The sequence below is a fragment of the Ursus americanus genome, chromosome X (assembly GCF_024610735.1).
Source record: "Ursus americanus isolate L20-20 chromosome X, mUrsAme1.1.p, whole genome shotgun sequence".
Lineage (NCBI taxonomy): Eukaryota > Metazoa > Chordata > Mammalia > Carnivora > Ursidae > Ursus > Ursus americanus.
The window spans coordinates 90,580,996-90,703,642 of NC_142164.1; the positions used below are offsets into that span (position 1 = coordinate 90,580,996).

General features: G+C 44.2%; 1 protein-coding gene across 2 annotated transcripts; it reads left to right on the forward strand.

Annotated features, from left to right (window-relative positions):
• Positions 1–7,765: 7,765 nt before the first annotated feature.
• On the forward strand, positions 7,766–121,188 carry SRPX (sushi repeat containing protein X-linked). Of its 2 annotated transcripts, XM_045775717.2 has the most exons (10): positions 7,766–7,982; positions 53,623–53,682; positions 59,222–59,413; positions 60,896–61,072; positions 70,358–70,484; positions 73,543–73,664; positions 74,398–74,577; positions 76,305–76,438; positions 105,629–105,750; positions 120,651–121,188. In XM_045775717.2, the coding sequence occupies exons 1-10, from the start codon at positions 7,895–7,897 to the stop codon at positions 120,832–120,834; spliced, it is 1,386 nt and encodes a 461-aa protein (XP_045631673.2). In that variant the 5' UTR covers positions 7,766–7,894; the 3' UTR covers positions 120,835–121,188. The 2 variants fall into 2 exon arrangements, with proteins under 2 accessions (XP_045631673.2, XP_087716052.1); XM_087859926.1 differs by lacking the exon at positions 53,623–53,682 and having other exon boundaries at positions 7,767–7,982.
• The last annotated feature ends 1,459 nt before the right edge of the window (positions 121,189–122,647 follow it).

Sequence of the window (122,647 nt, forward strand, 5' to 3'; positions counted from 1 at the left end):
GTGGACGCGGGGAGACCACGGGCCGACTGGAAGCCCGCGGGGGAGGGCCGTGACCTGAGTCCGCTGTCGGTGCCTCGGCCCCTGGCGGTGAGGGCATCGGGCAGAAGCCGGGGGGCCCTTTCTCACAGAGCTCAGCCCGCGCCGGCCCGGGGTCCGCTGGGGCCGAGGGGGATCGGGGGAAGGCGGAGCCGGCCGGCCCAGCCGCTGCTTCACGCCCGCGACGTAAGTCAGCAAAGCGGCAAGGTGAGAGCCAGGAGGTGGCCTCTCCTTCCCTCCAGCCCCCGGGCTCCCGAGAATGTCCCTTGTGACTGACCCTAACTGTAAACAAACAAGAGAGTGGATTCGGGGAAACGTGGCCCGGCCTAGCCAAGCTGACTCACTGCAAAGCCATCAGCAGCCAGCCCTGGTCAGCTTCGCATCCGGACACATCGCCTTAAGGTGCCCTGGATCTCTGCGGAAGGACCGTATCCAAGTCCTGCCTCCGCGCAGCATTAGACAACTTAAAAAAAAGGTAACTTGTTCCCCAGGAGAGCATGCAAGGTTCCATCTTTGTCCTTGGGAGATGTTGATCCTTTTCCAAGCTGGTTCACGTTCTTCCGTTGATATCGTGTAACTTAACAAGCTATTAAGTTCAAGTGAAGTGTTACTAATATGTCTTGTGTGAGATGAGAAGGGGATCCCAAAGAAAAAGAAAAATATCCGGTTAACGTATCCACAGAGATCTCTGTTAAACTAAGGAAGGAGTATTCCTAACTATTACAGTCCTCGTCTCTGCGCTGGCCACGCGGCCCTCGCTGCTCTTCACCACTCGCCTCTTCCTATATGCTCGCGTGGCAAATGCTTTTTGCTGGCAGTAGGCACCTCAGCTGCTGCTCGCGGCTCTTTGCTTGGTGGGTGGAGTGACACCAGCTTTCATTCGTGAAGGCTCCTGGGATACTAGCAGCCTGGCATGAATTGGGTTGTTGTAGTTTTCTGTCTACTTTAATCATAGAAGTAAACCTGGAGGATATCCCGCTTTCTAGATGTTCTCCTCACGCCCATCGTGTGGTCATAGCAACACGATTTCTTCCTGACCATCAGGATCGATCACCCCAGCCAGGTAGTCACCCCCATCTCTGCTATTCATTCAGTGGCACAAGGCACCCTGAGTGCCCAGGCGGTGGTCTCAACTTCCCTTTCAGTGGGGTCATTGTTGGACCCCCTGGTGGAAGGCATTCCTCTCTTTGGAACTAAGACCCCTAGACCCGCAGAGCCTACGCATTGTCACAGGGATGAGAAGTAACATTTTACTAACGGATCACTGGAGGGAACGGTAAATAGTTCCCTTCCCGTTTTCACCCCTGTACTCATGGATGGGTGAATGTTGGTTATGGGATAACGGCATCATATATTAGAGCCGACTCAAAGCACGTACAGCATCCAGGAGGACCTTGGCCAGCCCTGAAGTACACTTAGCTGGTGAGTTAACTGTGTCTTCGAAAGGGCGCTCTACTTCTAGCAAGCCGCTTCAGGCTGATGGGGACGTGGTAAGACCAGCGAGTTCCATGAGCGTGCGCCCATTGCCTCCCTCCATTTGCTGTGAAGAGAGTCCCTTGACGGTAAGCAATACTTGCAGAGTACCTTGACGGCACATAAGGGATTCTGTAGGACCGTGGGATGGTGATTTTGGCAGAGCCATGTGCACGGGGAAGGAAAATCCATATCCCCTGTGTCTGTTCACATAATCAGGTGGACTAGTCAAAGTCCCACCTCCCAGGTGGATTGCCCCTCAACACAGCCCCTCAGAGCTGTCAGAGAGTAGGGGTGCGGTGCGTGCCATGGTCCACTGCTGTCTCGGGTGGGACTGACGTGCCATGCACAACTCTCTGAGGCTTTTCTTCCTCAGTCACCTGGTCCTAGGGAATGCTCCATGAGGGCCGAGATGGAGGCCGGAAGAGAGAAGGTAATGGAGCAAAAGTAGGTGCCATATGCCTTTGGGCCCCTTGCTAATGCACCTTACTTGTGCCTTCTGGGCCTACTCAAGCCTGACTACACCATCACTTCTGTCTGATGAGGGGGTGCTGCTTTGCACACCCAACTTTATGGCTTGGCCAGTTGGACAGCACTCAGTTTGCGACAGGCAGCTCGGATTCCATGGAAACTTGGTGACCCATGGTCAAGCCTTCAGTCTCTCACAATGCCCAGTAGCAGGCCAACGTTGTTTCTGGAAATGGGAGTAGTAATCCCGAAGAGATGGGAGGGACTTACTACAAAATTTTAAGGGTCGTGTTTTGCTTCATCCAGAGGAGCTTGCCAGAGACTTCAAGATGCTTCCCTATCTGCCACTGCCACCTCGAGTGTCGCTACATCTCCTGGGTCCTATGGCCCCAGAGGCAGAGTGGCTTGCACAGCGGTGTCTTTTGGCTTTCCGAGCCCCACTTGAAGCTAGCATTTCCCAGGGCCCGTTCATACAGTGCCTAACCAAAGAGGGATTCTTTCAACCGGGCTTGTTTTCACATTTTTTGAGCAATCCTGGTTGGCCTGCCTGGGACCTGTGCTTGCCCCTCTCATTACAGAGGCTCGGAGATTAAGTTCTACTCCTGACCCGATCTTATTCCTGTAACCACACCTATGACCCAGATTTGGAGTGGCCGTGGCTGGCAGCCCCTCTCCCCCGCTCCAGACCACGTGAGCAGTTCCCCAAATGAGGTTTTTCTGGGACTTAATCATCAGGACAAGGGAGGGAAATGCCCTTCCCTGAGGTGAGATAAGGCTCTGATGAAGTCTTTCCCCTCGTAGGGCGGCCCATTTGTGTGGAGAGGCCTCTGGGCCTCTTTCAGAATGATTGCTCTCCCCGGCCCCCTGGCAGAGCAGGCAGGGTCTCTCTTGGACTTTCATCGTGAAAACCTGGTAGGCTTCTTGGAGGTAAAGGCCAGAACACTGTGGGAGCCCATGCTGTGCCTCAGCCCCAGGAGTTTCTCGCGCTCCTAACAGGCCACACTCAGCTCCCGGCAATTTTTCTAAATTGCCATTTATGTGTTCCTACCAATTTATGGCCCCCAAGTGTCTTCTGCTCCAGGTAAGCCCACCTCTGCCGGGACTGTGTGGATATGCCTGTCTTTCTGGAAAACGATGGGTGACAATTTGCCTTGAAAACCCAGTTCTTTGTTGGGTCCAAGAAAAGGGATTGATTTTTCTGCTTGCCCAGCTTTTTCTGGTTGTCAAGACAGCAATGATGACTTCCTAGTGTGTGGCAAGCGAACCTGAAAGCCATTAGTTACCTTTTTAAGTCTCTGCGTCCTTTTATTTCTCAATTCTCGATATGACCTCCTGTTCCTACTTTCTAAAAGCATTTCCCTCAAATCTCTTACTGAATATGCCAAATAAATATTTTCTAAAATTGCTTTTCCTTTTTTTGGTAGCTTATTATTTTTATAAAAGAGATGGTTTCCTTTGAATCTTTAGAGCAGACATATTCCCTTTCCCGTATGCTCCAGACATTTTTCATCCCCTGGAGCTTGTGTTGTTTCATTCTGAATATTTATCTTAGAAAGAGAAGAAATCTCTTGAAGCCAGGGGATTGTACACAGATACTATTCTTGGACCGGCCTTAGCTTTTTGATCTTGACCTCGAGCAGTCTTACTTTAACCCTCTGCGGTCTGGATATTTAATAGACACCAGTCAGCAAAAGTACCGGCCCAATGCACCCTCTCTTTCTGGAATTCCTTTAGCGGGACTCCAAGAGACTGAGGTCAAATCTCCTTGTCCTTGTCTTGAGTTCCCAGAAACCTGGAGTGTCTGCTATAGTCTGTAGTTCGTATGGGAGCAGTAGGTAAAAAGCTAAATCCACTATCACTCTGCTATCCGAAGTGTGGTCCCCAGAGCTGTGCTGCTCTCTGGCTTTTTTTTTTTTTTTATTTTGTTTTTCTAGTGAGTCCTGTTTAGTGATTTTACAAAAGCATTGATCAATGATGGATTGGAAATTTGGTTTTTTAAAGATTTTTTTATTCATTTATTTGAGAGCGAGAGCAGAGAGTGTGAGAGAGAACACGAGTGGTGGGGGAGGAGCAGAGGGAGAGGGAGAAGCAGGCTCCCCACTTAGCAGGGAGCCTGATGCGGGGCTCGATCCCAGGACCCTGGGATCATGACCTGAGCGGAAGGCAGACGCTTAACCGACTGAGCCACCCAGGTGCCATGGGAAATTTTGTTTTATTTTATTTTTTTATTTTTTGGATTGGACATTTAAAAATAATAGTCCTTTATTTACAGATGGTCTGGGAAGCATTGACACAGACTGCTTCACTTGGAGTGGCTCCTTGACGTTGGGAAATGCCAATCCATTTCCTGAGGTACAGTGAGCCACCAACTTTCCCCTCAAACTGTGGGCCCTTTACTCTGAAAGGAGGTGGAAAGGGAAGAGAAGAACTGGTTTGAAAGCCTAGGAGGACCAGGGAGTGTGGGGGATATGATGGGGGCACAGGCAGAGAAGGGCCTTGACTGCCGTCCTCAGGAAATCTCTGTCCTGCAGTAGGGAGGTGGCCGGCAGGTTCTCCTTCACTGGTCTCAGTTGAAAAACGCAAGGCAGAAAGTGGGGGCAAATCCTGGAAATCCTCTTCCTTCTCCACTGTGGGTCATTCTGCTCTGACTCCGGAGAAGACTGTGGTGGTTAAGCCAAGCTCCTCACCACTGCACAGAGTGGAAAGACACCTCCACACCCCCTGCCGGGCTTTGATGTCTGTGTTCTCTTCTCCTCTGGCACCTTGCCCAGCACTCAGGAATGCTTCGGCAGACAGAACAGGCACTGTCAGCATGGCCCTGAGGGGCCCGGGAAATCTTTCTTAGTTTGGAAGCAACTAGATTGCGCTCTCACGGGTGTTCCCATGAAGGCATTTTCCCCTCCTCTGTATCTGTGTGCTTGGTTTTTGAGAGCTAATGCAGGACGCCATATTTATCCTTATGCATGGTTCAGCATCCATACAGCATTCCTTCCCATAGAGATGTTTGGAACCTGCTTCTTGCCTGCCTGTCTTGGTGTCTCACACCAACAATGTCTTTTTTCAATTCATTGATTGTTACGTCAAGCAGGACAGGAATGGGATCGAAGCTCTGTGGCACTCCCTGAGTGATTTCTCTTCCTGTTTCCATCAACTCATTACCCCATCTTCTGGGTTCAGTTGTTTGACAGATTTATTCATCTGCGTAACCGTCCTATTGTGTAGCATGATATTGTGGGATGAACTGATAACCTCTTTCCCTCCCCTTCCTCTGCTCTAACCCCTTCTATCAGAGAGAGACCTGGAATGATAGTAATAGTGATGGGGTGTCTGGCTCAGTCCGTAGAGAATGCAAATCTTGATCTCTGGGTCATGGGTTCAAGCCCCACACTGGGTGTGGAGCCTACTTAAAAAAATAATAATAGTAGTAATAGTAATAATAATAAAATCTGATTGGAGTTTGCTTTAAAGCAGCAAAGAGAAAACCTTTTTTTTTACCATAAAACTTGGTATAATGTTATTTTTAATTTTAATTCCAGTATAGTTAATGTACAGTGTTATATTAGTTTCAGGGGTACAATATAGTGATTCAGCACTTCTGTACGTTACTCAGTGCTCATCAGGACAAGTACACTCTTTAATACCCTTCACCTATTTCACCCATCCCCCACCTTCGTCCCTTCTGGTAACCATCTGTTTGTTCTCTATAGTTCAGAGTCTGTTTTTTGGTTTGTCTCTTTTTTTCCCTTGTTCATTTGTTTTGTTTTTTTAAATTCCACATATGAGAGAAATCATACGGTATTTGTCTTTCTCTGACTGGCTTATTTCATATAGCATTGTACACACAAAGAGAAAAACTCTTAACCCGGAGAGTGGTATTTGTTATAATTCAGCCGGACTCAGGTGCTAGGAGAGAGCCAGGGGTTCCTTCTGAGCCCAGTAATAGAACTTAGGCTGGTTTTTGTGAGAAGAGCTTGCTTCAGAGGTGAGATAGTAGAGGAAGGCCACTGGACAGACTAACCCAGACCTGGAATTTGGGGTGCACATTCACCTCTGTTCATGAGCCTAGAACAGTTGTTCTCAATTGGGGGCAAACTTTCCCTTAGGGGACATGTGATGACGTCTTGCAGTTTTTCATTGTCATGACTTGGAAAATGAGGTGTTTTACTGGCGACTAGGTTGGGAAACGATGGCCCAGAATTTAGGCCATTCTAAAACCTGCCCCACTGAACGTGGGGGAACAAAAATATGCATCTGGTCAAACTCCAGGCCACTTCCCTAAAGATTCTAGTCTCATTGGTCTGGGGTCCAGCGCTGTTACGGTGTTTTCATGAAATGCCAACCCCGCCCCCGGCACTTTGTGTTTGGGCAGGTTTGAGAAGCACGCCTAGGCGTGGCCAGTCTGGTCTGACAGAGGCCATAGATGAGGCTGATCTCCATCATTTTCTTGTGACTTGGGGGTTGTTGAAGGGTTATTGGCTCCTTGAGGAGGGAGCAGCTGTGAAGAATCTCACAGGAGATGGAGAAAAAGCACCTCCCTGCCCTGGCCCTAGAAAGGATAAGATGGAAGTTCAAGTCAGGGACTTTTGTGAGGATTGGGATAAAAGAATTCGAAAACCTTCTAGTTGGTTGTCCTCAGGGCCCTTAGCCTAGCTAGTGGACCACACTGGTGGCAAGGAGAAAGTTGCCCTTCCACAATGTATCTGGCCCTTGCCAAGGCACAGGGCTCCCTGATCCAGAGGTGGCTGGATTTCCACTCCGACTTGCCTCTTCCTCCAGGCACCTTTGCACAGTGCACAACCTGATGCAGCGGCCCTGATTGCAATTTGCCTTAGCTAAGACCTCTTTGGGGCAGTAAAGGAGCCAGGTGCTGGCTTGTGGGTTCACAACAAAACAAAACAAAAAACAAAACAAAACAAAACAAAAACATTTGGGAAAGCCTCGAGGAAGAAACCAGATCCATCCTGCAGGCAGCCTAGAAACTCTATCCTGATGCCAGGCCACAGGGTCGAAGCTTTGGGCTGGTCCTGGTGTTCTTGGAGGTGGTCGAGAATAACCCAGGAAATGGAGAAATCGGGTTGCAGGAACTTCAACAGCTGCATTCCCAAGACTGGGAGTGAGACAGGGAACTTTCTGTGCCTTGTGCTTGTCCATCAGCCGACCCTGGAAAGAGAACCTCAAGCCCCATTCCAAACCGCAGCTCAGCAGGCACCCAATCCAGCCCTTGATTCATTCCCTTACAAAAGAGAAACCAAAAAGCTGTAGTATGGACGTGGGTGCCGGCAGAGCCGCACACCTAACTTCAAATCCCCTCCCTGTCCATAATGGTGAACTGGGCAAGTTTCCAAGCCTTGGTGTCTTCTTGGGTAAAATGGGCATAATAGTACCGAACTTGAGACGTGGTCGTGATGGTCAGATCAGCGAACGTGGCCGTTAATAGCCAGTCGGTGGACCCGATCGGTTGTCCCTTCACACAGAATGACTCACGCGGCTGTCTGCACAGATGACAGCGTGGGGGCCCGGGATCTGGGAGGCGGTTGGGCACCAGCGTGTGTATTAATAGGGGTGAGCGGAATCGGAGAGCAGGAAGATATTCGGGATCATCCGATGTGCTCGGGCACGCCCCTGGCGCTCTCTGGCCCTGGGGGGCCAGCCCCGCTTCCAGAAGAAGCTCTGGCACCAAAGGAGGGGTTGGGTCGGAGCCCCGGACCGCGCTAGCGTCCCGGGGAGGCGGAGGAAGGAGGGCAGGCCCCAGGCGAGAAGGAGGGAGGGAGGGATAGCGGCGAGAGGAGGAGTTTAACAGCTCAGCTTCGCCCGCTTGCCGCGCAGCCCCTGGTCCCGTCTGTCTCCTCCGCCCCCTGAAGGCGCACAGCGCAGCGCCGCTGAGCCGGAGCCGAGCGGAGCGAGCGCCGCGCGCGCCATGGGCAGCCCCGCACTCCGGGCCGCGCTGCTGCCGCCGCTGCTGTTGCTGCTGCTGCTGCGGATCCCGCCGAGCCGTGCCTTCCCAGGTAGGACCAGAGGCGGGGCGCCCTTTGTCTGCCGGGGACTCGACTTTGGCGGCCCCAGGGAGGGGGTGGCGCGCGGCGGGCTCGGGTCTGGGCGCCGGGAGGGGAGAGCCGGCTGTCAGCCCCGTTCCGGGCGCCGCGAGCCGCGGACCCTCTGCGTCTGCGCTGCCAGGGGCCCGAACCGACCCACATTGGCGCCCGAGGCCACGAAGGGAACTTTGGCGGCGGGCTAGTTTCTCCCCACCTGGAGTTGTGCCTGTCAAGGGGTGGCGCACGGCCGAGGCCTGGGAGGGGAGGGGGACCCGCAGCTTGTCCTGGAAGAAGCCCCTACCCGCTCCCCCTGGAGGGCCCGGGCCACCTCGCGGGCTGTGGGGCACGCGCCACGGGAGAGCGGCTCCCTTGGACGGCACGGCCTGGGGCCTCTCCCGCATCCCCCAACCCCCCCTGCTGGGGATTCCGAGAAAGCCTGCGCCTCTGGGAGAGAGGTGCCAGCGGAGAGTGGTGACTTGTGGCATGTGCTCCGTTAGCCCCAGGGAAACGGGACTACACACGCGGGGCTCTGTGAGGCAGGGGGTGTGGCTTCTTGTTGGGGGGCGTGGTCTCTAGCGTCTAAGGGGCCTCTGGTATTTATTGGGGCTCTCTTGGTGTTGACAAAACCTTTGGAGTTGTCCTTTATAAAAGCTCCAGCTAACTCCCTCATCTGGGAGTCTTAGGTTAGCAGAGAGCTTCAGGGGAGCAGGACAACATGGAGGCACCCCTGTCCCCCTGGAATGTAGAAGACATCCAGGGGCGCATTTTAATTTAGTGCTAATGGGAAGGTGAGCGACATGGACTTTCGGGCGTGCAGACATCTGGCTTTGCCTTCAAACACTGTGGGCAGTTTAAATCGGGGGTCTGAGGAATGAACCTACCAAGTTCTGGGTGAAGGACAGCGGGCGGTGGAGGTTCCCAGATAGTGTGCTCCGGAGATGTAGGGAAGGCTGCTGGAAATACTCCGCACATCCCCCAAATGAATGAGTGAATCAAACACAGTGCAAAGTGACACACAGGAACATTTACGTTTTGAGCTGTTTGGTAGGAACTGATTCGGGGCAAAGTAGAAAGGAGACTTCATCCTCTGCCCCAGGCAAGTGCAATTCCCACGCTGCCCACTCCCCTTTAGCAGGAGATGGGGTGCAATGAACCTAGAGGGGGAGGGGGGGTCAGTACTGGACAGGGAGCAGGAGAGAAGTTGGGAAGCTAGAGGCAGCCTTTCGCGCTGAATTGGGAGGCATCTCTGAGCTGCCTGTACATCTGCTGGGGCCTTTCTCAGCCAAGGGGCCTCTTCTCTTTTTCCATCTGAAATCCCTCTGCTCTCCTTTTTCCCAACTTCTACCCTTATATAGTGTAGCTTGCTGCCAGGGCCCAGGCATCCACAGGAAAATAGTTTTGCCAGTTTGGGCACTCCTCTCGGTCTTTGGGGGACTGCCCCTGGTAATTCTGCCAGCCAGTAGGCTGCCCCCAGTTTGGCACCTCTCAGTGGGGTCTCTCAGGAAATGTGCTCTGCTGAGCCTGTTGAATCCAAAGGAGGAGATTTCAGTCCAAGCCAGAGGTTTGGGAAGGCTGGGGAGGGGAGACTCTCTAGGCCAGTGGGTCCCGAGGCAAATCACATCAGCTGAATTCACCCTAAGTGCTGGGTGACAGAGAGGCTTTGCAGATCGTTTCAGAGGCACTGTCTTAGCAAGTGGACATTGTGTCTCCAGTAAGAGAGAAGGTAAGAGGCCTGGAATCAGGAACCTTTGAAAGAGGGAGGTGGGGATGAAGGGCCCCATCACTCCTACCACCATTATATAACTGTCTGAGATTTAATAGCAAATCTGTCAGAGTGAGAGTAAATCATTCCCACTCCTAGAAGGTCTCTGGAGTTCTTCCATCTTTGAATTTGATGCAGCTTTTCTGGCCATCTGATTCATTTTTTGCAGCCTAGGAAAGGCACAGTGTCTACAAAAATCCACATGAAATGTATGGAAAGTTCATAGCAAAGTTGTCTGTGTTTGTGTTTGTATGGCTTTACAAGATAAAAAGGTTTTATTCTGTTCTTTTTGGGGCTTTTTTGAGGTATAGTTGCCATAACATGTTAGTTTCAGGTGTATAACATAATAACTTGCTATTTGTATACATTGTGAAATGATCACCACAAGAAGTCTAGTTACCATCAGTCACCATATGTAGTTATAATTCTTTTTCTTGTGATGAAGACTTGGAAGATTCACTCTGAGTAACTTTCAAATATGCAATACAGTATTAGTAACTGTAATCACCATGCTGTACATTATTACATCCCCACGGCTTATTTATCTTGTAACTGGAAGTTTGTACCTTTTGACCATCTTTGCCCATTTTGCCCCCCCCCCCTCCGGCTTTGTAACCACCAGTCTTTTCTCTGTATCTACGAGCTTGGGGTTTTTTGTTTGTTTTGTTTTTCAGGTTCTACATACAAGTGAGATCATATGGTGATTTATCTTTCTATCTGACTTACTTCACTTAGCATAATGCCCTCAAAGTTCCATGTTGTCAATTGCAAATGGGAAGATTCCATTATTTTTTATGGCTGAATAGTATTGCTGTGTGTGTGTGTGTGTGTGTGTGTGTGTACACCACATCTCTCTATCCATTCATCTATCAGTGAACACTTAGGTTGCTTCCATATCTTGGCTATTGTAAATAATGCTGCAATGAGCATGGGGTGCAGATATCTTTTTGAGTTAATGTTTTTGTTTTCTTTGGGTAAATACCCAGAAGTGGAATGAATGCTAGATCACAGGGTAGCTCTATGTTTAACTTTTCGAGGCACCTCCATACTGTTTTCCAGAGTGGCTGCACCAGCTTGCATTCCCACCAACGGTGTCAGAGGGTTCCCTCCTCTCCGCATCCTGGCCAACACTTGTTATTTCTTGTCTTTTTGATGATAGCTCTTCTAACAGGTGTGAGGTGATAGCTCATTGTGGTTTCGATTTGCATTTCCGTTTTTATTCTGTGCTTAAATGAAGTCTTGAAACCTCATTTACATCTGAGCGTTTGGGGGTTCAGTCCACCTCCTCCTGCAGGCAAGGCTGAAGACAAAGAAGAATGAGCCCCGCGGGCACTAAGAAAGGCTCCTTGAATCTTACGCCTGGAGAAAACTGGTGAACTCGTGTGGTTTCACCAGTCAGGAAAACCTAAGGAGGTTTGCTCAAAGCCCAACCAGACCACATCGGCCAAAGCAGTCCCCAAAGTGCCACCTTTGTAGATAAGTATTAGGAACTGAACACCTGGCCCAGGATCTACAATTAAAGTCTCTCCAGGAGCAGGCTAAGCCAGAAATTTCTATTTGGAGTTAAAACATGTAAGGAGCTGACAAAATTCCTCTTCATGAAAAAGGGGGGAATAAAAAGCGGGGAGTGCTGGGGAGAGCAGGACATTTTCATCTAGCATTTTCTTCACCAAGAACACTTGCAGTCCAGTATGTTGCTGTTACTGCTTCTCATTTCACAGATTTCTGAGCCAGGACACCAGAAACCATCCTTCAAACACTGTCTTCAAACCTTCCCACCTCATCAGTCTTCACACCGCAATTGAACTATAGCCCCTCTCTTTTCGATGATTGCTAGAACATTCTCACTTTTAGTCTCCCTCATTCTAATTCGTTCTACTTTCTCTGGCCAGATACTGGTCTTTTAAGTACAACCACTTTTATCACATTACTGTCCTACTCAAAAACCGAGAGCACCAGCTCCCTGTCCTCTCTCAATGTTAACTGGAAAGTTCTCTGTTTTCAGGGGACTACACAATTGCTTCCAGCCTAAATTTTCACTCTTTCTCTCCTGGTTTCTTAAAATGTGGCTGAAACAGACTACCTGCTTTTGCAGAGCTTGAATCACATTTTCCCCTTTCTTAGCGATTGCTACTTCCTGCACTTGGCATTCCTCCTCCCATCCCCCCAACTCCAACCACCTGTCTGCCCAAATTCTGCCCATCCTCCAATGACACCGTCTCTTGGATGAAATTTTTCCTTGATCCCTCAAATGGGAAGCTTCTGCCTTCCTTTAAACACCCATGACGCTTCATGTTTCTCTTGTGGTGTTTAGGACATGTGTCATACAGTACAATAATTTACGCACTCTTGTATACTTCTAGATTCTGAGCTCTGGAAAGCAGGCGTTACTATGTCTTCCCCTTTGTATTTCTCATGGTGCCTAGCCGAGCACCTGGAGCCAAGTGGGTATTTGTGCTGATCAAGTTAATAGCCCTATAATTTGGCTGATGGGCCACTGGAAAGAAAGGAACCAAGAGAAAGGGTGCACAGGCAAACAAGGCTTTGTGACACCATGAATCTCCATGCATAGGGACTGCGGCTTGCTGGCTATAGAGGTTGCTTTTTAAATCCATGAACACCCTCTGTTTAAGCAATAACCTTCTCTGTTGGGGGCTGTAAGGCGGGAGACTTACTGTAGCCACAAGCTGGAGCGTACATTTATTATTTTTGTTGGCCACTTTGCTACAGCCCCTTCCAAAGTGGTTGAATGGTTTCCTTAGTGAACGCAAATATGTGTGCTACATCAATTCCCCTTTCAGAGAACGAGGCTAAAATGGGTAATTGAAAGTGAAGATTGAGTTTAAACAGAAGAAGGTTTCCTTTTGCCAGGCTATAACATAGTATGAACTTATGGCAGCCAAGTTATGATGAATACCCAGGTGAAAGATGCACTTCCAGCCGAGCAGTGTGAATGAGTTCCAGTTCCTGGGGAGTCTCTCCAGCCAGTCCCTTCGATCCGTTGACCATCGTGTGAGTTCTTGACTGTCAGCTTTTATGGGCCATTGTTTATTGGGAGACTTTTAAGCCCGAACTCTTTTCTCTTGGATATTTGAGAGTAGTTCTGAAAAAGAATCCGTTTCTGTCTTTTCTAATGAAAACTGGGCTCTACCCAGAGACTTTTTCAAGTGGACACCGAATGATGGCATGCTTGGGACAACGGGGTGAAGAAGGTGGGGGAATTCCTTCTCTTGGTGCTTTCTGTCTGGCGGGGAAGTAGACACCAGCTTATGTATGGGGACAAACGTTGTAGCAGGGGCCTGTCGACGGGCCCTGGGAGCCTAGAGAGCAGCCATGCAGGAGCACTGGGCCTGGATATTGGAGAATGACGTTGATGGATGGCTGATGCCCGTGACAGTAACCCCGCAGGCCCAAGGAAGGTTAACAGAGGGGGTTTGGGCGCTTCTCTAAGAACATTTGGAAATCGGAAACAAAAATCCGCGTGGGTATTCTTTTTCTGGGGAGAAGGCCCTTATCCCAGCTCAGAACCACTCACTCTCACTAGATGATCCTCATGAATTCCGTGAGTAAGCTGCCCTTAACAGGCACAAAAATCCACATATGAGGTAAGATGAAATTGTCAGAGTAGGAAAACCTCGATAGAACCGATGAGCAGGTGGTCTCTCCGGTTACGACCAGGGGTACGTCTCCTCCTCCTCACTTAAAAAGCAACACCCAACCAAGCAGGCATAATCATAGATCGTAATCGCCTGCGGGCCTGAGCTGACACGTCCTTGTACCCCTCCCTTAGCACAGCCGTCTGCGACCTGGAGGAGGGTCTTTAGTCAATATTTGTGGATTAAAGAACTGACTAAAATAACCGCAGTAGAGAACAAGGGTTCTGTTTCACATATCCCTGCAGGATTTAACTGGAATTTCCAAGAGCATAATTCCCAGAGAAAAAGGAATGCAAGACAGCAAAATGTCAGAGGAAATTTGCACTGCCCTGAACAGGAGACCCCTCCAGACAGGCGATGAGTCAGGGCACAGTTAATGGCTGAGGCTCTTGGATTTCACATCCCCCTGAGACGCTATTCTGGGACACTTAGAAACTCCCAGGAGTCCCAGGGGCAGGATTTGCAGATCCAGGTTCATGGCTAAAGCTTGTGCAAGAGAAAAGTCATTGGTAGCATTGCTAAGCTCCTAAGTTTTCCAGATGCTAATTGGTTTCACCTGGATCTTACGGTTCGCATGGCGCACTCGAGTCAGAAACCTCTGGAGTGCTCATTCCTGAGCTGCATGATTCACTCACCCATAATCCTTAGCTCATACTGGATGCCTCTTTCTGCATTGTTCTCCAGGGAGAAGATAAATGGGCTTGGACCTAATGGCTTGGATTATCCCGGAGGTTTGGGGTTGTAAATTGAGTATATTGGTTTTAAAACTTTTTTATGAGTAATAGTCAGACAAATCCAAACATAGAATTGGGAGCAGACTTTCTGCCTGGGCCTTGAAATATCGTTGCTCGCTTTCTCCTGCCCAGCTTGCTCTTATAGTGACCTGTAGTGTGATGGGTCACAGGTACCGGCAGCTGGTTTCTCCTCTCCTGTCGCTGGCTGTTGGCTGCATCCACCCAGTTGTGCCTCTTGAGTGTCTGTCTCTCCAGTGCTGATTGCTCCCTGGGACCCTCTGACCAATGACTCTGGCCTGCCACTTACTGTGTGGGTGGCTGAGCTGAATGACCCTGCCAGATCCAGGGATCCAGGAATGTTCAAAAACACTGGTTAAATTAGGGCCACAGAGCAAAGACTGAGCCAAGGTTTGGCAGGCCCATTGTGGAGTGGTGAGGAAGTGGTGGCGTGGCCACGTCCCCCACCTTCTGAGCCTCTGCCCCCAGACTGGCTGTTCCATATAGGAACTCTGACAGACTTGTTGCCACTGACTCAGCATTCGTCAGACAAAGGCTCTGATTCCTTTAAATATCCAGTGTTGAAATCCTGTTTCCACTTAGAATTTCATTTAGCTTTCCAAGGGGTGGAATCATATTGTTTCCCCATTAGTTACTCATGGATCTGAGGCCTCCGGCTATGTGAGCCGGTCCTGGGGTCTCCCGTTCGTTTTGTGTCCTCATGGCCACTCTCAGTGTGTCTGTGGAATGAGATCTGCCAGGAAGAACGCTTCTGGCCAGTCCTGACCCTGCTGGGTGTCTCAGGCTCTGTCTAGATTCCCAGAGGAGTTTCCCATCCACATCCAGGCTCCCCTGCGCGGGCCACCTAATCTAGAGAACTGTGGAATATCCGACTGGGAAGGCCTGAGACGTAACTCCCGGTGTCTTAGTGATGAGCCTTAGTGAGGCTCAGTGAGTTGAAGGGGTTTTTCTGGGGATGACCTAGGGCATTAGAAGCGCAGCTGGCTTTAGAGCTAAGTGGTAGCTCCGGAATTCCCATCACTCTCCCCTGGAGCGCACTGAGTTCGGTTTTTGAGTGGCCACCATGTGTGAGGCACCATGCCGGGCACCGGGGAGGGGGGCAGGCCGCAGTCAGTCACACCGCATGCGCTTGTGGAGCCCCTGCCCCTGTGTATTCGACGTGGTTGTGTCTATCGACACTTGGCTGCCATGGCAGGCTCACACACCTGGGTCTGCTTGCATGTTCCTCAAGGGCTGTGGGTCCCGGATGCTCCTTCTCTCCACCACTTGCTCCCCAACTGATAGGTCACCATATTCTTAACAGCTTTATTGAGGTATAATTTGCAGCCCATACCATTCACCCATTGAAACCAACGAGGTGATTTTTAGTGTGTTCACAGAGTTGTGTATCCATCACCACAATTTTAGAACATTTTCATTATCCCCGAAAGAAACCCTATGCCCCTTAGCCATCAAGCCATCACTCCCCACCCCCGACCCCCAAGCTCTAGGCAGCCATTCAGCTGTTTTCTGTCTCGACACATTTGCCTATTCAATACATTCTGTATCAATGGAATTGTGCAATATTTGTCCTTTTGTGCCTGGCTTCTTTCATTGAGAAAAACGTTTTCAAGGTTCATCTGTATTGAGGCAAGTATCACTACGTGATTCCTTTGTATGGTTGAAGTTTATTCCACTGCATGGGTAGACCACATTTTATCCATTCATCAGTTGTTGGTCTTTTGCGTTTCCACTTTTTGATCATTATGAGTAATGCAATAAACATTCCGGTAAGTTTCTGTGTGGGCATACAGTTTCATTTCTCTTGGATAGATACCTAGACAATTTTCCAAAGCAACTGCACCCTTGTCCATTCCCACCAGCGGCATGTGGTGGTTCCAGCTTCTCCACACCCTCAGCCAGTCTTGATATTATCTGTCATTTTGATTAAGTGGTATCATTTTAGCTCAGGTCGTTAACACCTTCCACTCAAGGACTGAGTGAGAAAGCAGTGTCTGTTCTGCCAACCACTGCAGGATACTGGTGAGAGTCACCTATGGCTGCCTGCCACCCTTTCACTGCTGGCTGCAGGGTCACTGCCGGTCATCGGGCATCCTTGGGTGCTTTAGAAGGGAAATGAGAAGGAAATGCCTTCTGTGAGTGTGGGGGCACCGGGCTTGGTCAGGAGACAGACTTTGGGCTCATTAGGAAAAAGATGGAGGCGGACCCAGGACTCGGGATTGAAGAGTGGCGGGCAGGATGATTTGAGACCATGAGTGCTCTTTTGGTGGGTGTGATGGTGTAGGCAATTTCCTGAACAACCTTATGCGTGTTGGTCCTGGATGTCAGTGGCTCACCCCATGTGGAACCTGCCATAATCTTTCACAGCTTGTGACTGTTTAAAAAGAGAACAAAACAAAAGAAAAAATGTGCTCACATGTGGGCTGCATCCTGGCATGTGTGAATCCTGGGATCCCCTGGGAGGGGGTCAGACGCGCCAAGGCTGGGGCCCGCGGAGACCTACCAAATCAGCACGTGCATTCGAATAAGATCCCTCCACCCATCCTTATTCATGGTGAAATTTCAGAAGTACGGGTGTGATGAATGAGTTCAGCCCTTTGCCAAGCCAGGGCGGCTTGCCTGTTTCTGTGGGCCACACAATAGCTCCCCTCCCCTCCTCCCCCCTTTCCTGTGGGCTTTGCCTTCATCATGGTCGCTAGACTTCCTTTCCGAAGTTCCCGACATTCCAGAGATAAGCCTGCACAGCCTTTAGGTCTCTACTCCCTCTTCCAACTCCAAAACAAACCCAACCCTGAGGGGAGCTTGACTCCGTGTCCTTTTCAGCCCCCCCCCTCCTGGCCGAACCTCCAACAGCAGCAGAGCCATCTTCAGTGATCGGTGGCAGGGGCCTTGCATGGCTCTGCTCTGCAGTGAATTTGTCCCTTAGAAATAACTTCAGCTCCTTAAGAAAGCCACACGAGTGTGGTCAGGCCTCCCCCACCCCTCCAGCGAGACCCTGTGACTGAGAATTGCCATCACGGGGACTATACATCTTTGCCCTAGAAACTGATGCCCCTGGGGTGAGGGAGGAGGCAGCCCCACTGGGGGTGGTGCAATACCAGTGGGGAAGTCAGAAGAGCACACGCTGCCCCTCACACTCAGCAACGCCCCCAGCCCCACAAATTGGGCAAGTCAGGAAGACTGAACTGGTAACAGCAATAAAAAGGGAGCCTCCCACCTTTTTTGAGGGGGGGTGGGCTCCATATTCTGCTTTGGCAGATCTGCACTGGGGACTAGGAATCCAGGGCAGGGATCTCCAAAGTCAGTCTGGGCAGGCCAAATAGGGCCCACTGCCTGGTTTTGTATGACCAGTGAGTTAAGAATGGTTTTTCAGTTTTAAAATGGTTGGAGAAGTCAGAAGGATAATATTTTCTAACACAGGAAAATTCTATGAGATTCAGATATCTGTGTCACTGGATCACAGCCCTGCTCGTCCATTTGGGTACTATCTATGGCTACTTGGTGATACCATGGCAGGGTTGAGTAGTCGTGACACAGACCACGTGGCCTGCAAAGCTGAAAGTTTTGATTGTCTGGCCCTTTACGGAAAAAGTCTGCCACTCCTGAACTAGGGCCTTGCTATTCCAGGTATGGACTGAGAACCAGAGTCATCTGGGAGCTTTAGAGAACTCTAGAATCTCGAACCCCTCCTCAGACCTATGAAATCAGAACTTACCTTTTAACAAACTCCTAGGTGTTTGGGGCTGCTTGTCATTCACTGTGAGGCTCAGCTCGGGGTTCATCTTGGCCTTTGGTCGGGGGTCTTTTAAGAGATACTGGCCTGAGTGCTCTAACTAGCACCGTGCGCTGTTACTGTCAATTCATGGATGACCGGTAACTGGGTGTCTCATTATGTGTTTGAGGCTTGGTCACCAATCAGACCCTCTAGAAACGAGGACCCTATTTATTCTTGCCAATTCTTGGCCAAGACCTGGTATCCTAATTCAAAGCTGGAGACCGACTGGCCTTTGCTAGCTGCTGACAGACTTCCTTGTTGCTGGTGCATTTCTGGGCATCTTTCCAGATCTGCTGCCCTGCCAGGACCTTGCTATGTGGCATGGCCTGCAATCCTCCATGGGTCCCTTACCTGGGTCCTGAGGGCTTGACTCGGACAATCTGTCTTTTGCCGGGTGCTGTTCTTTTAGGAGCCTGTAATCTTTCTACTGGTCAGGACCATCCCTAGTAGAACATTTCTAAAACTGGCTTCCTCGAAGCACTGCTTCTTGGGGAGGTTCATAGATATATTCTAGGGGCAGCAGAATGCATTGTAGTTGGGAAAAGCGGGATTAAGTAGCTTGCTTTCTTGCAGGACTGCTCCGGGTCCTTGATATGCTAATGACCTTGTTACCCTCAGGGAGAGGACCACAGACCAGCAGGGGAAGCACCACCTGAGAACTTCTTCAATGTGTAAATTCTCAGGCTGCACCCCAGAGCTACTGAACCTGGTTGTGAGGGAAGGTGGGCCCAGCAATCTGTGTTTTAACAAACCTTCCGGGTGATCCCGATGCTTGTGCCAAGTGTCAGAGCCATTGGTGTGGTCATTTCCAAATTGTTTTCTCAGCACATCTCATTAGTGTTTCACATTTGTTTTTGTGTTTTTTATTTTTTTTATTGAAGTACAATTAACATACAGTGTTATGTTAGTTACATGTGTACAACATAATGATTCAACAATTCACATTTGTTTTTAAAGGGAACTGTGTTTTTAGTTCCTGGACAGGATGTTTGAGAACATGACATTGAATTTCTTGAAGTTGGTGGCAGTGCCCACTGCAAGCTCAAGGGGGAGAAAAAAGAAAAAAAAACCAAACCTTTGGGTAGCAACATCTGTCCCACATCTGCCTCACTAAGCAGTTGTATGCATACTTGCTTAATAGAAGTTTCTTCCAGTTGGAAGCCACCAAGTTTTGGCTGGTGCGAACATGTGTTCTTTAAAATGTGTTTTTGTGTATTAAAATGTGAAGAAAGCCGGGAACAGCCCTTGAGATCTATTTCTCTCCTCTCTGCACACTGCCCCTTCTAGGATGCTCTTTTTTCCCCTTCTGAAGAATTTCCTCATGCAAATCCTACCCCGTCTTTCCAGACCAGTCAAGTCCAGTTGGCTTTTGCTGGTGCCCTTGTGCACAACGAGTGACCCTTCTCTCCACGGGAACGCCCTGGGAAGCCTTCAAATCTGAGGGCATGGCCCCTACCCAGCCTGCGTCTCTCAGCACAGGACAGCTGGCTATTCCTTCTCAGCACTCAGCCTACCGCCTCACCTTCCAGAGCTTTCTCCTTTGCCTTTCGCTGTCAGGGCCAGTGGTGTCACAGCTGCGGGCCTGTGGATGGACGCTTTTCATTTTTTGCTTATCAGAGCGTTTGTAAATGCTGTGTTGTGTCTGAGTTTGAAAATGCTAGTGACACTGAGGCTAGAAGGGGAGGGGAGAGGGGCCGCTAAGTTCTCTTGTCCAGACTTTTGCTCTTCGTTTATATGGAGGTGAGGCCTCAAGAGCGCGAGAGCTGACGTGGAGGGGTGGCTCCTTGACTTGCTTTTACCTTCTGCACAGAACTGTAAAGAAGCAGAATCACCTCGCTGCCAGGCAACAGAGGCAGTTTGATGGCCCCCGACGGTGAATGCGGCGCCAGGGCGAGCGCTCCTCCGGCCCAAGTCTGCTGAGCGTGCCATGCGGCTCTGATGCCATGTGAGCTCGGCCAGTGCCTCAGCCTGCGGCCTCCTGCTGACGGCCTTCTGCTGATGGCCTTGCCACCACCTGCCCCGCTTCTTGCATTTTGCGTGTGTTTCAGTTGACCCCCGAGGAGGCCCACTGAGCCTTTGGGGGACCATCTGCCATTGCTTTTGTGCCGCTGTCTGGTTTCACTTTAAAGGCCAGACCTCTTAATTGTGTGTCGGCGTCGAATGTGCGCGGTCAGCCTCCAGGGCCTCAGGGAGGCCCCTTGGTGGGAACAGGAGTTGCCATTTGTTGAGGGCCCCTGCTTCGGGCCGACCTCAGAATCAGGCGCCCGTCTTTTCCCTGTTTCTCCTCTCTTCCAGCTTTAGGTGGGGGGCAAGGCCACCCTTTGGCTCTTTATGATATGAAACACTAGAAGGAGAATAAACTGACAAAAATACATTCTTTTTCCCTCGAACGAGAGTCATGCCTTCCTTTATAAAGTTATCCTTTCGGGCTGCTTTTTATTAGCTGTGTAAAATATGACCACCCTGAAAATTTCCCAAACCACATGCCGTCTTCATTGTCTTTGCTAACGAAAGGCGGAGTGCCTGGGGACTGTGGGCGCGCCATCCACTCTGCCGAACGTCTTCCCTTTGGGGTTTTGTGTGGAAGAGTTTGAATACAGGAGGGAATATTCTCTCAGGAGAGGTAGCTGTAGAAGCAAGGCTGTCTCTGAGCTCCTATGTGGCGGGGATCGCTCTTTCGCCAGCCCCCTGCCTTAGCACTTGTATTTTTTTTTTTTCTGGAGGAAATAAAGTTAGAACGGATAGTTAAGAGTAGCCTGAATGGGGAAGGAAGTTATATAGGCTGGTGTTTGGGTGCAAGAGGGGGAGGAAGTGTCCCTGGTAGGATGGAGCCCTAGTTGCCCACAGCATGGCCCAGCCAGCGGTGCCCTTACTGCCTTCCCTCCCTTCTCCCCCTTCCCCGGCTCTCTTCCCCGGCCCTGTCATGGTGCTTCCTGGGATCTCCTCCCAGATGAGCTACCCGCACCTTATCTTAGAGTCTGCTTTTGGGGAGACTCACACAAACAATGTCGAAGCTGGAACTTAACCCAAGATTTTAGGTTCTGATTCAAAGTTCTCTCTACTGCTGAATTCATGCCTGCCAAACAGAACTGTCTAGGTCAGTAAGTGAACCATAAGGCAGACTTTCATGAGGAAGCTTGGGGAGTGTTTCAGTCATCCATTGCTCTGTAAGAAACCATCCTGAACTCAAGTGGCTTAAAACAAGCACCACCACTTATTTGCTTATGATTCTGCAATTTGGCAGGGCTTAGTTGGGGTAGCTTCTTTCTGCTCCACATGCTGTTGGCTGGGGAAGCTCATTTGGGGCTGGAGGACCCAAGATGGCTCCATTCACATGTCTGGCACTTCCTCTGAGATGACTGGAATGGCCGAGATGGCCGGGCCTCCTTTTCTACCTTTTTGCAGTCTCCTGTTCTCTACATCTTCTCTGTCTCTCCGTGTTGCCTTCCTCTCCAGCAGAGTAAATGGATTTCTTTCCATGCACATAGCTTCTCGAGGGATGAAAGCCAGAGCTGCCGGGACTCTTAAGGCCTCGGCACAGAACTGTCACAGCCTCACTCTTGTCACATTCTACTTGTTAAAGCAACTCACAAAGCAGGCCGAGGTAGTGGCGAGAGTGGGTAGATGCCAGTTCTTGAAATGGGAAGGGGGGGCGTATCATCATGTGTATAGTGGGGGGGATCGGTAGGTTTGGTTTGAAAGAGCATATTGGAGATGTGAGTTTAACTTCCCAGGGTGTTGGCCGGGTGCCTTCTGATGAAATGCGGGATCCCAGGGGAGCTCTCCGTGTGTTATGTTAGCCCATTCAGCTACAGAATGCGGCGTGCCCCGATTCACTGCAAGGACAGAGAAGTGAATAAAGCTGTGTCCTGGGAATATCCCAGGCTCACTCGCCACTCCATCCTTTGCTCCCCCAGACTTCTCTCATTTTCATCAATGGCAAAGACTTAAAGAAAAGGTAACTCAAAACAGATCATAGACATAATTATAAAACCTGTAACTATAAAACTTGTTGGTGATAATATGGGAGAAAAATCGCTGTGAGCTTGAGTTAGGTCTGGTTTTCTTAGATATGATACCAAAAGCAAGATCTATAAAAGATTAAGAAAAAAAGTACTTCATCCAAATTTAAAATTTCTTTTTTTTCAAAAGACACAGTTAAGAGAATGAAGAGAGGAGCACCTGGGTGGCTCAGTTGGTTAAGTGTCTGCCTTCGGCTCAGGTTGTGATCCCAGGGTCCTAGGATCGAGTCTCGCATTGGGGGGGTGGTCCCTGCTCAGCAGGGAGCCTGCTTCTCGAACCTCTGCCTGCCGCTCCTCCTGCTTGTGCTCTCTCTCTCTCTGTCAAATAAGTACATATAATCTTAACTAGCGTATTTTATTTTTTTATTATGTTCAATTAGCCAACATATAGTACATCATTAGTTTTTGATGTAGTGTTCAACGATTCATTATTTGCGTATAAAATCTTTAAAAAAAGTCTTTAAGAGGAGAATGAAGACATAAACCACAGACTGGGAAAAGTATTTACAAATGCCATATAGTCCTGATAAATCACTTTTATCCAAAATATATGAAGAGTTCTTTAAACCCAAATAGTAAGAAAATAAATAATCCAGTTTAAAGAGTATGCAAAACATATTTTTTAAAGATTTATTTATTTATTAGAGAGAGAGAGAGAGAGCACGAGCAGGAGGAGCAGAGGGAGAAGGAGAGGGAGGGAGAATCTCAAGCAGGCTCCACAGTGAGCACAGAGCCCGATGTGGGGCTTGAGCCTGCGAGCCTGAGACCAGGACCTGAGCCGAAACCAAGAGTCAGATGCTTAACTGACTGCACCACCCAGGTGCCCTATGAGTACGCAAAATATGACACTTCACAAGAGAAGGTATATGAAAAGATGCTCAACATCATCACCCACCTACGAGCAGGATGAACTTGGCTAACTGAACTTCTGCTTTCATCTGCCAAATGCGAACAATGCCACCTGCCCCTAGGGAAGTGATTTGTAATGTACTGTGCATATATAAGGTATGGTTATAACTCCCCCCAAAACAGCTTGCACACATTTTTGTTCCTTGGAGAGGGCTGACTAGCCATTTCTCTCTCTCCGTCATTGGACGTTATGTGACAGACACCCACAAATTGCTGGCTACAACTGCTAGGTAACCACTGGCCACTAGCAATTTGAGGCTGATCATTTACTGTAAGCTCAAGTGGACGTGGGTGCCTCCCACCATGCTTTTCCAAGCCAGTCTGGTTTTTAGGGTTCCCTAAAAAAATCTCCCACTGTCTACTTCTTCTGCCCTCAAGTGTCCTAATGTCCTTTCATTTCAAGGAACTTGCATCATGTATGCTCTATAACAAAGGGCTTTCAGTGTTTTCTCGGTTCTATCAATACCGAAGAGATTTACTTTGGCCTTGATTTTTTTTTCCTTTGAGTTCATTTGTAATGAATGGTAAAGCTTAAGATGTATTATTTTATATTCTCATGTATTATTGTTTTCTCTAGGACCTAATGTTAAATTCAATGCTGCATGCTTAGTAAGGACACTGATTATGTGACGAGTAAATCACAGAGCGTTTTTCATCTAGTGTCTAAATTTGGAAGAAGAAACTTGGATGAGCAGCTGCAGTCACCCAAATGATTTTCCGTTTCTGTGAATCCCAAAGGCCCCTCTTCATGCATTTAAAATTCTTGGAATGCCTGAAATTAAAAAAATCCTGTGAGAGGAACACACAGGGTTGTTGTTGTTGTTGTTTTATAATATTTTTTTATTATGTTAGTCACCATATAGTACATCCCTGGGTTTCGATGTAAAGTTCCATGATTTATTAGTTGCATATAACACCCAGTGCACCATGCAATACGTGCCCTCCTTAATACCCATCACCGGTCTATCCCATTCCCCCACTCCCCTCCCTTCTGAAGCCCTCAGTTTGTTTCCCAGAGTCCATAGTCTCTCATGGTTCATTCCCCCTTCTGTTTATCCCCCCTTTCTTTATCCCTTTCTTCTCCTACTGATCTTCCTACTTCTTATGTTCCATAAATGAGTGAAGCCATATGATAATTGTCTTCCTCTGCTTGTCTTATTTCACTTAGCATTATCTCCTCCAGTGCCGTCCATGTTGCAGCTAATGTTGAGAAATCGTTCTTTTTGATGGCTGAGTAATATTCCATTGTATATAGGGATCACAACTTCTTAATCCAGTCATCTGTTGAGGGGCATCTTGGCTCCTTCCACAATTTAGCTATTGTGGACAATGCTGCTATGAACATTGGGGTGCATATGGCCCTTCTCTTCACTACGTCTGTATCTTTGGGGTAAATACCCAGTAGTGCAATGGCTGGATCATAGGGTAGCTCAATTTTTAACTTTTTAAGGGACCTCCACACTGTTTTCCACAGTGGCTGTACCAACTTGCATTCCCACCAACAGTGTGACAGGGATCCCCTTTCTCCACATCCTCTCCAACATTTGTTGTTTCCTGCCTTGTCAATTTTTGCCATTCTAACTGGCATAAGGTGGTATCTCAATGTGGTTTTGATTTGAATTTCCTTGATGGCTAATGATGTTGAACATTTTTTCATGTGTCTGTTAGCCATTTGTATGTCTTCATTAGAAAAGTGTCTGTTCATATCTTCTGCCCATTTTTTGATTTGATTATTTGTTTCCCGTGTATTGAGTTTGAGAAGTTCTTTGTAAATCTTGGATACTAATCTTTTTATCTGTAGTGTCATTTGCAAATATCTTCTCCCATTCCGTGGGCTGCCTCTTAGTTTTTTTGACTGTTTCCTTGGCTGTGCAGAAGCTTTTGATCTTGATGAAGTCCCACAAGTTCATTTTTTCTTTTGTTTCTCTTGCCTTTGGAGATGTGTCATGAAAAAGGTTGCTTTGGCCGATGTCGTAGAGGTTGCAGCCTATGTTCTCCTCTAGGATTTTGATGGATTCCTGTCTCACATCGAGGTCTTTCATCCATTTGGAGTTTATCTTTGTGTATGGTGTGAGAGAGTGGTCAAGTTTCATTCTTTTGCATGTAGCTGTCCAATTTTCCCAGCACCATTTATTGAAGAGACTGTCTTTTTTAACAGCTTTATCGAGGTATGCTTGATGCAATAAACTCCACTGAACTGCCTTTGCACCTTTTCAAAACTTAATTGGCAGGTTTGCTTTTTGCTGGTCTGTTTCTGTGTTCTTTGTTTTGATCCATTGATCTGTACGTCTTGCCTTTTGCCAGTGCCACATTATTTTGATTACTGTAGCTTTGTAAACAATCTTAAAATTGGGTAGTGTGCTTCCTCCAACTGTATTCTTTTCTAAAACTGTTCAGGCTATAAACTCCATATAAATTTTAGAATCATCTTCTCTATACCTACCAAGAAAGCCTGCTGGGATTCTGATTAGAGTGATGTTAAATTTACCGATCAGTGTGGGGAGAATTGATATCTTTCCTATTTTGAATCTTCCAATCCACAAAGACAGTATATCTCCCCATTTATGTAGGGCATTTTTTATTTCTTTCATCACCATTTTGGAGTTTTCAGGATACAGATAGGGTACATGTTTGTTGTTAGATCTGTACTTAAATATTTCATTTCCTGGAGCAATTGGAAATGGTATTTTTTTAAAAATCACTTTCTAACTATTCTTTGCTAGCAGATAGAAATACAAGTGATTTTTGTGTGTGTGTGTGGTTTTTTTTTAGTTGCAGTATAATTAAAATACAGTGTTATATTAGTTTCAGATGTGCAATATGATCCAACAATTTCATACGTTACTCAGTGCTCATCACAAATATGCTCTTGATCCCCTTCACCTATTTCATCTGCCCCCCCACCTCCCCTCTGATAACCACCAGTTTCTTCTCTGTAGTTAAGAGTGTTTTTTGTCTCTTTTTTCTTGTTTGTTTTGTTTCTTAAATTCCACATACAAGTGAAATCAAGTTTCCTGTTTTGACTATGTATCTTGACACCTTGCTAACCTCAGGAGATATTTCATTGATTATTTAGGACTTTCTACATAGATAATAATGCCATTTGTGAAGAGGGACAAGTGTACGTCTTCCTTTCCAACCTTCATGCCTTCTTTCTTTCTTTCTTTCTTTCTTTCTTTCTTTCTTTCTTTCTTCCTTCCTTCCTTCCTTCCTTCCTTCCTTCCTTCCTTCCTTCCTTCCTTTCTTCCTTCCCTCCTTCCCTTTCTTCTTTCCTTCTTTCCTCCTTTCCTTTCCTTTGGCTTTCTTTTTTCTTTTCTTTTCTTTTCTTTTCTTTTCTTTTCTTTTCTTTTCTTTTTTTTCTTTTCTTTCTTATCGTATTGCATTGTCTAGGACTACCAGCATAATGTCGACTAAGACTGGTGAGGGTGGGTGTCTTCACATTATTCCCAATCATTGGGGGAAAACACTCCATTTTTCACCATGGACCATAATGTTAATTGTAAGCTTTTTATACATCCTCTTCATCAGGTTGAGAAAGTTCCTGTCTCTTCCTAGTTAAATGAATTTTGGTCATGAATGGATGTTAAATTTTATCAAATGCTTTTTTTTGTATCATATGATATGATCATGTGAACTTTTTTAGTTTGTTAATGTGGTAGATTACATTGATTGTTTTATTGATTGATTTTTAAAAAAAAAATATTAAGCCAGCCTTATATTCCCAGGAGATATACCACTTGATGTTGGTATTTTTAAATGTATTTCTGGCTTTTATCTAGTAATATTTCACTGGGGACTTTTGCATCTATGTTCATGACAGATATTGTCCTGTATTTTTATTTTCCTGTAATTTCTTTGGTTGTGGCATCAGAGTTAGGCTGGCCTCATAAAATGAATTGGGACATGTTCTCTCCACTTCTTTCTGGAAGAGATTCTGTACAATTTGATGTTATATCTTCTTTAAATATTTGGTAGAATTCACCAGTGAAATCATCTGGGCCTGGAGATTTTAACTACAAATTTAATGTCTTCAGTATTTATGGGATTATTCGGATTATTGATTTCATCCTGGTTGAGTTTTGGTAGTTTGCGCTTTGAGGAATTAGTCTACTTCATCCAAGTTGCCGAAGTTATATGTTGAGTTGTATGTAGTGTCTGAAGTGATATCCCCTGCTCGAAAGAAAAAAAAAACCCCAAACCCCAAACCTTTGGGTAGCAACATCTGTCCCACATCTGCCTCACTAAGCAGTTGTATGCATACTTGCTTAATAGAAGTTTCTGCTCTCCATTTTTCTTTCTCAATCTTGCTAGAGTTGTATCAATTATATGAACATTTTCAAAGTACCAGCTTTTTTGATTTTTTTCTATTATGTTCTCTATTGTGTTGTTTCATTGATTTCTGCTTTTATGTTTATTATTTCCTTCTTGCTTTGGTTTTATTTTCTTCTTTTTATCAAATTCATCAAGGTAGAAGCTTAGGTTATTGTTTCGAGACCTTTCCTCTTCTCTTTTTTTTAAAGGCATCTTTTTGTAAGACTTATTTATTTATTTGAGAGAGACAGAGGGGGAGAGAGAGTGGGGGGAGGGGCAAAGGGAGAGGGAGAGAGAGAATCTCAAGCAGACTTCCCACTGAGCATGGAGCCTGATGAGGGGCTTAATCCCACATCCCCGAGATCATGACCTGAGCTGAAACCAAGAGTCAGACGCTCAACCAACTGAGCCACCCAGGTGCCCTGTTTCCTCTTCTCTAACAGAAGCATCTGATGCTGTAACTTTCCCTCTAAGTACCACTTTAACTGCCTCCTACTGCGCTCTTTCTCTTCTCCTTTTTGAAGTCTGTTGCCTTCAGTGTTGGACCTTTTGGTTTTGTCTGTAAGTTCCTGAACAACAGGGGAAAAGGATTGAAAAAAAGTTTACCAAGCAAGGGGAAGACTCGGAGTTTTAGGTGCCTGCAGAGCCCTGCTGCCTGCTAACACTCCTGCCCATCGCCACCACAAGGTTACCTGGGGCCCAGGACACAAGAGAACAAAGAAAACTGGAAGATTTTCCCCTCTCTGTGAACATCAGGAGTCTCCTTTCCCCCTCTTTGAGCCAGAGCTAGAGAGCTTCTTCTGGAACTCTCTCTGCATACAGTGTCCGCTTCTGTGTTTGGGCTGACCTGAGTTCAGCCCAGGGGAACGTCACCACCGATTCAGTGGTGCTTCAGATTCTGTCTTCTTCTCCAGTCTGCCTGCTAATGTTTATATTTCAAAGTCCTCAAATAGCTGTTCAGTGCACTGTGTTTGGGTTTTTTAGTTGCATTCTGTAGGAAAGTCAAGGTGGAGTGTACTTAACCCCATCTTACCCAGACCTGGAATCTTGTGAGCTGTTTTTCTAATGTTACATGATCTTTTTCATGGTGGCCAAATAGGTGATTTCCTTCCTCCTGTCTCTCTCTCTTTCTCTCTTTTGTTTCTTCTTTTCTCTCTTTCCTACATTTTCTTGACTGTGGTACCAAGTATACTCTTAGACCTTGACAAATAATTTCTGACTTGACTTCATTCCAATGTAAACATGCTTTTTGCATTTGCGTGATATTTTATAAATATTACAGTTTTGAGAAATGATGGGAATGCTTTGCATTGGAAAACATTTTCTGCTTACCGAAGATAACTCTACTAGGATAAGATTAGAAAACAATCACAATTTAAAAACTGGGGAATACTGATCTCATGGGGTCACCCTGGAAGTTCAAAAGGAGAATATCTCTATCTGTGACACAGGTATAATTTATTTGTGTTCCTTTGAGTGAACCCAGTTCCATCTAAAGTCTTTTTTTCATGACTTAATGCCAATAAATACATGTTAATGATTAAAGGAACCTAACCATGCAGAACAGTTATGCATCAAACGCTATATATCCTTATTTTGCTTTATTAGATAGCTCACCTTAGTAGCAAATGACCAGTCCTATCTTCAGCCCGAACAGTGGCAATTGTGAAATTAACAGAGATCCGGTAAAACATGATCTTTCACACAAATGAGGCTTTTGGTAAACTTTTCGATTTCTTACTTTAATGTTGATGCCTGTATTGGTATCAAACTAAACAGCTTTCAAACATAAGTGAAATTATATCCATTTATTTAGCAAAGAGTGAACTGTGAGGAAGTGTGCGGCTTCTACTGTCCACAGACTACTTTCTGCCACAGACCTGGGAGCTGTGCAGGTCATGCTCTAGGTGGCCCTGGCTCACAGGGTTGGCTCCGCTCCCTACTCCATGCAAGCTATTTCCAATCACAGAGAAAGCAACCACGCTTCCTGATTTTGAGCAGACATTTGAACTTGACCGCAGCTGAATTCCAGTGAGAACTGAGGCTCAGAAAACAACATTGGCGTTAACGTCCAAGTTCTGCTCAAAATATCAACAAAAGCCAAATCCCCCCGTTGACTAGGCTCTTTTGAAGTCTTCTCTTGTGAAACAACACTGTTGACGTGTAATTCATCATTAGCTCATAAAAACACTTTGGGCATATAAATCAGGATGGGCTCTAAAATGGAGCGCCCAGCCCGGATCTCTGAGACCTGCTCTCGCTCTCTCCAGCCTCTCCATCGTTGATCAAGCTCAGCTTCCTCCTCATCTGTGCCCTTCTGCTCACACTCTTGAAATCAGCCTTTCCCTCTGCTGTGATGCTTGTGTTTAATTTAACGATCTTCAAAAGAATACACCAACTCCACATTTAAACGGGAAGACTCCCAGGCTCAGAGATACTGAGGCCGGCCACGATCGCACAGCCAGCTGGCGGCGTCACTGGCCGGAGCTTCCTAGCATCCCACTCCGTTGTTTCACTCCCAGGCTTCTAGGAAGGCGCCGTGCTGTTCACAAAACCTCACCTCTGAAGAAACCACGCTGAATTGTTCATCTGCTTACACCTTCCTTTCCGCACCTTTCGAGTATGTGCAAGCAAATCAACTTGCGATGAGGTTAGAAGTCAGTATAGACGTGTGATTCCCAGGGCAATTCATTTCTCGAGCTGAGTGCTTTTACGTGAGTCTGTCCAGTTCATGACAACTCATTGGCCTATGCACGTTTCTGGAAAGAAAACATTGGTAAAAAGTATATGGAAGAGAGATGACTCGCGGTGGACTGGGAAAAGTGCGGAGCAGGAGATAAGTGGCATCTGGCGTGGCCCCTGATTTTTTGCTTGGTCCTCAGAACTTAATGTTTCTAGTAATGCCCTTTATGATGCAGCAAGTCATCTCTCTCATCCATTTTAAAAATTCATTTTCCTCTTCAAGGCCTCTGATTCTGCTCTCCGGGGTACGCTGGCTTCCTGGCGCCCGCCTAATCTTTGTACCATTAGTGCTACGGAATTCTGCTTAAAAGCAGGCATTTGCCGCTGCCGAAAATCACAGTGATAATCATGCCGTGAACTTGGCCCCCACCCCGGGGCACTCGCTTGTTTAATATTTGCTGTGCGCGCTTTCGAACAAGCCAGGGCACATCTGGATTTACAGTTGCGCTGCACATCTGTGCTCCAACGCTCCAACAGTGTGTGTGAGGGAGTTTGGGGTTTCTTTTCTAAATGACGGCACTGAAACCTCTTTTCTCTTTTTGCGTTGAATCTGAGACAGAGGTTATGATTCTTCTTTGAGGCTTCTCTCTCTTTTTCTCTCTGCCCTACCACCCCCCCAGCCCTTCCTTCTATAGCAGGGGAAGGGGCAGGAACCCAAGTTTGTAACCAACAGTGGATTGAAAGCCAGAGATCCTGCCCCCCTCCCTGGGGCTGACGAAGTGATCTTTCGGAGGTGTTCATCACTCTGCCTTTTTATTATTTCCCTCTCTTATGTTTGGAGTTGTCTTTTGTCCTTTCCTCCACCGTTCTGCCCATCCCTCTCTCCCCAGTTTGCTTTGCAGCGACATACAAATCAACCTGGGGTCTATGTGCAAGATGTGATTTGGTATTATAATTTTACAGAACTGCAGAAGCTGAACCTTGGAAAGGGTCTTAGGGCTCTACCCTTGTCCCCAGTGCAGGGTTCCCCGGCTCACTTCCCCTGCCAGCCTTCCCCCAGCCTTGCAGGAACACTTCCAGGCCCAGTGAGCTTTGATGGTATCTCAAGATGGTCTCAAAGCCTTAGAAAAATTTTTCCCAAATTGAGCTGAAATCAGCCTCTGGGTAACTTCCAGACATGGTCCCGGTTTTTCACTTTGGGGATTATACAGACCACATCTCTCTTCCTATGGTTTCATCCACGAGAAATCGGAACACAGAGATTCTGTTTACCTGAAGTCTAGTTTTCTTTAGATTGTAAATCAAAAGTTTCCTCACCATTCAACAGACTTTGTATTTATTTGTTTCCTTATTTACTTGTTATTAAAGCTAGCGCCCATTGGCCACTTTTTGGGTTTTCTTTCTAGCATCTTCCAGCATGTCTGTGTCATTCTCAAGTGTGTCCCCAAGAATTGGCCTAAATGGCCTGGTACTCCTGGTGGGCTTGGTTCAGTCTAGAGTAAACTAGTCTTCTAGAGTGTGGCCTCTGCCCCCTTGCTGGTCACTGTTGCTTTCTCCTTTATAGGACGTGCTTCACCGGCTAGTTCACAGTGTGGACAACTAGACCCAGTCTGCCAGGGTAGACCCTCCCACACTGGGTTTGTACAGCTTAGCGTGGAAAGAGAAGTACAAGACTTCAGGTTCATAGTCTCTATTCAGTTTCTCCTTATAGCTACTGCCTCTGATGATTTCTTCATCTGTTGTTTTTGTCTGTCATAGCCACTGCTGCTGATGTCCTGCCCCATCTCCCCTCAGCCCACCTCTGTTTTCTCTTGCAGCCCAGGTAGACCGTTCCCACTGAAGCTGACAGCTTCTCGCCTCACATGTTCCTGTGTCTCAGAGGCTTTGCCTGCAGGCTTTCAACAGTGCTGTGGGAGCTTGCTCAGCAGAAAGTTCTGGAAGAGTAGAAGATAGAACACCCCTGAGGCCCCGCCCTCAGCCATGGAGGGGCAGGAGTCAGTGAATAAATACCCTAGATTCCAAATTCGGTCCCCATAGCTTCCTCAGTTGGCATGAGTCTGGTTGTCCCCAGAAGCAGCCTGCTGATTAGCACACCTTTGTGGACTTCTCTCTGTTTTTCTTTCTTACTTCCGCTACTTTCTCACCTGCAGTCACCTCCCAAGTGACTTACCTGCACCCAGGTCCTTGTCTCAGGGTCTGCTTTGGGAGGAACAAAACCAAGAACCTGTCCCCTCCAGCTTTGTGTCTTCTGAAAATTATTCTTAATTCTTCTTCCACTCCTAGAACTACACAAAGCGCTACAGCGTGTCTCCAGAAAGATGTCTTCCGTTAGTGGGTTACGAATTCCGGTTAGTGGGTCAGGACCAACACTTCCTCGAAACTAAAATGGAATAGAATAGAAAATATGAGAAGGCATCACACCTTAAGTATTGTTCTGTGAAGTCATATAAATGTATGTGTTTACTAGGTCACAAGATACAATTTATTTCTTACTGTGGGTTGTGGTTAAAAAAAAAAGTTGAAAAGTCACTGCTTTTGCAAACACAGTATATAAATCAGCATTTTTAAAAGGATATTTATATCAGCTGAAGATGTTGCCATCCAGTCACAGGGCTATCAAATGAGGGTGTGTGGGCCTTTCTGTGCATGCGATGTGCTGGATTAGAGGGGCATTCTTTCGAATAAACCAAGGAAATGAGGTTAATTTGGCCTGATTTGTTCTTTGTAAACCAGTGCTGATTCCAAATTATGCCTGTTTAAAAACAATCTCCTGGTTTTTCTGTTTAATAAGATGTTCTCAAACACAACAGAGGATAGAATTAAAGCATTTCATGTCTGTCTTTTTCCACACCCCATATTTTGACCGGTTTGAAAATTGCCCGTCCTTAGTCTTCTTGCTTCTCTGCTTCTCTTTCATTGTTCTGTGATGAGGAGGAATCAGTCCACAGTCTGCCCTCCTGCTGGGGGCTCCCTACTCCTGTTTCAAGCCCTCTTCCTAACCTGTGCTTTTTTCTAGTCAGATGGCGGTTCATCTCCACAGGGTTCATCTCCACAGCAGTGCCCAAAGCACAGCAGGAGTTGAGAGAATCTCCTTTTCATCAGTTAATCTGTTAATGTTTCCTCAGCTTCTCAAGTTGTGCAAAATTAATCTTTTTCCTTTTGTCACCTTAAAACTCCTTTAGATTAAAATATATGGAATCTGGGCACTTTGTATCATAATAGGATGGACAAGACATTGCCCTTCCTGGTCACTAATTCAGCGACTCTTCCACATAACTTCCACGTAGCAGGCCACGGTGGAAGCTTCCAGACTCCTGAGAGGGCAAGACTGCATTTAGGGCCGGGTCCTGAAACCTCCCAAACTCACCCCCTTCCTGCTTTCCACCCTTGAGACACAACACTTAAGTTCTTTTCTCTATTTACTTTTTTGGAAATAACGAATAATAGTGAAAGTCACAGCAGGCCATTGAAAAAAATCCAAAAAAGACTGAAAACCATAAAATATAAAAATCAAAGCACCTGTAATCTACCACCCAGAGATAATAACCACTTCTACTACTGGTGTTTATCTTTCTAGGCTCTTTTCTATACATATATTCACACAATGAAAGCAGTGTCATTTACCCATCTATGTTTGGGTAATCTGCCCTTTGTAAACTTGAAATTTGTGGTGGTTCCCTCTCCATTCTAATTAATATTTTTGCCAACAAAGTGTTGGCAAACATTTCAAACACGCTGAAGAGTTGAAACCATTTTTATGGTGAATAATCATGTGGTATAAATTCTATAATTAATGTTTAGATTAGATTCTATAATTAATATTTATTATACATGCTTCATTGCGTATCTATCCATGTCTCTATCCATCTATCAATATATCTAGTGTTTTAAAGTTTAGAAATCTGGTTTCCCCACATCAGACATATAGACCTTAGCACCCCTATGCTTTAGTTTGCATACCATTATTATTTCACTTATTATTTGTATCATTAATTTTAGTAGCTATGTCACAGTTTATTTAACTAGTCCCTTATTTATTTATTTATTTGAGAGGAAGAGAGAGAGGCAGGAAGAGAATCATAAGCAGGCTCCACACCCAGCTCGGAGTCCTGCATGGGGCTCAATCTCATGACCCTGAGATCATGACCTGAGCCGAAATCAAGAGTCAGATGCTAAACATACTGAGCCACCCAGGCGCCCCTAACTAGTGCCCTCCTGATGAACATTAGAGTATTTTCAACTTTTTGTTAGTATAAACACCATTGCAACAGACATCCTCATTTGTGCACACTTATCTGATAGCTTCCTTGGGATGAATTTTGGAAGTGGCTGGCTCAAGGTTCATGTGTATTTTTTTTCCTTTTTAATTTCTTTCTTTTTTTTTTAGTTGAGGTATAAGTGACATAACATTGTATTAGTTTCCAGTATACAACATCATGATTCGATACTTGTATGGTTCACGTGTATTTTTAAGGATCTTCATGTGTATTGTGCCTTTGCTTTCCCGAAAGCCTCTTCAGCACCACACATCTATAAGCAGTCTATCTATTTCCCCACACTCTGAGCAATACCAGATATTACTGATCTTTTCAAGTTTTTCTAATCTCTTTGGGAAAATACATTTTATGGATTTCATTTATAAGCCTGCCCCTTTTGTTCTTTCCCAGACTTCAAATCCCTTCGCATCTTGCCATGGTGACCAGCACTTCCGGGTCCTTCTCCCCTGGGCAGTCTCCATTCAGAACTCTAACTTCCCGCTGCAGAGATGGGAAGTTCCATTGTCTGCGTGAGTGACTTCATGGACTTGGCCTTGCTTCCAGCTGGCCTAGTTTTGTTGCCTGAGCACCAAGAGGCCTTTTCTGTCCACTTTGATACACTCTCCTCAGCCCTTTCCCAGATGTATCTGACTATAGAGAAAGTTTCTCCTGAGCATTGGTAGTGGCAATGGTAGGATATTGGCATATATATATACTAAAGCAAGAAAGTGGGGCACTTGGGTGGCTCGGTTGGTTAAGTGACTGCCTTTGGCTCAGGTCATGATCTCAGGATCCTGCTCTGCGGGGAGCCTGCCTTTCCTTCTCCCTCTGCCTGCCACTCCCCCTGCTTGTGCTCTCTCTCTCTGTCAAATAAATAAATAAAATCTTAAAAAAAAATAAAGTGTTTAGGTAGACATTAAGGAAGGACTACGGATCATCTGAGAGGTAAAATGTTGAAAGCTGCTTGAGAGTAGGCTGGGATGGCACTGTCTCCAAACTTGGAGTCTTCATTGGGACACTCTGTCCTTGAAGCTGGTGTCTGCATCAGATTATCTTCCGAGAGCATTTCCAGATCTAAGACTCTTTAATTTCATTGGCAAAGCATGCCTTTTACTTGAAGCCCAAATGGTCATTCTTAAGAACTTTGAGGATAAACAAGTTCTTATAATTGCAAACAAATGAAAAACCAACCTAACAAACTTTTTGCATCAAAGACATTATAATTGCTCTGGTTAAAAAAAAAGTTTAATTAAACATTGAGTAGAACAAAAGAATATATAATATGGGTAAAGTCATAGCAACAACAACAACAGATAGCTCTGTACGTACCAGCCAGTTTAATAAAAAGAACGTTACCGAAAAAGAACGTAAGGGTTACCTTGAAGTCCTCGCTACCCCTCCGTCCTTGATTCTATCCCTTCTATCACCTCAGAGGTAACCAATATCCAAGCTTTGGGTTAGTCATTCCTCTGGCTTGCTTTATGGTATTACTGAATATGTTTATATTTCTAACAATATATTATTTACTTTTGCATGCTTTTTTTGACTTTTGTGTGAATGGGCTCATCCTGAATGTATTCTTCTACAACGTGCTTTTCTCACTCAACATTAGATTCTTGAGATTTGTTTATATTATTGCATGTAGATTTAGTTCGTTCATTCACATTACTATATATAGAACCCCATTGCGTCAATATACCACAATTAATTCATGGTACTCTTGGCGTGCATTTGGGTTCTTGATAGTTTTATGTTACCACTAACAGTGCTGTGAGGAAGGTTCTTGTGCATTTCCCTGGAACACTGCGCAGGAATTTTTTTGGAATAAATACCTAGGAGAGGAATCGGTGGATCACAGTACATGTGTAACTTTGAGTTTGCTCAATAATACCAAATTATTTCCTAAAAGCATTGTACCAATGAAAAATTCTACCACCAATGTGTTTCTACTGCTCAACATTCTTGTCAACCCTTGATCTTGTTCGATTTTTAATCTTTTCCCAAACTGGTTGGGTGTGCAATGGCATCACTGTGGTTTTAATTATTATTAATGAGACTTTAGTAATCATGTAATAGCAATAATAGTGGAGTTATAAATACTTATAATAGTGTAGTTATATTCTCCTGGGAGGATTTTTCATTTTTTTCATCTTCCAGTCAGTGCCAGAAATTAAGACAAGAACTTTTCTTTGTAGGTCTGGTGCATGGAATGGATTTATTTCTAGCTTACTCATTATAGTGAGTGTGTAGACCTTTGGTGTATCAGCTCTATGTGGGTGATGAAGGGAGAGGGGAGGTCTCCTCTGAAATTGCCAGTCTTGAGCGGGCCTAGTTCATGGAAATCAAACCTAAATTTGGATACCTGTCCTTGAGAGGAAGGGTGAGACTCAACATGCGCTTCCCTGACCAGGTTCCTGCTTTTTTGTGAAGGTTTTGACCTCTGACTATTCCTTCTTTCTTGCAAACTCAAGATAGATTTCAAAAAGTAAACCAAAAAATTCAGAATTTTTCGTTGATTTTTCTATGAGCACAGTCAGGCTCCAATGCCTCCCATATTGCCTGAAATAGTCCTACTTGCTTGACTTTGAAATTGATTCCCTTTCCAACTTATAGTTACTTTTAACTGTATTTTATGGAATTAGACCAGCACAATCTAGTAATTTGATGGGTTGAAGGACACTTGTACCTCCTCAAGTTCACATACTAGAAAATTCTCAGTGGAGATGGCTACCCCGTCACTTGTTCAAGATTTTACAATAGAACAAAGAGTTGCCTTCACTAATTTGCTAAGATGTTTCCCATTTCCTGCCTGCCTTTAGTTTTCATTTGCAATTCCTTGCTCGGCATCTCATTGAAGAGTGGTAGTTCTAGGAGACATCTGCATTTGTGCTCTAAAAATGCCCATGTCTTGCTTCCCCAGTGCATCCTTAACGATGAAAAAGATTCCATACCCAATTTGATTATGCTGTATGTAATTTGAATGTGACATGACTACCATACATTTAAGAAAAACTTTCAAAGACCGATCCCACCAAAACAATTTACTGACAGCTTTTGTAAGGGATGCAAAATAGTGTGTTTTCATTTTCCATTCCCTTTGGATAGGCTTCATGTGAATACATGGATTAAATGAAATACTTTATGTAAATCATCCAGGGCAGTGCCTGGGGTATTGCCTGTTCACTAAATAGTAGGTTCTTCTTCCTCCTTATAAGCCATAAATACCTGTGTTAGGACTCACTGGTGTCTACTTTGGCCAATAGGCAGAATAAGGTGGTGCTACACAGAGCTGCTCCTGTGCGATAAAAGGTTAGAGAGATCACTGCTACTTCATTTCATTTACCTTTTATTTGGCCATTTCCTTCATACACTGGACTTGTATCTGCTCATCAGAGTGGTGGAAAATTGCTCGGAAAGATATGAGGGTGTGTACTTCCTTCTTCACTGGCCCGTGGTTTCTGAGAACTGGCTTCATCCTGCAAATGGGGACTTGACCAGCTCTACTGGTCCCCTCCCCGCGAACAGTCTTGCCTTGACCCTGGGGCTTACTGATGACTTATGCTGCTGGAGGAAGGACAAAGGGAGCTTGTCACTGCAGGCCCTTCTCCAGCAAGGGGCTGGGAAGAGGCCAAGTTGCCGGCAGGCTCCTGTATTGACAAGTTGCAGCATCCTTGACAACAGCCAAGACAAAAAAATGGAAATTTGTGTTTTCATCTGGAATTTCTGAGCTTTGAATTCTTGGACCAGAGGATTCTCAATAAGAAAAACCAGGACACACATAGAAATATCCACATCCATATTAGTCTCTTTGTTAGACCCTAGGTTAGCAGATCAAGACCGCCAACTAGCAGGATGATTGTACTGGGAATAGACTGGGCCTGAATGCCGTGTCCCAGGGCCGGGGTGGGGAGCAGCAGATGTGGGATGTTACAGGCACGAGAGGGAGGAGAATATCCTCTCCTTGCAGTGAGCACTGAGTCACCCCCAGGAACATCTGGAGTTCCACTATGTGATGACTCAGAATGGCTCTCGTGGACTCTTCAGGGGATCTGATCACCATTTATAATGTGGTTTCCAAGGGAAAACCAAGTGCGAGTTACAAGCAACTGACTTACAATCGTGCTTTTGGGACACTGCCATCTGTAGGTGGGAGGCACTTGGGCTCCCCTCTCACCGACGCCTGAAATCTTGGCAGGGTTACAAGCTACCCTGTACCTCTCTTTGGGCAGGAAGCTACATGTGGTATTTGTTGAATGATGCCAGAAGCCCATTGATCCAATATATTGCCCCCACTTGCCTATTGTGCTACTGGAAGTTTCCCTGTGAAGATCACGGGGTTTCCACAATGAGAAGGAAGCCGTTTTGTGAACCCTTTGTATAACTGGTTGTGTTAAGGCATTATGTGAGTATGAGAGTGGATAAATGCCTTAGTTGATATGTTTAGCAAAGATTTCTCTGTCCGATTATCAACTTGGGATTCCCTAGATAAGTTCTGTAATGTAGTTATTTTCAAATTCTTTGCTACCTGCAGAAGAAGATATATTTTACATCACAATCTAAAACACACACATACATGCACACTGTATGTCATCTAATCTAAGACTTTCGGTTGTCAGAGGCACCATTATTTTAGGTACCATTAAAAAAAGTGATGCCAATTAAATTATGCCCTTCCATTGATTAAAAAGGTCATCATCGTGAGTTCACAGAACTTAAATGTAAAAAAGGTGCTTCTTAGAATCAATGAACTATTATGTATATAATATATGCATATATATATATTACTGAAACAAAAACTTCATAAACCTTTTCTGTGTACAATGTGTTGTAAGTATTTACTTTTTTTTTAACCTAACCTGATCTAATGTATTTTATTAAAAATAAAGCTGGTCCCAGTACATTTGTTCAACAGCACACACGTGTTGTGTTTTAGGACATAGAGCCCAACATGAGGCTTGAACTCATGACCCTGAAATCAAGACCTGAGCTGAGATCAAGAATTGGATGCTCAACCAACTGAGCCTCTGAGACACCCCCCCCCCACGTGTTTTAAAACTGAGTATGGTATTGTTTTGAAATAAGGAATTGGAGGTGATATGCTGAGACTGAGTTCTTATTCCAAACCAGATGTCATGCCATAGCATAGGTTGTGGCCATTCATTTCATTCAGATGGGAATACATGGCCTACTGTTTAAGTCAGGACTCTTGATGGCAAGTAACAGAAACCCATCTTGAACTAGCCATGGCAAAAGGGAGATTTTATTGTTTTATGTAAGGGCAGGGGTATGCTGGTGGGCCCAAGAATACTGGAGCTAAGGACTCAAATACTCAAATACCGCGGGATCTCTCTTTATCTCCTTCTTTCTCTGTTTTGTCTCTGCTTGTCTCTGGTGATTTCATTCTCGTGGATTGGCATTTTCTTTGAGACTTAACCTTGGTCATTGGCAACTACAGGGCTCTTATCTTCCTTTTTTTTTTTTTTTAACCACCAGAGGAGAATCCTCTGAAGGATCTGACTGTCCCTGTGGTCAGGGGCTAGGATAAAGCCATCTCCACTAGAACCACATGGGCGGCATGGAGAATGATGCAATTCTCCAAAAGGAGGGTCTCGTTTCACTTAGAAGAATGCAGTAGATGCCGCTCACACCTAGACTGGGGGGGGGTGGGTAACACCGGGCATTGTGTCCTCGGGCTCAGCCTCTCCCAACAAGCATCGTGCAAGGCCTGCAGATTATCGTTTTGAAAACCAATGGCTGTCAGCTCAGCTCCACCTTCTTTTCTTCCCCAGAGCTCGCATCTCCCAGTGAAGGTAATAATAACTGACAGCAGCCAGTGTGTGACTGTCAGTTCAAGGGCACTGAATGGAAAATGGATGCTTGCAAAATCAAGGAGAGAAGCTCCCCCGAAAGAAACCATTCTACCTCCTGTCACGGGTGGAGCTGGCTAAATAAATCATGCATGAAGGCTTCTAGTTCAGTCCAGGTTTTCATCCTTGGGTGCTTGCGCTCCGTCCTCTGCCAGGGAACCAGAGAATGTTGCAGAAGGACAAAGCCTCAGGTTTTAGCAGCCTGTCACTTGTAGACATTCTCACGAAGTTCATGTGAGGGCTGTTTCCCGGAAGTGTCTTTCCTCAGTCTCCTCTCTCCCTCTGTCTCTATCTCTCTATCTGCCATTTAATCTATATTAAAATATCACTAGCTGTGCATTTCTTTTTTTAAAGATTTTATTTATTTATTTGAGGAGGGAGGGAAGGGGCAGAGGGAGAGGGAGAGGGAGAGAGAGTCTCAAGCAGACTCTGCACTGAGCTTTGGGGCTCGATCCCAGGACCCTGAGATCACGACCTGAGCAGAAACCAGGAGTTGGATGCCCAACCAGCCGTGCCACCCAGGCCCCCATCATCAGCTATGTATTTAAAGGCTGGCTGCCTACCGTTCTCAGTACACACTGCTGCAATTTTATTTTATTTTCAGAGTATCTTTCCTGAATCCTGTTATTCTCAGTTTTGCCATGATGTGCCAGAAGTTTGTAAATTATACCACTGGTTTAGTGCCAAGAATGATGTACCAGTTGCCACTTTATTTGCAGCTTTCTTGAATCTTAAATACAGTAGCTGTTTCTGTAAGTACAGCCTTACAGGGAGATGGGTGTCTCATTTTGACACTGGGGGAACAGCTCGAACAGATCAGTAGTGTGTAAAGGCTTGAGGGACAGAACCCTATTGAGGGCCTGTTGGTGGAGGGGTACTTTGTTAGTTTCACTGGGGCAGGAAGAGGAAATGAAATCCCACCATAGTCCTCGAGGAGTCTGATGTTTAGCTGGGAAGTCAGACTAGAACCACATGGGTGGCATGGGGACACACATCCGAAATGACTTCAGAAAATCCAAAGCAATGTAAGATCAGTCCTAATGGAAAAATGTGAAGAGAGCATATCAATGTGAAGAGGATTTAAAGTAGATTAGAGGGGCGCCTGGGTGGCTCCGTCATTTAAGCATCTGCCTTCGGCGCAGGTCATAATCCTGGGCTCCCTGCTCAGTGGGAGTCTGCTTCTCCCTCTGCCTCTCCCCCTCCCCCTGCTCATGGTCTCTCTCTCTCTCTCATGTTCTCTCTCTCTCAAATAAATAAATAAAATCTTAAGAAAAATAAGATAAAGATTAGAAAAGGCAAACTAGAGGAACCAGGCTTTGAAATAGCTTTGAAAACAGGCAAGGGACTAAGAAGGAGGGGAAGGGCTTTTCAGGTTGGCTGTGCAAAGAGGGCATGAAGACAGAGACCAGTGGTTGTAAAATTGCACAAGATTTATGGTCAGAAGAGTTCAGTCCTTCTCTCTCTTATAATTGATATTTGCTTCATTCCTGGAGCGCAGAGTACGGTCACGAGCAAGGTAGCAAAGAGCCGCTGCCCTCCCAGCTTTATGTTCTAGTCCCTGGGTCATCACTACCTCCTGGGGTGGCACCGAGGACTTAAAGAGGCAGTGACAATGAGAGAGGCTGGTGAAGTTTAGTGCTGCATCATGCTAATTGTTTATGACTAGTTGGAGGGGGAGGAGGAGGGCAAGTTGATTTGCTTGACTACAGTGATCCCAACTCTAGGCTGAAGGTAGGGATGTTGGGAGAGAACGTAATTTGGAAAACATGTAGTGCACCCTACGGTCGCTCCCTTTTATCGATGAGCAAACAGGCTCAGGAAAGGAAAGTGCCTTCCCCAGCTGGAGCTTCATCCCAGGGCTCTTCCACTTGCATCGGGCCAGCCGGGATGGCCATGGACGGCAGAAGAAACTCAGGACCTGCTTGACTTTTCATGGGCTAAGACATCCGTGTTCTGAACAAATCAGGGGAAAGCAAAGGCTTCCGTCACTACTCCTGGAAGCCTTTTTGTAGATAGATACCTTCATTTTGAGGGAAGAAACAAAGAATTAACAAGACAAGGCCATTACCTATGGGTTTTCAAAATATTCAGAATCACTGTTGTCCCAGTTTTTTTGACTGAGACCATAAGAAGACATATATTCTACTGTGGCCTATCATTAGGGTGAATATTATATTTATTGTCTACTTTTGAGTGTGAAAAGGAGTGCTGTTGGTAATTCTGGGACAACAGACACAAAATGGGACTGTCTCTTGCAAACTGGGGACATCCTACCACATACACACCCATGTAATTGAAACAAAGTTGCATGAAGTAGTTTTCATCTTTAATATATGTAACAAAGTGTGGCATTTTCTTTTTTAAAATTGAAGTATAGCTGGCATACAACGTGATATTAGTGTCAAGTCCGGGACATAGTGATTAGATGAGTCTATACATGATGCTTACCACAAAGGTAACTACCATCTGTCACCATATGATGTTATTACACTGCCATTGACTATATTCCCCATGCTGGACCTGTCATCCCTATGATATATTGATTAACTGGAAGCCTGGAAGCCTGTACCTTCCACTCCCCTTCACTCATTTTGCCCATCCCCCCTCGCCTCTGGCAACCATCAGGTTATTCTCTGTATTTATGGGTCTGTTTCTGCTTTTTGTTTGTTTGTTTTAGTTTTTAGATTGCACATATAAATGAGATCACATGGTATTGTCTCTATATGACTTATTTCACTTAGTGTAATACTCCCTAGGTCCATCCATGTTGTTGCAAATGGCAAGACCTCATCCTTCGTTATGGCGGGGTGGAATATTACTCTGTAATATATAATTACATATATAATATATGTATAATGTATATATAATGTATGTATATATAATGTGTATAAGGTACATCTTCTTTAGCCATTATCTATCCATGGACACTTGCAAACCCTGACATTTTCAATTCTATTCTATTTCCCTATAAAAGTACCATATGACCCATTAAATTGGATTAAAAGTTTTGAAACACACAACTCTAGTTGATTGTTGATACATCCGAGGGGCTTGGGATGGTGATGGAGAAAGAAAAAGAGGGGGGGCGTATGGTGAAGTGAATGTCTGAGATGCACTATAAACTTGTCCCATCTGAACATTTCGGTAAATGTGCTCCCCCAAGAAAAACACTGGTAATAAACATGTCCTTCCATCTATTCCTCATGCTTAGCAAAAGGTTTAGATCGATCTTTCTGGATCCACGTGTTCTATTTGGAACAGGCCTCTTCTTGGTGTACTTGCCCTCCACTCCCACCCCTTTTCTTAGCTTTGGGCTTTCATCTGTTAGCCTGCCACTGATTTAGAGGAGTAAGGCTTCCAAGGAACAGTGGCTCATTTATAGTTTCTGGCCCTCTGCATACTTTTTCTGGGCCTGCATTTTGAAGTTGAAGCTGACGCTTTTGTAAAGCTGAAGTGTCGTCTCCGCTGTACTCCTTTAAACACACACATACATACACAGTTCCTGGACATCTCTCGTCTGTCTCAAAACTTTGCCAAGACCTAGCAGAGCAGGTCTTGCCGGCCAGTCAGGCATGTGAGACTCACTCCTGTGCTTATTAAGAAACCTTTGTAAATTTACCCATGGAGGAGAGAAGGGTTACCACTCTCCCCTCTGTCTCCCTTCCTCAGGGTCCCCCCAAATGTTTGAACACTCATATGTGCTACCAAGAGCCACAAAATGAGAGACTCGGGAGTAATACTTTATAGCAATAAAATAAATTTCCGTAGGTCCCCACTTCGTAAAGATTTTGAGATGATGAAGGCATGTAGGGGACCACAGAGATTTTCCTGCCTCAAAGGATAAGCTATGGTAAGATATTGAACCTGAGAGTCCCTTTTTCCTAAAGCAAATTTTATCATCTGATCATCTGAATCCATAGACTAAATTTGACAATAGTTTATTTTACTAGAGAAGATTGAGGACGTGGCTTTTCCTGGTGTTATTGAAAAAAAAGTGTGTGTATATACACACGCTCACACATACACACCCCATGCATGATGGTTTAGATGGAGGAATTTGAAAACACACAGAGAAAACTTTGGTAGCACTGAGATTCCTGACGATGCTTAATGCATTAAAAAATTCTTGAAAAATCTATCAGGCCAGATAAAAATTGTTACACTTCAATATTTTTACCAGAGGCTCATTTACATGCACAGTGGCTCAGGGCATTAGAAGCCTAAAATATATATACACTGAATTAAATAGAAAATGTGATTATGAACCATCAAATGAGAAGCCTCTAAAACAAACCAAGGCTGGTAGTAATTATTTTAATATAGTATTTTAAAAACATATACATATGCCATTTAGCCTTTCCAGCAACCCTATGAGGCATGGCCAGTTGGGGTATTTGAGTTTTAGGGAGATTCAGTGGCCGTCTTAACTTGGTTCTCTGGAGCTGAGCCTGCGCTTGTTGACAGACTGCTCTCAGGGAAAACCTGTAAGTCAAGGAGCGGCGCAAAAAAAGAGCCAAGCCAGGATACGGTCTCGGGTAAAATCCAGCACCACAAGATGCTCAAACACGTGTATTCCGCAGGACCGCACTCCCTCCCCCAATCATCCATCTCGGAGGGTGCCTATCACGGTCTACCTTCTGTCACCCAATGATTCACATCCTTCCCACATGCTAAATACACTCACCCCCTCCCCAGGTCCCTGAAGTCTCATCCCATTATAGCATCAGCCCAAGCTCCAGAATCTCATCATCTACGTCAGGTCCAGATGGGTAGGAGCCCCCTCCGATCTTCTTCCTTCACTGTAACTCCTTGAATACAGTTTTTCTCTATCTGGAGACCTGTAAGACTAAAGAGATAAGTGATCTGCTCCCCATGTACCCAACCTACAATGCAGGAATAGGCATAACATAACTGCTCTAGACATTCTTTTTAAAAATGAGGTTGGGACGCCTGGGTGGCTCAGTCAGTGAAGCGTCTGCCTTCAGCTCAGGTCATGATCCCGGGGTCCCAGGGTGGAGCCCGTGTCAGGCTCCCTGCTTAGCAGGCAGTCTGCTTCTCTCTCTCCCTCTGCTTGTGCTCTCTCTCCACCCCCCATCAATAAATAAAATCTTTTTTAAAAATGAGGTTAAATTGGGGGCACAAAGTAGTCACTGTTCTATAGAAATTCTGAAATCTAGCTGCCCAAATTTTGATAGTTACTGGTCATGCCTCACAGTCTAGAAAGAAATCTTTTTTAAGAAGATTTTATTTATGTATGTATGTATGTATGTATGTATGTATGAGAGAGAGAGAGGGCACAAGCAGGGGGAGCAGCAGGCAGAGAGAGAGGGAGAATCAGACTCCGCTGAGCAGGGAGCCCAGTGTGGGGTTTGATATTGGGACCCCGGGATCATGACCTGAGCCAAAGGCAGACACTCAACTGACTGAACCACCCAGGTATCCCCGGAAAGGATTCTTTATGGTTTTCTACCCTCTGGTCTCTTGATTCCACCCTCTGAGCATGCTTTCTTTTTTCACGAAAGGTCACACCTCTTGACAGCTAAGAAGTGAGCCTGCTTCCTGACAGGAGAATTCTGGGAGTCCAAAGACTTCCCCCTATTCTGTAATGTTTCTGTCCCCTCAGTCGTGCCAGGAATATTTCTGCATGTATAACTTATTAAGAACACTGTGGATCCCCTGTGAATCTTCTTGGAGTTCACTCCACTAGACAAAAGTCATATCCACAAATTTTATTGATACAAACTCTTTTCTGTTGTTTGGTTGAGAGGATCTATGAGACACATCCTTAATCTCTTTCAGGGGCCTATTGTATGATTGAAGGGACTCCGAGTCACCACCTTGATTTAACGAAGGACTTGACAGTCATATCTTTGGCTTTATCTTTAGACTATGTTTTCCTGGCAATTCCCTGGGTTTGATCTTCGTTCATAAGACATCCAGATGTCCTTTACACTTTATTGTGGCTGCAGTGTAGCCCCTTTGGCAAATCATTTGCTAGCACTAAATCACCTAGCACCCACAAATAAATCCCTATGGCTTCCAATAGTACAAAATATCTTTTTCTGGGGTGCCTGGGTGGCTCAGTCAGTTAAGCACCCAGCTCTTGGTTTCGGCTCAGCTCATGATCTCAGGGTTGTGAGATTGAGCCCCACGTTAAGATTCTCTCTGCCCCTCCCCCCTCAAAAAATGAAATAAAATAAAATTTAAAAAATCTCTTTTTCTAAACATCCAGATCTCTGCAGGATTGTCACATTTCAAGTTCAGGTATTGAAGGTATCCTACCGAGTAGGATAAACCATTCCAGACACATAGCATCAGGACACATGATTTACATGTCGTTAGAAACTTAAGGGAATTTCTCTCTTTTCTGCCAACATTTGTTGAATTCTGAATCCTATGCTAGGTATACAAGGCATATTAGACATGGTTCTCACCACGGAGCTACTTAGAGACATAATTTATCTCCATAGTTTTCTTTTTAAATTAAGTCTAGACCTATGCTATCTAATATTTTAGCTACTAGCCACATGTGGCTACTAAAATTAAAATGAAACGAAATGAAACCACTGTGTTCCCCAGTTGTATTGGCCATGTATTTCAAATGCTTAATGACCACATCTGGCTAGGGGTTACCCTGTTGGACAGCACAGATATAACATTCCATCATTGCAGGAAGCTTCCTTCGACATCAAAATCTAGGGGAAAAACAATAAGATCTAATAAAGGTAAGCATTTATCTCTATTTTAAGTATATTTGTCTCTCCTCTCCTGTACTAAAATGAGTCAAATATCAAAGAGACACTGCATGTTTCTTCAGTAAACATTCTAACATGCTTTATAATAAAGAATGTTGGCTAATTGAACATAATAATAAAATTTTTTAAAAGAATGCTATAAAACTGTGGTTCTTAATACTTTTAGGATCACAGATCCTTATTAAAAATCTACTGAAAGTTAGCACCTTTTCCCCCAGGAAAGTGTATTTATGTATCAAAAGGCAGGCCCGATTACAGGGGGTTCATGGACTCCCCACACCAAACCCTTCCGTTGAGCCTCTAGGAGAAGGGGACTCAGATTAAGAATCTCTACTGTAAAGGGAATTTTATTTTGCTATTGACTTTCAGTATAAAACTGATGATGCAGTTTGCTATTTAATATGCTGACTTTTGATAATAATAAGAATATATTTAGAATAATGATGAAGGGAAAAATGGAAATTTCCTACAAAACACTGAGAATGCAGAGCTGTCCTCAAAATAACTAAAAAATAAACCCAGCCCTTTGAGCTACAAATATAACATGGAACCGGCAAATCTGTCAATTCGGATCATGTGTCCCAATCAATAAAGAAATATATAGTTTTAGCAAATTGGCTACATTTTCATTACTCTCAAATGCTTCCCCCCCACCACCATGAGAAAACCTTAAGGGTGATGGAAGGAACATTTTACTAACCTTCTAAAATCTAAGTTCCTGATGTAATTCTAATACTTCTAATACATATAACAGATATTTCTTAAGAGTGATTTGGTGCCTCAATGTTACGTGGACATTCAGAATGATAGGGTGGGATTCAGTTGACCAGGAAGACCCTTACTTGAACTTTGAAGGGAAAGAAGTGGCTGTTTCTTTGGAAATCTGTTGAATTAGATGAAGTTTCTGCAAGGAGAGCAGAATTATAAATGGAATTGGCTCCAGGTATGGCTGAGGGACAGAATCCTTCATGGCACTGAGTTTCTGATTTCTGAGCCAATGTAGAATTTGTATTTGTGTGGAAGAAGCACTGAAGCATTCTTTCCAAAGAGTGGTAATCTGAACCATATGAGGACTGATTAATGGTTGTCATAAGAAAACCTCAGTTAACCAGAATTCTAAAGGGATGGACTTCCATAAATCGAGAAGAATGTGTTAGGGAACCTTCCTCTGTCCTCCCCAGCCCCCTATCTTTTTCTTCCTTTCTTTCTTTTCACTGTAACCCTGTGGAACATCCCCAATATGTATGAGTCTCTTTTACTGCTTATTAAACTTGAGTAAGTAAAATCTGCTGAACGTAAGTTAGTCTTTGGTCTTACTGTAGCCTTCTGTATGTTCATTTTGTAGACTGATCATTGTTTTTTTTTTTAATAGAAGTTGATGTGTGAGTTTAGGCTGAATATAAACTGGACACTTTCAGAGAGGGGTGGCTAATATCCATTTATTATGTTTTCCCTTCTTTTATCCCCTGTCAGTAATAGGCAATAAATTTCCCATTCATTTGTGTATCAGTTTGGATACATTCAGTTACAAGTAATAAACAATGCTGTTCACCGAAGCTTACATTGAAAGGACATTACTGTTGAAGGTCCTCCAGAGTTAAGATGTCTGAGCTTGATTTAGTAGCCCAATACGGTCACCACAGACCGTAGATTCTTGTTAATCCTTCCACTGTACCGTCCTCAGCTGAAAATCTTTAGAAGTCCCCACATCTTACCTCATGGTTGCAAAAGGGCTGCCATAGCTTCAGGCATTCAACTTACACAATAGCTTCCAAAGCAGGAAGCAAGGAAAGAGGGCAAAAGAGTTTTCTCCTTGGGCAGTTCTCTGTTTTGTCGGGAAAATCTTTCCCCACCCCACCCCAAATCGGACTTCTTACTTGTCACTGGGCGATCCTGGATTTCCTGCCTACCCCGGTAACAGTTGTTGGCAGAGGGCAATTTGTGACTTAAAGTCATCGCCGTTCATCTCCTGGGGAAGGGCACATTGATGCCAAACACAACCTGGGGGTCTTTTAGCAAGAGAAAAGAGGAGAATGGCTGCCAGGCCAGCGATCAGCCGATCAGCAGCTTTTGGTGCACCCAGATTGGTCTTGCTTTTGGGGGGCCCACTCTTCCCTGGCATACTTGTTATTGTACCCCAAAAAGGCCATTTGCTGTCGGCCTGTCAGTGCTAGGGAGAGCCATACTATTGGGTTGGGATCTAAGTGAAGCTGGGTGGTTCGATGTCCGTGAGCTTCTGTTAATCGAGTTGCTCAGCAGGATAACCTCTGCCAGGATTCTGAATTGAGATAATCTGCAATGTCTGCCTTACAGTCTCTGACTTAAGTGAAAGCAGAGTGAGAATGCTTGTGTCTTCTGGCTCATTATAAACACTCTCCCCGTGGCGTAACCTGGAGGTTTCTTCTCTCTGGGCAAACATCTACGACTTTTCAAAGGACACATGAGTTGAGCTTGTGGTCTTGACTTGAGCTAATGGTTTAACAACACACGGAGTTTACCCCGAGACCCCTGGAGGCAACGAGCAGGGTTGGAGTTCACGGTGGGAGTTACGGTTGTGCAGGTGAAGGGGGAGGGGAGGAAACTCACATCCCAGAGTATAGAAGCCCAGCTTCCGGCAGCTGGTCCTGCACTTGCTTGTGCGGCAGTCCTTTTAGATGTGTATCAAGGCTTTGGGATGTGAAGACTTGCAGTAGTGTGGAATGAACCAGAAATACTAAATACCCCAGTCCACCATGCCTGGTCTTTCACAATTGTTCAGTACGTTTTTGTTAGAAATTTTAAAATAATGATAGGCTCACTGGAGAAAACCTGAAAAGCAGAGAAAAAAGGGGAAATTTTCACCCATGAGTTCTGCTCGAGCATGGAGGTTTCTGGTATGTTCTTCCAGCCATCTTCCCCATTTCTTTCTTTTTCTCTTCCTTTTTTAGAATAATGAAGTATTTCAAGTATAAGAAAAGTATTCACCCTCTAGATTCAACTGATTTTCACATTTTTCCACATTTACTTAAAACCTTTTTTTTTTTTGTGCTAAGACATAAGGTGTCGATGGCCCCCGGTATGCATTTCGGAGTTCCATCCTCTTCCTCTCTGCCCAGAGGAAACCACTAATCTGAAGTCGATGTATATTTTTCCAATCCATTATAAGTTTACTGCGTATCTACGGAAAACCTATAGTAGTATTTTTTTTTTGCATTTTAAGATGTTACATAATTGACGTCACACGCTACTACATTTATTATGTAACTTGCTTTTATTCCAATCCATTGTTGTGTTTGAGATGCCACCTTGTTTCATGAGGATGGAGTTCACTCATGTGAACTGTGACAGCTTTCTATCATATTTGAACACACCCCCGTTTATTTCTAGTAATGGTTTTATACAATTGTCTTTCACTACAGGCAGCGCTGCCCTGAGCTTTCTAGCGCATGGCTGTTTTTGCGTTATGTGGGAGTTCCTGAGGTATCCGTCTCACGGTGGGAGGGCTGATGGGAAGGGTAGATTCAAGTGCAGTGCACAGGATCTCGTCAGCCTCGTTGTAGCAGCTGTAGTCGGCCAGTGACGTTTGTGCCAGTCTGATGAGTGTGAATTGCTATCTTGATCTCTATTGTCCTGATGACCAGCGAGGTTGAAGATTCTTTCATGGTAACATTGCTGTGGCTCCAAATCTAGGAGCACTTGTTCATATTTATCTTTTTTCCCCCATGGGACTGTTTTCTTTATATATCCTGGATAGTAATTCTGTATTCTCTGTGTGCCAAAGATTTTCTCCCAGCCTGGCACTTGTCTTTAAACTTTGTTTATGTGTCTCATTGCACAGAAGTTTTACATTTTACTGTGGTGAAGTGTAGCAGTATTTTCCTTTATAGGTTATGGTTTGTACATTTAACTCAATAGTCTTTCCCTACCTCATGATCATGCAGACCCATTCTGCATTTTTCCCCAAATTTTTGGCTTTCAAATGTAGGCCTATAAACTCTCTGGAAATGATTTTTTGGTCTGGTGCAAGATAGGACTCTTATTTTTTTTCTTGGTATGCATATCCACTTGATCCTAGCATATTTATTGACCATTCCTCCCACTGATTAGGAATCCTACCTTATTGTATTCCAAATTTGACATACGTGTGTCAGTATTATATATATAATATTCTATATGCGTGTGTAGTTTTATTCTTCATTCTGTATATAGTTTGCAGTATCTGCTTTTCTGCTTAGCTGTATTTCATACACATTTCCCTATTCCGAACTTGATTAGTGGGTATATAATAGCTTGTTGATAGAGGATAACTTGTTTGCTCATTCCCCTGGGGTCAGATGTTACATTTTCCCTATAATAAATAATATGTGCTGAAGGTGTCTTAGAATGATGACGTACCAGCAGAATGGGGCTGTGCACCTGCCTCTCCCATAGGTCCCTTCCCTTCTCTATGGAGGGTTACCCCCGCCTTGTGCTTACACATCTCGAGTTATTTGTCCACGAGCGAGTGTTCTGGTGGTCACGGGGATGCCCCGACCAGATCTGCCTTCAAGGAAGGACCAGCCGTCTCAGCTGGAGGCAATGCTGGTCTCAGCCAGTCATCGGCTTTCAGCCCTTTCGGAGATTGCCTCTGCTGTCGGGAGTGCTTGGCTGATGTTCATGTCCTTCCAACGTGGGCCCTATCCAGTGGCTGGTCGAGGCAGGGATATAAAGCCTCAGCCATTTCCACCCAACCCAAGAGGCTGTCATTGGGCTGACATCAAAGCTCGACTTCTCCCTCTGTCCAAACCTGCTTCCTTCCTGTGCCTTTCACAGGTGTTGACAGTCCGCAATAAACCTCCTGTGCCCTGAACTCCACACCAAAGCCACTTCCCAAAGAACCCAACCTGTGACAGTTGTCTTCTTTGCTTCGAACCAGGAATAAGTCCAGAGCCTCTTACTGCCTAGGTAGATTGTATGGAGGCCAGGATGACTTGGGGGAAGAGGGAAATGCTCTTAATATGAGCTAGATCTCTTGACACTTAATAGGAGATAGGCCATATGGAGTTGAAGAATCCAACAATTCTTAAGAGAATTCCAGTTCAGCTCTGAACGTGGAGAGAAATGGGGGCATGGTGGGAGGGGGAGGGACAGCAGGTTCTGAAACAACTTCTCATATTCAGAATGTTTTTTAGAAACGAAGCTTTGAGTTACATGCATAATAAAGTTTATTTTCCATTCTGAAAGTAATACTTGTTTATAGTAGAAAATTTAAAAGAGAAAGAAGAAAAACATCCAATTATAGGCTCTTCAGTGCATTGTTTATTTTGAATTTGATTGTTTTACATTGTTATAAATCACACCATTTGTATAATTTTGCTATAACACATCGTTCACTTAATGTTATAACATAAGCTTTTCCCACACTATTGTATCTTTTTATAAACATTATTTTTAATGGCTACATTACATTACAACCAATGAATCCAATGAATATACTATGGTTTATTTAACCATAAGATTGACTATTTGGTCTGTTTATAGTCTTCTGCTATTATAAGTGACTTTGCAAAGAAGTTTTTGTGTGTAAAATTTTTTTCCAATATTTAATATTCTTTTCTTGGGATAGATTCCCAGAAGTGGAATGACTGGATAAAGGGGTTTGAACATAGGCTTTTGATTTGTGTTGCTAGATCGCTTTCCCAAAGGGTAATACTGGTTTTCATGCTCATTTTTTGATATTGAGAAAGGAAGAGTTTGTGTAACTTTGTACCTGTCCAGGTGGCCAGAGAGGAAGTGAAGAACCCCGGAGCAAAGGAGAACTTGGAGCTGGGCTTTTCTAGTTGGGGAGTCGGGGCCTTTTTCAAATGGACATGGTCCAGCCTTCATCTGCTTCCAACTTTGTATTTCCATTCTCTCTCTCATCTCAGAATACATGTGGAGCAGGGACCATTACTCCTTCGCTTATCCTGTATGGGGATTTGAAAAATCTCATAATAGAGAGTGTCCTTGTCCTTGTCTGTTATGCTTACAGGTCCCTGTACGTAAACGTGTGACCAAGATGGTGCCAACTCCATGGTCAGTGATCAGACCAGGAAGTCTAGAAGGAAAGATATGATATGTAAATTTAAGGCTCCAGTTTTGAAGTTTGGGCCCTGGTACTACTTTAAAGATGAAGAATCTACCACTTACTAGAATCCAATACTTAATATTCTAAAAATGATTCAGTTCCAACTTGCAAATGAGTTTAAATTTTAAAATTAAATACAGACTTTCTCTCTGAGGCTATGGTTTTCGAGGGTAGCAAGACTCATCAAGAAACTTTACTTTAACGATGCCTTGGTGAGAGGCTCTAAATAAACATCCAGATTGTTGATTTCGGCCCTCATTTCCTACAAATATACCCAAGTAGCTTTGTAGGTCTTTTGTCATTAAGATAAGACATTTGATTTGCCTCCTTATCCTCCATCCAAATTCATTTCACAAGGTGGACCGATTTTCAGGTATCACAAGCACTCAGTTCGACTGAGTTTTCTTTGACTCCTGGAGGAACTGGAGGCCATGTCTGAGTCACACACATTTTACTGCGTCTCCCCTGGCATGAGAATCATATACACTGGCATCTTCTCAGAGTGAAGTTGACTTTCTGTCCCGAGTCCAGAATTTCAGTTGGCACATGGTGACTCCAAAACCAGTTGGAGGCTCATTTTGATCGGCTCTGGCAATCTCAGCCCAGCCAGGTTCACTCTGAGAGGTCCCCTGTCCCTTCATGAATGGCCACAGAAGCTTTCACTCTCGGCTCTGCGTTCTAATCGCCCCTCTTGCATGAACTGTGCCAAAGCCATGCTTCGAAATATTCGTCCATATCAGGTGGCTTTTCTTGCTGCAGTTTCTGTTCTTTTTTATTGTAGGATCTGGAGACTCACCGCTAGAAGACGATGAAGTCGGGTATTCACACGCTAGATATAAAGGTGAATGCTTTGCTTGGGTGCTAATGAGGACCTGCTGATGCCAGGAGACCTTTCCTTTTTGCCCTGCAGAGCAGACTATAATAAAGTGACCAGACAACCAACACATTAAAGTGCAAATTACCTGTCCAGAAAAAAATATTGAAAAATGAATAAGCTTATGCTCCCATTTATAAAAAATGAAGAGAAATAAAAGAAAGAAAAAGCATTTGGAATTTTCTGAAGTGCTGTCCTTCAGCACGCCAGTGGTCATTTTATTTTCCTAAGTTTCTTTACTGCCCTTACTTCTGCAAAGCCAAGCTCTAGCTGATGAAAGTGAAAATCAAGCCATGAATTCTGCCTGATTCATACATTACAGCTGAAATGGTTCAGAGTAAACCACCCAAGGTCAAATCTGGACCCCGTGCTGCTAATGTACTGAGATGAATGGGGAATGATAAAACTTGATTTTCACAAGCTCATTTCATTGTGCCCTTTCTGAGTCCAGCTTGGCTCCCAAAATGATTAAGTAAATGTGTTACCCAATGAAACCTTAATCTCATGATAAAGAACTCCATCTCTACACATTTCCGGCCATCCACCCCCCACCAGGTATAAAAAGCCTAATCAAGAAACTTCTATGCAGGCTCAGGTAAGTATGTCCACAAATATTTCTACTGGTGAGTCCTTTATCTGAAGCTTAGGGAGCCCTGGGAAAAGGGAAGGTAAATTGAGATGATTTCTCTCTGAACTCTGGTTCCTTTTGCAGTGGAGGAATAATTTGAAGAAAAATTGGTTAATAAAGTTCTGTTGTGGCACCTTGCCCGGATATTTGCCCACAACCTAGCAAGAGGACACTGCCCGGCTCTGTTGCGATGTATCTAAGCTGTGGGAGAATCAGGGTAGTACTGGTCAGCCTTTGGTCACAGAGAGTCCTTCAGTTGTTTTCCACAGAAGTGAACAATCTAATATAATGACTGGTGCCTATGTCCAGGTGTATTTCCCACCATTTTCCACATTTTCTTATGATTTGTGAATGCAGATACTCATTCCTATACACAATTTCTATATTAATAGCCAGAGGAATTAGCCAATTAAGCAAAGGACAAGCTTATTAATTAGATGTTTGGGGTAAAGAGGTATTCTGATTCCTCACACTTCTTAATTAATTGAGGGTTTTTAAAAAAGCTTTTTATTTATTTACTTGAGAGAGAGCATGGGCATGAGAGAGAGAGAGAGAGAGCACACAAGCAGGGAGGAGGGACAGAGGGAGAGGGAGAAGCAGACTCCCCACTGAGCAGGGAGCCCGATGCGGGACTCCATCAGGGACCCTGGGATCATGACCTGAGCCAAAGGCAGATGCTTAACCAACTGAGCCACCCAGGCGCCCTAATTGAGGGTTTAATTTTTTTTCTTTGAGTTCCTTGTTGAAAAATCTTCCTAAAACACATGCGTGCACATATGGCCCTTCACCTGTACAGTAGAAGTTGTCTAGCGCCCTTGGGTCATTGTTCCTATTGTTCGTCCTCTCCTCACAGCCTTGCAAGTGTGGGAGGTAGACCAGATGGCTAAAATATGTGCCTGTCCTAGAGCTTTAAGAATAAGTCTGTCTTAGGAAATTGTTTTTATTGTCAGTTTTTTTAAGTTGCTGGGTTTTTGGGGTGGTTTTTTTTTTTTTTTTTTTGGCTTTTGTTGTTGTTGTTGATTCTTAGTAATCTCTACACCCAACCACGGGCTTGAACTCACAATCCTGAGATCAAGAGTCTCACACTCTTCTGACTGAGCCAGCCAGGCACCCCGGTTTTTGTTTTTGTTTTTTAATTTTAATACTTTAGACGCAAACCATTGTCAACGGGGTGGGGGTGGTTAGCTCTAGATCTTCAGGCCCCTGCGCAGTGTCTGGCACAGAGCACATACTCAATAAATGTTCTTGAGTTAAAGAAAAGAAGAAAGTGAAATGTTATCAACGTCTGTTGTGGCCCCAGAATGTGGCAAGCATTGCTTTTTGATTCTCTTGCATGGAATGCCGTCGTATGGTCACACTAATGGAGGGGAAGGCATGTGGAGATGTATTGTTATTCCTTACGCACAGATGAAGGAACCACAGATTAGAGAGGGTGGGTGACTTGCCCAGAGTCCCACGGCTAGCCAACATTGCATTTAGGTCTGAAATCCAGATTTTTTAAAAAGATTTTATTTATTTATTTGACAGAGAGGCAGCGAGAGAGAGGGAACACAAGCAGGGGGAGTGGGAGAGGGAGAAGCAGGCTTCCTGCTGAGCAGGGAGCCTGATGCGGGGCTCGATCCCAGAACGCTGGGATCATGACCTGAGACCAAGGCAGACGCTTAATGACTGAGCCACCCAGGTGCCCCCTGAAATCCAGATGTTTTAACTCAACGTCCAGTTGCGAGAGGCTCCTCACTAGTCTGCTATAAAACACTGTCTATCCCAGGAGTTCCAGTTAACTGGGATGCTTACCACTTTGGCCTAGGGGGCTGAAAAAGCTTTCCTGAATAATCGATTTAGATTTCTCCCGAAGTAAACCCTGTCTTAATTGAAGCAGCATAAGAGCTTTCTTCCGCTAAACCTCCGTGTCAAACGTTTTGCTCATTCACTTCAACTCACGGTGCTTTGGTGAACTTCCAGCTCAAGTCACTCACTGGCATTTTAATTATTGCTACTGAAGGGCTGTTAAACTGTCAAAATATCTTCCATAGATTTCTCTTGGAAAATAATCCAAAAGGAATTCCTTTTGCGAGTAAAGAAAAACAGGATCATTTTCCCCATGTTGACAATGGCATGGCTTTTGGATGTGCAGTCAGCACTTCCGGGAGGATCTGAGGACTCAGAATATGGGACAGAGTCTAACTGCATTGAAAGTATATCGAAATAGATGAATTTGTGATATATGTATACCCAGGTCATTCTCTACAGACCTGCCATCCTTAGGTTGAGAATTGGACAGTCTTCCCAGTTTTACATCAGTGGAGCTGTGATCAGGACACAGAATGCACAAAGGATTTGCCTTCGGCTGGAAGGGTTAGAGAGACTACTCAGTTATCAGTCAGCAAAGGGAGGAAGGAGGCAGGCATGGGTAGGGGGTCAGAAAGGAATAAGGTGGAGTTTGAATCCTACAACTTTAAAGCTAGATGGGACTTTGAGAAGGACTTCATCCACTCCTGTCACTCCTAGATGAGGAATCTGATTCCTTGAAAGATTTAGTGAATTGTCCAGGGTTGCTAGGAGATGATAGAGTTGGAACAGATGCCCCCCCCTCCTCCGGGGCTTATGCCTCGGCCCAGTGTTGCATGAGCCATACTCCACTAGCAGTATGTTTTCCTCCTCTCTCTGTGTCCCCCATACTCACTCCCCCCTCGCCACCCTTCCCCACCCCCAGTGGGGGCTTCACTTTCTCTCTCTGGAGAGAGAGGCAGTAAGGGGGACCCAGTCGGCAAGAGGAGGAGGCTGGAGATGGGGAGCACAGAAGCCTTGTGGTCCAGAAGGAGAACAAGACACTCAGGGAAAGGAAGAGGAAATGAGGCAGTGGGGAGTTTAAGGAGGAGGGGTGGGGAAGATGATAAAGATAAAGAGGTAAAATGGCAGGTGATTTTTAAGATTTTTTTTTTTAATACCATGGAAGTCCTCTGACGAACTCTAAAAAGTGCTTCTCTGAGACCCAAAACAAAAGGTGTATATTGGAGTTTTCTTGTAGGTGATCTTTCCTATTACAGTTGGAAAAGAAAGGCAGAGAGAGAGGGAGGGAGAGAGAAATATACATCAGTTCTAGTAGGTAGGTTCCAAATCTCAGTTTTGTTCGAGTAGTAGGCATCTGTGGATTTTTCCAGAATTTATCTTAAGATCTTTTGATGATAGAAGAAATATCCACAGCTTGGCATGCTAAGCAAACACACCCTAAGGGCTTCTCATTTACCTGTGATCTTGAAATCCCCCAGCTTCAATGGCTTACCTGGAGCCATCACCAAAGAAAGAACCAGGGTATTTAAAATTGGTTCAAGAATTCTTTTATACTTAGAAGAAAATAATGGAGACATGTAAGCTGTTATATACTTTACTTCAGGGTCCATGTTGTTCTCATTTAAAACGGTTAGCACAGTGTGTGTAAAGTCCAGAGGAACGAAACTTTGTTTCGTTGCCTTATACCCTGAACGTCCAGGGAATACGTGTTTGAGTCCTGACTGTAGGACCCACATGGCAGCAGTCTGCAAAAACATTATAGGATGAAAATATTAGCCAAAGGAGTTGGGAAAGCACGAAAATAAAAACACACTCTCAGAAAATTCCTTGGACAGTCAGACAAGGTGTCCTCCTCATTGGCCACATGATGGCGCACGCACCCCGCTCACGGACGGCCCAGGTGCCCGAGTGGTGTGTGGAGCCAGGCAGCCGGAGGGAGGGGCTCCTGTTCGTGGCATCAAGACCCCCCCGGCAGGCTTGGGGGAGCTCAGCACTGGTCCCCATCGATTGTGCGGTGGCCACTGCGGGAACTTGCCCACGGGGAAGCTAGCCTTGCCCTAACGATGTTATGGCTTCCAGCGAGCATCTTCCAAAGGCACGGGGGAGAGGTTCTCATTTACCAGTGTGATCCTAGCTGTGCTCTGGGCAACTACTAGACCAGCATCAAAACACCCCGGAATTTTGCCATTTGGGAACTTTGCCACATGTGCCACTCTCTTACCTAAATGGGGCATAACTGGGGACATCCGAAAAGGGGGAGTTGCTTCCCTATGGGAAACAACTGTTCTGTGATTTTTAAGCCAAAATTATATCCCGTGACAAAACCCTGGACATGGCAGCTTCATTCACATGAACTAAAATAGTATTATGAGTTTTTACAGAGAATATGGGTGCAGATTTGGAAAAACTCTAACCAGTTCTTGACTCCCCTGCTACTATGTACGGATGGTTGGGGTTAGGGTTCACAGTGATATCAGTCGCCCTCTAAAGAATTCTGTTGCCTCCTTCAGGGAAATACCGAAAGGAACAAGCATTTATTGAATAAGTGCTGTGTGCTGGGCACTATGTTAGGAGCTTGATATGCATTAGTGGGTTTTTTTGTCCTTATAAGAGCCCCTGTGACAGAGATATAGGTATTGACTCAGAGAGGTTAAGTAACTTGTCCAAGATCACACAGTTAGTAATGGAGGAACCCAGATCCATAGTCAGATGTGTCTGATACCTAGTCCTGTGATCATAACCTCCCCACCCAGAGACACCTTAAAGACTCCTTTAAAAAAAAGATTTTATTTATTTATTTGAGAGAGAAAGAGTGAGCATGAGCTGGGGGAGAGACAGGGGGAGAAGCAGACTCCCCACTGAGCAGGGAGCCCAATGCGGGGCTCGACCCCAGGACCCTGGGATCATGACCTGAGCCGAAGGCAGACGTTTCACTGACTGAGCCACGCAGGTGCCCCCACCTTCAAGACTCCTTAAAAGGTTCCAAAATCTGGAGCGCAGCCAGCCAGGGACTTGGAGAATGAGGAGACACGTTTTCTAAAGATGTCCTTTCCTATTTCTCCCCTCCTTTGTTTCTGCTACCTGCAGACACCCCATGGTGCTCCCCCATCAAGGTGAAGTATGGGGATGTGTACTGCAGGGCCCCCCAAGGAGGATACTACAAAACAGCCCTGGGGACCAGGTGCGACATTCGCTGCCGGAAGGGCTACGAGCTGCACGGCTCTTCCCAGCTCGTCTGCCAGTCAGACAAGCGGTGGTCCGACAAGGTCATCTGCAAGCGTGAGTACCAGCCCTGGTGGGTCCTCGGCGCCAATCAGGGCCAAAGTTCTTATGCTCTGAGATTAGGGCTTGTTGTTTTTATTTTAACTGAACGTTACGTGGTCCCCGACGAGAAAAACTCCCCCTGGTGAGCAGACGCCCGTGGGTTTGTAAGACGTGGTTGGAAGTGTGATGCCACCTGTGAGGCAGGATGGTGTGATGGAATGTTTGGGCAAAGGTGCGAGCACGGAGGTCTGTGCAGCGAAGGGTTGGGTTTGTTCAGTACGTGCTAGCCCCTGACAAGGTGCTGGGCAGCTAGAAACAAGGCACACACAGGCTCTGCCGTCAAGGGTCTCGGAGCAGCAGCAGAGAGGGGGCAGAGGTGCACATCGTGCCAGAAGTAACCAGGACGGTGAGCAGTCACTGGCTCCTGTCCCTAGAGACAGTCCCGAAGTGTTCTCCGGAGGGCTGGAGCTTCGGGAGGCAGCACGAGTCCCCGCAGAATGCTATCCCAGGGGAAGGAACTGTGCCTCGGGAGAGAAAGAAGACTGGAAACGCATTTCAAGGGCTGACTTTTAGCTTGAGGAGGAGTCTCCTCTCATTTGGGCCAGGCAAGAGGCACGGCATGGTGGTAGCGCCTGTGAGATGCCATCATTATTCCAAACGGCCACCATTGATTGAGCACCTATGGTATGCCAGGCATCTGCTCTGTGTCCAATTTTTGCAACAAGGCTATCAGTAGGGGTGCTGATGCTTTACCTTTATTGTTGGTGAAACTAAGGCTCTGGGCTGCGGCTATGTGACCCAGCCCCTGCCGACAATGCACCACGGTGACTGGATATATAGTGGACCCTTTCGGTGCTTCACCCGGCTATTCCTCGTTGCCCTTTTCCCACTTTTAGCTGTCCATCCCCCAGCTTCTGACTTGCCCCCAGCTGCTTCTTCGGAGGGAGAGGAGGCTGTGCTCCTCCAGAGGACTGTTCTCTTTGTGCTGACATGGAGAGCATCCCCAGTGGGCCTGCAGCTGCCCAGGGCTGACCGGTAAAGGATTAGGGAAGCGCAGCTTCCTTGCCTGGGGGCAGTCCAAACTCGGGTGTCCTTCTGCTCCAGAGCTCCCCTGTGGAGGCAGACTGAAGCCGACCTTGCCTGAGATCCCACCTGGCCCGGCTTCCTTCCCACCCCTGGCCTCCTTGCTCCACCCCTCACCGGTGTCCCTTGGGAGCCCTTTCTAACTATAGCACTTGTACACAAGTCCACGTCTCAGGGTCTGCTTCTGAGGAACCCAACCTAAAAGGGCGGCTCAGCTGGGATGCCCAGCCAAGCCAGTCTCACAGGAAACAGTGGGCCCCCCTTCTGCGTGGCATGCGGCCACCCCTTTGTGTCTTTGATTCTGTCCGGTGTCTTTCGATTGACTTGGCACTCTGTGTTTTCAGCATCTCTGGACTCTGAAAGTCTACGGACAAAAACGAAGAAGTGCTGAGCATCCGGTTTTCTCTTTTTCAGAAAAGCGATGCCCCACCCTGGCCATGCCGGCGAATGGAGGGTTTAAGTGCGTAGACGGCGCCTACTTCAACTCCCGGTGTGAGTACTACTGCTCGCCAGGGTACACGTTGAAAGGGGAGCGGACTGTCACGTGTATGGACAACAAGGCGTGGAGTGGCCGCCCAGCCTCCTGTGTTGGTAAGAAAATACCAGTCTTCGGGGGGCATGTACTTTGGGAGGAGCACAGTGTGTGTGTCTACAGTGCATTTTAAAAGAAGCATCAACACCCTGGGTGTAAAGCCTGAGCCCCCAGCTTTGCTTTCAGAAGCGCTCTTCATCCCCACTTCTCTGGCTTGTAGCCCGGACCGAGCTTCAATCTGTATCCTGGAGCTCACTTCGCAGCCGATGGCTTTCATCGCGCTTCTGTCTCTTTCTCGGTTTGCTACTGAGGGCCCCGCAGGCTGCCAGAGGTGCTGCCTCGGTCCAGGGCTCTGCCCTGTGGCACTGAGCACAGTCACCGACATTTGTGGGACCGCCCCGCAGAGAACATCTATGTGCCTTTCAGCTGACAGATGGAGTTCATCTGTTGCTGATTGTGGTGGTCGGCAAGCGCTCCGCGTGCTAAGCCGGGATTTGGAAATGTTACCTTACTCGGGGGTTTGTTGAGCAAGGTTCTTGAGGTGTGGTCCTGGGAGCCGCAGCAGCACTTGGGAACTTAGAAATACAAATTCTCGGCCTCACTCCGGATCTGCTGAATCAGAGGCTCTGGGGGTGGGGCCTAGGCCTTTGTGCTGTGAGGAGCAACCCCCAACCCCGGGGCATTCTGAAAGTGCTTAAAGAGAGCCACTGATGGAAGATAGTACTTCTCAAACTTCAAGGAGCATGGAATCACCTGGAAACGTTGGTGAAAATGCAGATTCAGCAGGTCTGGGGTGGGGTCTAGCAATTGGCATTTTCTCAGGCCCTCCAGGGGATTTTGATGCTCTGAAGTTTGAGAACCTGCCTTAGAATATCAAATTTGGGAAGAACTTTAATACCTTCATTCTCAAAATCGTGCCCTTGGACCAAACCAGCAGCATTAGCACCAGCAGGAAGCTTATTAGAAATGTAGCATGTTACGAACCATGCCAAACCTGACAGATCAAAATCCTCATTTTAATAAGCTCCCCAGGGGATTCCTGTGCCCTTTCAACACTGAGGCAGACTGCTCTAGGACAGTGGTTTTCAACTCTGGCTTCTATTTAAATCTGAATCACTAGGGCCCTGGTATTTTTCCAAAGCTCCCTCCAAGTGGTTGAGAACCACCATCCCAGAGGATCGTTTACTCATAAACTCTTAGAGCTGCCAGGACCCACCCTTCCAGAACATTCTAGTCCCTTCCCCTGGTCTACAGATGAGGCCTGAGAGGTTACCTGACTTACTCAAGTTGCATAGAACCAAGCCTGTGTCTCCAGGCTCTCAGGCCCCAAGTCCCTGAATCCAGAGACAGCTCTGGCACTGACTAAGCTAAGGTAACTGGCCATAGGAGCCTGGCTCCTACTCTGTTAGTATGTGCCCATCCTCCAGAGAACTGGTCAGCTCAATCTGCTGATGTACTTTACCCCAAGGACTCCTTCCTGACCGCTCATTGTCTGGGGCATATACTTCGGCAGTGAGCCTGAAATTGGATGTTACCCTCTGGGGGCAGACGTATGACAGCAACTCCTCTGGCCTCAGTCCCAGGGGTGTCTTTGTGATGGTCCATGGTCCTCCAGGGCAGCCGTTCTCACTCTGCAGTTAAGGGGGGGGACCGAGCTCTAGCCAAGGGACCTTGCCCGAGGTATGATGGAAACCCTTCTCTGTCCGAGGCGTGGCCTGCACCACACCTAGTATCCATTTGACCAGAGCACCAGGTCCAAATAAACTCCGATCACTGACTGAGATTTACTTGAAGCTTCTCTTTTTCTACGACTTAGGTAGGAGTTTGTATTGGTCGATAATTGGGAAACCAGACACCACGTTAGGTACTTTAAATGGAGGAGAATTTACTACAGAGAATGGGTTAAAAAAATCTAAAAAGAGCGAGAGGCGCAAAAGAGGAAAAACACTATATTACCGAGATCAGTTACAGCAGAAGGCCATGCCAACTGAGTGCTGGAGGAGCAAACGTTTGCTGGTGTCTTGGGAGCCCAGGAAGCCTTCTCTAAAGCTCCCACCAGAAGCCTGATGGCTTCCACCTTCTTCCTGCCTTCCGTTCCCAGGACGGTGCCTCCTGTGGGCAAAACTCCCTGGCACCCAGCTGGCAGGAGGAGTCTGGGAAATAGAATTTTGAGACTTTCAGCGCGGGCAGTAATGGGGAGATTATAGAAAACCTGCGCACCAGTGGAATATTGGCTTCAGCAACCTCTTCTCCGAGGCTTTAGACCTCTGTCCCCGACTCACCGTAGTCTCGGTGACAAGAAGGCCTCGCGGTCCTGGTCAAGCGGCACAGGTGGAACGGTGCTGAGGGTGGGCATGCGCCCCTGGGAGAACGGGACCCCAGGCCAGAGGTTTGGGACAGGAGGGCCCGTCACAGATGTTGCTTTCAGTGTCTCCCCCTGTGACTCGGTATGTGCGAGCTAACTCCTCAGAACCACCACTCAGATTTTCTCATCTCTCCTCCCTCACATTGGGAAGGGCAGAGGCGGGTGGGGGGAGGAGATGCTGGAAAATCTTTCTGCTAAGCCAGCGTTCTCTCGGGACCACACTGTTCGGGTGTCTAGATCGTGAGCAGCCATGGAAAGAAAATGCCGCTTGTTCTCAAAAAGCAACAGGCATGGCTTAAGCTGGACCAGATGGGGTTGGAACCTTCCCAGAGGGAGAGAGAAGGAACTAAGAAACGAACCCCAACTGCAGGGGATTTATCTTAGAGTTTGCCAGAACGTAGGTTCAGCCATACTGCGGAGGTGGGAAGGGATCTCGTGCCTACAGGGACGTGGGCGTGGCAAAAAGGGGACCCGTGAGCCGCAGGAGAGCATGGAGCTCCCAGGAAAAGGAGACAAATGGACAATGCAAGCAGGCAATTCTTTGATTTTGGTGACAGATAAGCTGGAGTCTGTCCCCAGGGAATGTGACTCCAGGGATGTCATTGACTTTTTGGGCTTTAAATGTATGACATTTGTTTCATCACTTTGTATGTTGGCAAGGCTAGGGGGTCCTTGAGCATAATGCAGAGCCTCAGCCTATTTTAGATGCTGACACATGGTGGCCGAGTAGTCCCCAAATTTCCACACAGCTTCTAGCAGCGCATCTTGGCCAGCGCTTTGCTGAGTGCTGAGAAAATCGTCCCAGCTCTCCTCCAGACCTGGGGTGGGGCGGGGGGGAGAGAGAACCCTGGGCTCGCTTTCCACTCTGAGGTCGTCAGTCCTGCCAGTCCTGCGGTCTGGCTTATTCGAAAGTGCCATGAGTTAAAACGAATTCTCTTCTGCAGACCACACTCTGGCAGCGGATTCAAACCCACGGTTATTTCCGAAACAGCTATAGAAAGAAGACAATGCTGGGGAAGCATCCCACTGCAATTGCCGGAGGGTAAACTATTTCAAGAGCCACCACTGCCATTGATATAGAAAAAAAGGAAACCTTGGAACGAAACAACTATTGTTTTGGGGGGATGTTTTTTCTTTCTTTCCATTTGTAGTTATTTTGGGTTGCATTGGCAGTTAGATAGAACAATGGGCAGTTAGAATTACAAGTACTCATCTAGGGACCAGATTGCAAGTTGACATGTGATTTCTCCTTTAGACCAACTCTATTTCCTACGCCAAAAGAGGAAGGGGAAAACATTAAAGAAAGTTTAAAAACCACAGATAATGAGAACCCAGCGGACATCTTTTGACATGCAAAGAGCCCCATTTAGCTGTTTTAACAAAGGACAATGTACAAACCAACTTGGTTTTTGGAATTGCTGTCTGCTTCTTTTGTGTCTCCTGCAGAACAGAATAGATTGGGAGAGTTAGCGCAAAACGGGATTCTAGAATAAAATACTCTCTGAGATTGCAGATATGCACGCACAGGATGGAATGCTCTTCTGGCTTCCCCACCGTCTGACAGGTGGGCTTACCCACTGACCCACAGGGAGGTTTGCTGGGCTGCCCTGCCTTATTTCCACACATTTGGTTGAAGATACAAAGATTATGAGGCTAAGAATAAATGTATCAGTGTGTCCTTGTCGATCTTAAATTATGCTAAATTTTTCCCGGGTTGACAAACACACATCCTTTTGCAGACTTTCAGGAAGCTAGTGTCAGCTTTGAGACAACTGGATCGATTGAGATAGTGCTACATTTTCTCCCCTGGCCTGATTTGTTAGTACAAAGCGAACAGGTAAGCTTCTGGTGACCACCTCTAATACAAACGTACCACCAGCCGCTTTTCAGTTGGGTGTCTTTCTGGTGAAGATGGTGACTTTTCACTGTGGAATTCATTGCTTCCGCTCTTGCCTCTTTCGTCCATTGGGGAGAATCTTCTAATACCTTCCATGATACCAAAGAATCAGAATCACTTCCCAGAGACATCCACAAAGATTATACTCTAGCTGGGGGGAACAAACAGTTGGGCAAGTTTTCAGTGTCCAGGTGTGTTCTGTCTTTGGCAGTCACTCTATTTCTATGCCCCATGAAGTGGCTGCTTCCTTCCTCTGTCACCAGCCTCAGACTATTTTGTATCTGTATCAGTAATCTATTGCTGCATAACAGACAACCCAAAATTCAGTGGCTCTAAACGACCATGTTATTTTGCTCCTGGTTGTTTGGGTTGGAGATTTGGGCAGGGCTGCCTGGAGACAGCTCATCTCTGTTCCCCGCATGGTAATGGCTGAGGTCACTGACTGGGGCCAGAGGATCCAAGATGGCTTCACTCACATGTCTGGAACCTCAGTTGGCTATGCTGGCTGGGATTTGGCTGAGTCTCCTTCTCTCTCTCCCTCCCCCCTCTCTCCTTCCCTTCATAATTTCTTATCCTCCTCACGTGGCCTCTCCAGTCAGATAATTGGACTTCCTTAGATGGCAGCTGGCTCCCAAGACAGCAAAAGTTGAAGGTGCAAACTCTTTAAGGGCCCAGACTGGGGACTGGCATAGCGTTACTTCCTTTAAGTTCTGTGAGTCAAAGTGAGTCACAAGGCTGGAACAGATTCAAAGGGAGGTAAAATAGAGTCTACCTCTTGGTAGGAAGGGCTGCATGTATATAAGGGGATTATGAATAGCCATCTTTGCAGGAAATTCACCACAACATTCTTTGTTCAAAATCAGTGCTTGGAAGTCATTAATGAAATACATCTTGGAAGATGCCATACAAGATGCTATAAAAACTGGTGTGATTGCTTACATACCAGTTCAGGTACTGTTAACAAGGCCAACATCATAATGCTTCAAACGAGACAGAAGTTCTGTTCTTATATCAATGTTTGTGCTTAAGCAGCCCTGGGCAGTGTCCTAGGTGCTAGGCCCCAACTCCTTCCCACTTGCTATTCTTCAGTCTAAGATAGCTGCTCTCGCTCCCCCCACACATCCACATTCAAACCAGGGTAGAGGAGGGAGGAAAAAGAAAAGGATATGCTCCTCCTGCCCTTATTAACAGCGCAGCCCAGAAGGTGCCCACGTCTCTTTTCCTCACAGCCCATTGGTGGAACACATCACGTGGCCATGCCTAACTTCAAAGGCGGCTGGGAAATGTGGTCTTTATTCCAGAAGGCCAAAGGCCCAGGCCAACTTCCTTTGCTATAAAATAAGAGGGATCAGAGAGTGGGGGAACAACCACCAGTCCTTGCCACGTTGACTGTACAGAGTGAGAGCAAGTTGGTGTGAAAGGTCAAGGGCTAGAAGTGAGAGAAGCAGCAGATAGAAAGCCAGGTATGTAGAAAGTCAGGAAACAGGCACTGAATGGAGTCCATGGTTGCGAGGAGTGGGGGCAGCCCTTGACTTGGGGTAGGAATATAATCTTGCCTGAGAATGAAGCAAAGAGAGGACACCCCCCCCACAGGTCGTGCAGTCTCAGATACAAGTTACTGGCATGTTCTGAAGCACCTATTAATCATATGTCTAGCAGTCATCTTCAAACACAGATCTCCAATGGAAAACACTATTTGAGGAAACATTTTACCATGCAGTTAATTTATAGCCTTAGTTTAAAAGGCTTTTTTTTTTTCTCTTGTTACCTGTAGGCCAGGACACTATCCTTTTGAACTTCTTTCTTATTTCTACCATCCACCTGGTGAGACGTTTTAAGGATTCCCAAGCTTGTCAGATAAACAGTAGTTGATACGGTGAAATATATTTGTGTCTGATATATGTATTTTAAAGAGTTTATTTATTTGAGAGAGAGCACGAGCAGGGGGTGGGGGGAGGAGCAGAGAGAGAGGGAGAAGCAGACTCCCCGCTGAGCAGGGAGCCCCACAAGGGGCTTGAGCCCAGGACCCTGGGATCATGACCTGAGCTGAAAGCAGACGCTTCACCGACCAAGCCACTCAGGCGGCCCTTGTCTGTGATATTTCAAATGCAGAGAGGCGACTCGAGCGACTAGAGCACAGAGGAGGGACACGGTTGGTCAGATGTCTCCTGTAATAGGCAGAGGCCAGGGTTTCCACACAGGCTGTGGGCCTCCTGACTCAACAGGGAATTGTAATTATGTTTCTATAGTAACTTTGTTCAATTCATTCACGGAAATTTATGATCACTTATAAAAAGCAATGATGGCCATGGCTGTGTAATAATAGGCTTAGGTTTCTGGAACATCTGCTGAAGGGCAGGCCAGCTGGTCTCGTCTGCTGAATGTAAGGACAGAATGTTTGAGGGTGCAACAGAATCTGCTCTTCGAGGATTCAGAGCAGAGCTGTAGCAGGCAACCCCAAAAGAATGTACATGTTGGAGGAAACTATTACGTCAGCGGCAGGCAGACAGAAGTGTTTGGCTTATTAAGATAATTAAAAAATATGTGATCGTATCTTAAAATCCCAGACCGCAGAGAAATTCCACAAGAGAGGAAATACTTCCCAGTGTACAAATGAGGTTGGTAATAACAACACTTAGTTGGTGGGCAGCAGGGAGAAGTCAGTGAAATAATGCAGGCATAGTACTCAGCCTGGGGCGGGAAGGCAGGTTGGTTCAGCAAATACTAGCTATTATTTTTAACAATTGATTTTTTCCCTGTTTCTAGTTTGGAAGAGCACTTATTCTGAAAAAGTAGGCCAGTTTCGGCTGATCATTGTTAGCTGGATATAAGCTGGCTTTGGGAAGCTCGAGAGCCTTCACCCAGATAACCTAATCTGGAGCATGTTTGCTCACAATGTCGGTGCGCATGGTCGGATTCAGAAAACACAGCACGTCATTCAGCTGTTTAGTTTACATGACGCAGAGACTAGGCGTATCTCTTCCCTCGGACAGTGTCACCCCAAGAACATATGGGAACACTAATTTTGCATTGAAATCTGTCTCCTGTCCTCAGCCCCTCCCCCTTTTGCTTTAAATTTAAAAAAATAAGTAACTAGGCTTTCCGTGACGAGTGCGCCAGCTAGACTTGGCCAGCAGGGGGCAGGTATTGTACACTCATCGTCGTGATTCACCCAGAGCTGTGAAACATTCATCTCAATTATACACGGATGTCTTCTGTCACCTCTCATAACAAAAATAAGATTATTTTAAAAAAAAAACCTTAGCAAATGAAAATACCTCGAATGCATTTAAAGCACGTTCCATCTCATCAGAACATGTATATACTTTATCAGTGTTAAGAGGCGTATGGTTGTACATTTTAATACCCCTGAAATTGGGATGTATCTCAAAATGGGTTGTAACTTAGATGCCATAAAGTATGGTAGCTACTCGATTTGGGATTCGCGTATTAAGGTTTGTAAATTCACACTCCATCGACACATGACATGAATGCGTATGAATTTGGATAGCCGAAGGCAAAAACCGTTTAACAAATTATTCATAATTTCTGACCCTAAATAAAATGAGAAGTTATTAGACAAGACGTAGGAGAAAGTATATGAAGACTATACGTGGTGCTTTAGTCTCTCAAAGATGTTTGTGATTCAGAATCAAATGATATTTAATTTTCATTCAGGTTGTAGCATAGATGCATTTAAATAATTACCAGTTAACATGGAAAGCAATGCACATCTAAATGTTGTTAACTTGCTAGGCCGTCTTTATTTTTTTTAAAGATTATTTATTTGAGAGAGGGAGAGAGAGAACACAAGTTGTGGGGAGGGGTGTGGGGGGGAAGCAGACCCCCTGCTGAGCAGGGAGCCCCATATAGGGCTCCATCCCACGACCCTGGGATCATGACCTGAGCCGAAGGCAGATGCTTAACCAACTGAGCCACCCAGGTGCCCCTAGGCCATCTTTAAATATGTTCTCTACGTGTTCAGAATCATCAAGTGGAATTTACAAAAGTTTGAAGCCCCCTCCTTCTTGTGACTTCACTTCAGCTATAACAGAATGAAATCCAATCCAGCGCGGATTGACATCTCATTTATTTCTGGTCCTCATTACCAACCCATCCTTGATACTGAGGGAGCAGAAATTCTATTACCAGGTAGAGAAGCTACTCAGGGAACTTCAGTAGGGCCAGAGCCAAGGCAAAACTGCTGTCCCCAAACACAAAACCATAGGCTTGGTCCCGTGGCAGTTGGAGGGCACAGTGGACCCAGACACACCATTGTTTGTTGTAAGATACTAGACAGTTGAGAATGGACATAGCCAGAGGAGAGAGAGCTTGTTGCAGGGGTAAATGCTTGGGCTTGGGTTATAATTCACCCTATCACTGTTTATATGCCTGGCCATAAATAAATCGCGTAAGCTCTCTGAGCCTCAGTTTCCACATCCATAAAATAGACCAGTGGGTCGTTCCTTGAAACCTCCATCCCATTTACTTTTACCTCACCTGGGGCCGTGCCATACTCTGCCTCATGTCCTATCCTATATATGGTGACAATAATCCGCCCCGATGGACCGTAACCGCTTGAGGAGCACATGATTCTCTTGCCTTCGTGCACCCTCTAACACAGCAGTAGGAATGAGGCCTTGCATAAGGCAGCCTCTCAGTAGAGATGTGTTGCCTTGAATTGAATCAAAGTAGAAGACAGCTAAGGTCCCCCTCTCTGATAATCTCTGCTGCTGTCTTTAAAGGCGGGACGTCTTCTAGCTGGGTGGGCTGCAGTGTCGTGAAGTCAGTAAGCAGAGTTTGGAAGCACGGGGAGAAGTTGCTGTGGCTAATCAATTACCCCGGAAGCCGCCTTGCACGGCCAGGTGTAGCCATGCGTGTAGGAGTTCTCCAGCCCTCCTCCGAGCTCAGCAGGAGAGAAGGGGCAGGATGAATGGAGGGAAGAGAAATACAGCGAGGTGAACAGACCCTTTGAAAATGGAGAGCATCTAGAGCTATGGGCATGTCACACGCTGGGTGTTGCACCCCCAGTTGACAAGCTATTTCTTGATGATGGTGAGAATCTTCTGGTTCTATTTTCAGATATGGAACCTCCTAGAATCAAGTGCCCAAGTGTGAAGGAACGCATTGCTGAACCCAATAAGCTGACGGTCCGGGTGTCCTGGGAGACCCCGGAGGGAAGAGATACAGCAGACGGCATCCTAACTGAGTAAGTACGACCCGTCGGTGAGGAGGACGTTGCTGCTTTTATGACAGACATTTGACTAGCCAGCGCGGGGAAGTGAATCCATGTGGGTCCATTTATGTTGTCAGAGTCTGTACGGCCCTCCTTCAGCAGTCCCTCCATTGTCATCTTCAGCACCTGACCTACTGTACATTTCACTTCCGTCCTTGTGTCTTGCCTGTCTCCACTATAGCACGTTTACTGCCAGACCCCAGATGCCCAGATCCACGCCAAGCACAGAGTTGGGACTCGGTAAATATTTGTCAAAGGAGAGAAGGGAAGAGAAGGGGTGGTGGGAAGAAGAGGGACGGGAGGAGAAAGAGAACACCAGCTGGTTAACTCTGGGATAGAATCACCCCCATTGCCTGCTCAGAGGGCTCCTACTGAAGCCCCTAGGCCTTTCTAAGCCATCACCTACATGCCTGGGAAGCCTCTGTGTCTCCCAGGTAGAGCCAAATGCTGCCTCCCTGGTGCTCTCTGAGTGTGGTTTAGTGCAGAACTTTCTATCCCTTGTTTTTTGCAACTGCTTCTTTTAAAACTTGATTTTTAGTATGTTTTTTTAAACTTGCGACTATATTGGGGGCGCCTGGGTGGCACAGTCGGTTAAGCGTTTGACTCTTCGTTTTGGTTCAGGTCTTGATCTCAGGGTCGTGAGATCGAGTCTGCTTGAGATGCTTTCTCCCTCCGCTCCTCCCCCTGCTCGCTCGCGCTCTCTCTCTCTCTAAAGTAAATAAATGAATCTTTAAACTTGTGACTACATTAAACACTTGCAGAAGAAGCTTATAAAAAAAGAGAAGGGTTCTTCTTCTGCCTTCTTCCCTACCCCAACCCTATTCCCCAGGACCAGCTGAGTGAAGAGTTTGACATACATCCAGAATGCTTTTTAAAATGCGTGATTCCCTTTAGGAAAGTTCTGCACGTGTTCTAATCTAGCATCTGGGCCTGTACCCCTGCAGCCATCTGCTTGGCCTTCACATTCCTAGAGGCCACTATTTCATGTCGGCATGTTCACATCCGTGCCTTCAAGTTCATGGCCCTGTCAGACCAGCCCACTTGAGTGTGCACCTGGGGAGAAAGGATACCTCTGACTCGCTGCCTCTGAGCTTCACAGCAGGGAAACGCTTGCTAGAATCCTGTCGACCCAGGCTGTGCAAGAGGAAATATTTTAAGCAATTATGGGCAGTAAGAGAACATGTTCTACTAGGAAGATGTTGCGTCTTTCTCCCCAAGCAAGACATTTTGTTCCTCCATCCTGTTCACTTCTCCCAGTACGCTATTTAGCTTAAATACTATTACTAGCTGTGTGCCTCCTTATAACTCCTGAAAGGAAGAGCTTTGCGTATTAAGAACATTATATATTTGCTGTCATATCCACAGGTCACAAAGCCCTCAGGAGAAATTTTAGGCAATTGGGATTAAAAAGTAAGTCACAGATGATAGAAACAGGGATTGTGTTTTATTTATCTTGGAACTTTGGGGCCTAGCACAACGCCTGGCCCAGTCCCTGGCACATCATAGGTTCTTAGATCTTGACAACAGCAATTGCTGTTCAACTCCTGTATAATATACACAAAGATGACTGTGTTTGTCTAACGAGGGTATAGACCTTGGCATTTTTATGGGTCGCCTGTGTGTTATGGTGAGAAGCGTGACCGTTTCAAAGAGCACCTTAGTAGCCCCCAGCCTTCCGTTCCAAGCAGCTGTCTGCTTCTAGACTTCTACAGCCCGAACCAGCAGAGGCTTGGAGCAGGATGCTGTGGGGGGCACACTCCAGACAGAAGCAAGAATTCCAAGAAGGCTGGCTCGTCGCCTTTTCAGCTGTCACGTGGGCTCCTTGCTTCTCCAGCGTATCTCTCATACAAGCTACTGTTCTATGGTCCCCTTCTAAGAGGGAAGGTTCTAGAGAGCACGTGCTTCTCTGAGACAAGTGCTTCCTGTGAGCTCCCTCATTGACTCCTGAAGACCGTTATTTTCAGGTCACAGATGGAACAGGGTTATCTGCATTTGAGTTGTGCTTCAATTCGTACCTCAGAAACACACACCTTGTCCACCTCTGTGGAAGGCTCTCTTCGGTGGTCACAGTGGTAATTTCACACGGTCATTCTTAGCAAATATTCTCATCATTGCTAAGAACTGTAGAGAGAAGGCAAATTAAGTATCTGTCGGAAAGCCAACCCACCGACCTGGGATTCGATCATGCCGTACCTACTGGTGTTCTCATCAGACAGCCAAGAAGAAAGATTATAGAGTCACCCTAGCCGTGTGATCTTGGGCAAGTTCCCTAACCTTTTGGTGCCTCAGTTTCTTCATCTGTGAAATGGATATAATAATTCCTATCTCATGGGGTTGTTGGGAGGATTAAATAAACCAGTATGTGTAAAATACCTAGAACCGTGCCTGAAATATGTATATAGGGTTTATGTACGTGCAAAGAACTATTATTATTATTATTATTTACTACTACTACTACATTAGGATAATAAAGGAATCATAATCAACTTGCCTTTTGCTCAGGAAAGATCTCCACACTGGGCCAGACAGAGAAAAACTAGAGATAATTCTAGCAACCCCTGTAGGCCCAAATTGCCGATGACTGCTTGGACTATACTCTTAAATGGTTTTCCTCACAGAAAATTCGCTCATCCTCCCCAAAGGGAGGCAGTGTAGGGTTCCCCCTGGAACAAAGGTGGGATGGGAAGAAGACTTGGGGCCCTGGGTTCTCAGTCTCCCCCATTCTCTGTTCTACCCTCCAGTGAAAAAAATGGATCCAAACTTCCCAGGACTTGGGGACTTCCATGTTCTGGTCTCAAACTGCTCTTCCAAAGCAGAACAAAGCTCAGGAAATTCTGTTCTTCAAGAAATCTTTGTTCTAGTCAAACTGGCCTAATGGCTGCCCCTCAGTATCTCCATGTCCAGTGCAGAGTGGGGGCTCAAGAAATGCCCGTAATCATCATCTTTGATCATTAGGCCCACAATGACCTAATTGTTGTTAGGCCTTTAACGTTCATGTTTGGTGTTCCTGTTTTTTTCTCCCCCTTTTAAGTGTTATTCTGAAAGGCCTCCCCCCAGGCTCGAATTTTCCAGAAGGAGACCACAAGATCCAGTACACAGTCTATGACAGAGCTGAGAACAAGGGCATTTGCAAATTTCGAGTTAAAGTACGAGGTAAGAATGCTGCTTATTGGCTTTTTCCTCTCGTTACAAGAGCAAAGGGAAGTCGGCCCTCAAGCAGGAACCCTTTGTGAGTGCCCACTGCCATAGGGATACTTGCCAGCTTTGGATTAGCCTCTGACGATGAGGTGAGGGGAAGGGTGCCATCTTAACACCTGAATGTCACAATACAAATCCGGATGAGGTTCAGCGTGGGCAGATTATTTAAGAGGCCTGAGCGAGCAGTAAGCTAGTCTCGCATGAGCCCACGGCTGGCTGTCCCAGAAGAATATTATTTTGATAACATTTTCATCCCTGGGCTTGGGTGACCAGCTAAAGCCTGTAAGTCCTTTTATAAAGGAGGTTAAGAGCCCCCTAGCTTGGGCCACCGGGAGTCCATGTTCTTGGTGTTCCAGAACCTTTGTTCTTCTCCCTGAAAAAAGTACTTTGAAGATTTATTTTATGCCACATGGTTTGGGCAGCTAATTACTAACCCTCTTTATTCTTCGTTCTTCTCGGCTCAACCCCCTCATCTGTAAGACAGAGGACTAAACCACTCGATCTCAGTGGTCTCATTGGTATGAACAGCGACCACGCCCAGGCCCACCCACCGGCCAGATAGGCCTACGTGCCCCCTCCCTCATTCACAGGCCCAGATAGAAGCGTGACTGCATGGCTGCCGCCTTCCCTGGTTACTCTGTGGGGGGGAGCTCAGCGCTGAGCCGCCTCTGGCCTTGTGTCCCTACAGTCCGACGCTGCGGCAAACTCAACGCCCCGGAGAATGGTTACATGAAGTGCTCCAGTGACGGCGATAATTACGGGGCCACCTGTGAGTTCTCCTGCATCGGTGGCTATGAGCTACAGGGCAGCCCTGCCCGAGTCTGTCAGTCCAACCTGGCTTGGTCTGGCACGGAGCCCACCTGCACAGGTATGCGTGCAGCCCTCTCCCCAGCCGGCAGCAGAACCTGAAGACCCGTGGGTTCTGGATTCCAGTAGAGGGAGGGAGGATTTCACTCCATACACTTGGAAAGGTTCAGTGTCATCCCTCTTCATCTGATGGGTGCAGATGGTCCTCGAATTTCTAGGGCCGCTCATCTCATCCACCCTCCTCCTTGCCCTCTGTCCATTTCTCTTTCACGTCCTCTAAGGAGGAAGCTGGAGGTGGGGACCAGGGCCTGCCATTCGCGACTTTGTGAATCAGCTGGGTCGGCTTTAGGCACCCTTGTTCTTCCCTTCTACACATGTAAGGTTTTGTTTTGTTCTGTCTTTGTTTTTTGTGTGTTTTTTTTTTTTTTTGCAAAGCCACGACATTAGTGCATATGGACAATATAATGCCCGCTTTGCAGCACTGTTTTGAAAGTCACACAGACCTTGGGCATTCGGGATTTTTCCTGCTAATGTCAAATGAGGAAAATAATACCTACTACTTGGGCTGTTGTAAGGCTTAAATGAGGTTATACCCACTGAACAGTGGGATAGAGCAGTGCTTGGCACGGGGTAAGCACTCAGTTCACGTCAGCTCTTATTCCCAAGAAGCACAAATTGGGCTGAGTAGTGATCATGGTGTGAAATTTGAACTAGTCAGAAAATTCTGGACATATATTTATATACTTTTGGGGTACTTCCTCAACTGTGTTCTTTCTCTTTAACCCCAGCCATTCAGAGTTGGGCGCGAGAGAGACACGTGTAGACCATCAGCTAAATGCCCAAGGTCCTTCACTTTCGTACATTAAAGTAGAAAGAACATACTCCTTTCCTTCCCTGTCTCACTCTCTGAGGCAGGGACAGTAATGCCCACCCCCCCAAAGATGTTCACATCCTAATCCCTAGAACCCGTGAGTATATTACCTGACATGGCAAAAGGGACTTTGCAGAGGCAATTAAGTTAAGGATTTGGAGATGCGGAGGGTCGCTTGGATTCGCCAGGTGGGCCCAGTGTAATCACCGGGGTCCTTATAAGAGGGAGGCAGAGGGAAGAGAGAGGTGAAGGTGCCGCGGTGCTGACGTGGAAGATGCGAGCAAGGCCACACGCCAGGAGACGAAGGTGACCTCTAGATGCTGGAAAAGGCAAGGAAACAGATTCTTCCCTAGAGCAACCCCCTGGGGGGGGGCGGACGGGGGCAGGGGAGCAACATTTTGACTTCAGCCCAGTGAAACCCATTTGAAACTTCTGACTGCCAGACGTGAAGGAGAATTTGTGTGTTAAGCCCCTAAATTTATGGGGATCTGTGATAGCAGCAAGGGGAAACCAGTACACCTCCCCATTCCCCAACCCAGTGCTTCTTGGGACCATGTCCCGAATAAACCACTTACAACTGGGGCACCTGGGTGGCTCAGTGGCTGACTCTTAATCTCAGGTCATGATCTCAGGGTCGTGGGATTGAGCCTGACCTCGGGCTCTGTGCTCAGCGTGGAGTCCTCCTGAGATTCTCTCTCTCTCTCTTCCCCCACCCCCCACCTCCCTCTCTGCCCTGCTCCCAACTCACACGAGCTCACGGTTTCTCTCAGAATCTTTACAAAAACACACACACAACAGAAACTTTGCCTGGGGGTTTACTTCTTCTGTGTTCGCGTATGCTCTGCCCGTCCTCGCAGGCTATGTTGAGCCAGAACAAGTAGAGGCTTTCTCGTTCATCGGGCCCTTTCTGATTCCAGCCATGAATGTCAATGTGGGTGTCAGAACAGCAGCTGCGCTTCTGGATCAGTTTTATGAGAAAAGGAGACTCCTCATCGTGTCCACCCCCACAGCCCGGAACCTTCTCTACAGGCTGCAGCTGGGAATGCTGCAGGTGAGTCCTTGCCGCCGGGCCCAGGCTGGGGGGAGAGCCCTAACGGGAAGGGCCTGGTGGTTTCATTAAAGGCGAAGGCCGGGGTCAGTGCCTCGTCCATCTTCTGGGAACTCCGGGAACTGGCGCTTTAGAGCTACCACTGTTCATTTCTGGCTCTAGGGCCTAACCTGGTTAACATCGACTCCCCAGAGCTAACCCAACTGTTTTCCAACTAATAGGGTTTCTTTGTCTTTCCTAGTAAGCCCAATCGACCTGCTGTCCTGGCCCAGCCAAAGAATAGTTGTCTTGGTTGGACCTGTCCGGGATATGCCTCAGCCGGAGGCCATCATTCCATTGTTTGCCCCAGAGGCTGGCTCAAGGGATGAGGGGAGTCCAAGAGCCTTCAGGCCCCAGATCCTGCCCCAGGGGGCTTCCCCCACTCTCTTAGAGCTCTTCCGAGAGTGATGGCTGTCTTTAAGAACAGTGGTTCTCAAAGTGTGGTCTGTGGACCAGCAGCATCAGCATCACCTGGGAGCTTGTTCGAAATGCAAATTCTCCCCCATCCCAGATCTATGGGGTCTAATCTACGCTTTAACAAGACCTCCAGGTGATTCCTGAGCAACCGAAAGTTTGAGGCACACTTTTCTAAGGAAATGTGCCCTTCTCAGCTGTGTAAATTTTATAGCTACAAAGTGAGGCAACCAGAGTCTTTGCTGGGGTAGGGGGGAGATAAAAACAGGAAAGGATCGAGCTAGAACTTCCTAGATTATGTCCAGAAGCTGGTTTGCAGTAAGCATGGCCAACCTGACTGGGTAAGAGGCAGGATGTTAAGCTGGGTCATGGACACGGTGCTGCACAGTTCTTTTGAATAAACCTTTCGTCTACTCCAGGGAATAAAAATAAGACTAAGTGTTCAAAACAATCTTGGTTGAGGGGCGTCTGGGTGGCTCAGTCAGTTGAGCATCTGACTCTTGATTTCGGCTCAGGTCATGATCTCGGGGTCGTGAGATCCAGCCCCGCGTTGAACCCTGAGCCGGGCTCAGGGCAGTCTCCTTGGGATTCTCTTCCTCTTTCCCTTCCCCTGCTCATGCCCACACGCATTCTCTCCCTCCCGCAATAAAATCTTTATTAAACCAAGATTGTCTTATTTTGTAAAGTTTGCAGTTTTACTTCTCATTTCAGCACTTAGACTCCTCATTATTCAATGTATTTCTCTTCCTTCTTCCCGTGTACTGGAAAGGCTTCCCATAAACTTGGAAGAACCATGCCAAGTTTTGTAGGCTCCTTTGATGGGAACTCAGTTCATTACATCCTTACTCCCAATCCCTGCCACCTTCCCTCCCTCCATCTCTGTATCCCCTTGTCCCAGCGGGGACTTGCTCTTCAGGTGTCACAAGGCTGCACGACTCCATTGTGTGGGAAATTGGCCTCACAGGCTATATATACACAAGCATACATTTCCCAATTTCTTGTTAATTTGTAGAAAAGTGAATAAGCCAGGCAACTTGCTTTTCCTCTATGTTGGCAAACTATAGCTTTTGTAAGTGAAATTTGATTGCAACACGGCCCCACTCATTGATTTGTGCACGGTCCATGTCTGCTTTTGGGCTCCAGTGGTACAGTTGAGTAGTCAGGACAGAGACCATCCAGCCCCGGGCAGCCTAAAATACTACCTGGCCCCTTAGCAAAAAAGGTTTGCTGTCCCCTGCCCTCGTATCACATCCTTTCGGGTACTTGCTAAATTACAAATTAAATCATGGTGATGTCGGCAGGCAGGGTCCAAGGAGTCAGAGCGGGGTCCCTGAGGACCAGCCTGGAGGGTCCCTGTCTGCACACAGGACAGAAATCAGATGCAAGCCAGCAGGAGGTGGAAGTAGGTAGAGTGGATCGAAGGTATAGAGAGCATGCAGGTCAAGAGAGTCCAGGGAAACTCGGAAAGGAGAGAGTGTCTCGCCTTTGGTTCAGGGTCTGGGGATTTTATTGAGGATCGTGGTCTGGTGTCCATGTCCTCTCAGGCATCCAGGAACCGGTTAGAACAAAGGTGAGGACCCATGTGTTAGTCCTTGGAGCCAGGGGGCCTTGGTGTCCAGAGGCCTAGTGTCGCTGGTCTGGAATGTGCATATGATGACTTCCTCTGGTCATTCTCACCTGGTCCTTAGATGTCATCTGTTTGAAAGGAGTCATTAACCCCTTATCTCTTTCAAGGAGGGCCTACACTGTTTGCAAGATAAAGCGCGTGTCAAGTGGGAATGCAAGTGTAGAAGCAGGAGCAGGAGCAAAAAGCAGGTTGTTACGGAGTTCTTCAGTTTGCCTATCTCCGTTGGAGAAGATGTTTGGTATCCGGGTGTTTGTACATGACCCCCCACAGCATATTTACTTTGGCATTCTCACCAGAGCCTTCAAGGAAAGTTTTGATTGACATAGGTGATTCAGTTAGAATAATAAAAACACGTATTTCTATCCTGACCAATTCCATCACCTTATGGAGGGATGCTTCAGGAGAACTGTAGTAAAATACTTGGTGTTATAGTAACCCAGGAGTTCAAATTTTCTTTCCTCATTTAGCCAGATTCATCTTCTATTACTTTCCTGTTACCAATTGCCATCGCGGTTCCTGATGGGACCTCCTGGCGTGTGGTTGAGGGGACCACATTCCCAAGGCTCTTGCCAAGGGCTGACTCACAGGGCTGGAACTTTCTTTTTTCCCCTCTTTATATTTATTTTTTTAATTTTTTTTATAATATATTTTTTTTATTATGTTAGTCACCATACAGTACATCCCTGGTTTTTGATGTAAAGTTCCATAATAAATTGAGGTATCATTGGGGCACCTGGGTGGCTCAGTCAGTTAGGCATCTGACTCTTGGTTTCAGCTCAGGTCATGATCTCAGGGTTCTGAGATCAAGCCCTGCGTTGGGCTCCACACTCAGCGCAGAGTCTGAGACTCTCTCCCTCTCCCTCAGCTCCTCCCCCACTTGCTCATCTTCTCTCTCTAAAATAAATAAAATCTTTAAAATAAAATGAGGTGTCACTGACCTATAACATTAGTTATACTTGTACAACATCATGAGTCAATATTTATATATATTACAGTATTCCAGTTAACATCTGTCACAACCTAGATATAATTTTTTTTATGAGAACTTTCAAGATCCACTCTCCTAGCTACTTTCAAATAGATGATACAGTATCATTAACTACAGTCACCATGCCGTACATTACGTGCTCAGGACTTATTTTATAACTTGAAGCTCGTACCTTTTGGCCCTCTTCACCCACTTTGCCCATCTTCCCACCCCTGCCTCACAAAAACACCAGTCTGTTTGCTTTATTAGATCACCTTTTGTATTTTCTCTTTTCAGTTTTTGTAGATTCCACATATAAGTAAGAACACATGGTATTTGTTTTTCTGTCTGATTTATTTCACTAAGTGTAATGACCTCAAGGACCATCCATGCTGTTGGAAATGGGAAGATCTCATTCTTTTCTAGGACTCAGTAATATTCCATTGTGTATATATACCACATTTTCTTTATCCATTCATCCATCAATGGAAAATTAGGTTGTTTCCAGGTCTTGGATATTATGGATATCCAAGATAGAATTGGATATAAATAATGCTGTGGTGAACATGGAGGTGCAGATGTCATTTGATAGTTCTATTCTTAGCTTTTTGAGGAGCCTCCATACTGTTTTCCACAGTGGCTGTACCACATTCCCACCAACAGTGCACAAGGGTTCCCTTTCCTCCACATCCTCACCAGCACTTGTTGTTTCTTGTGTGTGTGATTTTTTTTTTTTATTTTGGCCGTTCTGACAGGTGTGAGGTGATACCTCAGTGTGGTTTTGATTTGCATTTCTCTGAGGATGAGTCATGTTGAGCATCTCTTGATATACCTGTTGGCCATCTGGATGTTTTCCTTAGAAAAACATCTGTTTGTGTCTTCTACCCATTTTTTGATTGGATTGTTTGTTGCTTTGCTATTGAGTTGTATGAGCTCCTTATATATTTTGGCTATTGACCCCAAACTGATAAATGATTTGTAAATATTTTCTCTCATTCAGTAAGTTACATGTTGATTTCATTGATGGATTCCTTTGCTGTGCAGAGCTTTTTAGTTTGATGTACTCTCACTTATTTTAGTTTTTGTTTCCTTTTTAAAAATTTTAATTGTAGTATAATTAACATACAGTGTTGTGTTAGTTTTAGGTGTACAGTATAGTGATTTAACAATTATATACGTTACTCAGTGCTCAACCAGATAAGCATATCCTTTAATCCCCATCAACTATTTCACATGTCCCCTCCCACCCACCTTCCCCCTGGTAACCATCAGTTCTCTATAGTTAAGTGTCTATTTCTTGGTTTGTCTCTTTTTTTTTCTTTGTTTTGTTTCTTAAATTCCACATATAAGTGAAATCCTATGGTATTTGTCACTCTCTGACTTACTTCACCTAGAGCATTATACACTCTAGATCCATCCATGTTGTTGCAAATGGCAAGATCCCATATTTTTTATGGCTGAGTAATATTCCTGTGTGTGTGTGTGTGTGTGTGTGTGTGTGTGTATCTATATATCACATCTTCATTTTCCATTCATGTGCTGATGGACACTTGGTTTGCTTCCAGAGTTTGGCCATCATGTATAATGCTGCACTAAACATGGGGGTGCGTATATCTTTTCAAATTAGTGTTTTCCTATTCCTTGGGTAAATACATACTAGTGGAATTACTGGATTGTATGGTAATTCTATTTTTAATTTTTCAAGAAAATATTGTTTTCCACAGTGGCTGCACCAGTTTGCATCACCACCAACAGCACACAAGGGTTCCTTTTTCTCCACATCCTTGCCAAACACTTTTTCTTTTTTGTGTTTTTTATTTTAGCCATTCTGACAGGTATAAGGGGATATCTCATTGTGGTTTTAATTTGCACTTCCCAGATGAATGATGTTGAGCATCTTTTCATGTGTCTCTTGGCCATCTGTATGTCTTCTTTGGAAAAATTTCTGTTCATCTCTTCTGCCCATTTTTTAATTGGATTATTTGGTTTTTTGGGTGTTGAGTTCTATAAGTTCTTTATGTATTTTGGCTACTAACCCTGTATTGGCTATGTCATTTGCAAATGACATTATGTAGGTTGCCTTTTTGTTGATGGTTTCCTTTGCTGTGCAGAAGAAGCTTTTTATTTTGGCGTAGTCCCAATAGTTTATTATCGCTTTTTTTTTAATTTTCCCTTGTGTCAGGAGACATATCTAGAAAGATAGTGTTATGGCCAGTGTTAGAGAAATTACTGCCTGTGTTCTCTAGGATTTTTATGGTTTCAGGTCTCACATTTAGGTCCTTAATCCATTTTGAGTTTTCTTTTGTGTATGGTGTAAGAAAGTGGTCCAGTTGCATTCTTCTGCATGTAGCTGTCCAGTTTCCCCAGCACCACTTGAAGAAACTGTTTTCGCATTGCATAGTCTTGCCTCCTTTGTCAAAGATTAATTGATCATATAATTGTGGGTTTATTTCTGGGCTCTCTATTCTGTTCCACCAATTTATGTGTTTGTTTTTGTGCCAGTACCATCCTGTTTAGGTTACTATAGCTTTTTAGTATATCTTGAAATCTGGAATTGTGATACCACCAGTTTTGTTCTTTTTCAAGATTGCTTTGGCTATTTAGGGTCTTTTGTGGTTCCATACAAATTTTAGGATTGTTCTAGTTCTGTGAACTAGTTCTGGTGTTGGTATTTTGATAGAAATTGCACTAAATCTGTAGATTGCTTTGGGTAGTATAGACATTTTAATGATATTTCTTCTCCCAGTCTGTGAGCATGGAATATTTTCGCATTTCATTGTGTCATCTTTTATTTCTTTAATCAATGTTCTGTAGCTTTCAGAATGCACATCTTTCACCACCTTGGTTAAGTTAATTCCTAGGTATTTTACTGTTTTTGATGAAATTATAAATGGGACTATTTTCTTAATTTCTCTTTCTGCTACTTTATTATTAGTGTGTAGAAATACAATGGATTTCTGTACTGATTTTGTTTCTTGTGATCTTACCGAATTCATTTATTCTAGTAGATCTTTGGTGGAGCCTTTAGGGTTTCTATATGTAGTGTCATATCATTTGTAAATAGTGAAAATTTTACCTTTTCCTTACCAATTTGGATGCCTTTTATTTCTTTTTGTTGCCTGATTGCTGTGGCTAGGACTTTGGTACTATGTTGAATAAAAGAGGTAAGAGTGGACATCCTTGTCTTGTTGCTGACTTTAGGGGACAAGCTCTCAGTGTTTCACCATTGAGTATGATGTTAGTTGTGGGGGTTTCATATGTGGACTTTATTATATTGAGGTATGTTCCCTCTAAACCTATTTGTGGAGGCTTTTTTTTTTTATCATGAATTGATATTGTACTTTGTCAAATGCTTTTTCTTCATCTGTGGAGATAATCATATGGTTTTAATCCTTTCTCTTATTGACGTGATGTATAACACTGATTTGTGAGTATTGAACCATCCTTGCATCCCAGGACTAAATTTCACTTGATCATGGTGAATGGTTTTTTTCTAATGTATCCTTGGATTTGATTTGCTAATATTTTGTTGAGATTTTTTGCATCCATGTTCATCAGAGATACTGACCCATAGCTCTCTTATTTTGTGGTCTGTATCTGGTTTGGTATCAGGGTCTTACTGGCCTAATAGAATGAATTTGGAAGCTTTCTCACCACTTTTATTTTTTGGAGTATTTTGAGAAGAATGGGTATTAACTCTTCTTTAAATGTGTGGTAGGATTCACCTATGAACCCATCTGGTCCTGGACTTTTGTTTATTGGAAATTTTTTGATTATTGATTCAATTTTATTGCTGGTAAATTGTTTTAATTTTATATTCTTGATTCACTTTCGGGAGGTTACATCTTTCTAGGAATTTATCTTCTAGGTTGTCCAATTTGTTGGCATATAGTTTTTCATAATATTCTCTTAATGATTATTTTTCTGCAGTTTGGTTGTTACTTCTCTGCCACAATTTTTGCTTTTAAGTCTTTTTTTTTTTTTTTTTTTGTCTGGCTAAAGGTTTATAAGTTTTGTTGATCTTTTCAAAGAATCAGCTCCTGATTTCATTGATCTGTTCTGGGGTTTTCTAGGTTGTATTTCATTTATTTCTGCTCTAATCTTTATTATTTCCTTTCTTCTACTGGTTTTGGGTTTCATTTTTTTTTCCTTTAGGTGAGGTTGTTGGAGAGTTTTCTTGCTTCTTGAGGTAGGCCTGTACTGCTATCTACTTCCCTCTTAGAATAGCTTTTGCTGCATCACTAAGACACCAGACCATTGTGTTTTCATTTTCATGTGTCACCCAATATTTTGTGATTTCCTCTTTTGATTTCTTCCTTGACCCATTTATTGTTTAGTAGCATGTCATTTAACCTCCATGTATTTGTTTCTTTCCAGATTTTTTCTTGAAGTGATTTTAAGTTTCATAATGTCGTAGTCAGAACAAATGTATGGTATGACCTTGATCTTTCTGAATTTGTGAGACTTTGTTTTGTGGCCTAACATGTGATCTATTCTGGAGGAATGTTCCATGTGCATTTGAAAAGAATGTGTATTCTGTTTTTGGATGGAATGTTTTGAATATATCTGTTGATATGTCTGGTCCAGTGTGTCATTGAAAGCTGCTATTTCTTTGTTGATTTTTCTGGTTGAATTAGCCATTGATGTAATGGGGTGTGAAAGCCCCCTACCATTATTGTATTCCTATCGATTACTTCCTTTATGTTTATTAATAGCTGCTTTATGTATTTGGGTGCTCCCACATTGGATGCAGAGATATTTACAATTATATCTTCTTGTTGGATTGTCCCCTTTATAATAATACAGTGTCCTTCTTTGTCTCTCATTACAGTCTTTATTTTAATGTCTCTTTTGTCTGATATAAGTATTGTTACCATGGCTTTCTTTTCACTTCCATTTGCATGATAAATTTTTTTCCATCCCTTCACTTTCAATCTGCATGTGTCTTTAGGTCTGAAACGAGTCTCTAGTAGGCAGAATACAGATGGGTCTTTTTTTTTTATCCATTCTTACACCCTATGTCTTGATTGGAATGGTTAGTCCATTCACATTCAAAGCTAGTATTGACAGGTATGTACTTATTGCCATCTTGTTACTTGTTTTATGGCTCTTTTTGTCCTTCTTCTCTGTCCCTTTCTTCCTTTGCTCTCTTCTCTCATAAGTTGGCTTTCTTTAGGGATGTCCTTGGGTTCCTTTCTCTATTTTTTTGCATATGTATTACTGTTTTTTTTTATTTGTGGTTACCACTGGGTTTAATATATAACATCTATGCATATTAAGTTGATGCTTGCTTAAGTTTGAATCCATTCTAGAAGCCCTAAATTTTTACTTTTCCCCACTCCCACCCTGTTTTAGGTATGGGGTGTCAAACTTTACATCCTTTTACTTTGTGAGTCCCTTGACCGATTTTTTTTAATAGATGATTTTACTACTTCTGTGCTTCCTACTTTTCTTATTCCTGCTTATGGTCTTTCCTTTTCACTCAAGGACTCCTCTGCAACATTTCTTGTAAGACTGGTTTAGTGGTGATGAATTCCTTTAACTTCTGTTTGTCCAGAAACCTCTTTATCTCTCCTTCTTTCTGAATGGTAGCCTCACTGGACAGAGCATCCTTGGTTGTAGGCCCTTTCAGCACTTCGAATATGTCATGCCACTCTTTTCTGGCCTGCAAGGTTTCTGCTAAAAAATCAGCTGATAGCCTTATAGGGTTGTAGCCTTGTGTATAACGGTTTTCTTTTTCTCTTGCTGCTTTTAAAATTCTCTATCACTGCTTTTTTGCCATTTTAATTACTGCATTTCTTGGTGTGGACTTCCTTGGGTTGATTTTGTTAGGGGCTCTCTGTGTCTCCTGGATCTGGATTTCTGTTTCCTTCTCCAGAGTCAGGAAGTTTTCAGCTATTATTTCTTCAAATAAATTTTATGTCCCCTTTTCTTCTGGACTCCCTGTAATGCAAATGTTATTAGGCTTGATGGTGTCGCTGAGTTCCCTTAATCTATTTTCATTTTTTATTCTTTTTTCTCTACTATTCAGGCTTGATTGCTTTTCATTACCCTGTCTTCCAGATTGCTGATCTGTTCTTCTGCTTCCTCAAGTCTATTTATTCCATCTAGCATATTGTTAATTTCACTTGAGTTCTTCATCTCTGATTCTTTTTTTATGTTTTCCTTCTCTTTGTTGAGGATCTCACTGCGGTCCTCCACTCTTAAGTCCGTGAGAATCTTTATGACCATTACTTAAAATGCTCTATCAGGTATATTACTTATCTCCATTTATTTTAGTGTTCTTGCTGTGATTTTTTCCCCCCTGTTCTTTCATTTGGGACATATTCTTCGGTCTCCTTGTTTTGTGTCTGTTTATGTGTTCAGAAAGTTGGATACATCTCCTGCTCTTCCTGTAGTGCCCTGCAGTGCAATGTACCCTGTTCATCAGGACCTGTTTGCCTGTTGTGGGCAGGGTTTGGTCCCTGTGTTGTCAGTGGGCCAGTCTGGGGCCCCCTTGGCCTTGAGTTGGGTCAGACCAGACATTTGCCAGAAGTGTGGCACCAGAGTACTTTCTGTGTACTGGACCCTCAGAAGCTTTCATTGGTGGGCAGCACCTGCAGTCAGACCAGGTGTGTGCTCCCAGTCCACTGCTGGGGCCCAAGTTGAACTGGTGTGTACGGTTTTCTTCCCCTCCCCTCAGGGCAGGAGACACTTTAGGGGTGATGCTGGCCTGTGTTGGGGTTGCTTGCACACTGCTGCTCTTAGGACACTACTTTGGATGGATTCCTGCTAAGGGGATGTTGGAGAATGTGGGGGGGGGGAGTGCAGTGCCACCAAGGTGCCAGGGCCCACTGTTAGCCAGATAGGTGAAGGGTGTTGGTACTATGCTGGTCTTGCCAGGTGTCCATGTTTCTAGGTTGGAGGTCAAGTAGGAAATGGGGCCCTCCAGCTCTTCTGTTCTTAGAGAAATCTCTCTAAGATCTCTGCCTCTCCAGCACATGCTCTGAGATGATAAATCTTTTCCCCATATGCCCCAGGCATTTTTCAAACTGCTGCTTCCCTGCTGTATCTCAGCAGGGCTTTCTTCTGTGCTGCCTCTTTAAGGGCAGGGACTCCGTGTCCTGTAGCCTTCAGGCTCTCCTGCATCTGAGCCCACTGATTTTTAAAGTTCTATGTGTTGAGCCCCACTGTAAGAATTCGTGAAGGTAGGCCCCTGTGGTTTTGAAAGCCAGATATTAATGGGGATTTGTCTTCCCTGGGGTGCCTGGTGTGGGGTCTGTTCCTCTCCCCTCTCCATGCCCACAGTGTCCCTCCCACGGACAGTCCCGCGGGTTAGTCTGTCTCCTGATTGCGTCTCTACCCTTCCTACCCTCTTCAATGTGGCTTCGTTCCTACATTTAGCTGTGGAGAGTCTGTTACACCAATCCGTGTGTCATTGTTTGGGTTGTTTTCACAGATATGGGTGTTATCATCTAGGTGTGTCTATAGGAAGAGGCGAGCCTAGGATCCTCCTAATCTGCCATCTTCCCCAGAACTGTTGCCTTTCTTTTGATGTCAAATCCAAATGATTCTCACCAAGACCTATGTCAAGGAGCTTACTGCCTGTTTTTTTTTTCTAGAAGTTTTATGGTTTCAGGTCTTACATTTTTAAGTCTTTAATCCATTTCATTTTATTTTTGTATATGGTGTAAGACAGTAGTCCAGTTTTCCCAAGATCATTTATTGAAGAGACTGTCCTTTCCCCACTATACTGTTGGCTCCTTTGTCATAAATTTGACGATATGTATATGAGTTTATTTCTGGGCTCTGTAGTCTGCTCCATTGATTTATATGTTTTTATGCCAATACCATACTGTTTTGTATTGTACTATAGCTTTGTAGTATAGTTTAAAATCAGGAGGCATGATACCTTCAGCTTTGTTCTCAAAATTGCTTTGGGTTTTGTAATTCTGTACAAATTTTAGCATTGTTTGATCTATTTCTGTGAAAATGGCTTTGAATTTTGATAGGAATTTCATTGACTCTGTAGATTGCTTTGGATAGTATTGACGTGTTATCAATATTCTTCCAGTTCACAAAGATGGAATAACTTTCCATTTGTTTGGGTGTCTTTTTCAATTTCTTTCATCAGTGTCTTACAATTTTTAGTGTATAGGTTTTCACTTCCTTGGTTAAACTCATTTCTAATTATTAGTCTTTTTGATGCGCTTGTAAGTGGGATGGTTTTCTTAATTTCTCTTTCTGATAGTTTGTTATTAGTGTATAAAAGGCAAAAGATTTTTGTATGTCGATTTTTGTATCCTGTAACTTCACTGAGTTTGTTTATTCTGACAGTATTTTGGTGGAGTCCTTAGGGTTTTCCATATATGATATGTCTCTGCAAATAGTAAGTTTTACTTCCTTTCTAATTTGGGTGGCTTTTATTTCTTCGTCTTGTCTAATTGCTCGCGGTAGGACTTGCAGTACTACGTTGAATGAAGGTGATGAGAATGGGCATCCTTGTCTTGTTCCTGATCTTAGAGGAATAGCTCTCAGCTTTTCACCATTGAGTATGATATTGGCTGTAGGCTTGTCATATATGGCCTTGATTATTTGGAGGTTTGTTTCCTCTATACCCAATTGTTGAGAGTTTTTATCATAAATGTATGTTGAATTTTGTCAAAAGCTTTTTCTGCATCTATTGAGATCATATAATTTTTATCCTCCATTTTGTTAACATGTTATATCTCATTGATTAGCAGATGTGGAATCATCTTTGCATTCTGGAATAAATCCCACTTAATGGTGGTGTATGATTCTTTTAATGTATTGTTGGAACAGGCTTGCTGATGTTTTGTTGAGGATTTGTGGATCCGTGTTCATCAGGGATATAGCCTGTAATTTTCTTTTTTTTATGGTATCCTTATCTGGTTTTGGTATGAGGGAAATGCTAGCCTCATAAAATAAGTTTGGAAGTGTTCCCTCCTCCTTTTTTTGTGTGTTGGGGGGAAGAGCTTAAGAAAGATTTGTATTTTTCTTTGAATGTTTGGGAGAATTCACCAGTGAAGCTGTGAAGTCCTGGTCTTCTGTTTTTTGAGAGGTTTTCAATTACCAATACAGTATCCTTACTATTTGGTCTGTTCAGATTTTTTGTTTCTTCATGATTGAATCTTAGAAGGTTGTATGTTTCTAGGAATTTATCCACTTCTAGGTTGTCAAATTTCTTGTGTAATTTTTCATGGTAGTATCTCATTATCCTTTGTGTTTCTGGGCTATCAGTTGTAATGTCTCCTCTTTCATTTCTCATTTTGACTCTTTTTTTCTTTGTGAGTCTAGCTACAGGTTTGTCAGTTTTATGTCATCAAGGAACCAACTCCATTCATTGATCTTTTCTAGTGTCTATTTCATCTATTTCCACTCTGATCTGATTTACTTTCTTCTAACACTGGGCTTTGTTTTTCTTTTTCTAGATCCTTGACGTGTAAAGTTAGATTGTTTTACAGAGGTTTCTCTTGCTTCTTGAGATAGGCATTTATCACTATGGACTTCTCTCATAAGGCTGCTTTTGCTGCATCACATAATTTTTGGTATGTTGTATTTTCATTTGTCTCAGGGTACTTTTTGTTCAATAGCATGTTTAATCTTCATATATTAATGAATTTTCCAGTGTTCTTATAATTCTGATTTCATACCACTGTGGTCAGAAAAGATATTTGATATGATTTTAATATTCTTAAATGTATTAAAACTTGTTTTATGGCCTAACATATGATCTATCCTGGAGAATGATCCATGTGCCCTTGAGAGGAATGTATTCTGTTGCTTTTGTATGGAATATTCTATATATCTGTTAAATCCATCTGATCTAACCTGTTGTTTAAGGCCAATGTCTCCTTATTAATTTTCTGTCTGGATGATCTATGCATTCTTGTAAGTGGGTATATTAAAGTGTCCTGTTGTACTGTTATTGATTTCTCTCTTTATTTTTTTATGTCTTTGAATTTTATTTCTGATTTATTTTTTAATATTTTTTAGTATGTTAGTCACCATAGAGTACATCCCTAGTTTTTGATGTGAAGCTCCATGATTCATTAGTTGCGTATAACACCCAGTGCACCATGCAATATGTGCCCTCCTTACTACCCATCACCAGCCTATCCCATTCCCACATCCCCATCCACTCTGAAGCCCTCAGTTTGTCCCCCAGAGTCTATAGTCTCCCATGCTTCATTCCCCCTTCTGATTACCCCCTTTCTTTATCCCTTTCTTCTCCTACTGATCCTCCTACTTCCTATGTTCCATAAATGAGTGAAACCATATGATAATTGTCTTTCTCTGCTTGACTTATTTCACTTAGCATTATCTCCTCCAGTGCCGTCCATGTTGCAGCAAATGTTGAGAAATCGTTCTTTTTGATGGCTGAGTAATATTCCATTTTATATATGGACCACATCTTAATCCAGTCATCTGTTAAAGGGCATCTCAGCTCCTTCCATGATTTAGCTATTGTGGACAGTGCTGCTATGAACATTGGGGTGCATATGGCCCTTCTCTTCACTACATCTGTATCTTTGGGTAAATAGTAGTGCAATTGCTGGATCATAGGGTAGCTCAATTTTTAACTTTTTAAGGGACCTCCACACTGTTTTCCACAGTGGCTGTACCAACTTGCATTCCCACCAACAGTGTGACAGGGATCCCCTTTCTCCACATCCTCTCCAACAATTGTTTCCTGCCTTGTCAATTTTTGCCATTCTAACTGGTGTAAGGTGGTATCTCAGTGTGGTTTTGATTTGAATTTCCCTGATGGCTAATGATTTTGAACATTTTCTCATATGTCTGTTAGCCATTTGGATGTCTTCATTGGAAAAGTGTTTGTTCATATCTTCTGCCCATTTTATGATTTATTTGTTTCATGTATATCGAATATGAGAAGTTCTTTGTAGATTTGGATACCAGTCTTTAATCTGTAGTGTCATTTGCAAATATCTTCTCCCATTCCGTGGGCTGCCTCTTAGTTTTTTGGACTGTTTCCTTGGCTGTGCAGAAGCTTTTTATTTTGATGAAGTCCCACAAGTTCGTGTTTTCTTTTGTTTCTCTTGCCTTTGGAGATGTGTCATGAAAAAAGTTGCTGTGGCCGATGTCATAGAGGTTGCCGCCTATGTTCTCCTCTAGGATTTTGATGGATTCCTGTCTCACCTCAAGGTCTTTCGTCCATTTAGAGTTTATCTTTGTGTATGGTGTGAGAGAGTGGTCAAGTTTCATTCTTTTGCATGTAGCTGTCCAATTTTCCCAGCACCATTTATTGAAGAGACTGTCTTTTTTCCACTGGATGTTTTTTCCTGCTTTGTCAAAGATTAGTTGCCCAAAGAGCCGAGGGTCCATTTCTGGGTTCTCTATTCTGTTCCATTGGTCTGTGTGTCTGTTTTTGTGCCAGTACCATGCTGTCTTTGTGATCACAGCTTTGTAGTATAGCTTGAAATCTGGCAATGTGATGCCCCCAGCTTTGTTTTTCCTTTTCAACAATTCCTTGGCGATTCGGGGCCTTTTCTGGTTCCACACAAATTTAAGGGCTGTTTGTTCCAGTTTTTTGAAAAATGTCATTGGTGTTTTGATCGGGATGGCCTTGAAAGTGTAGACTGCTTTGGGTAGCATAGACATTTTAACTATGTTAATTCTTCCGATCCATGAGCATGGAATATTTTTCCATCTTTTTGTGTCTTCTTCAATGTCTTTCAAGAGTGATTTGTAGTTTCTAGAATATAGATCCTTTATGTCTCTGGTTAAGTTAATTCCGAGATAACGTATGATTTTTGTTGCTATTGTAAATGGAATGGATTCCCTAATTTCTCTTTCTTCAGTCTCATTGTTCATGTATAGAAATGCAACTGATTTCTGAGTATTGATTTTGTATCCTGCCACATTACTGAATTGCTCTATAACTTCTAATAGTTTGGGGGTGGATTCTTTTGGGTTTTCCATATAGCATATCATGTCATCTGTGAAGAGAGACAGTTTGACTTCTTCTTTGCTGTTTTGGATACCTTTCATCCCTTTTTGTTGTCTGATTGCTGTTGCAAGGACTTCTAGTACTATGTTGAATAATAATGGCGAGAGTGGACATCCTTGTCGCGTTCCTGATCTTAAGGGAAAGGCTTCCAGCTCTTCCCCATTGAGAATGATATTCGCTATAGGCTTTTCATAGATGGTTTTTATGAAATTGAGGGATGTACCCTCTATCCCTACACTCTGAAGGGTTTTAATCAGGAAAGGATGCTGTATTTTGTCAAATGCTTTTTCTGCATCTATTGAGAGGATCATATGGTTTTTGACGCTTTTCCTGTTGATATGATGTATCACACTGATTTGCGAATGTTGAACCACCCTTGCATCCCAGGTATGAATCCCACTTGGTCATGATGGATAATCCTTTTAATGTACTGTTGGATTCTATTAGCCAGGATCTTGTTGAGGATTTTGGCGTCCATATTCATCAGAAATATCGGTCTGTAATTCTCCTTTTTGATGGGGTCTTTGCCTGGTTTGGGGATCAAGGTAATACTGGCCTCATAGAATGAGTTTGGTAGTTTTCCTTCTGTTTCTATTTTTTGAAATAGCTTCAGGAGAATAGGTATTATTTCTTCTTTGAATGTTTGGTAGAATTCCCTGGGGAATCCATCAGGCCCTGGAGTCTTGTTTTTAGGGAGGTTTTTGATCACTGCTTCAATCTCTTCATAATTAATTGGTCTGTTTAAAAAATCAATTTCTTCCTGTTTTAGTCTTGGTAGTTTATAGGTTTCCAGGAAGGCATGCATTTCTTCCAGATTATTTAATTTATTGGCATAAAGCTGTTGATGTAAGTTTCTAATGATCCTTCCTATTTCATTGGTGTTGGTTGTAACTTCTCCCTTTTCATTCATGATTTTGTTAATTTGGGTCCTTTCTCTCTTCTTTTGAATAAGTCTTGCCAGTGGCTTATCGATTTTATTTATTCTTTCAAAGAACCAGCTTCTAGTTCTGTTGATCTGCTCTACTGTGCTCCTGGTTTCTAATTCATTGATCTTTGCTCTAATCTTGATCAACTGCTCTCTTGTGAGTGGATTAGGCCTGTCCCTCTGTTGCTGTTCCAGCTTCTTGAGGTGAGACTATAAAAACTGCATTTTAGGTTTTTCTATTCTTTTGAGTGAGGCTTGGATGGCTATGTAGGACTGCCTTTGCAGTGTCCCATAGGTTTTGGACCGTTGTGTTTTCATTCTCGTTGGTCTCCATAAATTGTTTAAATAGATTTTTGATTTCCTGGTTTATCGAATCATTCTTAAGATGGTTCTTAGTTTCCAAGTGTTTGAGTTTCTTCCAAATTTTTCCTTGTGATTGAGTTCCAATTTCAAAGCATTGTGGTCTGAGAATATGCAGGGAATAATTTCAGTCTTTTGGTATCGGTTGAGACCTGTTTTGTGACCCAGAAGATGGTCTATTCTGGAGAATGTTCCATGTGCATTAGAATAGAATGAGTATTCTTTGGTTCTGGGGTGTAGTGTTCTATATATATCTATGAGGTCCAACTCGTCTAGTATGGCATTCAAAGCTCTTGTTTCTTTGTTGATTTTCTGCTTAGGTGATCTGTCTGTTGCTGATAGTGGAGTGTTGAAGTCCCCTACTATTAATGTATTTTTATCTATATGTCTCTTTATTCTGGTTAAGAGTTGGCTTGTGTATCTTGCTGCTCCCCTGTTGGGGGCATATATATTTATAATTGTCATATCCACTTGTTGGATACATCCTTTAAGAATAATATAGTGCCCTTCTGTATCTCTAACTACAGTCTTTAGTTTAAAATCCAATCTGTCTGATATGAGAATTGCTACCCCAGCTTTTGAGGTCCATTGGCATGAAAGATGGTATTCCATCCCTTCACTTTCAGTCTGGATGTATCTTTAGGTTCAAAATGAGTCTCTTGTAGACAGCAAATGGATGGGTCATGTCTTTTTATCCAATCTGCAACCCTGTGTGATTTTATGGGAGCATTTAGGCCATTTACATTGAGACTGATTATTCAGAGATATGATTTTAATGATGTCATGTTGCCAGTAAAGTCTTTGTTTCTGTAGATTGTAACTTTCTGTTCTGTATCACTCTTGGGGCCTTTTTATTTTTATAGAACCCCCCTTAATATCTCCTGTAGGGTTGGTTTTGTGGTTACGAAATTGGTCAGTGACTGGTGATTCTGGAAGGTCCTTATCTATCCATCAATTCTGAATGACAGCCTTGCTGGATGAAGGATCCTTGGCTGCGTATTTTTCTCTGAAAGAGCTTTAAAAATGTCCCCCCAACCCTTTCTCTCATTCCAGGTCTGTGTAGACAGGTCTGACGTAATCCTGATACTTTTGCCTTGGTATGTGAGAAATTTCTTTGCCCTGGCCGCTTTCAGTACTGTATCCTTGGATCTAATATTTGTGAATTGCACTATGACATGACGTGGCGTAGGTTTGTCGTGGTTGAGTTTGGGAGGGGTCCTCTCTGCCTCTTGGACACGAATGCTTGTTTCCCTCGCTAGATTAGGGAAGTTTTCAGCTACAATTTGTTCAAATATCTCTTCTAGACCTCTGTTTTTCTCCACCCCCTCAGGGATGCCGATGATTCTGACATTGGAACGTTTCATTGAGTCAGTAATCTCCCGTAATCTACATTCTTGAGATTGGATTTTTTTGAGCCAAGTTTCTGTTTTAGCTTTCTCTTCTACTAACCCATCCTCTAATTCGCTGATACGTTCTTCTGCCTCATTTACCCTGGCCGTCAGAGCATCTAGTTTTGAGTACATTTGATTCATAGCATTTTTAATTTCTGCCAGATTTGCTCTCATTTCCACCCTTAGAGATTCTATATTCTCATTAACATTTTCATTAATACTTTTTTCAAGTCTACACATCATCTTGACCATTGTTACTCTGAATTCCATTTCTGATAATTTGGTTATATCCATATCCATTAGTTCTGTGGCGGAGGCCACAGACTCATTGTCTTTTCTTTGCTGGGGGGGATTTTTCCTCGTCATTCTGATGAGGAAAGGTTGTGGGGTTGTCCAGAGCCCAAATTATTGAGCAGGACCCAGGCAGTGCGCACTTGTTTTATACGGACCTTAAGGATGTTTTATAGGGATCTTAGGGATGTGGGCTTCTTGATTTTTCAGCCTGCCTTCTGGGGGAGGGGCCAGCCGTGCCGATACTCAGGCAACCCTGTTTGGGTACAGTCTCCCTGTCCCCTGCGATGGGGGATGGGGATGGGCACAATGTGAGCTGGTATTTCTGGGCTTTTGTTCTCTGGCAGCTTTCCCTAATCTAGCAAAGGAAACAAACATGGTCTGCTGTGGCTCTTCTGAGAGTCAGAGCAGCAGTGGCCGAATCTCAGCCTCTGTCTCAGAACAGAGAGATCACAGTCCGCTCTCCACTGAGCTCTTCGGGCCACTTTAACTCTGTGTCTGTTGGTGCTGCTCAACCCTGCAGCATCCCGGGATGTGCGCCTCACACCCGGTGTCCCTGCCCTCACTTCCAGGGCCGGTGCGTCTCTGTCCTTTGTGTTTCTAACACCGCCAGCCGCCCCCGCGCACTCCTGGAGCTCCCGGTCTCAGTCTGGTTCCAATGAGCGCACCAGAGCTCCGTTTCAGTCTGGAGGTGCGCGCTCCCGGCTCACGGTCTCTGTCTGCTCTCTTGCGGGTGCCTACCGCGAGTCCGCCCGCTCCCCCGTGCAGGTGGCTACCGCTTCCCGGCGCCCGAACGTGGCGGCTCCCTCCCCCTTCCGTTTATCTTCCGATATCTGTGCGCGGATTCACGGCTCCCCGCTTCGTACGTCAATACTCAGCGCTGGAGATGTTCATTTGTAGAGATCCAGATGTATCTTCCTGCGTCTCAGGCTGGTTCCGTGGCTGTTCAGGCTGGTCTGGTACCTATCCAGCTCGACTCTGGACCGGCTGAAAAAGGGGTCCCCTACTCCTCCGCCATCTTAACTCCTCCTGATTTCTCTCTTTAGGTCTGTGAACATTTGACTTATGTATTTAGTTGCTCCTATGTTATGTCCGTAAAGATTCACAAATGTTATATCTTCTTGTCAGATTGATCTCTTTATCATTATATGACACCCTTATTTGTCTCTTATTAGAGTGTTTGTTTTAAAGTATTTTGTCTGATATGTTTGCTTACCCCAGCTTTCTTTTGGTTACCATTTGCATGGAATATCTTTTCTCAACCCTTGACTTTCAGTCTCTGTGTATCCTTACATCTGAAGCGAGTCTCTTGTAGGAAGCATATACAGAAGTCTTATGTTTTGTTTTGTTTTTTTAAGATTTTATTAATTTATGTGACAGACAGCCAGCGAGAGAGGGAGCACAGCAGGGGAGTGGGAGAGGAAGAAGCAGGCTCCTAGCGGAGGAGCCCGATGCAGGACTCGATCCCAGAACGCCGGGACCACGCCCTGAGCCGAAGGCAGACGCCTAATGACTGCGCTACCCAGGCGCCCCTTGTTTTGTTTTTTATCCATTCAGCTACTTGCTGTCCTCTGATGGGAGAATTTAATACATTTAAAGTCATTATTGGTAGATATGTACTTACTGTCATTTTCTTAATTTCTGGCTGTTTTGTACTACCCATGTTCCTTTCTTCATCTCTCATTCTTTCATTTGTGGTTTGATGACTTTAGCATTATGCTTAGATTTCTTTCTCATTATGTTTTGTTACTACCGTAGGTTTTTGCTTTGTGGTTACCATGAGGCTTCCATGTTAACAACTTAAGTTCTAATCAACTTCAAATAGAAGTTATAAATATAAGTTTGAATGCATTCTAAAGCTCTACATTTGTACTCTCTCTCCTTACATCTTGTTTTTAATGTCATAATGCATATCTCTTGTGTATCCCTTAATATATTTTAGTACTCTTTAAACCTTCATACTGGCTTTATGTGATTAATCCACTAATTTTACTATATATTTACCTTTACCATTGAGTCTTTCATATGTTTTTTGTTATGAATTACTGCCCTTTCATTGCAGCTTAAAGAAATTCCTTTAACAGTTTTTGTAAGGCTGGTTTAGTGGTGATGAACTCCTTTAACTTTTGCTTGTCTATAAAAATCTTTTTCTCTCTCTCAATTCTGTATGGTAACTTTTCCTGGGTTGTCATCTTGGTTGGGATTTTTTTTTTTCCTTCACTTTCAGCACTGAAAAATCTGAAGGGGCTCATGGGGGCTCCCTTGCACTTAACAAGATATTTCCCTTTTGCTGCTTTAAGATTCTCTCCTTGATTTTAACATTTGAAATTTTAATTATGCTGTGTCTCGATGTGTGGGTCTCTTTGGGTTTCTCTTATTTGGACTCTGTGCTTCCTGCTTCTGTATGGATGTCTTTTTCTTCCTCAGATTAGAGATGGTTTTAGCCATTACTTTATCCAATAAGTTTTCTACCCCTTTCTCTCTCTTCTCCTTCTGGGGCCCCTACAAGGTGAATGTTACTCCAATTGATGTTGTCCCATGAGTCTATTAAGCTATCTTTACTGTTTTCCTTTTTTTCCTTTTTATTGCTGTGATTCTGTTCCACTGCCCTGTGTTCGAATTCACTGATCGTTTCTCCTACTTCATCTAGTCTCCTGTTGAACCACTCTTCTATATCTTTTTTATCTGGGGTTGAAGTTCTTACTGTGCTCATTCATGCTTCCCCTACGTTTAGTGAGCGTCTTTATGACCATTACTCTGAACTGCTTATCAGGTCAATTATATATTCCCATCATTTCACTGAATTTTTTTATGGAATTGACTTACCAGTTTTTAATAATCTATATGCCATTGCCACATTTCCTTTTCTCTGGGTCTTTTCTCCCCAGGTATATTTAGATATAATTGACCTACATCATTGTATGAATTTAAGGTGTACAGCATAATGGTTTGTCTTACTATGGTGATCATTTCACAATATATGTACGTTTAGCTGGCATCCATCAGCTCATGTATATACAACAAAAATGGAAAGAAAAAAGAAAAAATTTTTTCCTTGTGATGTGAACTCTCAGGTTGTACTCTCTTAACTTCCGTATATATCATACAGCAGTGCTAACTACACTCGTCGTGCTGCACATTATATCCCTAGTATGTATGTATTTTGTAACTGGAAGTTTCTACCTTTTGACCACCTTTCTCCAATTCCCCCTCCCCTCAACTCCCACCCCTGGTAACCACAAATCTGAAGATAGTTTTTTCCATGAATTTGGGGGATTTTTGCATTTCACATATAAGTGAGATCATATATTATTTGTCTTTCTCTAACTTATTTCACTTAGGATAGTACCCTCAAGGTCCATTTTCATGGTGTTGCAAATGGCAAGGTTTTATTCTCTTTTGGTCAAGTAAAATTTCATTGTGTGTGTATCTCCCATTTTCTTTATCCATTCATCCATCAGTGGACACTAAGGTTGTTTCTGTGTCTTGGCTCTTATAAATAGCTCTGCAATGAACACTCTTTGAGTTAGTGTTTTTGTTTCCTTTGGATAAATATCCAGAAGTAGAATTGCTGTATCGTATATTTGGGGGGTAACCTCTATACTACTTTCCATAATGACTACACCAATTTACATTCCCACCAGCAGTGCACAAAGTTTCCGTTTTCTCCATATCCTACCAGGATTTGTTATCTTTTGTCTTTTTGCTGATGGCATCCTAACAGGAGTGAGGATGTCTCATTATGATTTTGATTTGCATTTCCTTGGTGAATAGTGATGTTGAGCATCTTTTCATGTACCTGTTGACCTTTTGTGTATCTTCTTTGGAGAAATTTCTATTCCGATATTTCCCATTTTTAAATTAGATTATTTGTGGGTGTTTTGGGGTTTTTTAATTTAAATTGAAATAGTGTTCAGTAGTTCATCAGTTGTGTATATCACCCAGTATGCATCACATCACGTGCCCTCCTTGATACCCATCACCAGTCACCCCATCCCCCCACCCACATCCCCTCCAGCAACCCTATTTACCTATAGTTAAAAGTCTCTCATGGTTTTTCTCCTTCTGATGACTTCTGATTCAGTTTTCCTTGCCCTCCCCTATGATTCTCTGTGCTGTTTCTTATATTCCACAAGTGAGTGAAACCATATGATAATTGGCTTCCTCTGATTGGCTTGTTTTGCTCAGCATAATACCCTCCAGTTCCATCCACGGTGATCTAAGTGCTAAGTGTTTATCCTTTCTGATGGCTAATATTCCATTGTTTTGTTTTTGCTATTGAGTTGTAAGAGTCCTTTATATATTTTGGATCGTAACCCCTTACTAGATATATGGCTTACAAATATTTTTTCCATTCTGTAGGTTGTCTTTTCACTTTTTGTTTCTATTGCTTTGCAGAAGCTTTTTAGTTTGATGTAGTCCCACTTGTTTATTTTGTTGCTTGTGCTTTAGGTGCATACCCAAATCAATGCCAAGACCCGTGTCGAGGAGCTTTTTCCTTAATTTTCCTTCTAGGAATTTCATGGTTTCAGGTCTGATGTTTAGGTGTCTAATCTGTGCCAAGTTAATTTTTGCAGGTATAAGACACGGATCTAATTTCATTCTTTTACATGTGGATATTCAATTGTCCCAGCACCGTTTATTGATGAGACTATCTTTTCTCCACTGAGTATTCCTGCATCCCTGGTCAAATACTAGTTGACCGCATATATGTGGGTTTACTTCTGAGCTCTCAAGTCTGTGTCATTGACCTCTGTGTCTGTTTTTATACCAGTAGAACACTGTTGATTCTGTAACTGCTTTGTAGCATAGCTTGAAATCAGGAAGTATAAGGATTCCCATTTTTTTTCTTTTCAGGATTGTTTTGGAAATTTGGGGTCTTCTGTGGTTCCATATAAACTTTAGGATTTTTTTTCTACTAATGTAAAAAACATTCCATTGCAATTTAGATAGTGATTGCATTGAATCTATAGATGGCTTTTGGTAGCATGCACATTTAAATAATATTCTTTCAATCCAGGAGCACAGGATACCTTTTCATTTAATTGTGTTTTCTTTGATTTCTTTCATCAGTGCCTTATAGTTCTGAGTAGAGATCTTTCACCTCCTTGGTTAAGTTTATTCCTATACATTATACTCGGTTTTTTAAAAGATTTTATTTATTTATTTGAGAGAGAGAAAGAGCGAGAGCACAAGCAGGGGGGAGGAGCAGAGGGGACAGGACCAAGCAGACTGCATGGAGCATAGAGCCTGATGTGGGGCTCGATCCCAGGACCCTGAGATCACGACCTGAGCTAAAATCAAGAGTTGCACACTTTACCGACTGAGCCAACATTAATGTCAGGGATGTTGGTTTAAAGTTTTCTTTTCTGGTAGTATCCTTTTCTGGCTGTGGTTTCAGGGGAATGGTGGCCTCATAAAATAAGTTTAGAAGTATTCCCTCCTTGTCAGTTTTTTGGAAGAATTTGAGAAAGATTGGTTTTAAGTCTTCTTTAAATGTTTGGTAAAACTCACCAGTGAAGCCATCTTGTCCTGGGCATTTTTTTTTTGTTATGAGGTTTTTGATTACTGATTCAGTCTCCTTACTAGTAATTACACTATTCACATTTTTTAAAATATTTTATTTATCTGAGAGAGTGAGAGAGAGAGAGAGACAGACAGCATGAGTGAAGTGAGGTGCAGAGGGAGAAGCAGAGTCTCTGCTGAGCAGGGAGCCCAACATGGGGCTCAGTCCTGGGACTCTGGGATCATGACCTGAACCAAAGGCAGATGCTTCACTGACTGAGCCACTCAGGTGCCCCGGACTATTCACATTTTTTACTTTTTCCTAATTTAGTATTGGTAGTTTGTATGTTTTAAGAAGTTTTCCATTTCTTCTAGGTTGTCCAGTTTGGGGCATGTACTTGTGATTCTTTATATTTCCGTGGTATCAGTTGTAATATCTCCTTTTTCACTTATAATTTTGTTGATTTGGATCCTTTTTTTCCCCCTGTGTCAGTCTAGTTAAGGCATTTCAATTTTGTTTTTCAAAGAACCAACTCTTAGTTCGGGTTAATTTTTTTCCCTATTGTTTTCCTATTCTATATTTAGTTTATTCCTACTCTAATCTTATTTCCTTCCTTCTAACTTTTGGCTCAGTTTTTCTTTTTCTAGTTCCTTGAGGCATAAAATTAGGTTATTTAGGAAATTTCTTCTTAATATAGGCTTCTATTGCTATGAACTTCCCTCTCAGATCTTTTGCTGTGCCCCATATGTTTCGATATGTAGTGTTTCCATTTTCATTTGTCTCAAGATATTTTTATATTCCCTTTGATTTCTTCTCCAATACAGTAGCTATTCAGGGGAGTGTTTGTTTCTACTTTCCTCTTGTTACTGATTTCTAGTTTTATACCATTATGTTCAAAGAAGATACTTGGTAGGATTTTATTCTTACTGAACTGGCTAGGACTTGTTTCGTGGCCTAATATATGGTCTATACTAGAAAATGTTCCATGAGTATTTGAAGAATGTATACTCTCCTGTTCTCAAATAGAATGTTCTGTATATGTCACTTAAGTCCATTTGGTCTATAGTGTTGTTCAAATCCACTGTTTCCTTATTGGTTATCTTTGGAGAACAGATGATCTCTCCATTGATGACAGAGGGATGTTAAAGTCCCCAACTGTTATTGCTGTTTGTTTGTCCTTTTAGCTCTGTTTTTGCTTTATGTATTTAACTGCTCTGATGTTGGGTACATAAATATTTTCAATTTTTATATCTTTCCAATGTATTGATCCCTTTATCATTATATACCTTCTTTGTCTTTAAGATTTTATTTATTTGAGACAGAGAGTGCATGTACAAATACAGGGGGAGGGGCAGAAGGAGAGAGGGAGAGAGAGAAGCAGACTCACTGAGGAGCAGGGAGCCGGACGCAGGGCTCCATCCCAGGACCCTGAGATCATGACCTGAGCTGAAGGCAGATACTTAACTGACTGAGCCACCCAGGCGCCCCTTGTCTCTTTTTACCATTTTTAAAGTGTTTCCTATGATAGAAGTATAGCTACTTCTGCTTTTTGTGGTTGCCATTTACTTGAAACACCCTTTTTCATTCACACACTCTGTGTCTATATCTGTCTTTAAGGCTAACGTGAGTCTCTTGTAGGTAGCATATAGTTGCATCTTTTTTTTTTTTTTAAATCCATTCACGTGTTCTGTCTTTTGATGGGAGAATTTAATGTGTTTACATGTAGAGTAATTATTGATAAGAACGGACCTTCTGCTATTTTGTTAATTGTTTTCTTTATTGTTTTGTAGACCTGTTGATTCTTGTGTCTACCTGCTGTCTTTTTTGGTGTGTGTTTGATGTCTTATGGTTTTAATATACTTTGACTTCTTCATTATGTTCTTTTGTATAATTACTACAGGTTTTTCCCTTGTGGTTACCATGAGGCTTACATAAAATATCTTAAAATTGTAACACTCTATTTTAAACCAATATCAACTTAACTTCAATAGAATTCCTCAGCTTTATACTTGTACTTCTCCTCCCTTTCACATTTTAGGATATTGATGTTATAGTTCACATGTTTTTATATTGTGTAGCTAGTAACAGGTGATTGTAGTTTGAGTTATATTACAGAATCCAATTTTGATCCTATATTTACCATCAACAGTGACTTTTACATTGCCTTCGTATGTTTTTACGATGTCAGCTAGTTTTCTTTTATTTCTACTTAATGAACTCTGTTTAGCATTTCTTGCAGTGCAGGTCTAGTGGAGATGAATTCCCTCAACTTTGGTTTGCTCAGGAAAATCTTTATCTCCCCGTTTCTGAAGGACTGCTTCACCTGGTATATTATGCTTGGGTTTTTTTTCTTTCAATATTTTATTTATTTATTTTAATAATTTTTATTATGTTATGTTAGTCACCATACAGTACATCCCAAGTTTTTCATGTAAAGTTCCATGATTCATTACTTGCGTATAACACCCAGTGCACCATGCAATATGTGCCCTCCTTAATATCCATCATCGGCCTATCCCATTCCCCCACGCCCCTCCCCTCTGAAGCCCGCAGTTTGTTTCTCATAGTCCATAGTCTCTCATGGTTCATTCCCCCTTCTGATTACCCCCCCTTCCTTCTTCCCTTTTTTCTACCAATCTTCCTACTTATGTTCCATAAATGAGTGAAACCATATGATAATTGTCTTTCTCTGCTTGACTTATTTCACTTAGTATCATCTCCTCCAGTCCTGTCCATGTTGCTGCGAAGGTTGTGAAATCATTCTTTTTGATGGCTGAGTAATATTCCATTGTATATAGGGACCACATCTTCTTAATCCAGTCACCTGTTGAGGGGCATCTCGGCTCCTTCCACGATTTAGCTATTGTGGACAATGCTGCTATGAACATTGGGGTGCATATGGCCCTTCTCTTCACTACGTCTGTATCTTTGGGGTAAATACCCAGTAGTGCAATGGCTGGATCATAGGGTAGCTTAATTTTTAACTTTTTAAGGGACCTCCACACTGTTTTCCACAGTGGCTGTACCAACTTGCATTCCCACCAACAATGTAGGAGGGATCCCCTTTCTCCACATCCTCTCCAACATTTGTTGTTTCCTGCCTTGTCAATTTTTGCCATTCTAACTGGCGTAAGGTGGTATCTCAATCTGGTTTTGATTTGAATTTCCCTGATAGCTAATGATGTTGAACATTTTTTCATGTGTCTGTTAGCCATTTGTATGTCTTCATTGGAAAAGTGCCGTCTGTTCAAGCGCCACTCTGAGTACGGTTGTTACTAGGCCACGCAGCATCCCTCGTGCTGTGGGAAGGTGCCCCAACGGGCAGTCTGCAGGCTGTACTCAGCAGCAAGTGGGGTGACAGATTAGTGGGTGATGCATTAGTTTCCCTGCTTGGGCTCCGTGGGAGCAGCAGCTCCAAGGCCGCTAACACTCTTCATTTTTGGTCTTGACTCGTCAGAACAGGACTACTGTGTTTGCTCTGGTGGCAATCAGCTCTGCCCACCTACCTCCCAGCTTGGGAGTAGCTGGCTCTGGTGTTCTTACCAATCTTCCTTGTCGGGGCTGGGGAGGGGGGTTGGAAGTATTTTCCATAGCTGGTGGGGCCATGACTCATGTTCCTGCCTGGGCAGGACTGGAAGAGTTCACTTATGGCAACTCCGAAATTTTCCCAAATAGGCTTTGTGATCTGGAGTGGCTGTGAGTCTTGATGGATCGTGGGTGGGGCCATGAGTTAATCCCCCCGCCTGGATATAGCTGAGAAAACTGGGCGGGGGGTAGGGGAGCGTGTGCATGCAAAGATGGAGTCCCCATGCCTATGTTCCCTGAGAGCATCTCTGCAGGCCTCTAGATGTGTGCCAAGCCTGAAGTCTGCCCCTTTGGCCAAAGATCCAGGACAAATAAACAGGCCTCTTTCCAGAAATACTGGGGTTGTGTTTGAGTTGGCTGTCTAGTGCCCTGGGGGTGGGAGCCTGCCAATAACTGTCTGACTGTTACAGTCCCATAGGAGGACCCAGGAATGCAGACCCTCCCAGCCACCAGAGCCAGGCCATCAAGGGGCATTTTGTGAGTGGCAGCCGCAAAAATCAGAATGCCAGACATTAAAAACTGGGGGACCAGTTTCTACAGAGCTCCACTCCGGTAGATGCTGTCGCTCTAGAGTGTGGGAAAGGGAGAGCATGACCAGACAGGGCCTGCTGCCCAAGGTCTCTGGAAAGGTTTACAGTCTGCCCTTCCGTGTGTATTGAATGAGAAGCCTGCCCTGGGGCTGCAGCTGTGATGATAAGCTCACAGGCCTCTTTCACATAATGACTGAGCTCCTGGGTCTGTTCCCTCTTGCTCTTTAAGAACCCTCCCTCCTTTGGTGACGGTCCTGCAGGACTGCCAGTGTAAGCCCCACGGGACGCCGCAGCCCAGTGATAGAGAGGTGTTCCCTGGCGGCAGCCATACAAGTCAAGTTACCAGACAAGGGAATACGCTCCTTTCTGGAAGACACAGTGAGGTGGAAGGAGGCAGAGGCAGAACACGACTCCCTGAGAGCGTCCCTGGAGGGCCCTAGGTGCATGCCAGACCAGCAGCCTGCCCCTCGGGCCAAACCTGGACAAGCCCATCAGTCCCGGCCTCAGAAAGGCTGCTGGGGGCAGGGCGCCGGGGCGGCTCAGTCGTTTCAGCATCTGCCTTCAGCTCAGGTCACGGTCCCGCAGTCCTGGGATCGAGCCCCATGTCAGGCTCCCAGCTCAGCTGGGGAGTCTGCTTCTCCCTCTGCCCTACCCCGGCTTGTGCGCGCGTTTGTGTGTGCTCTCGCTCTTTCTTGCTTGCTCGCTCTCAAATCTGAAAAGGCTGCTGCTGTCTGTCTTCCATCTGTACTGTGCTGTAGGAGTTGGAGTTCACCAATGACCGTGTCTCCCATTGTTGCGGTTCCTTGGGACCCAGGAATGCAAGCCCTCTTCCCCCTACCCCCGGCCTCTAGCATTAAAGGCTGTCCTGTGGGCAGCAGGCATAGAAGTCAGGTCACCAGATGTGGAAAGTAGGGCACCAGATGAAGATGGAAACCTTTGATTACTGTGTCTTTTCTTACTGTGTTTGGGGAAGGGTGTGGGGGAGAAGCAAGGGCAGATGAGGGGACTCTGGAAATATTCTTCTCTCCTTGAAAACAAATTCGAATTCTCCGGGGGGTGGTTTTGGACACTTCGTAGGATCTTCAGCTCACGCAGTTTCACCCCCTATGTAAATACACAGACTGCCATCTTGCTTACGTTTTCAAACTCTTACTGCTAAGCCATTTCTTTTTCTTTTCTTTTTTTTTTTTAAAGATTTATTGATTTATATTTTTGACAGAGAGACCACCAGCGAGAGAGGAAACACAAGCAGGGGGAGTGGGAAAGGAAGAAGCAGGCTCCCAGCAGAGGAGCCTGATGTGGGGCTCGATCCCAGGACCCCGGGATCACGCCCTGAGCCAAAGGCAGACACTTAACAATTGAGCCACCCAGGCGCCCCTGCTAAGCCATTTCTGAATGGTTTCTCTAGGAGGGTATTTAGGGTTCATAACCACTGGACGAAGCCCAGTTTCTCCACTGCTCTCAAGAATGTTTGGAGTAGGCAAATAAACTTCCCCAAAACAGAACACTGCTGTTTCTGGCAGTCCGCAGTTTGACCTGGAAGTCTCTTTCTTCATGCTCAGGCCTCTCCTGTTTTCTTTTTTCCAGCAAGCACAGTGTGGCCTGGATCTTCGACACATCACAGTGGTGGAGCTTGTAGGTGTGTTTCCGACCCTCATCGGTAGGATAGGAGCAAAGATTATGCCTCCAGCCCTGGCCCTGCAACTCAGGTAGGTGGAAGTCCTGTCCTTAAATTGTAGCCCCTACGAGGTACTTTTGGGGGATCAGGTTGCCTGACTTTTTGCTACTCAGTATTAATTCCAGGTAACCTTCAATGTTGAACTGCTTATAGTCCAAGAGTTCTAGAACCATGCTACTTGGCATGGTGCTGCTTGTGCAAATATGTCATGTGGTGGATAATTTCCAGTGTTCTCTTTGTTCCCCCTTTAACCAAGGGTCTATGCTTTGTCTTTGTTTTGCTTTCTGCTGCGTGGGGTTGGGATGGGTAGGGAAGAGGCTGCAAAAGGACCTACGCAATCCTGTGCATCCAGTTAGCTTTTCCAGGCTTGGCCTCTCTTACCTTCATGCTTCCAGGGTACTTGTCCATACCCCCATTTTAACAACTGTATTTTACTTCGGTAGTACTTACAAAGCTAGAATCATGGTGCTCAGGTTGTGAGCCATGGTGCCTTTAAAAAGCAGAATTCAATAGCCAAAAGGTAATTCCAGAACAATCCCAAATATTTACTTGCATGTCTTGACCACTGTGAAAAGGGTATTTAGGCTAAATCAAAACACCTAAAAATCTTCCTTCCTCACCCATCGTTTTTGCCCACAGTGCAAGGGAGGGTGTTTGTTGATAGTCAATAGTCACTACTCTTCATAGTCTTTCAGGGGCTCAGGCTGATGGCACCTCCACCATCTTGTAGCATCAGCGTTTAGAACACATGGCTTCCAGGGTTCTGCAAAGGGGGAAGAGAAGAAAAACAAACCCTACTCCTCTTTTGTGCTTCACGTCGGAAGCATAAAATTGTTCTCTCCAAGTCCATTGGCTACAATTCATCCCATGATTGCGACCGAACTTCAAGGCGGGCTGGGAGACACACCTTCCTGCATTCCCAGGAAGAGGAAAATGAAAGAGGACTTGACGAGCCCCATCGCAGATATTCCAAGAGATTCCTTGGGAGAGTGTATGATAGAAATACATCCTTAGCCAGTGATGTCCTAGATTGACACAATAGATTCTTTAATGTGTCTATTTTCCATCTGCCTTTTGGCACCCCGCCATGTTTGATTTATATCTCTCCACCCAAAAAGAGTGCCCCATCCATACCAAGGTCAAAAACTCAGAGGGCAACGGAGGGGAAAAAATGAGGATGCTTGAATTATCTTTAGTTGGCTGAAAGAGGGAGAAGGCCAGGTATACTCATAAACTTTTATATATACATTTTTTTGGGTCCTGTCACATTCACTAGCACCTCTCTTGAGGTGACACTTTTGAGGTCACCTCTGGATCTCAACACTTGCTACCCAGTACCTAGTACAGTGCCTGGCACCATGTTGGAGCTAAGGAAGTGGAGGAAATGACTCGAAACGGAAACAGATTTACTATTCCCGGGGGTGAGAGTAGCCTCTAAGAGTGTACTTACAGTTCTCTTTCAAGTTGAGAACAGCAAAACTGGGGAGAGGGCTGTGTTGACATCTGAAAACGTATTAACAAAAATTCTCAAAGTATGTGTTGGAAGCTGTTGGTAACTTAGAACTACCGGCTCATACCCTGTGCTCCTGATTTTTTAAAAACCTGTCACACAATCCGTTACCGTGACTCTTTGGACTGGAGAGAGAGAGAGAGAGAGAGAGGGAGTCTTGATAAAATTGTGATGCGATGTGATTTTAAACAATTGAAACTTGAAGAACAGAAAAATCCGATTTAAGATAACTTCTGTCACTCAAGTTGTAGATGTTGGGGCGACTCTAGACCTCCGCAGGCGGGGGTGACCAAAGCGACAAGGATGTTGCATACATGAATGATGCAGTGCTTCTCACACCTGAGCCAGCCTCAGAATCGCCTGGAACACTGTTAAAACATAGAATGCGGGCCCCACCCCCACACCGTCTGCTTCAGTAGGTCTAGGATGAGGGCCGAGAATTGGCACTTCGAGCATGTTCCCAAGTGGGGCCGAAGCTGGTGGTCTGGGCTCACACTGTGAGAACCACTGGCCTAGCGTTTCACCAGAGGCTTCACAGCTTTGAAGTGGATATTTTGCAAAGCAGCCTATCAAAAGGGGGTCAGTCATTACTGAGTAGCCAGGAGACAGTCCAGGGAGCTGTCACACAGACGATCTGTCACATGCATTACCTAGTGGACTCAGTGTCAGGCCACGTGTCCCCTTTATCAGACCTATCAGTGAGGAATAAGGGACTTGGAAGATGGATGTTTTCTTTTTCCCTTTGACTTCCACCTTAGAGTCTAGTGCAGATGAAAAGAGCCAATTTAGGCAAAGAATGGAAAGCGTGAAAGAACAGGAAATGCAGAATACCTGGATAATCTAAAAATTCTCTTGTCTGGTTAGAATACGATTTTCAAATGGCACTGAAGCCACATTAAAGCAATTAACAGGCCGCAGCAATGCCTGGCGTTGCGAAGTTCCCACCTCCCTGTTTTCTCACTCTCGTGTGTGTGTGTGTGTGTGTGTGTGTGTGTGTGTGTGTGTGTTTTAAGATTTATTTTAGAGAGGGACAGTGCATGTGCCCACGGGCATGCGCATGTGGGGGGGTGCAGAGGGAGGAGGACAGAATCTCAAGCAGACTGCCTGCTGAGCGTGGAACCCAGTGCAGGGCTGGATCCCAGGATCCTGAGATCATGACCTGAGCTGAAACCAAGAGTCGGATGCTTAACCAACTGAGCCACCCTGGTGCCCCAACTCTGATGTTTTTTTAGACATAAAGGTATGGGCAAATTCTGTTCCCTAGAGTAACTTTCCAGCAATTTCAAGGGTGAGAGGGACAAAGGATGCCATAATTTTTATATCCATATTGTTTTTGAGGTATAATTGATACAAGTATACAACAAAATGATTCAGTATTTGTATATATTGCAAAATGATTATCATGCTAAGTCTAGTTAACATCCATCACCGTATGTAGTTACATTTTTTTCCTTGTGAAATTTTAAGATTTACTCCCAGGTACTTTCAAATGTGTAATGTAGTATTAACTATAACTGCCATGCTACACATTAACTCCCCATGACTTAAGATCTAGAAGTTTCCACCTTTTGACCCCCTTCACACATTTTACCCACCCCTAATCCCCTGCCTCTGGCAACCACTAATGTCCTTTGTATCTATGAGTTTGTTTTGTTGTGGTGGTGGTTGTTCGTTGTTTAGATTCGGGATATAAGTGACACCACATGGTATTTGTCCTCTGATTTATTTCACTTAGGATAATGTCCATAAGGTCCATCCACGTTGTCACAAATGGCAACATTTTATTTTAATATGGCTGAATAATGTTCTAGTGTGTGTACCATATTTCCTTTATCCATTTGTCCATCAGTGGACATTTACGTTGTTTCCATCTCTTGGCTATTGTACATAATGCTGGAGTAAAGATAAGGGTGCATATACCTTTTGAATTTAGTTTATTATTTTCTTCAGATAAACCCCTAAAAGTGGAATTGGACGATCGTATAGTTATTTTTTGATGAATTTCCATACTGTTTTCCCAAGTGGCTGCCCCAATATACATTGCTACCAACAGTGCCCAAGTGTGCCCTTCTCTCTACATCCTCACTAATGTTTTTTTCCCCAAGATTTATTAATCTGATGGGGGGATGGTAGGGGAGGGGCAGAGGGAGGAAAGGGAGACAGAGTCTTAAGCAGATTCCCAGCTGAGTGCAGAGCCTAATGCAGGGCTCAGTCTCAGGACCCTGAGATCATGACCTGAGTTGAAACCAAGAGTCGGACGCTTAACCGACTGCACCGTCCAGGCGCCCCACCAACACTTACTTTTTGTCTTTCTGATACTAGCCATTCTAACAGGAGTGAGGTGATATTTCCCTGTGGTTTCGATTTCCACTTCCCTGCTGATTAGTGATGTGGAGCATGTTTTCATGTATTCGATGGCCATGTGTATGTCTATGCAGTTCCTCTGCCCATTTTTTATTTTGTGTGTGTCGTTTACTGAGTTGTATGAGCTCTTCATATATTTTGGATATTAGTGTCTTCTCAGATATGAGTTGCAGATATTTTCTCCAATTCAGTAGGTTGCTTTTTCATTTCGGTGACAATTGCCTATGCAGAAACTTTTTAATTTGATGTATTCCCACTTGTTTATTTTTGCTTTTGTTGCCTTTACTTTTGGTGTCAAATCCAAAAAAGCATCATGGTGATGACAGATATACTGACTATATATTCTCCTATATGTTAGGGTTTCAGGTCTTACATTCAAGTCTTTAAGGCATTTTTGAGTTTATTTTTGTATACAGTGTATGATAGGGGTCCAGTTTTCCCAAAAGTATTTATTGAAGAAATTGTCCTTTCCCCATTGCAAACTCTCGGCTCTTTTGTCATAAATTAATGGACCATATGTGTGTGGGTTTATTTCTGGGCTGTGTGTCTGATTTTATGCCAGTACCATACTGTTTTGCTTACTATGGCTTTGTAATATAGTTTGAAATCAAGGAGCATACGGCCTCCAGCCTTGTTCTTCTTTCTCAAAATTGTTTTAGCTATTCAGCATCTTTTGTGCTTCCATACAAATTTAAGGATTTTTTTTTGTTCTGTTTCTATGAAAAATACAATGAGAATTTTGATTGAACCATGAGAGACTGTGGACTCTGGGAAACAAACTGAGGGCTACAGAGGGGAGGGGGGTGGGGGACTGGGATAGGCCAGTGATGGGTATTAAGGAGGGCACGTATTGCATGGTGCACTGGGGGTTATACGCAAGTAATGAATCATGGAACATTGCATCAAAAACTAGGGATGTACTGTATGGTGACTAACATAATAAATTATTTTTTTAATTATAATAAAGTGTGGCAAAATATTAGGTTTGACAGAGTTGGCTGATAGGAAAAGGACTTTGTCATATCCTGTACTTTCTGTTAAAATACATCAATTAAAATGTTTATCTGAAGGCTTAAGGCTGTAAACAAAATATAGAAAGAAATTATTAAAGCAATTGTTCTCATTCATAACCAAAAAATTTAATTGTAATTTTTTGCAAAGATTATAGCAACCTAATTGTGTTCCAGAATTGCCTTAGGTATGTAAATGTTATAAATCTGAACATATTAAGTAAATTGTATTGAAGGAGAGCTGTCAGTATCAATTTAACAAAAATTTTTGATAAGGATTGCACTGAATCTGTATATTGCTTTGGGTAGTATGGACATTTTAACAATATCCCAATTCATGAGGATGGAATATCTTTCTATTTTTCTGTGTGTTTTCTTCAATTTCATTCATCAGTTTCTTATGGATTTCAGTGTTCAGGTCTTTAACCTCCTTGAATTTATTCCTAGGTATTTTATTCATTTTCATGCAATTATGAAAGTGCTTGTTTTCTTAATTTTCTTCCTGACTCTTCATTATTAGTGTATAGAAATGCAAAAGATTTTTGCATCTTGATATTGCATCCTGTGTCATTACTGAATTCATGTATTCTAACAGCGTATTGGTGCAATCTTCAGGATTTTCTGCTTCTGTATATAATATGTCCTCTGCAAACAGTGACAGCTTTAATATTTCCTTTCCCATTTGGATGCCTTTGATTTATTTTCCTTTCCTATCTGCTGTGGGTAGGATTTCTAATACTATGTTAAATAATAGTGGTGAGAGTGCGCATCCTTGTCGTGTTCCTGACCTTACTGAAAAACCTTCAGCTTTTTGACATCAAGTCTGATGTTAGATGTGGGCTTGGCCTGCATTATGTGGAGGTTTGTTTCCTCTACTTTGTTGAGAGTTTTCACCATAAACAATATTGAGTTTTGCAAACAGTTTTTCTGCATCTATTGATGAGAATGCTCTTTTTATCCTTCGTTTTGTAAATGTGGTGTATCATGTTAACAGATGCTGAACCATCTTTGCATGCCTGAAAGAAATCCCACTTGATCATGGTGAATGGTCCATTTAATGTATTGTTGAATTCAGCTTGCTAGTGTTTTGTTGAGGATTTTTGCAGCTATGCTCAGTAGGGATATTGGGCTTTTCTTCTAGTGTCTTCATCTGGTTTTGGTATCAGGGAAATGCTGGCCTCATAAAATAAGCTTAGAAGTGTTCCCCCCTTTTCCATTTTTAGGAACAGTTTGAGAAGGACTGTTATTAATCTTCTTTGAATGTTTGCTATAATTCACCAGTGAAGCTGTGTGGACCTGGTCTTCTGTCTGGTGGGAAGTTTTTTTTTTTTTATATTCTGATTCAATATCCTTACTAGAAATTGGTTTGTTCAGATATTCTATTTCTTCATGATTCAGTTGGGGAAAGTTATATGTTTCTAGAATTTTATACATTTCTTCTAGGTTGTCTAATTAGCATATAATTGTTCATCATAGTATGATTTTCTGTATTCTTAGGTTATCAGTTGTAACATCTCTTTCATTTCTGATTTATTTGAGCCCTCTTTTTTCCCCTTGGTGAATCTAGCTAAAGGTTTATCAATATTGCTATCTTTTCAAAAAGCTAGCTCTTTTTCCATTGATTGTTACTTCCTTGGTTATATTTTGGCCTTCACTTGTTCTTTTTCTGGTTGAGGTGTAAAGTTACATTATTATTTCAGATTTTTTTCTTACCTGAGGTAGGCATTTATCACTATGAACTTCCCTCTTAGAACTGCTTTTATTACATTCCATAAGTTTTAGTGTATTTTCGTTTTTGGTTTCAAGCTATTTTGTTGATCCAAAGAATTTTGATTTTTTTCCCCCTAGGGAACAAACTATGCATAAAGTATTCGATATTTTAAAAGGGCACTAGTCACATGAAACATTCTCCAGAATAGATCACATATTAGGCCACAAAACAAGCCTTAACAAATTGAAAAAAATCCTAGTCATACCATGCATCTTTTCTGACCACAATGCTATGAAACTAGAAGTCAACCACAAGAAAAAATCTGGAAAGACCACAAATACATAGAGGCTAAAGAACATGCTACTAAACAATAAATGGGTCAATTAGGGAAACAAATGAAAATGTAAACATAATGGCTGAAAAGCTTTGGGATGCAGTCCTAAAAGGGAAGTTCATAGCAATACAGGCCTACCTCAAGAAGCATAAAAATCTCAAACAACCTGATGTTACAACTAAAAGAGCTAGAAAAAGAACAAACAAAACCCCAAACTAGCAGAAGGAAGGAAATGATTAGATCAGAATAAATGATACAGAAACTAGAAGACCAATAGAACAGATAAGTGAAACCAGGAGCTGATTCTTTGAAAAAATTAATAAAATTGATAAACCTCTAGCCAGACTTATCAAGAAAAAAAGAGAAAGGACTCAAATCACAAATGACAATGGAGAAATGACAACCAACACCACAGAAATACAGTTAGAATATTATGAAAAACCAAATGCCAACAAATTGGGCAACTGAGAAGACATGGATAAATGCCAAGAAACATATAACCTACCAAAGATGAAACAAGAAGAAATAGAAAACTTGAACAGACTGATTGATTACCATCAAAGAAATTGAGCCAGTAATAAAAAAAACTCCCAACAAACAAAACTCCAGGGCCAGATATCTTGAAAGGCAAATTCTACCAAGCATTTAATGAAGAGTTAATACCCATTCTTCTCAAAATATTCCAAAAATGGAAAAGGAAAACTTACAAATTCATTCTATGAGGCCAGCATTACCCTGACACTGAAACCAGATAAAGACACCACAAAAAAAAAAAAGAGAAGTTCATGCCAATTTCTCTGACGAACATAGATAGAAAGGTCTCAACAAAATACAAGCAAACTGCATCCAACGATACATTAAAATTCATTCATTGCAATCAAGTGGGATTTATTCCTGGGTTGCAAGGATGGTTCAGTATTCACATATCAATCAAAGTGACACATCACATCAATAAGAGAAAGGATCAGAACCATGATCATTTCAATAGATGCAGAAAAAGCATTTGACAAAGGACAACATCCATTCATGATTAAAACCCTCAATAAAGTAGGTTTAGAGGGAACATAATAAAAGCCATATATGAAAAACCCACAGAGAACATCATCCTTAATGGGGAAAAACAGAGTTTTTCTCCTAAGGTCAGGAACAAGACAAGAATATCCACTCTCACCACTTTTATTCAACAGAGTACTGGAAGTTCTAGCCACAGCAATCAGACAACAAAAAGAAATGCATCCAAATCGGTAAGGAAGAAGTAAAACTTTCAATATTTGCAGATGACATGATACTTTATGTAGAAAACCTGAAAGACTCCACCAAAAAAACTGGTAGAACTGATAAATTCAGTAAAGTCACAGGATACAAAATCAATGTACAGAAACCGATTTTATTTCTATACACCAATAATGAAGCAGTAGAAAGTGAAATTAAGAAAAACTTATTTAAAATTGCACCAAAAATAAGATAACTGGGAATAAACCTAATCAAAGAGGTGAGAGACCTGTACTCTGAAAACTATAAAACACTGATGACAGAAATTGAAGACAACACAAAGAAATGGAAAGACATTCCATGTTCATGGATTAGAACACACACTGTTAAAATGTCTATACTACCCAAAGAAACCTACACATACAATGCAATCCCTATCAAAATACCACCAGCATTTTTCACAGATCTAGAACAAATAATCCTAAAATTTGTATGGAACCCACAAAAGACCTGAAATAGCCAAAGCAACCTTGGAAAAGCAAAGCAAAGCTGGAGGCATCACAATTCCAGACTTTAAGATGTATTACAAAGCTGTAGTAATCAAAACAGTATTGTACTGGCAAAAAAACAGAGCAATGGAACAGAATAGAAAACCCTGAAAGGAACCCACAAGTATATGGTCAATTGTTGACAAAGCAGGAAAGAATATCCAATGGAAATATAGTCTTTTCAACAAATGGTGTTGGGAAAACTGGACAGAAACGTAAAAAACTAAACCATACACAAAAATTCAAAATGGATCAAAGACCTAAATGTGAGACATAACAATCCTGGAGAACACAGACCATAACCCCTTTGACGTCGGCCATAGCAACTTCCTTCTACATGTTTCCTGAGGCAAGCGAAACACAAGCAAAAATAAACTATTGGGACTTCATCAAGATAAAAAGCTTCTGCACAGTGAAAGAAACCCTCAGCAAAACTAAAAGGCAGCCTACTGAATGGGAGAAGGTATTTGCAAATGACATACCTGATAAAGAGTTAGTATCCCAAATATATAAAGAACTTATGCACCTCAACACTCAAAAATCTAATTTTAAAATGGGCAGAAGATATGAACATTTTTCCAGAGACCTACAGATGGCCAATAGACACATGAAAAGATGTTCAACACTACTTATCATAGAAATGCAAATCAAAACCACAGTGAGCTACCACCTCACACCTGTCGGAATGGCTAAAATCAACACAAGAAACAACAGGTATTGATGATGTGGAGAAAGGGGAACCTTTGTGCACTGTTGGGGAGAATGAAAACTGATGCAACCACTGTGGAAAACAGTATGGAGGTTCCTCAAAAAGTTAGAACTCCCCTCTGATTCAGCAATTGCCCTACCAAGTATTTACCCAAAGGATGAATTTTAGGTTTTTGATGTCACACCTACATCTTTTTATCTTGTGTAGCCCTTATTATAGTTATTTTTACTACTTACGTATTTTAACCTTTCATACTAACCTTATGTGATGAATCCACTACCTTTACTATATATTTACCTTTACCAATGAGATGTGTGCTTTCATATGTTTTCTTGTTAGTAATTAGTGCCCATTCTTTTCAGCATAAAGAAGTCCCTTTACCATCTCTTGTAAGGCTGGTTTAGTGGTGAACTCTTAGCTTGTCTGTAAAACTATGTCTCCTTCAATTCTGAATAATTTTGTTGAATAGAATATTCTTGGTTGGAAGCTGTTTTCTTTGAACACTTTGAATGTATCATGCCACTCCCTTTAGCCTGCAAAGTTTCTGGTGATAATACATGCTGACAGTCTTATGGGGTTTTTCATGTATGTAACAAGCTGTTTTGCTGCTTTTAAGGTTCTCTCTTTGTCTTTAACTTTTGACATTTTAATTATAATGTGTTTTGGTGTAGGTCTCTGGTTTCTTCTTACTTAGAAATCTCTGGGCCACCTTGATCTGGATGTCTCTTTCTTTCCCATGTCGGGGAAGTTTTCAGCCTCTTTCTCTCCTCCTTCTGGGACCCCTTGTGTGCAAATAATGGCACCATATTGTATGTAAATGTTAGTCTGCTTGATGTTGTTCCATATATCCTTTAAGCTGCTTTCATTGTTTACCCATTCAGAGCAGCAAAAAGAAGAATTTTAAATTCTTCTACCTAGTCTTTGAGTTCACTATTTCTTCTGCTTTATCTACTTTGTTGTTGAATTCCTCTTATGTATTTTTAAATTCAGTTATTGAATTCTTCAGCTCTGTGACTTTGGTACTTATAAGTTCTCACTGTACTTAACCCTTCTTTTTCCAAGTTCAGTGAGCATTTTTATGACGATTACTTTGAACTCTTTATCAGGTAAATTACTTTTCTCCATTTTACTGAGGTTTATTTTCCAAGGTTTGATCTTGTTTGGAGCACGTTCTTCTGTTGTATTGGATGAAACAGCCACTTCTCCCGATGTTGAAATGGTGGTCTTCTGTAGGAGGTGATCCTTATTGGTCATCCGTGCCCTAGCTTTTGGTTGTCTCTCAAACCTTTCTGATTCTCTAAGCAGACTATTTTCAGTAGCTTCCAATATTTGAGAGCGTGCCAGTATGTATCGTGTAGCAACGGTGAGAATCTTAGCACTTGGATTCAGGCTTAGTGGAAGCCAGACCCCCAAGCAGCAGCTGTTAAGGATGCCAATAGACATAGAGTGCTGTGGGACTGTAAGTGTTAGCTCCACGGGTCATCTGAGCTGCATGAATGGGAGTTGTCCCCTGGGAGGTGATCACAAAAATTGGGACCTCTGACACGTGCATAAGCTCCTGTCTGGGACATACGGGTGAGCTGTAGTGAGACAAAGGGAGAGCACAAAGATGGCATCCCTTGGGCTATGTTTCCTCAGAGTCCCTCCGTAGGTTCCTAGATGGGTGCTGAATCTGAAGCCTGCCCCTCAGGATGAGGCTCCAGGGTAAGCAAATGGGAATTTTTCACAGAAAGATGGGATCTGCCTTAACCTGTCTGTGCAGTGCCCCAGCGGTGACAGCCTACCACAAACTGTCTTCTTGATCGTTACAGTCTTGTGGCACCCAGGAATGCAAGTCTTTTCGGCCACTAGAGCCAGGTGATCAAGGGGTATCCTCTGGGTGGCATCCACAAAAACCATGGCACCAGATGTAAAAACGGGGTCAGCAGCTCTCTCGGAGCTCCCCTCCAATAGCACTCTGGAGAGCCGCAGAGGGAGAGTACAAAGATACTTCTCCCCTCCTCGGTCTCCGAAAGTTTACGGTCAGTCCCTAGATGTATATTTAGCGAGAAGCCCGCCCCTCACACTGTAGCTATGATGATAAGCTAACGGGCCTCTTTCACAGAAAGACTGAACTCCTGGGTCTGAACTAATTGCTGTCTCCTGAGGGTGGTAGCTGTTGAACGTTGTCCTGTTGGTTACTGTCTTGTAGGACCTGTAGGTGTAAGCAACACTGGCCCAAGAGCCAGATGATGTAGACGTGTCCTGGCAGCATCATCAGCGAGTATCAGGGAGCCCGAAAAGGTGTACATGCCTTTCTGGAATATACTAGTGAGCTGTAGGGAAGCAGATGGAGAGTGTGAAGATGGGGCCCACCAGCTTGAGTGAAGCAAAGGGGGAGTGCAAAGGATGATTCTCACTGAAAAAGGGATAGAGAGAGAGACAGGGGGACAGAGTGAAGGAGAGAGAGACACGGAGAGACCAAGACCCAAAAAGTCATAAGGAGATGTTTAGAGGGAAAGAGGAAAAGGAGAGAGACAGACATGGGGTGAGAGGGATATAGAGAGGGGTAGGGGGAAGCTGGGACAGAGAGACAGAGAAAGACCAAGACCTACACAGGGGGAGAGAGGTAGAAAGACGCACCAACACAAAGAGACAGAGGGAGAGAAAGAGAAGGATAAAAGGGAGAGAGGCGGATGGAGCAAAGGAGAGACACACAGACAAAGCAAGAGATGGCCACACATGCAGAGAGAAGGAGAGGGAAAGGGAGAGAGAAATGGGGAACAAGTGTGCAAAGGACAGATGGCGAGGAGACGAGGGGGACAGAGACGGAGTGCGTGTGAAAGCTGGGGAGTGACAGATGGACAGACCTGGAGGGAAGGCGAGCATGAGGGGCAGACTGAGAGCAGGAGAGCCTGAGTGTGCACGACAGGGAGCAAGGAATGGATGGAGAGGGACAGAGGCAGTGGGGGAGCTGGATGGAGGGAGCGAGACCGTGCCCACGGGCTTTAGAAGGCAGGAGAGCACAAAGATGGCACCTACCGGCTGGAGTGTACAGAAGTAGCCCAAAGGCCGAAAGTAAAATAAGAGCGATGGCTTCCACTGGCTTTAGCAACAGAGAAATGTGAAAATGGTACCCACCCTTCTCTCCCTGGAGACTCTCCCTCATGCCCCCGCCCGCAGTCACACTCTTAAAAATGATCAAAGGAGGCTCTTTCACCTCATGTCCGGTGCTTTTCAAATGGCTGCTTCTGGGTTGCTCTTCGGGGTGAGTTTGCATGTTGAGCCCTGTAAGCACCATTTCTCAGTTTACCACACACCTGCGTGTCTCGTGTGCTTCAGCCCTATTGGTTTTCAAAGCTAGACTTTTGGGGGAAGCTCTTATGTGCAGATCTCAAAAGACAAGGTTCCCCAAGTGGGGTGGAAATACTCTGAGCCTCAGGGAGAAGCTCCAGGTTTTCAGTTCCCTCCCGATGGGTGTCACCATGCTGGGTGTGTGGATTTTTTGCTGAGATTGTGTCTCAGCTTTTTGTACCTGCTTGGATGTGGCTTTTTTCTCATTTCCGGGTGTGCAGCAGCCCCTCTGCCTGGTCTCAGGTTTTTCTGAGAGAAAATTATTCCATAGGTAGTTGGAAATTTGCTGTGTACACGGGAGGAGGGGAATTCTGGATCTTCTTCCATTGCAACCTTGAAACGGAACACCACCATCTATCTGTAGAGAAAACGCTACAGAGTTTTCTAGAAGATTCTCCAGGAAGAGCTCATTCCAGTCTGATGACAGGCGTTTATGTAACTCCTGCACACTGCTGGCACCACCCAACTTGTGGGGTGTCCCATCATCTGTCGCCAAGATTTCTGTGGTCTCTTGGCCATGGTGGGGTACATTCCAGTGACTGTTGATAGCCTGCTGACCTGAACACTTATTCCTCCCCGTGGTCGTGTTTCTTCTTTATATTCTGTCAATCAAGGCGCAAGGCTCAGAGGAGGAATGTGTGTGGCAGCCGATGGTGGCACCATGGGCAGTTTCCATCCTAGCCTCAGAAGCACTGGAACAGCAGCTGTTCCCGTTCCTCATTGGCTGCCCTTTCCCACAGGCCCCAGCCGCCACAACATCCCTTGGCCTTCTCCTCCCTCCAGACCAGCTTTCTTTTCTACGCTTGTTTTCTGGGATCCTTCTGCCCTGGACATCCCCCTCTCCCCCAGAAAAACCTAAATACTCGTCTTTTTAAAGATGCAGAGCGGTTTCTCTCCATTTTGACTCACTCCATTGTCTGCACGCACTCCATTAACATGCTTCTCAGTCACCTCCTCCTGAGCTTCCCATCTCACGAGACCTGGCAGAGGCATTTAAATGTTGTCTTTCTTTTCCTTCTAGTCACTAGCAGTGGATTAGCCATTTAGCCTCCCACGGAGATAAAATATAAATTATTCCCATCTTCCCTGAAACGCTCTTAAAAGGGAAAAGCAAGTATAGTCAGTTTGGAGTTTGAGTCGTGAATATTTTTCCCTTGATCCTTTTGTGGGAGGAAAAATATTTCACTTTAAATACAGAGAGCAGTATATATTCTGCCTTACACATAACTTCTAGAGAAGTAAATTCATAAGTAAAATCGAGACGAGACTGGGCTTATTTTTTCAGTGGGCTCAGCTGATCAGCTTGTTTGCTTTCTCTGGCTTATTTCATCTAAATAGGTTTCTATTGATATAAAAATCATTTTACACAATATAAGTTCTAGGGGGGTAGAGTAGAAAAAAAATCACTTTGGGGGGAATCGTTTGAGGTACAAATGATAATTAATATACCTAGAGTGTAGACCAAGTTTAATCTCCTCTAACTGTGCAATCCTGAGCTGGCTACTAAGCCAGAATGGTCCAGAACTACAATGTTTGGAAACTTATTTCAATCAGCTTCACCTAGTCCAGGGTTTTTCAACCTCAGTACTACTGACATTTGGGGCTGGCTAATTCTTTGTTGGGGGGAGGCTTTCCTGTGGATTCTAACACCTGAAGCAGCATCCCCGTCTCACTAGAGGCTAGAAGTACCACGTCACTGTGCCAACGAAAAATGTGTTCAGACACAGCCAGATATTCCCTAGAAGGCAGAATCACCCCTGTTAACCATGGACCTAGTTCTCGTATGTACACGGTTATGCAGACCTAGTCTGTGAAGTGGGTTGACTCCAATTTAATGCAAAAAATCTGTCGGTACTGTTGTACGTACCTTGTAGTAACTGTTGGCCCGTAGCGCACCAGGGCAGGCCCAGAGTCTTCCTGACCATTGTAAAGCGGTGCTACTGAACCTTTCATGGGCATACCAGTCACTTGGGCATCTCGCTAATAATTCAGATCCTAATTCAGCAGGTTTGGGGTGGACCATGGGCTTCTCCAGTGATGCTGTGAGTCCAAGCACCATACTGTGAGTAGCGAGGGTCCTTAGATGAGTAAGTCCGCGGTAGTAAGCCCTTCTCTGCACACAGCGTCACTATAGCGCTCTGGTTGGTCCAACAGAGCCCTTGGGGGTCAGGTCTGACAGTCCTCTCTTTGTCTGCCCTAGGTTGTTGCTGCGAATCCCACTCTATTCTTTCAGCATGGTGCTAGTGGATAAGCACGGCATGGACAAGGAGCGCTATGTCTCCCTGGTGATGCCCGTGGCCCTCTTCAACCTCATCGATACTTTCCCCTTGCGGAAAGAGGAGATGGTCCTGCAAGCTGAAATGGGCCAGGCCTGTAACACCTGATGTGACGGCTCCTCTCGTTCTACGGAGTGCTATGCACGCGGAAAGGCCAGAAAAATATCCTTGATGTACAGATTTTTATTTGTAATTTTAAAAGTCTATTTTAATATGAGCTTTCTTTGCACTTACTTAAAAATTACCATGATGCTTTTTGTACTTTGTACCCCCCAAAATGGTGACTATGATCTGCACTCTATTCCATCACGGCTGGTTAATTTTGTAGAGAAATTAGAAACCACAACCATACACATGCTTTCAACGTGTTATTCAGTGTAACACATAACTTCTATTTTGTTTTTTTATATAAAACATATTAATAAAATAAAATATTTTGGAGCAAAACTCGTTTTGTGTTTTAAGCACAAGCCATACTTGCTCAGTGGCTTTAGGACTGGAAAGATGTGATGACTTTTGTCAGGGAGAGCTCAGCTGAGCTGGGAGAGCTGTGCTTTCAGGTGGTGGAGCAGTTGATTACAGCAACAAGCCAAAAATTAAAGAGGTAATAAGCCTTTAATCCCTAACCCTGATAGCATAAACAAGAAGCTAAAACCAGAGGAAGCACCAATTCTCCCCTTTTCTTTTTCCCCAGTGGACCACTGTTACGAGTCAAAGGTCAGAGAGATCAGCAAAGACAGAGGGGTCATCACCCTGTTGAGGGAGGTCCAGGTTGTGGGACCCTCTACTTGAAGATAGTCCTACCAGTCCACACCCAAGTGCTAAACAAACACACACTTACCCCACCTTTTTATTCCCAACAGCTTTTTAATGGGTACACTCAAAACCTTAGCAGCAAGGCAGTTCCCATGGGAGAAAGCAAGAACTTTTGCTGTAGCACTACTTTCTGGCAAAAAGAGAAAGCTCCCTCACTACAAACCAGTTGAATCAAAATACAGAGACATTTGGAAGGTAGCGTAGAAGGATCCTGAGCTCACCCTACCCCATGGGCACAGCGAGGCATCAAGTACACGTATGTAACGTACTCTGATGATTACCTGAAGACTGGTGGAACAGATCTTCTACAGCTCGTCATAGCAGCCATATCAACAAAGGTCAGGGGAGTGGCAAGACGGTTGGGAATCAGACCCCTGGCACAACATCACAAACAGGGAGGAGCGAGACCATCAGACCCCACACCAGGTACCCCTGGCACCGGGAACACAAGTCCCCATAACATCTGGCTCTGGAAACTATTGGGGCTTAACTCTGGAAGAGCCCAAGGGTGATAGGAAACCAAGTTCCTGCCCTTAAAGAACCAGCATACTCAATAATGGCCCAAGCCACAGCACAGAAGCAACAGTTTGATAAGCGCCTGGGGTATACATGAAGGTGGTTTACCAACTAACCTTGTCAGAGGAGCAGAGATCTGCAGGAGATTCCTCTCGGAACAAAAGTACTGGTGGGCGCCATTCTTCTTGCTCTTCCCCAGCCTTGACAGCCGGATGCTCATGGGAGCCACTTCTGACACTGTCCATCTCTCTTCTTAGCACAGCATGCTTCCTCCCTTGGCCCTCTCCTGTGCAACGCCCCCCCCATTCAAGCTGCCTGCCCCCAAAGTGACTCCCACCCTGCCTCACTTGGCAGGCAGCCCTGGCCAGGACTGGCACCCCTCCAACGTGATTGCTGCTACCCCACCAGCACACTCACGGCTCCAGCAGCCAGACTTTCAGCTGTCTGTTCCGTGGAGCACGCCCCGCCCTTTGGTGCACCTGCAGCTGTAGCAGAAAGGCTAACTGCAGACAGCTAGGCTGACTACCGTCCTTGACCACGAAGGAGCCTGTAGTGACGGCAGCCAGACCTCTCAACAGCACAGGGAGCA

Bases quoted from the DNA above. Each gene is read 5' to 3' on its own strand.
- SRPX (XM_045775717.2), top strand. From the start codon at position 7,895: ATGGGCAGCCCCGCACTCCGGGCCGCGCTGCTGCCGCCGCTGCTGTTG. The intron at 61,073-70,357 runs GTAAGAAAATAC...TTCTATTTTCAG, and splicing joins CCGCCCAGCCTCCTGTGTTG to ATATGGAACCTCCTAGAATC. The intron at 76,439-105,628 runs GTGAGTCCTTGC...TCTTTTTTCCAG, and splicing joins TGCAGCTGGGAATGCTGCAG to CAAGCACAGTGTGGCCTGGA.